Below are 128,233 nucleotides of genomic sequence, written 5' to 3'. Positions count from 1 at the left end.
TTATGTATTCTAGGTGTTTCAGAATAGTGCTACCATTCTGTGTTTTTCTTTTGTCTTCTGACTTACTTCGTTTAACATAACATGATCTAGGTCCATCCACGTTGCTGCAAAGTCTGTGATTGTATCATTTCTAACTGCCATGTAATATTCCATTGTATATATGTACCACATTTTAATGATCCATTCATCTGTTGTTGGACATCGAGGTTGGTTCCAAGATTTGGAATTATACTGAGTGCTGACTTTTTTATATAGAGTTCTGAGGCCACACCAAGCAGAGCTTGGGTTGCTCCCAGAGGTATCTGAGCCCTGTGTTGCCAAGGATCAAATCAGAGCCCCTGCTTGCAAAGCTGCATTTTAGTGCAGCCATTAAGCCATCTCCCTGGCTTTCCTAGTTAAAATTTTTTTTTCATTTGTTTTGTGGAAGGCAAGTACCCTACTGCGACTCCCAGAGCCCCGGCCAGCAGGGTGGTTGAGGGTCGTGAAGTTATTCGTGAGTCACGTAGAGGATTCGACCTGAAAAATAAAAGAGGGCTGGGAAAATGATGGACTCAAGACGAGATTCCGATCAAGAGTCAAATTTATTGGAGGAGAAGTAGGCTTTATATAGCATGGGCAAAACAAAGGAGTAGGGGGTGGTAATTTTTCACAGTAACCTTCTGGTTTTCAAAGTTACATTTTACAGGAGACTTATCTTACTGTTATAGGCATACAGCATCCTTTCTCAAGGATCATGGCCAAAGGATATCTAATCTTGTAACTATCTTTATTGGAACAGCTTGTGGCTTGCGGTTTACACCCTCTTTTCTTTAGGTCCGGGGGGAAATGTCAGCAGCTGCAACATGCAGCTTGTCACGTAGACAGTTTTAGCACAGGCATCAGAGACTCCATTTTGCTCTTTAGTTAAAGGGCCTCCAACACCCTGCCAGCCGTACTATTGCTCTAGTTCCTTACATTCTATTATTAAAAATGATTGCTTTTTGTGATGAAGTCATGCAACTTGCTGCAATCTGGTTGGAACTGGACAATATCATGTTGAGTGAAGAATGACAAACAGTTTGATCTCACTTATCTGTGGTATATAAAATAATTGTATGAGGAGATGTAATGTAATAAAAAAGGAATACCTAAGTCCCCTTTGACCTCAGAACTTATATAGAAGGACTGACAAAAAGAGAAATCAAAGGTAGAACGAAGAAGATGAGAAAAGGAAGTATGGATGCTTCCATTATATTGGTGATGTGGGAAAGTGGTATTGCTATAAATCCAAAACACTGACTCAACAACACTGAAAACATGATATTTAAGCTGAGACCACAAAACCACTGGCAGGCAGGGCATGGAAGATGATGGAATATGGAACACTGGTGATGGGAGTTGACACTGGTGGTGGGGATTGTTGTTAAATATTATATGCCTAAAATTCAACTATCAATAATTTTGTAAACCATAGTAATTTAAGGAAAAAATAAAATTGGTCATGTTTTTTAAATCACTCTTTAGCCAAGGGAAAAATGAAAGGATGAATAGTTTTCCAAACAACTGGAGGCAGCATACCTTACTAGCCAAGAGAACACAACAGAAGTATCTTTGAGAAAACAGGCAGAGGCTTACTCTGAGCTCTCTCCGCTTTCAACTATGTTATCCTTATATATTCTAATTGTACATTTCATGACTTTTTAATTCAATTTCTTGTGGTCAAGGAACATAGATTTTATGATTTAAATTCTTTAACTTTATGGAGATGTGTTTATGGCTCCTGTATACTCTTCAGGCCTTTAATCCATCTCCTAGGACTCACAGGTAGTATTTTTAAAAAAGCACATAGTTGATCTTGAACACTTATTAAAAATAGTACTGATAATGTTTTATGATCTATTTGAATATATCAGTGTATCCCCCCTAATTAGTTAAGAATACATTCCTTCATAACAAAATACACTGTAATCTTTCTTTCTTTTTTTGGTTTTTGGGCCACATCCAGTGATGCTCAGGGACTACTCCTGGCTATGCACTCAGAAATCGCTCCTGGCTTGGGGGACCATATGGGATGCCGGGGATCGAACTGTGGTTTGTCCTAGGCTAGCGCGTGCAAGGCAGATGCCTTACCACTGCAACAGCTCCAAACCCTCTTTTTTTTTTTAAGGGAAGTCTTGGGACCCAGAGATAAAGCTCAAAGGGCTGCAGATACTTTTCATGCTCAAGGCCCTGAGTTTGATCCCTGATACCATGTGGTCCCACACACAACTCTGGTGATTCCCCAGTGCTGTTGATCCAATTGACACTGTGTCACCAAGCAGGAGCATTGAGCTGTGTGGCTTGGTTGGCTGAGAATTACCACGATTACCCTGCAGGTCCCCCAAACCACTGATAGGGAGAACTGACCCCTTCCCCCGAAAAAAAGGAAAATTTGAGAGCACTGTCAAGCTAAGTCTAGTTTTTTTTTAATGCTTGATTTTATGGCCACACCCAAGTTTGCTCAGTGGTCACTTCTGGTTTGCTTTGCAGACTATATGTGGTGCTGGGAATTAAACTCTGGCCAGCTGCATGCAAGACGGTATCTTGGCCCCTCTCTGGCCTATTAGGTCTGTTTTAGGGGTTCAGAAAGGCTAAGGCAAAAAAAGACCTTTTCTGGGATGGGCAGAAAAGGGATCCTCTGGCAGAAATGAGATGGAAACAACACCGACACTTCATTTCCTTTTGGAATTTAAACTTTTTCTCATTTAGAATAAACTGAGAAATTTTCTAGCAAACATAACTGCTTATAAAATATTCAACAACCCGTCTGAGTGGCACAGCACCTCTCCTTCCAGCTCTCCCTAAATCATCTTAAAGCTACATCTGGAATTCAATAAGAAAAATTACAATAAAAATGGAGCTTAGCCTTCTCCCAGATTTATTTAATATTTCTACCGAGAACAGATATATCACAAATCAGAACTCCAATTCAAGACTCCAAGCAAGAAACAATATCTTCAAACTCCACTTAGGAGGAAACAAGTTAAATATACAAAACCACCAGAGACGCTGTCGACACCATTACTAAAGCGGCATGAGAAGCCTATCCATTAGGATTCTCCAGACCCTGCAGAAATACAGTAAAGTGGAATTGACTCAATATTGAAGACTAGAGACCATCTGTATCAGCACTCAGGGGAAGGACAGAACATGCATGCTGAAGCTCCTGTTAGAAAAAGATTGTGTGTGACAAACAGAACTAGCAATTGTGGGTCAATAGCCATACTTCCAGCCCCTTCCTGTCCCTCTTGTCTGGAATATTCTCTCCTCTTGCTTGCCATGTCCGCTTGTACAAGGCCCCTTTTCACTTTGTTTTTGACTCCCACTGCTTAGTCAGTTATAAGCAGAATGGCACTCAGTATTTGTGGAGGGAATGCTGTTATTCATAAAAGCTCAGCTTTTAACAGATCTATTCCATTTTCTCATTCAATAGTACTATTTCTTTAGTCTTCCATCATTTCTATGATGACATAAAATGAGAAGGAAAATATTTCAGATTAGATAAACAGGTAAACTTGGAACTTTGTTTTGTGAAACCCTGGTTTCAGTTCCTTGTGCCACAACATAAAACAGAAAAACAGGAAAAATATCAAATGCGGGCAGGGAGGTAGCCGAGGGGTAAAGCACACACTTTTGAACTCTGGATTCAATTTCTGGCACCACAAAAAAAAAAAAAAAATCTAAAGCAGCCAGTATGTTGAATTCTAATAGTATCTGTCCCTACTACTAGGGGTGAAAATCTAAATGGGAAATTTAAAGAATAAAATTTTATTAATTCTAAGTTTTATTTTTTATTGGTTTGTGGGTCACACCTGGCAGCGCTCAGGGGTTACTCCTGCCTCTACGCTCAGAAATCGCTCCTGGTAGCCTCAGGGGACCATATGGGATGCCGGGATTCGAACCACCGTCCTCCTACATGCATGGCAAACACCTTACCTCCATGCTATCTCTCCTGCCCCCAATTCTAAGTTTTAAAATAAATGAGACCATGGGGCCGGGAAGGTGACGCTAGAGGTAAGGTGTCTGCCTTGCAAGCGCTAGCGTAGGATGGACAGTGATTGAATCCCCCGGCGTCCCATATGGTCCCCCCAAGCCACGGGTGATTTCTGAGCGCATAGCCAGGAGTAACCCCTGAGCGTTAAACGCGTGTGGGCCAAAAACCAAAAATAAATAAATAAATGAGACCTTAGACATGGCTGACCCAGGTTTGGCATCACAAACGATACCCCAAGTTCCGCCAGGAGTGACCTCTGAGCACAGGGTCAGGAGTAAGTCCTGAGTACCACAAGGTGTGGAGCCCAAAAAGCAATGGTGATGATGATGATGATAATGATAATTTAAGGGGGTAAGCTCAGTGGCTTTGATGTCCTGCTTATAAACACAATATCACTTGGGCAGGAGAGATAGCCCAGAGGTAGGGAATTTGAACATTTTGCACGTGACCAACCCAGAATAGACCCCGGTTCGATTCCTGACATATCCCATATGGTCCCTCAAGCCTACCAGGAGCGATTTCTGGGTGCAGAGCCAGGAGTAACCCCTGAGAACTGCCAGGTATGACCCCAAAACCAAAACCAAAACCAAAACACAAGGTCACAGATTTGAATCCTGGTATCACTAAATGCACCAAGCTGTGATCCCAGAACCTGCAGGTGATTTCCTGCAGCTCCCCCCCCACACTTAGGTGTGGGTGAATCCCTGAGGGAGTGTAACGTCTAGGGAGCCCCACAGCTGAATAGATGTATGAGCTGCATAGTGACCTTTGTGGGGGGGTTTATTTTGTTTTGATTTTTGGGCCACACCTGATGAGGCTCAGGGATTACTCCTGGCTATTCGCATCTTTGTGTTCTACAGTTCTATTGTTCTATAGTCTATAGATCAAGTCTATATGGTTCCTTGAGCTCACTAGGAGTGATCCCCATGTGCAGATAGATCCAGGAGGAAACCCTGAGCGCAGTGGGTTGTGACCAAGATGAAAGTAAATGCATTAATAAATAAAAAATAAAATAGCTCACCTTTTTAAAGACGTTATTAGGAGTTGGAGAAATAATTCAACAGATAAGGTGCTTGCCTTATCACAGCCACCTGGGTTTGATCCTTGGCATCCATGTGGTCTCCCAAGTCCACCTGGAGTGATCCCTTATCACAAAGCCAGAAGTAAGCCAGCCCTGAGAATTGCTGGGTGTGGCCCCAAAACAAAACATATTCAAATTCAGATTCTAGAATACTCATGCATTTTTTTAATAAGGGACTATTCTCAATTATCAAGATTGAAGAATTGCCTTTTTCTCTCATTTCATTATACAAGATAAGCTTACTCTAGGCAATCTGCAGAAGACTAAAAAATTACTCATGTATGAACATTATTAATAACAGAAGTATTACCTTTATCTTTTCTCTCTGTACACAATGTTAAGCAATTCTTTCTATTCTCTGGTTTTGGTTTGGGACCACACTATGCATTGCTCCTGGGCTACTCTCAGCTTTGTCCGTGAGGGTTGATCTCAGCAGTGCTCAGGGGATCATACAGTATATTCAAGTAATCATATATTTGTTTCCCCACTAAAAGTAAGTCCTGGGCTCAAGGATGGAATCTGTGGTCTTGTAGCTGCTTGTAGGCAGGAAGACATGAGATCTAGCCTGGTTGTGTTCTATGTGTGGCCACATTTGTGGTCAGCCTGGGATGATAAGCACATGTGAGACTCCCCTCATCACCAAAGAAGCACTAAAGAAGAGGAAAACTATAATAACAGTTAAAAAAAAGCTCAATTTCTAAAACTAACATTCACTAGTTTCTAAAAATATTTATGTGTAGAATATAAAATAAAATATATTGACTACACCCAAGTTCAAACATCAATGACAGATAAAAACTTAGAGTGCCAGGGATGCACTGTCATGCTTTGCTCTATCATAAGAATTTTATCATGTTATTATAAAGCCTGCAAATAATGCCTTGAACTGTTGCACCCCACGCCATTGTCTGGCTTAGGGTCTGGTTTATTTCACAGCAAGGAGCTAGCTACCTTTTCAGGTTCTGTTCCCAAGGTGAACTTTGCAGAAATTCAGCAAGCAACTCAGTAACAGGATCTGGGCTGTCAGTTTCAGAAGCAGATGTGCTAGCTGGTCAGTCATTAAAACCTAAGAAAAACATGTTTGCTCAATCCAAGCCTCTTCCCCCATCTTGCTCACTTCTTCCTCTTGCTGAGAGCCTGCTCAATAAAGTTATAACTGTTCTGACAGAACCCCTGCTGTGGGGCCGGAGAGATAGCATAGCGGTGAGGCCTTTGCCTTGCACACAGCCAACAGCCATTCAAGACAGTGATTTGAATCCTGACATCCCATATGGTTCCCAGTGCCTGCCAGGAGCAGTTTCTGGGTGCAGAGCCAGGAGTGACCTTTGAGTGCTGCCGCCAGATGTGACCCAAAAATCAAAAAAAGAAAGAAAGAAAAAAGATCCCCTGCTGTGTCTGAGTATTTGTTGGCACTGCAGTGAGACTTCTCTCCCTGTCAACCCTTGGCAGGACTCTTGCCTATGAAGGTAGTTTGCCAAGGACGCTTCAGCCCCTGAGATTGAGTGGCTACTGCTGGTCCAGGCCTGTTTGGTCCACTACTGGGACCCCAAAAAGACCCTACCATACAGTACCTACGATACAAATATGCAGTAATTTCCTAAACTTAAGGAAAACATTATTAAGTCACCATGAGATACAGGGTTAAAATTGTGTTGATAGTTGATTGTTTTGGTTATACAATGTTCCAACATGTATTCCTTCACCAGTGTTCATTTCCCATCATCAATTTCCCCAGTTCCCCTCCTGTACCCCCTTTGCCCACCTCCACTCAGCTTGCCTCACTGGCAGACACCTCTCTCTCTCTCTTTCTCTCTCTCTTTCTGTCTCTCTCTGTCTCTGTCTCTCTCACTCACTCTTTCTTCCTTTTAGGAACTGTGGTTTGCAATACTATTACTGAAAGGGTATCATGCATAACACTTTACTTTCTTTCAATTTTAGTTCTTGTCCAGAGTGATCATTTCCAACTATTATTTTCATAGTTTTCTAAATTTTTCTTTCTGAAGGGACTCTCATTTCTTAGGTTGTATTCAAAATGAAACAATTAGGTCCATACAGTCATTTAGTTTGGGCCAGGGGTATGTCTTAGTAGTCAAACATTTGCCTTGTATGCATGTGGCCCTTGGATCAATTCCTGACTCAGACAAAATAAGCAAACAAAACCCAAAACCCGACAACTAGGTCTCCTCAGTTCACTAGCTCATCAACATACTTTAAACATGGGATTAGGACTCTTTCCAGTTGATTTGGTTTAGGGTTTTGTTTGGAAACAACAAAACCTGGCATACTCTGAAGCCACTTCCAGTCCAATGCTTGCTCTCTGGCAGTGCTCAGGGAAACATGTGGTGTTGGGTATCAAACCCAGGCCTCTTGCATGTGCTCTAGCTCTTCTGAACTCTCCAGCTCCTTACAGACAGACGTCTTTTTGAGGAAGACTTTATTATTCCACACTGATCAACGCATAATTCCATTGTCTTGTAATCATTTTTGGGACAATTAGCTTACCATAGTCTACTAGTCTATATCACTTTTTATTTCTAATTTTGGGAGACTTACATCAATGCTGAAAACACTCCGTGGTCAACAGAGATTTACAAAATGCTTAGACTGTGTCATTCTAATTGCTGGCATCTTAGCACTCATAGATGCTAGATTCAAGTAGAGAGAGAAAAGAAGGGGAAAATTAGAATAGGGCAGGTAGTAAATGCTGTGGTTAGATGCCAAGTAAGAGAAGTTCAGGGAAGGAGGAGAGTTTACTGTTGTCAATAAAGAAGTGGGAAAGGCCTTCTTGAGAAGGTGGCATTGTAGCAGCTATTTAAAGATAGAATGAAGCCTGCTGTGGCAGGCAGAGGATCTCAGGCCCTAGTTGTGGGCCTTCTTAGAATGTTTAAAACGCAGAAAGGCCACCACAGTGGCTGGCACCATGAGGGGAAGAGTAGCAGAAAATAAAGTGGTCCAGCATAGATCCTGAGAGGATACCCAGCATGTTTCCTGTGAGAAATGCCAACATTAAAATGCCTGACATGCTGAAAAAGTCCCAGCTTAAGCCATCAATTAGATTCTTCTAAAATATTCTATGCATGCTGCTGCGACTCCCTTCCCAAAGCTGACTGGCTAAAGGTGCATAAAATAAGGCAGATACTGAGGCTGGAGTGCTAGTACAGCTGGCAGGGTGCTATCCTATACACAGTTGATACCAATTTCATCTCCAGCACTGCAGATGGTACCTTTGTGACATGCCAGGAGTGATTCCTGAACATAGAGCCAGGAGTAAGCCCTGAGCACTTCTAGATGTGACCACCCCCAAACCAAACCACAAAATACATGCATGAGAAACAGCATAACAAGCAGCATAAGGAAGAACAATGAGAGACTCGCAGAGAGACCCCCTTCTCAGGGAGGTCTCTGCAATGTCAATCTGATCAGCATCTTCTTTAAAAATATCTTTTCTTTTACCTAAACATCTTGCTATGGGTGAAAATTTTCATCAACCCATTAGCTTCTCAGAGTCCAAGTCTGAGCTGCCCTTCAGAAATGAGATAGTCGAGCAAGTTATCATGGGGACTTTGTAGGCCTGGTCAGAACTTTTTTGGAGTAATAGCAGGAGTGTTTGGGCAACACACAGTGCTGGGGATCAAACTGGGGTTGGCTGAATGTAAGACAAATGTCAACTCCTCCTCTCTCTGGCCCTGGACTGGACTTTTTGTATGTTACTTTATATAAGACAAGAAACTGTTAAGTACTAAAGAAAAATGACACAAAATGACATTTTCACAAAATCATAAGGGCTATGTTGAAATAGAATATAATGGGCCAGGCCACAAATATAAGGCAGTTAGGGCACAAAGGGACCACTATGACAATGATAGTTCAAAATTATCACTCTGGACAAGAACTGGGTGCTGAAAAGAGGGAAAATGATGTGTATGATTTCTTCTCAGTAAAAATACTATAACCACAATGCCTAAAAGAAAAAGGGAAGAGAGAAAGAAGAAAAATGTCTGTTAAGCGGCAGGCAGAGAAGGTGGAAGGGAAACTGGAGACATTGGTGGTGGAAAATGTGCACTAGTGGTGGGTGTTGGACATTGTATGACTGAAAATCATAAACAACTTTATCTCAGTGATTCAGTTAAGTATTTATTTATTAAAAAAGAAAAGAATACGTGGGCAAGGATTATGGGAGAAACCAGTTAAAAGTATACAAGCAAGCTAAGATGATGGTTGACCATCAGTAATTTAGTTAGAGGAGCTCAGGGGCAAAAGCTTTGCCATATGCAAGACCCCAGATTTGTTATGATTTACCAAGTTGTTCATAATACAGCCATTTCAAGCATTTAATATTCAGATACCAATCACACCACAGCAATGTGACCTTCCCTTCACTAGTGTCTCCAGTTTTGCACTCCTCCTGCTAACCTGCCCCCCTAAAGACACAAAAATGTATACTTCATATTGTTTGTACAACTCAAATGGAATCATCAAAACTTAGATCAACATGGATCAATTTGGAAATATTGTCCTATCCCTCTGTAGTGTTACTTAAGTTAGTGTCAGGATTTACTAACAATGGTTGTTGCTAGTTGAGTCTGTGTTAGTTTAGGCTCATTGAGATTGGAAGATTTATTTTATTTGCTTATTTAATAATTTTTAATTGAGTCACTGTGAAATACAGAACTGTTCATGATTAAATTCCATTATACAATATTCAACAACCTTCACCAGTGCACATTTCCTGCCACCAATGTCCCCAGTTTGGATCCTGTATTCCCCCTTGCCTTCCTGCCTGCCTCTTGGCAGAATCCCCCCCCCCCAAACCCTGTTGTTTGCATTATAGTTATGCACGAGGAGTATCATGCATATCACTTTATCTCCTTTCAATACCCAGTTCTCATCCAGAATGGTCATTTCCAACTATTATTGTCATAGTGATCCCTTCTGTGCCCTAATTGTACTGCCCCACTCTTTGTTGCAAGAGCTTGGTAGACTTCTATTAACTTTCCCATCAGATTCCCTATGATATGACTGAGCTAACACTACTATAAAATAATGAGGTGTGTGTGGCTGCTTGTGGCTATGTGGTCCAGGATTTATAGATCTGAGACAATAAGGTTACGCTGCAGAGCAGGGTCATTTCTGTTGAGGGTGTAGGATGATGTGGTGGGTTGCCATGGCTCTTGAAGAAAGGGGGATCTGTTCCAACCTATCCCTTTCTGAAAATTCCACAGAGGTATCAGCCAGATCAGAGATACACAGAAAGTGTTGGGGGCCCTTTTTTTTTTTTTTTTTTTTTTGAGCTTGGTGGAGGAGCTGAGCCATTTTTCTCACCTGTGAATTTTTCCAAAGTACTGTACTGTCCATAAAATGATAAATGGAAAGGACCAAGCACCCATCAAATGTTTGTGCAAGTGAGATGAAACTATTTACTAAGGAAAGAAAAGGAGCAATAGAATTATTCTGAAGAAATTGAGATAATTAATATTGGAAAGCTACTTTATGGTATCCTCCATAATATTCCTATTTTTTGTTAGAGACCAATGGGAGAAAGTCTAGCTAGTTCTGAGAAATGTATTACAACAAACCTAACTCCTGGGCCATGACTTAAGTCAAGAACAGGGATTTGTTTAGTCTGCGGACCCTGTAAGGCCCATAGAATTGTGGTCTGGCTCTAGAATATGATGGGACAGACACACAAAACATTGGCTATTGCCATAATACTTTTCATGTCATAAGAAAATTAATCTGGGGCAGGAGAGATAGCACAGCGGCGTTTGCCTTGCAAGCAGCCGATCCAGGACCAAAGGTGGTTGGTTTGAATCCCGATGTCCCATATGGTCCCGTGCCTGCCAGGAGCTATTTCTGAGCAGACAGCCAGGAGTATCCCCTGAGCACCGCCGGGTGTGGCCCAAACCCCCCCCCCCCCAAAAAAAAAAACCTAATTTATGTAAATATATTTTACCATCTGCAGAGGGTAGGAAAAATATACATCTAGATGTTTACCATATTTTCCAGCGTATAAGATGACTTTTGAAATGAAAAAGTCAACTGAAAATTGGGGATTGTCTTACACGCCAGGTATATCCCGAAAAATGTTTCGATATGCTGCTAAACAAAAATCGTCTGGATATTGCCACAAATAATTTTCCAACTAGATCCTGCACCAATCACTGCAAGGCTGCTCAACCACCTCTCTAACTCGGCCAATCCAAGCAGGCTTTTTATGCATGCAAATTAGACAATGTTCCGTACCCGAATTGACACTGTCAAAAGCCTGCTCAGATTGGCCAGTCAGAGAGGAAGTCTGAAATTAGGGAGTCGTCTTATACACTGGAAAATACGGTATGTGCACATCTGCTCACAGGAACCTGTGTGCTTCATCCTATATCTGTAACATTAGCTGCCACTGTAAAAAAGGAAATGGGAGCCTAGGAAACAGTTTAGAGAATCTTATCTATAAATCAGTTTGAATTACTTAATTTTGGAACATACAAATCTCATCATAGCAAATATAATTACTTAAAAAAATTCAGATTAAAAAAGAGGGGAAGGGAAGAAATTTCAGATTAATAGTAATATTTGATTCACGTTTCTTTACTTGATCAAAAACAGTGACTGAATATTGAAGGAAATATCTTCTAGCTATGTCTATAAAAGTAGCCTGTAATACCTGAAAACAAGTCTTAGAAGTAACAGAATTCCTTGATGTCTGTAAATGTAACATCCCAACTAACCCATACTCCTCTCAGCCTAAGTAGTCCAAATCTGATTCAACTAATTCTACTTAATGTTAATTCACCTATTGGTATAATAAAATAAATACGTCATTTCCACTATCTATACCAGGTTAATGATCCCAGGCTTATCAGCTCATTAGAGCATCAAAAGGCCTGAGTTCAATTCCTAACTGTCCCTTCCCAGTTGTGGCCCCAGAAACATTACTTATACACATACATTATGTGTTTCCTTATCTTAGGCCTCAAAATGACAGACCCTCTTTCATAGTTCCTAAATGGGTTAATATGTTTAAAATGGTACCTGACAGAGTTCAAATTATCCTACTAGTGATGATATACATAAGGGATTTTTTTTGTTTTGTTTTTTTTTGTTTTTGGTCCCCTGGCGGTGCTCAGGGGCTACTCCTGGCTGTCTGCTCAGAAATAGCTCCTGGCAGGCACGGAGGACCATATGGGACACCGGGATTCGAACCAACCACCTTTGGTCCTGGATCGGCTGCTTGCAAGGCAAACGCTGCTGTGCTATCTCTCCGGGCCCCATATAGGGATTTTTTTGTTTGTTTTGGGTTACACCCAGAGGTGCTCAAGGGTCATTTCAGGCTCTGCAATCAATCATGTTGCTTAGTGCCCAGGGGACCATATGAAATGCTGGGGATTGAACCCTGGTTGACCATGTGCAAGGCAAGAGCCTTGCCTACTGTAAGTCTGGCCCAGGGATGTTTTTATTTTTACATCTATTTAAAACCTCTGTAAACCCTTAAAAAATAAAAACAATTTACATTTTGCTATATATATTCTAAACTCTAGTTTTCTATTTTCCAATACATTTTGATCTAAGAGCAAGAACTAAGCCCTCTCAAAAAATTTATTTATTTTGGCTAAGTTTCATGTGAAAAAGAAAGTAACAGACTTCCCACAGGATTAATAAAGAATTCAACTGAAATCCCAGTTTAAACCAGCTGAAGGTTGTAGCAGTTTGGCATCATGCTGTGTACTTTCTTTTCTAACTATAAAATAGAAAATATAGGGCCCGGAGAGAGAGCACAGCGGCGTTTGCCTTGCAAGCAGCTGACCCAGGACCAAAGGTGGTTGGTTCGAATCCCGGTGTCCCATATGGTCCCCTGTGCCTGCCAGGAGCTATTTCTGAGCAGACAGACAGGAGTAACCCCTGAGCAACGCTGGGTGTGGCCCAAAAACAAACAAACAAAACAAAAACAAAAATAAAAATACAGCAAAAGAAGTAAACTATTTCAATTTACTTTTCTCAAAATGTACTGATAATACATATAACTAAGAAATCCAACATTTTAGATTTACACTTGATCAAATGATACCCTAACATTTTTAAGTAACAGTTAACTTTTAGGCTGATTATAATTAAGAGTTGTTAGATACCAAGAACCTTACAAAGAAGCATACTCGGTAATAAACTGTTAAAAAATACACAGGTAACATATTTAAAGTAAAATCCATCAAATAAGACAGTTTGGCTCTTAATACATTAAATAAGGAAACATTTATATTTAACAAGCTTTTATTTATCAGGGATAAATACCCCTAATAAGTAAATTGTTCTTGTTTACATGACATTATTAAAGGGAAGAAAGCATCATGAGGGATCATGAAGTCAGACAAATGAACTACAATGTACTAGGAACAAAAATTTCCTTTTTCCACTAAACCAAGTCTAGACATGCTAGTGAACTTAGATGTAAATATAAAGGTTGCCAGACCAATCTTCTATATAAGTGCCTTCCAAAGTTCCATTTCAGAGTCTGGAATGAGGGATTTAGGGGAGAGAATCTTTGAATCAACATTTTGCCTTCAATTCTTTGCTTCACTGACTTCTGACAGTTTGGCAAATTGGGGGTCATCACATTTAAAAGAAATGCCAAAGCTTGACAAATGCAATCTAAGAAAGACAGTATAAATTCTAAATGCCTATGCAATTTGCTCTAGTTTCCAGCATTCTACCTCAAAAAAGTTATCCTATTTCAAATGTAAACCATTTTCTTTTATAGGTGTAATTTCAGCAAAAGAGCATAATCCAAATTTTAGAATAATGGAGGTTACATTAAAATGACATACCCCAAATTCAAATTGTATGCCATTGTTTTTCTGGGTTATATAGGTTGTATGGGTATGCGTATGTTTGCATGTGTATGCGTGGGGGATATGAGGAAGAAGGTTTGGGGGAGAACTACTTTTGAAAACATTTGAAAATTTTCCAATCAGATTTAATCTGAGTTTCTTCAGTCTATGTTCAGGAATCAACCTTTGAGTTGGATACCCTGACACAGTTCAATAAAAACAAGTTCATCTCCCACTGCCGTGGTTCTGGAAAACTGCCATGGGACTGAGTGGGGTCCATTCTCAGAAATAAGTCTCCTTCCTACTTCTATTTTAAAAAGTGGGAAGCCTTGGCCGCCCTCTTATCTGCCCATTACTTTGTTTGTTTGTTTTGGGACTACACCCAGTGATGGTCAGTCGGTGGTAACTCAAGAATTATTGGCTGTGCTAGGGGACCATCAGAGATGCTGGAGATCCAACTTAGGTTGGCCTCGTGCAAGGGAAGCACACTACCCTCTGTACTAGCACTCTGGGCCCCACCCACCCATTACTTTTCAGAAACTTTTTTCATTCAAAATACTTAAATATGCAAAAATTCTGCATCAGGGCAAGATAAAGACAATAACTGAGGAAGGAGTAAGTGACAAGAATCCTGAAGAATTCATTGTTTTTGTTTTTTTTAAAAAGCAGGCAGGGGGAAGCTGGTTTTGCATGTTGTGAGGAGATCCTAGGTGAATCTAGGTTGGTATGGGCAGGCAGAAGAAAAAAAGAGAAAGGGGGAAAAGAAACAGAAAAAAGAGGCATCAAATCCCTGATTTTTGAAGTTCAAATTTCAGATGTTAATATAAAAAGGAGGGGCCGGCGAGATAGCATGGAGGTAAGGCGTTTGCCTTCCATGCAGAAGGACGGTGGTTCGAATCTTGGCATCCCATATGGTCCCCTGTGCCTGCCAGGGGTGATTTCTGAGCATAGAGCCAGGAGTAAACACTGAGTTCTTCGGGGTGTAACCCAAAAATCAAAATAAATAAATAAATAAATAAATAAAAATAAAAAAAGGAAAAAAAGAGGATGAACTGGGAAGGGGGCAACTCAGGATTCCACAAAACGCTTAAAGACATGCTGCTCTTCTTTATGGCAAATTGCATAAAATGTGAATAGAGCTGGAGGAAATGATAGGAACAGAGTCTTCGATTAATTTTAGGAAATAGTAATGAGCTAAATCAAGATCAAATCCTGTTTTTCTCTTAGTGAAGTAAAATAATTTGTACTAAACAATTTAAAGAGATGCGAGAGCAAAAGAGGTGTGATTTTTATCCAAGTGCAAATACTGGCTTCTTGAGAGGGAAAAAGTCTCAAAATTAGATTCTTAAGACTCAAGAAAATATCAGGAATTGGCCTCTTTTTGGAGTCTTAAAACTGAATCTACTTTTTGGAGTAACTTCTGCACATTCACTGAGATTTTTTTTTTCTAATGAGCTCATTATTCTTGCTTAGTTATGTGAAATCTTTCAGAGTAATTTTACTAAGAGAAAACAAAATATAATTTGGAACCTTCCAATATGGCAATGACATGGAATAATAAATGGCAGATGGAAATAGAAAGGAAGAGCATGAAAAGTAGTAAATAAATTATAATGCAGGGGAGGGAGGCTGACTTGTCTTATTTTTTTAAATTAGGGATGAAGAACCTGAAACCATAAAAACAATTTGTATCTAAGTAACAATTTTATATCTTAAAAAGTAAAACTGGAATGTTATTTCAATAGTTTGTACAGCATGCAAAATGTTACGCAATGGCAAAATGTATACACACAAAAGCAAATTTTCCAGTCTAGTAGATGACATTTCTAGATTAAAAATCACCCTACAAACCCTTTAATCAAATTTTTATTTTGCTTGTTTCCAACATTACAATGAGCTGAATTCATCAACTACAAATTCAGTTTTCAGACCTACAGGCTCTGAGACCAAGCACTTGTTGCTCAGTCTAGGACTGACCCAGTCACCCTTCTTGAATATACCACAAAAGTAAAGTTACCTGAACAAGTTAAAGTGCGAGTGAGTGCTTCAGATGGAGATACAGCTAGCTAACGCTTTTTTACCTTCTGAGTCGTATCTTGTTTCAAGTTTATAACTGGCGATGAAGCTACTTACGTAATGTTAAAGTCATATATGATGCTAAATGCCCATGGAACAGGACAATCACATAACAGATACACCATTGACGTGAGAGTACAAAAAATCATGGCCACAAGTTTCTCACAAAAGACTTGCCTCTCTTTCTCTTAAGGCAAGAAATAGCCTGTAGTTCAGATTTAAGTAAGTAGTGACTCTGTTTAAATAAATTAAAGCCAAAATGCCATTCTGCCTGCAAAATTATTTCTAGTCCATTTTAATGAATGCTTGTCAGATGCTTACAAAAGCATTTTACTCATAGCAAATACACACTATGGGATTAAAACCAATTGTTGTTGTTTCTTTTTAAAAAATAAAAAGGAAAAAAATAAACCAACACAGAAAACCAAGTGACTCCTGGATTCTTGGAAAACACAGAGGATTATTTTCCATTATAAAAAACTGAATCAAATTGGAGGGGAAGCAAAGAGGTATAAAACTCGATAAAATGGGAAACAAGAAAGAGCGTGCTAAAATGTTTCCTTGAACTCAGTAAATGTTCTGGAATGAACATTTCTGGATAACTAGGTTAGGAGAGTTGTTGAGGGCAAAATTACAAGTTAGGTAGAAATCATTTTTCTACTTCTATAAAGGGAAGATTCTGAAATGGGCTGTTCACAATCCATAATTGAGACTTAGAATGTTCAAGATTAGCAGGCTTTGATGTAGTGAAATCTTCAATAGCAGCAAAATTAAATATCATAATCCTAGGGCTGTTTCTTTTTACCATGGTTAAGAAGGGAAACATGATTTAAGGTACAGTACAACTAATGGGCTAAAATGAGAAATTAGGAACAACTTTAACTATGTTTTCTACTGAAAAATAAAAGCACGATTTCCATATTTATTTAATTTGAAATATGTCGCTTAGAAATAAGTCACTTTAGTTCTGTGGACTGTTGAATTGACCTTTATACAAAATATTTCCTTCATCTTAAAAAAAAGGCTTCAGAACGGCACCAACTCCCTTCATGTGTGAGAACAGGCAGGCTTGCCCCTCCGTGCAAGGTGAGGCTCCTTCCAGGATGCACCAACTCCAGTAAATCTATAAAATCTCCAAATCAACGTGTCGAATTTCAGGATTTCGTTCCTGGAAAGAAAAATCACCACGTTACTCACAGAACAGAAAGATGCTGTTTCCTCTTATTCCTTCATATCACTAAAGCCGCTGACAATGTAAGTCAAACTATCTGATCATAACATATATGTAATATTCAAAAAAAGGAGAGTATCAGTGGATGTGGAAATAAAATATACTGTGAGCAGTTCCACCCTCCTGCGTTTCTCATTAATAGATAAGTTCCAGGTGATCTCACTCATATGAGGAGTCCAAAGAAACATTGGAAGAGGTTAGACCGTCCACCGTGGAAACAGATCCTGAGATATGGCAATGAAACTGGAGGAGCTCAGGTGGGTAAGGAGAAGGAACTTTGGGTACTGGTGCTCTGGTGGAGGGTACGGTGAAGCACCACTACAAGTACACAACACTTTTCAGGTTCAATCCCTGAGCATCACTGGGAGTGGTGGTAGCAGCACTAGATATGACCCAAATCCAACCTCAAAAAATAAAATTATTCTTGACATCAAAATTTTGTGTATTATGTTTAATATCTAATTTTGGTGAAGTCTAACAAAAGTTTTGTTTGTTTTTGGGCCACACCTGGTTGACACTTAGGGGTTACTCCTGGCAATGCATTCAGAAATCCCTCCTGGCTCAGGGGACCATATGGGACACTGGGAGACCAAACCAAGGTCTATCCTTGGTTAGTACATGCAAGGCAAATGCCCTACTGCTTGTGCCACCACTCCAGCTCCCATGTCTACAAAATTTTAAAGTTAAAAAATTATGGGGCCAGAGTGATAGCACAGCAATAAGTCATTTGCCTTGCACACAGTAGATCCAGGACAGACCTGGTTTGATCCCTGGTGTCCCATATGGTTTCCCTAGCCATGAGCAATTTCTGAACACATAGCCAGAAGTAACCTGTGAGTGTCATCAGGTGTGGCCCCCCCCAAAAAAATACAAAAAATTTTATTTTCAACACATTAGTAAAATAAAAGTGTAGAGGATATAAATTCAAATTGCAATTCCCTCAATTAAGCAGTGAAAAATAATTTTTCCTAGGTTACCACAGCATGACAAACTGATTTGAAAATAAAACTTGAGTTAGAGCTACTTTAGCCCCATTTTCTTATTCTTATTTCTTGTGACAATCCAGCAACTCTACAACATGCTCAAGCCTCTACTTACTACAAGATCTACAAGGAATATGAATCGTATCTAAGCAATCAACCTTTACTTATTGGTTTTGGGTGATGTTACTTTTGGAGTGTTCAGTATCTGTTATTTACCATTATTATATTTGGGCCACACCTGGCTGTGTTCAGAGTTCAGTCCTGGCTCTCTTCACTCAGAGATCACTACTGGCTCTATATTTGTGCTCAGGAACCATTCCTGGAAATGCACAGGGGACCATGTGCCTCTGAGGACAAACCTGAGTCAACCATGTGCACGGCAAACACCTTACCCACTGTACTTACTATCTGCCCCAAGAATGCTCAGTATCTTTAATGAAGAAATGATGGCCTGTGACTTGGCTCCTTTGTTAAAAACCTCCCCAAGGATCTAGGCAAGGAAGAGGAACTTTCTGTCCTTGGCCCTCTCCTCCTGGAGCCCCTTACTAATCTTGCAACTTCTTTTTTGCTTATTTGTTTTGAGGCCAGATCTAATGGAACTCAAGTGTGCTCAGGGGACCATGAGGGATGCTGGAATCCTGAGTGGGCCACATGCAAGGCAAGCACTCTACCACCTTTTGTACTACCACTCCAGCCTTGCATTTGGGACTTCCTAACAATTCCAAGAAAGGTTCTTAGAGGAAGACCTATGTTGGGTGCCCAAGAGTGAATTCAAATATTTCATGATAATGGCCCAGAGAGTTTATTTTTAGGGGAGGTCCTAAGAGTTTCTTCAGGATGAACCAGGTGTTGAAACTCAGAAGATGGGCCTTTTGATCAGAAAATGGGCAGAGGTGGTCAAGAAACACAAGGTCCAAGAGAATTGCATATGTCATTTAGTGCTCAGAGGAAGAGAAGGTTCATGGCAAGGTTAGGTAGACAATAAAAATGGGAATGTGTAAAAGGCAGAGCAGTACTCCAGAGAGTGCAAAACCAGGACTGGATTCTCTGAAATACCTACTTGCAGTCTAGTCTACATGTCAAACTTCATTTTAGTAAAGAAGGATGTTAAAATAAATTTAGGCAAGTCACTGAAATTTTCACAGTTGCAAATAGTCTTAAGGCAAGCACTATGCTTTTAAAGTAGAGGCACTGATGTTACGTAAGACTATTCCAAAAGCCAGAGAGATAATACAGTGGGTAGGGCACTTCTCTTGCACATAGCTGTCCTGGGTTTGATCCCCAGCATCCCATACTGTCCCCAGAGCACCACCAAGAGCTAGGATAATCTCTGAGCTTTGCTGGATATGGTTAAAAAACAAAACAAAGACTGACCTGACCCTGAGAGGCTCAGCTATCAGAGAGCCTTGTATACACATACCATTCATGTGTTAGAACACTACAGCTAGGATGGAAGGTGGAAAACAGGTTTAGAATGGGAAAAAAAAATCCCTTTGCTAAAAGAGGAATTAAGGAGTAAACTCTAGGCAATAAATCACTCCAGGAGTTGAGTGGGTCCAAGCGGGCAGCATATTATTCCCAAAGACCAATGGATCTGAGAAAGATGTGGGAAGTAAATTTCTCCAGAGATCAGATGAGGGACAACGGGGCCAGATAAGGTTGCCAAAAATAGGATGAGGGGTTGTCAACAACAGGATCTGGGGGGCTGAAAATAACTTTGGAAAAATATTTGTCACTAGGGGAAATATCTTTATCAGAATATACCTATCATCTAATGTATTAATCACTGCACATTATTTATAATCCCTTTTCCAATGAGGTTTGGGACTTGGCTTTTGTGCTGTGAGCCAGATTGAGTGCATATGTGTAAACAAAATCTCTCTCTTCTCTGTGTTAGCTGTTTTGTGGCCAGATTTTTGCATCATAGCAATTGTCACAGTCCACATCTCAAGAGTACTTGTGTTAAGTACTGTGCTAAGTGTGGGACTTCAAGGCCACACTCTCTGAAAATATTCCCAGTAACACAAAGATTCCATTTTATGGAAGGGAAAACAAAAACAAACAAAAAAAGCTGGAAGAAACGAACTGACCATTCAATGACTTTAGTCAAATGACATAGTGACTGTCTGACAGTCCCACAAGTGACAGAGTCAGGATATATTTTGTATTTGACTCTCACACAACACACACACACAATTACAATACAATACACTAAACACGCATGCACACAGACATGCACATACTATAATGCACGAAATAATAACCTGGTAATAAAAAGGTAAGAACGATGGCTTCTGGGCCTGATTCTTTCACACACATATATCACACACACATTCTCCTCTTCTCCTTCCTCCTCTTCTCTTCTTCTTCTCTCTCTCTCTTTCCTCTTCTCTCTCTCTCCCCCTCTCCCTCCCCCTCTCCTTCTCCCTCTCCTTTCCCCCTACCTCTCTCCTCCCCCGCCTCCCTCCCTTCCTCTAACACACTCACACACATTCTCTCTTTCCCTCCCAAATAATAATCCTGGGAATAAAAATGTAAGAAGAATGATTTCTCTGAGACCTACAGCCTAAGTCAAATTTGAATGTGGGGAGGGCTACTAGATGTGACGAGGTTCTAGTGAGAAGACAGCATGAGCAAAGTCAGAGTATAGACAGCATATGCAGACAGGATATACAGTTAGAAAGATGCTGCAGAAAGGGCAGGCTGTGCCAGGAGTGATTTCTGAGTGCAGAGCCAGGAGTAAACCCCTGAGTGCTGCCAGGTGTAGCCCAAAAACCAAAGGAAAAAAAAAGGGCAGGCTGAGTAATGCAGCTGGAGAAGCAGGCAGAAGACAGAATGTGAAAAGAAAAGATGTATAGACTAACTTTTAGGGATTTCAATTCAAAAAAAAAATTAATTTCCAAGATAATTATTTCCTCCCAAGCACAAAAACCTTCATGGAAGAATAGAGAAGGGTCTATCTGTGGGCTGAAATACAGCAATAGAACACACAAGAATTTAACAGTTCAAAGAACTTAAAATAAGAGCAAAATGTTGGGGCCGGAGAGATAGCATGGAGGTAGGGCATTTGCATTGCATGCAGAAGGATGGTAGTTCGATCCCGGCATCTCAAATGGTCCCCAGAGCCAGCCAGGAGCAATTTCTGAACGTAGAGCCAGGGTAACCCCTGAGCACTGCTGAGTGTGACCCAAAAACAAAAATCAAAAAAACAAAAAAAGAGCAAAATGTAGTTCGCATTTCTAATATGGAACTTTTATTTATTTTGGTTTGGGGCCACACCCAATGGTATTCAGGGCTTACATTTGGCTCAGGAATCACTCTGGGCAGGGAGAGGGAAACCACAAGATTCTGGGGAACCAAACTTGGGTCTGGCATGAGCAAGACAAGCACCCTATTAGTTGTATATCATTCTGGCCCTAAAAGGAACTTTTTTTTTTGGGGGGGGGGGGTTTCGGACCACACCCATTTGATGCTCAGGGGTTACTCCTGGCTAAGCGCTCAGAAATTGCCCCTGGCTTGGGGTTACCATATGGGACACCAGGATCAAACCGCGGTCCTTCCTTGGCTAACGCTTGCAAGGCAGACACCTTACCTCTAGCGCCACCTCACCACCCCTACCCTTTTTGGTGTTTGGGTCACACCCAGCAGCACTCAGGGGTTCCTCCTGGCTCTATGCTCAGAAATCGCCCCGGCAGGCACAGGGGTCTTTGGGGGGGGGGTGGGAAGGGACACCATATGTGATGCCGGGATTCGAACCACTGTCCTTCTGCTTAGAAGGCAGACGCCTTACCTCTAGGCTATCTCTCTGGCAAAGGAACTTTATATTATTAAAATCTTGGGGATGGTGCCGGAGAGATGGCACAGTAATAAGGTATTTGCCTTGCATGTGGCTAACCCAGGAGAAACCCAGTTCGATTCCTGGCACCCATATAGTCCCCAGCCAGCCAGGAGTGATTTCTGAGTGCAGAGTCAAGAGTGACCCCTGAGCACTGCTGGGTGTGGCCCAAAAACCAATCAATCAATTAATCAATCATAAATACAGTTTAAAAATAAATAAAACCTTGGAGCTGGAGAGATGGTACAATAGGTAGGGTGCTTGCCTCACCTGCAGCTAACCTGGATTTGATCCTTGGCATCTTGTATGTCCACCACATACTACCAAGAATAATTCCTCTGAAGATCACCAAGTGTGGTCCAAATTCCAATAAAACAAAAATCTTTACACAGAACTGGGCAAGTTATAGACTTGAAGCCAAATATATCACCCACTCTAATATTCAGATCAAAGGTATTAGTCAATGCAGACAAGTTAATGTAACTAACAGTATTAGTACAGATTTTTCTCAATTTGAGTTTCCACAATAATTCAATAAATACTAAAATTTAAAATTAGGACAACTATGTTTACATATTCAGAAGGAGGATATATGCCAGTTTACCAAGTCATATTTTTCAAAAGAAAATCATCTCATTTTTATGCAAGGAAGAAAAATCACATTTACATATTCTCATATCCTTTGGGTTTGGTTCCTTAATTGTAAAGAACTTTCACCTAACTTATGATCAATTCAGCCTTATTATCTTAGCCAATATATTCTGACCTGAAAGTGTAGGTCAAACCTGACGTACTGATTTGAAGGAATCATATAATTCACAAACGCTATAAGATAGTTCAATCCAGTTTCTAATTATAACACAAAGTTAGTCAAATAAAAGCAGAAAGATTCATCTCAGTGGAACAAGAGTAAATATTGAGAATGGCCAATTTGTTATTTACTCTGACACCTGGCTTCTGAGTTACTATTTCTACTCAAGTATGAAACTAAAACAAAAGTTTAAAAGCGCAGTATTTATTTTGCCAGGAACATTAAAGGCAGGATGAACAGAGTATATTCAAGTCTCACGTGATCCAGTGCATAAATAATCATGTCACATTTAATTTAGGTCTCAGAAGTCACTGGTATCTTAAGACCTGGGGAACTCCAAGGTCAAAACTACTTTCATAATAGCACTATGATATTCTTTGCCTTTTGAACTATGCTGACATTTTCTCTGATATTGCAGAGAGCAATGGTGGATAAAACTACTAGAATCTTTGCACAACTCAAGGAAAATGGCCAAAGAATAAAAAAAGAAAAGGGACAATTCACATAGTTATGTTCCTTTGATACACTTAAAAAAAATCTAGTTCCTCTTACACAAAGTAGAAAAGGTACTGATTTATTAGACCTCAACCTAGGCACTTTGCAAACCATTTTGTGACAAACTGGGATGTATAAAGCCTCCTGGCTTCCTACTGAATTCAGAAGCTGCTACAAGGACAAGCACCTTTTGTGATTTGAGTTATGAGCTGCAATAAGATGCTTTTCTATCTGAACACCACTTTTACTTAAAAGAACAGCAAACTATGAAATTCAAGTTGGTTATTTGGCAGGTGTTAGCTTTAAAATGAAACAAAAAATCTGCTACTTCAAGAAAAAGCAGCACTGGAGGCGGAGTGGAAGCACAGCAGGTAGGGTGTTTGCCTTTCACAAGGCTGACCTGGAAGCAACCCAGGTTCAATCCCCAGCATTACATATAGCTCTCCCCCACCCCCGCCCCCACCCCAGCATGCCAGGGGTGGTTTCTGAGCGCGGAAGCCAGGAATAACCCCTGAGCACCACTTGGTGTGGCCCCAAAACAAAAAAAAATAAGAAAAAGAAAAATAGCTGTTGGAGATAGTAAAATGCATGTTTTCAAGTGAAAAGAAAGGATATTGGAAAGTTCATTGACAAAGCCTTAAGGTTTCTCAATACTGAGAAGCATGTCAACATTTGATCAGTCTTAATCAATTCAGATTTTTCATTCCGCCAACAATTATTTCCCAAATGACAAACTGATAATGCTGTAGAATTATGTAAAGGATCCTTTTAGATCAAGGAGACAGCTAGTGGCATACAGGGATGGAGGGAGCAAGGACCACCCTGTGAGCCACCAGGGCCACACTCTGCAGTGCTCAAGAAGTCATGCAGTGCAGATGTCAGTGCAGCAAAATCAGGACCTTACACATGGTAGGCTTGTGCTCTACCACTTGAGCCATCTTCCTGGCACAGATTGTATGGCAGATGGACTTGGACATGCCCCTTGACTACCCCCACTTGGTAGCTGGACTTAAGACACGCTCCATGGATACCCCACTGTAATGACTGTTAAACCTGGACACATCCCTGGACATGCCCCCTTTTCAAGCCGGATATGAAAAGAAAAACTTGGGACTGTTGTGTGTGTGTGTAGGGAGGGGCCCAGAATAGTGACCAGCACCTGCTGGTCTGTGGGGAGCCAGAGATAACGCATTGGAGAAATACTGCCTGCTTTGTATCCATTCCATTTTATTTCTTCTTTGAACCCAGGCCTGCTCGAGGTGGCCAGTGAATTTCCATTTAACTCTCTCTCCCACTCTCTCAAAACCCCATGTGGTGGTGGCAGGCCTCACCAGGAAGAATAAAAAGTGTATTTAGTTTCTTCTCTCTCCTTCAGTCCCAGCAGGCAGGCTGTAGCCACACTCTGGCATCCCAGGGTTGACCTCCCAACAGCCAGGCCCCTGTGGGTCCTGCAGCCCTGGCAGCTTTGGGCTGCAGAAGATCAACAGATTTTAATATGGGTATTCAGTAAAGAACCAATTGTCTGCCTGATAATCATTTATTTGGCCACAAAGCATCTGCTCTACTTCCAGAAAGAAGATATGAGCCTTTTCCAAAACCCAGAGAGCAGGAGACAAAAGGCCAGACACTCAGGCAAAAAAATGTAGACTTACAAAAAGAGATCTCTGGATACTAAAGGTTTGTCTGAGCTTCCTTGTTTGAAAACGCTCCATACAAATTGCCCCATGCTGCTGTGAGGAAAATAAAACTCCATGAGTCCATGGGGAAAGGACAATCAATCACTTGGTCTGAACTCTGCCCAGGATCCTCTGGCTTATTGGTATTCATTTGCATCCTTTTTTAATTTTTTAATTTTTTTAATTTTTACTAAAAATATCTAGATTCATAAAAATATTTAATTAATGCTAAATTATAGGTCACAGGAGCTGGAGCAATAGCACAGCGGATAGGGTGGTTGCCTTGCATATGACTAAATCCAGTTCAATCCCCTGACATCCCATATGATTCCCCTGAGCCTGCCAGGAGGAATTTCTGAGCTCAGAGTTAGGAGTAAATCCTGAACACCACAAGATGTGTGTGTGTGTGTGTGTGTGTGTGTGTGTGTGTGTGTGTGTGTGTGTGTGTGTGTGTGTGTGTGTGTGTGTGTGTGTGTGTATTTCACAGGCTTTATCAGATTTTTCAAGTTTCTTTCTCTCTCTCCTCTTTCTCTCACACCACACACACACACACACACATACACACACACACACTCAAAATGATGTGTGTGTGTGTGTGTGTATTTCACAGGCTTTATCAGATTTTTCAAGTTTCTTTCTCTCTCTCCTCTTTCTCTCACACCACACACACACACACACACACACACACACACACACACACACATACACACACACACACTCAAAATGATATACAACCCAGGTATAGTTCTCCAGGTACCCCAAGCACCCAAGGGGATAGGTGGCCCTAAATTTAAAAATAATATCATTTTAAGCCTTTGACTAGTTTAGAAACTAAATAAACAAAATAATTGTTAGAGTTACAGATTTTAATGTTCAAGTCCTAATTCCTTTTCTTATTCAGAGAAATGAGAAATAAATCCAATTATTTTCTCACCCAGACTATCAATACTATCATAAAGTAACTGAGAAACTAAGTATATATGTTCTTTAATTTGCAGTGTCTGAATGGAATAGCACTCAAAAAATTAACATAATGTTAAAAATGCATCTTATGGGACCAAAGCGACAGCACAGCAGTAGGGCATTTTTGCCTTGCACAAGGCTGACCCAAGACAGACCTGGGCTCAATCCCTGGCATCCCATATAATCCCCCAAGTCAGAGCAATTTCTGAGCACATTGCCAGGAGTAACCCCTGAGCATCATCGGGTGTGGCCCAAAAACAACAAAAGAGAATATATCTTACTTTCAGTTCTTTCTCCAGTCTATCCACTTCAGCTCCTAAGGTATCAACAATATTTTCTCCATGTTTAAGCATAAAAGTCTCTAGATCTTCAGGAGTTTTCACTTCTTGTATTTCCTACAAAGAAAAAGAAAGCAGAAAAACAAACACAAAATTTTACATTGTAGTGTTCTTTTGTTAGTCAGATATTTTTTTTAAAAAAATTATAAGGGTCAAAGCTATATATAGTACAGTAGACAGGGTGTTTGCTTTGCATGCCAACTGACCCAGGTCTGATTCCCTCATATCTCATTTGGAGTGATTCCTGAGTACAGCGAGTGCTCCAAAAACAAAATTATTTTAACAAATACCATTAAGATTAATAAAAAAATTAAACCTTTCAAGGCACAGGCAATGAAACACATATTTAAAAAAATAAAACAACAGGAGCCAAAGTGATAGTACAGTGGGTATGGCAGGTTTGATTGCCAGATTGTTTATGATCTTCCAAGCACTACCAGAAGTAATTCTTGACCATAGAAACAGGAGAAAACCCTGAGCAATGCTGGGTGTGGCTCCAAAACAAACAAACTAAAAAATTAATACACAAAAAGAAAGACACATATATAGCATTTATGGGGAAAGAATGAGTCATTGATTTAATTAGTGTAAGGACTAAAAAAAAAACATTAAATCCCTAATTCAGACCAGTTAACAAGCAGTTCTGCATGCTGTTGAACCGGGAGGGTATGGTCCCCCAACCTGCCAGGGGCGATTTCTGAGTGCAGAGCCAGGAGTGACCCCTTTGCACCGCTGGGTATGGCCCCCAAACCAATCGATCCATCAATAAAATTAAAAAAAAAATAAAAACCAATATACTATTTATATCTACCATAACATTTTATCAACATATGTTAGTAAGAATGTGAACAGAAACTTTGACAAGTGAAATTGACATGCTCTTTAGACTATAGTTTGCCAATATATAGGGAACGTGAAATGTGTATATATATATATTTATTTATTTAAATAGCCTACTATTTCACATCTAATGTACTAGCCTAAAAAATTATTACACATGCAAAAAGAAGAAACTTGCAAGAGAATGTCACCATTTCTAATAGTATAATAAACAATATGAATGTCTATCAGCTGAAGACTGGATTAAAAAGAAATACTATAGCAAGGGTCAGAGTAATAGCACAAAACTGGGTCAGATGCGTGCAAGGCAAATGCCCTACCCACTGTGCAATTGCTCCAGCCCACCATTTACATAAAATTTTAAACCTCTAAAATGTTATTTTTTGTTATGCTAAGAAAATTATGTTGACAAATATAAAAAATATGAATGAAAATGATAGGTGCTAAATTCATGCTTAGTACTTATCTGAAGGAGGAAGGAGAATAAATCTAGGTAGGAGAAAACAAGGGCCACAACTATCTCTGCAGTAATTTCTTTTAAGATCTTTTTTTGTTTGTTTTTGGGCCACTCCTGGTGATGCTCAGAGGTTACTCCTGGCTATGCTGGCTTGGGGGACCACATGGGACACCAGGGAAATCAAACTGTGGTCCGTCCTAGGCTAGTGCTGGCAAAGCAGATGCCTTACTGCTCCACACCACCACTCTGGCTCCTTCTTTTAAAATCTTAAACAAATTTATTTCAATAAGGTGTTAAGATTTGACAAAAGTCTAGTGGTAATCTCTCTGCTGCTTATTACATTAATCTCTGTAAATTTTCTTTTAAACTAATCTTTATAAAAAATAATGTGTGAGTTCCTGGGGCCAGAGTGATAACACAGCAGATAGGACATTAGACTTGCATCACTGGCATCCCAGATGGTCCCCCAAGCCTGCCAGGAGTGATTTTTTGAGCGCACAGCCAAGAGTTATGCCTAAGCGACACTGGGTGTGGACCAAACACAAAAACAAACAAGAAATAAAAGTGTGAGTTCTGGAGTCACAGGGACCTGAGTTCATAACTGACTTCAACTATGGCTTTTCAATTTTTGACATTACTAAGTCTCTGTGTGTCAATTTGCCTATAGATAAAATGAAAATATTATTTACCTCACATTGTTGAGAATAAATTAGACAATACATAAAAATAAAATGCCTGGCACAAGAAAAGCACTGTAATAATAAATTTGCTCTTCTGCGATTTCCTCCAACCCACTCTATGGTAAATAAAAGAGTGACTGTCAAATTTTGGAACCCTAACAAGTTGAAAGCTGAAGTGACTTTACACCTGTAAAAGAAAAAGTTTTATTTATTTAACAAAAAATTTTCTCATCACTGGCTATATCTTAAATAAAACAAACAATAAATATATGAACTTACTTGCAGCATTTGGTCAAAATCTTGTTTTTCCAAATATGATCTTGTAACAACTCGTCCATCAAAATCTACTTCTGCTTTAAATCTTACTTTACCTAATCCCAAATCTGTGGCTTTAACATCATGAATTGCCCTGCAATCAATAAAAGCACACAAATTTACAAATATACCCATTGAATGGTTTTTCTTCCACCAGTGATAAAAATGGATAGTATAGCTTTCAGAGGGTCACCAATAAGTGACACCTTTCTGATTGCCAACAAATGTCAATTTAAAATTTTTTGTTGAGTGCCCAAATAAGCACCAACATATTATTTTGTTACAACAGTGGTTCTTTATTTCAATAAGGTGGTAATCTTATTGAACATATGTGAGCACAGTCTATGGATTAATAAATAAACTCTAGAGGCTGGACAGATAGTACAGCAGAGAGAGCATTTACATATAACTGATCCAGATTTGATTCTCGACACCCTATATATGGTCTCCTGACACCATCAGGAGTAATACCTGAGCAGAGAACCAGGAGCAAGCACTGAGCAGGGTCAGGTGTGTCAGGACACAAAACAAAAAATCACCTCTAAAGTATTCTTCTATAAGGTTACCATTTTATATCATAAATCTTTTTCCTTTTTTTTCACCAACAGTTTCTTTATAATTCTTTATATAAGTCTGTGAAGTATTCTATTAGAACAAGGAAACAACCTACCTAACAGGACTGATGCAGGGAATAATGAAGCAACACTTACCAAAAATCTAAAATCAGTATCAACTACAGTGGGCATTTGATGAATGGCTTTCATACAGTACTATAGCAGCTTTACCTGCTTGGGAATTTCAGTTCATCAACAGACTTACCTTCCTGTCTAACATTCAAACTCAGTGGTCTCCCTACTATACCATTCGGTCCCAGAAAGGGAAGTAAATGCGCAACTATTCTTTATCCCCTTACTCCAATCTTAAGGAATCAAACTTCCCTAGAAAACTGCTGAGAAATTCTGTATTTTATTTTTTTAATTTTGGGGCCACACCTGGTGACGCTCAGGGGTTACTCCTGGCTCTGCGCTCAGAAATTGCTCCTGTTTTGGGGGACCATATGGGACACTGGGGAATCGAACCGAGGACTGTCCTATGTTAGCATGTGCAAGGCAAAATTACACCATATTTCCTTTATAGTACACAAGTGAAAACCATTCTGAATTCTGGGTATATACATAACTACTGGGAAAACAAGCCTAAACTAAACTAAACTAAACTAAACTCCCAAATAATCATAAAAGACCTGAGGCTAACTTAAGAGTAATCTTGAGCCAGTAACTAAGAGACATCCTTTTTTTGAATGGAGAGGGTGTTTGGGGCCATCACTAGGAGTAAAGTCTAATGAGATCATGTGATACAAGGGATCAAATATAGGTTGGTGGCTTACAAGCCAACACCTAACATCTGTATTACTTCTCTGCAGCCTATGAAATTCCTTATCCATGTTTCTTTTTTTTTATAAATTATCTTTATTTAAACACCGTGATTACAAATATAATTGTAGTTGTATGATTACAGTCATGTAAAGAACACCCCCCTTCATCAGTGCAGGATTCCCACCACCAATTTCCCAGATCTACCTACTCCCCACCCCCCACACACCTGTACTCAAGACAGGCTTTCTACTTCCCTCATTCATTCACATTGTTATGATAATTTCCAGTGTAGTTATTTCTCTAACTGCACTTATCACTCTTTGTGGTGAGCTTCATGTCATAGCTGCACCTACATGGGAAGATGGGGGAAATAAGGGTTGGGACTGAGGCAGTAAAATATTAGAAATGAGGTTTGTAGGGCAGTATCAAGGTCACAATACAAGATGGATGTTATGGATATATAAAATATATGCATACAGTACTATCAATAGGAAAACAAGGAGAAAAAAAAATCCGTGACTGTACCAACATAAACAAGTGCTAGAACGGCCCACCCTCCTCCCAAAGCGCATTCCCCTTAGTGTAGGGAGAGGTAAGGGGAAAGCCTGTTGGCCCCTATAGAGTCCACCTAGACCGGCGCCCAGGGAAGGCCTGAAGTCCAAGGAAGAAAAAGGGGACAGCTGGGGGCCTGCCAAGCCTCCCAGCACTTCCCAGGCTAGGGAGAAGGGCTCCAGTATGGGGCCTCCCCAAACCCCATACCTGGTATGAGCTGGTCTCCAGAATCAAAGAGGAAACCAGAAGCCAGATGTCTGCCCACCCTCCTCCCCATGCACCTCCCCCCTGGAGTACAGAGGGAGGGGGGAAGCTTGAGGACCACTAAGAGTCCACCTGAACCCACTTCTGGCCATCTGAGCTGGCACCCAGGGTCCTTATCCATATTTCTACATAGCCAGCCTACTAATCAACAATCCTGGGTATAAAATAAGAATGATATAATAGGGGGCCGGTGAGGTGGCGCTAGAGGTAAGGTGTCTGCCTTGCAAGTGCTAGCCAAGGAAGACCACAGTTTGATCCCCCGGTGTCCCATAAGGTCCCCCCAAGCCAGGGGCAATTTCTGAGTGCCTAGCTAGGAGTAATCCCTGAGCATCAAATGGGTGTAACCCGGGGGGAAAAAAAAGAATGATATAATAGTTAGAAAGTTACATGTGCCCATTTTGAAACAAAAACTACAAATTAGCAAGAGGCTGTAATTTGCTTGTTTAAAAACATAAAATTTAAATATCTGTCTCTGTTCTTAAAATATATTCAAATTCTTTATTACTTGACTAAAAATACCTAAACAGCTAATGAAAATACTCTGATGAACTTTTCCCCATGTCCTTGTCAATGTCTAAGTGCAGATCGCAAACTGACAAGTTGCTTTGGTTCTAGTTTCCAATGATCCCACCATGCAAGCCCTAGGGCAACATTCTGTCCTTGAAAGGGCACTAACCAATAGAATAGACCATCTGAAGATAGGTCATTTCCAATGTTAAAAATCAATCTTGGCTTTTAACTTGCTCACACTTAAGCCTATTGCCTTCTTAGCTTACATGTTTTGACTAAGAAAGTTGCCATTGGGGCCGGAGTGGTGGCATAGTCAGTAAAGCGTCTGCCTTACCTAGCGCTAGCCTAGGACCAACCTTGGTTCGATCCCCTGGTATCCCATATGGTCCCTCCAAGCCAGGAGCGATTTCTGAGCACATAGCCAGGAATAATTCTTGAGCGTCACTGGGTGTGCCCCCCAAAAAAGAAAGTTGCCATCATAAGAGGGGTCCAGGCACTAAATCCTGCCAAAAGTTATGTAAAAGCTGAAGAGAGCTCAGAAGGCTGAGCATACTTTGCATATAGGAGGCCAGGTTCAATCCAAGCGCTGCCAGGAGTGATCCCTGAGCAATGAGACAGGGGCAGCCCCTAAATACTACTAAATGTGGACCTTAAACAAAATGGAACAAAATGAAACAAAACACCACAATTAGAAGTACATTCTCTAGGCCGGAGAGATAGTATGGAGGTAAGGTGTTTGCCTTGTGTGCAGAAGGTCGGTGGTTCAAATCCCGGCATCCCCATATGGTCCCCGGAGCCTGTTAGGAGCGATTTCAGAGCATGGAGCCAGGAGTAACCCCTGAGCACTGCTGGGTGTGACCACAAAAAAAAAAAAAAGAAGTACATTCTCTGTTAAGATACACTGATAGTTCCAGCCATACTGTGATGTTAAAATGATATGAAATCCTGACTGTCAAAAATTCTAAAGTGGAAAGTCTAGGTAAATTGTATTAATATTTTTAACCTATAAAAAATTAAAGGCTGGGGCCAGGAAGGTGGCGCTAGAGATAAGGTGTCTGCCTTGTAAGCGCTAGCCAAGGAACGGATCGCGGTTCGATCCCCCGGCGTCCCATATGGTCCCCCCAAGCCAGGGGCAATTTCTGAGCGCTTAGCCAGGAGTAACCCCTGAGCATCAAACGGGTGTGGCTCAAAAACCAAAAAAAAAAAAATTAAAGGCAAAAATGTTGTTTCATGTCACTATATGAGGGCATAATAAACTGTCATAGAGCAAGAGATAATTAAAATACCACTTTTAAAAATGCATTAACTTTCTGGATTATTTATTTTTTCAATAACTCAATGTAAAATATTTCCAATTATTTCCATTTAGAATTCTTTGTAAAAAATAAAAGATGCAGAATTATGGGCCGGAGAGAGAGCATGGAGATAGTACATTTGCCTTGCATGCAGACAGACTGTGGTTCGAATTCCGGCATCCCATATGGTGTTCCGTTCTCTCCCCCCCCCCCCCCCCCCCGCCCCGTGCCTGCCAGGAGCGATTTCTGAGCATAGAGCCAGGAGTAACCCCTGAGCGCTGCCGGGTGTGACCAAAAAACGGAAAGAAAAAAAAAAAAAGATGCAGATTAAAAATACATATTTACCTCAAAAACATTTAAAATGAAACATTAAAAATGAAATAAAAGCAGGGGACCTGGAATAATAATACAATGGATAAGGTGCTTTCCTTGATTGCAGCTGACTAGGGTTCACGTTATGGGACCCGCACTCTAGGTCTCCTGAGCCTATCAGGAATAAATCCTAAGTGCAGAGAAACCCCTAGCACTGGCAGGTGTGGCCCAAAAACAAACAGAAAGAAATTAAAGCATACAAAATGAAAGGATTTGAAAAAGACAGCTCATATACAGTGCTATACAATAGCACTCATTCTTCTGATCTATCAATGAAATAATAACCAAGATGAGCAATATACTAAGCCATAAGACAAATGACAGTAAATTTCAAAGGACAGAAATAATACAATTTCACTGTTCCTGAACTACAGTGAAATTAAATAACTAAAGGATATTTGATAAGCTCACAAATATAAAAAATGAGATACCGGGGCCGGCGTGGTGGCACTAGAGGTAAGGGGTCTGCCTTGCCAGCGCTAGCCTAGGAGGGACCGCAGTTCGATCCCCCAGCATCCCCCAAGCTAGAAACGACTTCTGAGCGCATAGCCAGGAGTAACCCCTGAGCATCACCGGGTGTGGCCCAAAAAGCAAAAAAAAAAAAAGAAGAGATATCACACATATAATTAATGGTCAAATAAGAAGTCAAAAGTAAAAACAAGGGCCAGGGAGATAGCACAGCTGTAGATGCAGAAGGACGGTAGTTCGAATCCCGGCATCCTATATGGTCCCCCAGGCCTGCCAGGAGCGATTTCTGAGCAAAGAGCCAAGAGTAACTCCTGAGCGCTGCTGGGAGTGACCCAAAAACAAACAAACAAACAAATAAATAAAAACAAAAAATACTTTGGAATGCATAAAAATAAGGTATATCACAATTTATAGGGTGCCATAAAAGTGGTACTTAGAGGAGGGGCCAGAGCCATAGAACAGAAGGAGGTTGTTTGCCTTGCACGCAGATGCCCCAGGATGGACCTTGGTTCGATCCCCGGCATCCCATATGGTCCCCCAAGGTAAGAGCAATTTCTGAGCACACAATCAGGAGTAACCCCTGAGCATCACTGGGTGTGGCCCAAAAACCAAACCAAAACAAAAAAAGTGGTACTTAAAAGAAAATTTGTAACTTTAAGAGCTTATATTAAAAACAATAAGAAATGGAATAGATAAAAACCTGATCCAGTATCTTGCACATGGCCAACCTGGTTTCAATCTGGGATACCACATATTGTCCCCAAGCATCACCAAGAGTCCTGAATGCAGTCAGGAGTAATCCTTGACCAACACCAAAACCAACATGAACAACAAAAACAAAAAGGCAGGGCTGGAGTGACAGAAAAGCCTGTAACATTCTTGCCTTGCAAGAACTGGGATCAATCCCAGGCATTCCATTTGGTCCCCCAAGCCCATAGGAGTGATTCCTGAGTACAAAATCAGGAGTAGCCCCAGCATTGTGTGTGGTCCAAAAACAAAAAACAAACTAAAAAAAGGCAACTTACTTTGTAAACTTCTATTTCTGTTAGAGTAGCTAACTATTCTTTATTCTAAAAGTTAAAATATACAGAACTTTAAAGGAAACAGTGAGATAGCTAAGCTGCTATCTAAGGATGCATTTCTAAAAAGTAATAAAGCAGTGTTCTGAAGGTGAGGGTTCCAAAATCTCTTCTACAAGTATGTGCCAAGCAAACATGTCTTCAAAAGTTCTAGATTCTGAGCATTACTGTTATAAGCTGACCTTACTGATGGGTCGTTCTCCAGGAGCTCGGTAAGCCGCTGTACTTGATCAGGCTGGATAGATCGACCTAAGAGTGCTTCTGTATTGGTGTAGATAAGGAAGGCTGAGACTGCACCTAATAGGGTGCCTACTCCCAAAGAACCTAGGCTGTCATACAGTGGATTGCCTAAACAAAGAACAAAACAAGTTGATTATTTAGGATCTTCTAGTATTTTACTAAACTTTATTAAAAGCAAAAAACCAGAATTTATAAACTAAAGGGACTTGAAATCCTTTCCAAATTCCTTTAATAACATTTTCCTATTAACTATAGTTTAAAATGTGAATAGTATACCGCATGGTGTGGTTCATTTAAAATCTGTTTCCTACATGTGCTACTTTTCAAATTAGATGCCTCATATACATGCATGTGAATTAACAGGGTAAAGATTCCATTTTATTCAGCTTATGTCCACAGCACTTTTTCTATCCTATCCTACACTGACAAAATAATTGTGAGAATAACAGTTCATTTTTATTAACTTTGTTTTATGTCTTACGCTGACCAGGGTTTTGTGGAAGAATTAAACATTAAATTAAGCTTTTAGAGCTTGAGAGCTTTAAAGCTTTAGAGTTGGGAGGGCAAGGAGATGGCTCAAGGGGCGGGAGCAAAGGCTTTGTATACAGAATCAGCAGAACTGTTCCCAAGCACTGTTGAGAGTATCTCCAAGAAAAATAATTGATACAAGTCACTCTTACTTATTCCACTAAATATTATACATAGCTAGTACCATTCTAAATACTTTAAAAGGAAAGAAACTAATTCTGCATATAATGGTATTTAACAGTGGTTCTTAAGGGGTGATTTCTTGACGATCAGCAGTAATATTACTTCAACATTTGACAGAAGTATTTAATTCAGGGGTAAAAATTGGTTCAAAGGGTTGTAATACATGTTTTGCATGGGATCCTGCACATTATATGACTCCCCAAACAGCCCTGAGGGTGATCCCCAAAATTGCAGTTTTGGATATAGCTCAAAATATTGAAACAGAAACTCAGGAAGTAATCTAGCATTTCTCATTTTTTAAAAACTCTTCTGGGAATTTTGATTCTAGTGTTTGCTTGGGTTTATAAAACTTCTCTCCCAGAACTAGTTAATTAGAAGACTGACCTTATCCATGAATGTAAATTCACTACTTATATAAGTCATCAATAAACATATTTTACAACTTCATAATAAATTTTACATGAGGCTTTTATAATGAAGGTTTTTTATTCTAAACATAAAGTGACATTAATTTTAAATTTAAACTTAACCTTCCCCAACAAACTTTATTACTTGATAAAATAAACATTAATTTTTACTAAAAAATCAAATTAAGAGTAGTTTCATCAATAATTTAGTCAAAATATAACATTAAATATCAATCTACTTGTATACTAAAATGATCCAATTACTTATAAACATAGTCCACCAAAAGGTTTGAAATTACAGTTCAAATTACAAATTGAAATTACAGTTCAAAATCAAATACTGCTCTTTAAAATTTTTACAATCTTTATCAAAAATATGTAATAAAGAAATATATATATATATATATATATATATTTGGTTTTGGTTTTGGTTTTTTGAGTCACACCCAGCAGTGCCCAGGGATTACTCCTGGCTCTACGCTCAGAAATCGCTCCTGGCAGGCTCGAGGGACCATATGGGATGCAGAGATTCAAACCACCATCCTTCTGCATGCAAGGCAAATGCCCTACCTCCATGCCATCGCTCCGGCCCCCACAAATGAGACTGTATTAAGCTGAGAAACTTTTGCACCTCAAAGGAAATATTGACTAGGATACAAAGGCCACCCAAAGAATGGGAGAAACTATTCTTTCAATACCTATCAAATAAGGGGCTAATCTCTAAGATATGCAAGGTACTGACAGAACTTAACAAGAATAAAATATCTAATCCCATCAAAAAATGGGGAAAAGAAATGAACAAACAATTCTCAAAGAAGAAATACAAATGGTGGGCCGGAGTGGTGGTGTATGCCATAAGACATCTACCTTGTGCACGCTAGCCTAGGACAGACCGCGGTTCGATCTTCTGGTATCCCATATGGTCCCCCAAGCTAGGATCAATTTCTGAGCACATGGCCAGGAGTCAACCCTGAGCCTCACCGGGAGTGGCCCAAAAAAAACAAAACAAATACAAATGGCCAAAAGGCACATGAAAAAATGGTCCACATCACTAATCGTCAGGGAGATGCAAACAAAACATGAGGTACGTGCCACAGAGACTGACACATATCACAAAGAACAAGAACAATCAGTATTGGCAGGGATGTGGGGAGAAAAGAACTCTCATTCACTGCTGGTGAGAATGTTGTCTGGTCCAACCTTTATGGAAAACAATATGGAGATTCATCAAAAAACTAGAAATTGAATATGATCCAACTATACCACTTCTAGGAACACAAAAAACACAACACAAAAAGAACTTCTTCACACCTATTTTCATTGCAGTGCTATTTACAATAGCCAGACTCTGGAATCAACAGAGATGCCCAACAACAGATGAGTGGCTAAAGAAACTGTGGTACATATACACAATAGAATACTAATGCAGCTGTCAGGAAAAATGAAGACATGAAATTTGCCTACTCATGGATGGACATGGCAACTATGAGTAAAATAAGTCAGAGGGAGAGAGATAAACACAGAATGGTCTCACTCATCTGTGGGTTTTAAGAAAAATAAAGGACATTTTAATAATACCCAGAGACAATAGAGATGAGGGCTGGAAGGACCGGCCCACAATATGAAGTTTTCCACAAAGAGTGGTGAGTACAGTTAGAGAAATAACTACACTGACAACAATCATGACAATGGTAGTGAGAGAAATTGAATGCCTGTGTCAAAAACATGCAGGGGATGGAGGAGGAAGGAGATAAGGGGCATTGATGGTGGTGGGAAAGCTGTACTGGTGAAGGGGAGTGTTCTTTTTTATAAACCCAAGTGCAAACATGTTTGTAAACATGGTGCCTAAAGATATTAAAAATATATATACATATATATACATAAATAATCTCCAGAAAGCACAAGAATATTAGCTGGCTATATATTTTTAATCATGTTGTTTAAATTAATTTAAAAAAATTTAGGCTGCAGGCGAGGAAAAGTAAGAAAAAATTAATTCACGGGCAACATTCTAAAAATTCTTTAAATTTGATTTGACTATTTAATATTATAAGATAAAAGAAAGGAATCCTTTAAAATCTGCATTATTCATCAAGTCACACTTACAAACTAAGTTTCATTTATATCCAAAGAGTATCTAAAACAGTATAATTAACCTGAAAAACATTCAAAAATTTTAGAAACATCTGGGATCAAAGTAAACTTCAAAATGTTAGTCTTAAAATGTACATAGAAATGAGAAAGGTCTATTCATATTGGAGCCTATTTTAAAAACACTGCAAAATTGTGAAAGCTCATCACCTAAAATTATTTTAAATATGCCAGAAGAAGTTACATTCCAAGAAACTCCCAACTTTAGAAAATGAATCTTTTCATTATTAAATGACTTTTTAATTTATAAAAATAAGTTATTTCTCTGCATTCTCATTCACCTTTATTATAATGGCCTTTGACTGAGGTATTAAAGTATAACTGTGGCTTGACTAGCTACAAAAATAAAGGTGGTAACAACCTGAGAGTCAGGAAAAAGAAAAAGTTACTAAATTAGCACTAACATTGAAAAAACAAGCAAACAACACCTACAATATTCATTTATATCTTAAGAATTTATTAAATTTTTCTCATTTAAACCTATGAGGTCACAAGGACAAATACTATAAATATTTCCTCTTATGTGTATGGTGCCAGGGACTGACCTCAGGCACTTAACATGTGTGGCCTGTACCACATACCTAGTCACTCAAGTGTTTAGAAGGTAAAGAATTTAAAGCTCAGAGAGGTTATATTATCTAAAAGTCACACCTAGAAATGTTCAAAGCATTACAGAAATACTCTATTACATAAGCAATTGTGTCTGTGTGTAGTGGGGCAGTTGTGTGTTCAAGGACACCAAAGCTACACTCAGGATAAAACTCCAATGCTGCTTGATAGGACAAGAGAACAAATTTGGAGACTTGTGTTCTAGCCCATTATTGAGCTATTGAATTTATAAACCTCTTTATTCTAACAAACAGAAATTTCTAATTCAGGAATCACTCACCAAATGTCATACAAAACTTAAGTAGTGGAGAATTAGCATGTCCATATACTAAATTTAAAATTTAGTATATTGGGGGGCAGGGGAGTTAGTATAGAGAAGTTAGGGTACATACCAGGCTCAATCCCTACCACACATGGCCACTAAAATATCTCTGGGAAGTACTGCTGGGTGTGACTCTGAAATTAAACACCACATTGATGGTTTCTGTGGGCCCTGAGCACTGCAAACCCCAAGCATTACTTCAGCCACTGGACTGCTGGTCTAGCTGATCAAGTTCTGCAGGGAGTGCCCGAGCCCCCAAGTCACCTAGATTGTATGGGAATCCTTCATAATAAAACAAAATATAAGGGGCCGGAGAGATAGCATGGAGGTAGTGTTTGCCTTGCATGCAGAAGGATGGTAGTTTGAATCCCAGCATCCCCTATGGTCCCGAGTCTGCCAGGAGTGATTTCTGAGTGTAGAGCCAGGAGCAACCCCTGAGCGCTGGCGAGTGTGACCCAAAAACCGAACAAAAAAAAACAAAACAAAAACCATAAAATTCTACTGGCATAATATATTTAAGAGTAAGAAAACATACACTGTAGAAAATTATTTAAGTGAAATAAATCACCTGTAATTTAAGAAGTATTTACTTACCTGTCACAGAAGTAAGACCCATACAAGTGGCTGCTATTATCACTCCCAAGACTGCTGCAGTATCTTCCAATAATATAACATTTGTACTAGGATCACGACTTTCCATTACTTAATTATGGAGAGAGAAAAAAGTTATGAACTATTATCTTGAAACTATCAGGTAATATTTAATTAAGTATCAGTTTTAAATTAACATACAAACTAAGAGAAACATGCTTAAGGTCTTAATTTTTAGGTCTTTGTTCAATGTAAACAAAATTTCTTGGCTTAAGTAATAACATAGACTGATACTTAAAAGTCAAATTATTTTTACAAGTCATAAGCATTCAGAGAAACACTTAGCTTATAAGCTAACTCAAAAAGAAATTATTTGATCAAAGATAATGCATCTTTTAATCTTTTTAAAAGAGCTGATATATATATGTAAGAGCCCCATAAGGAAGCCACATTAAGAAAGACATATTTTATATCCATAATGATAGGTAAATTATAGGTATACATATTATACTGAACAAAGCAATAGGACTAGGTAATTTTAAGCATATAAAGGAGTTGAAATAAAAGACCTGGTTTCTAAATTACATACCATACTTATAAAATGACATTCCTTTGGCCCGAGCACTCCTACGAAGTTCATTTAAAGCAACAAGAAGAGTTGCTGGAAATAAGAAAGAAAGCATTCATTATCAATAAGGCGAAAACTTCATGCCTCCAAATTTTAAACAGGGCATCTAAAAAAAAAATAGGTTCTGCACTTGCATGAGAAGTTCTTTATTAGACAGACATCACCTAGGTTCAACTAATCATGAAAATATCACAAACCCATGTTTCTCAATCATAATAATTTAAATATCATCACCACCACCACATTAATTTACAGGATTCCTATTAAACGTCAAGCACAACAATAAATTCAATCACTTTTGATTTCTGAACCTTTGGAGGCAGAGGATATTATCCCATTTTACAAACTGTCAAAGATGAAGGGAACACTATGCATAGAAACTGATAGTGTTTCTGAAGTAAATACATGTTGCATATAGCAGTAAATTAGGCATTCATATATGACAATAACATTTTTGTTTGTTTGTTTTTGGTTTTTGGGCCAAACCTGGCGACTCAGGGGTTACTCCTGGCTATGCGCTCAGAAATTGCCCCTGGCTTGGGTGACCATATAGAACACCGGGTGATTGAATCTCGGTCTGTCCTAGGCTAGCGTGTGCAAGGCAGACACCTTACGCCCTGTGCCACTGCTCCGGCCACAACAATAACAGTTTTCCTTCCTAATAGTACTACAGCTAAAATTTTCAGAAACTCTGAAATATTGTATTCCAAAAAGACAGCTTTCTCTGATTGCTGCCACTAAAGCCAGAGTTTTAAAAAATTATTTAATTAATAATTCAGAAACTTATTAATTATATAATTAAAAATATAAACTTATACAATTAACTGTTATCACATCCCATTTTAAATGTTCTGAGCAATATATAAGAACAATAAAAAAGGTCGAAGTTGTGGCTCAGAGATAAAGTTTATCTCTGCCTGCATTAAGGCCATGGAATTAATTCCTGGAACAAAAGAACAATAGTACTTCTCCTGACCTGTGCCCCCAATCATTTCTACCCCCATGACAGAAACAACCAAGAATTTACTCCCTAAAAATAAACAAAACATAGTTAACTATTCCTATCATTTTTACCAATGGAATTTAACAATCTGTAAATTGCTGAATATATATTACTAAATAAAGAATGAAGAAATATTGTACCCACCTCCTTCAGATACCAATGATCCTGCTAAAATACAATAGGCCTAAAAAATATGACAATAGAGCATAAATTAATACTTGACTAAAGCTTCAGAACTTTCTATGCATATTTATAATGCTTTAAAAAAAATCATAGGGGCCAGAGAGGTAGCTCAATGGGTTGGCATACATACAAAGTATGTAGGAGGCCTGGGCTCAATCCTGACATCTCACAGTTGCCCTAATACCATTATGAGTACTCTTAAAACCAAAACAAATAAGCAAATAAATCACACATTTGAATCTAATCCAGGTAAGAATCTTGATGAATGATTTATCAAATGGGGGCAGAAGAAACAGATAAGTTTAAAATTATAGTGGTCATTACTTTATAATAATCTATATAGCTGAGTTATAGAATGGTATACCAGGACCTATCTGTATAAATTTTTTTTTCTTCTGGCCACACCTGGTAATGCTCAGGGGTAACTCCTAACTCTGCACTCACGAATCACTGTTGGCATATTGGGGGGACTATATGGGGTTCCAGGACTTGAACTTGAGTTGGCCGCATGCAAGTCAAACACCCTATCTGCTATACTATGGCTGCAGCCTCTAGTATAAAATTTTTTAAGTTCAAAATAAACACAAACATTGAAAATTTAGGACTGTGACAGTAGATACTGCACAATCTACACCCAGAGTAACTTTTGGATCTATTTGAGTTGTCCAGTACTAAGGGAATCTTTTCAAAACCCTAATTCAGAAAATTAAATGTTTATAAAGGGTAATCAATGTACGTGTGAGTGTGCAAGGGGCAGAGGGAGGATATATCAACCCTTGAAGTATGCAGAACACTTCTGAATTAACGATATCACAAGAGTTTTAAAATGTATAATTTTACCCATTTAAAATGCTTAATGTGTAATCTATACTTTAAAATATTTTACTGTTATTTTTTATAACACCAGACTTTCCTGAAATAGAGGTTCAAAGATCTTGAACTTAGTCCCACACCCAAACTCTGTTCAGGAAATAATAATTTCCCAAGGCTATGTGATTTGCTTGAGTAAAAAGAAATACCATTTAAGAACCAGAATACAGGCTTCTCTGTCTCGATTCTGATCTCTTTACACTCAATATTAATGCCAATCTGAAAGGTAGCAGTTAAGCCTTTTCCTTGTATGGGTCGCATTTGAAGAAAATTGGATGGCAATGCTCAGACAGTGTAAGCCTGCGGGATCTGGTGCTCTGGTCCAGCAACGAAGTGCTGTTTGGGCTACTGGTGCCTGGCTGTGCTTGAGGAGATTGTCATTGAGGCTCCATAAGTAGACAGGTACATACAAGGTACTTGAATTAACTCTGGGCCCACAACTCTTTGTAATCCTCTATAAAAACCCTCTGTAAATCTCTGCAATCCCAGAGAAATAAATGAAACTTTCTAAGAGTTTAACAAAGAGGCAGAGCTTAAATTATTGTTCAACATCTCTGAATTATACAGATTTAGAGATAATGTGAGTCATGCTCTAAATATTCCAACTACAAATATATAACCCCCTATGACAGTTCAGAAGATATATTCACTGTCTTATATCAATATGAGTAATAATTTCTAGCATACTTGATCACTATTTCATATTTAAAACCAAGCAAAGAAAAATGATTACCCATAGAAGGGATTCTATCGGCTGAGGATGAAGCAATCCCATGACTCCATGGTACCAAGATAATCCTGCACCCATCATGAATATTCCAACACCACTAATCAGTGATGCAATATAACGCATATTTGAAAATCCATACCTAAAAAGTAAAAATGATAATATAATTCAGAAGAAATAGTTTTCATTATGAGGCAAATCTTTTAAACTTCCTAAAATATCAAGATATTATGACCTTTTATTTGAATAAAACGTGAGTGACAAACAAATCTAAGAGAAAATCAACGAAGTGGATGCAGGCCAGAGCAACAACACAGTGGGTAGGGTGGTTACCTTGCATACTGCTGACCTGGGTTCAATCCCGTTCATCCTATACAATCCATTGAGCCTACCAGGATTGATGCCTGAGCATCACCAGGTATGGCCCAAAAATAAATAAAAAAATAAAACTAAGAAAGTGGAGAAGTAACTGCATGATATTTGAAAATATAAAGAAACTACGGGGCCAAAGAAATAGTACAGAGGTAGGGCAGTTGCCTCACATGTGAATGACCGAGTTCGATCTCTGGCATTCCATATGGTTCCACATGCCCACCAGGAGTGATTCCTGAGCACAGAGCCAGGAGTTACCCTGATCACTGGCAGGTGTAGATCCAAAACTAAGGAAGGGAGGGAAGGCAGGGAAGGGAAAGAAGAGAGGGAAGGGAGGGAAAATGAAAGAACTATGATTTAACTGGTATTTTCTTTTGGGGGTCTTTTAAGTTAAATGTCATTAATGTTATTTTATGCTTTTAAGGAATTTATAGGTTCTTATTGAAATATTTTATTATTTCTCTCTGCACTGTTAAATATATCACTAGCCACATAAATCTAAGTTAAAAATGAACTAAATAAAATTTTAAAATGTACTTCTTCAATCATACTAGCCAAATTTCAAATGCTCTTCAATCTTAATAAGCCATAATAAACCAATCTATTTCCATCACTGTAGAAAATTCTATTGGCAGCAAAAAAAAAATTGAAAATACCTTGAAAAGAAGACTTCACGAACTAAAATTTAAAAAATGTTTACCCTGGGGACCGGAGAGATAGCATGGAGGTAAGGCGTTTGCCTTTCATGCAGAAGGTTGGTGGTTCGAATCCCGGCATCCCATATCCCCGAGCCTGCTAGGAGCAATTTCTGAGTATAGAGCCAGGAGTAACCCCTGAGTGCTGCTAGGTGTGACCCAAAACAACAACAACAACAACAAAAATGTTTACCCTGTTTTAAGAGTCTAAGCAATTGTACAGTGGACAGGGCATTTACCTTGCATAAGGCAGACCCACGTCCAATCCCTGGGACCACATATGTTTTCCCAAGCACCTGCAGGAGTACCTTCTTTTTTTCTTTTTTTTGGTTTTTGAGCCACAGCCGGCAGTGCTCAGGAGTACTCCTGGCTCTGTGCTCAAAAACTGCTCCCGGGATGATGGAGAGATAACATAGCATAGGGTGTTTGCCTTGCACACAGCCAACCCAGGACAGATGATGTTTGAATCCCAGCATCCCAGAAACTGCTGGGAGCAGTTTCTGAGTGCAGAGCCAGGAGTGACACTTGAGTGCTGATGGGTGTGACCCAAAAAACAAAAACAAACGAATGAAAATCACACTCTGGCAGGCTCAGGAGACCATACGGGATGCCAGGGATTGAACCTGGGTCAGTCCTGGTTCAATATGCAAGGCAAATGCCCTACTACTGTGCTATAGCTCTGGCCCCTAGGAGTAATTTCTGAGTGTAGAGACAGGAATAACATTGAGCATAACTGGGTATGGCCCAAAAACCAAAAAAAAAAAAAAAAATGTTATTTTTACCCTGTTTAAAAATGTTGAATATTGTTCTCTTGACATAATACATATAATATCAGAGAAGCATATGCCCTGATATGGATTGAATCTGGGTTAGCTGCCTATAAGGCAACAACCCTACAAACTAGGCATTACTCCATTAATTATTAACATAAACAATATATTGACTGTTTAACATAAAACTGCAGGTTTATAAAAACTGTAAAATATTTCTAAAATGCAGTTGCTTCACCCACCCACCCACTTTTTTGAACTTTAATGGCCTTTTACCAAAACACATAGAAACCAAATAAAGACAATTTCCTTACGGGTGAGTAGAATCTGGTGTTTGAATAGATTTGCTGATGCCCACTGCTAGTAAACCCTAAGGAGAAAGGGAAAAAGAATGAACAAATCATTAGCAAGATGGAGAGTATAATGAGTAAAGCAAATCTGATGATGACCAAGAAACTCACTTGGTATATGTAGGTCAACAGACCAGCAATGTTGGTTTCTGAGACTTACCTTAGTAAATACGAAGATGAACCCAAAAGGGTTCAAAACTACTGCTTATATAAAACAAAACCTAGAAATCATCAGGAGTAAAGGCAAATGAAGGTATGGCCATACCATGATTTACTTCTACAATATATTCCACCAGGTTCAAATTTACTTGGCTTACCACAGGAGAGAGGGAAGTAATTCCTCAGCATATCTCTGCTCAATTTGTTCTTCAGGCAAACAGAAAGTGACATTCCCAACACCCTCACTGCTGACTGCACCCCATACTACAGACTGCCTCCTGATTTTTTTGTAAACTACATAAACAGAGCAAAGGGCAAGGACTCACAGAATACATGACTGTTTATACCTTTCAAAACAGGATTAGGATAATCTGTAAAATGGTTAATATTTCTTCCTCTGGGGGTGAGGGGTTGCAACAGGATTGGGACACACTGGGAGGCACTCAGGGATTATTTCTCTTTTCTGGAGTGACTACTGGTTGTGGCTTGGGACACCATAAACAGTGCCAGAGATCCAACTGGTGTCAGCTGTGTGCAAGGCAAGCATCGTTAATTCCTGTGCACTGGCCCCAATTCCTTGTCCAAGTGGTTTATCACATGTCAATTGTTTCTACCGTTAACTTTTCATGCTGATTGTGAGTCAAACTTTGGCAGTCTAATAACTTTTTATTAGATGGTGAACACTGCATGCTATACTGGATGTATATACTTTGTTGTCTTCCCTTGTGAGTTAGAACAGGTAATTACTTGTAAATCAACTTGATCCTCAAAAGCAGGGATGAGGACTTTTTCCTGCCCAGGCCCATTTGGATATTTATATCTTCATTCATCATACAATACAGGCTGATGTGCCATGGACATTATTAGCAAGAAACATGTGTGTCCATCCTGTCATGTACCAAGATCAGACCAGATGATTTCATAGGACTTCTATGTGAATGATGTATTTTCCACCCTAATTTAGCATTTTCTTTTTTTTTTTTTTTTTTTTTTTTTTTTGGTTTTTGGGTCACACCTGGCAGTGCTCAGGGGTTATTCCTGGCTCCAGGCTCAGAAATTGCTCCTGGCAGGCACAGGGGACCATATGGGGCGCCGGGATTCGAACCGATGACCTGCTGCATGAAAGGCAAACGCCTTACCTCCATGCTATCTCTCCGGCCCCAGCATTTTCTTTTTTTAAGGAAAATTCTAGAATTGTCTTTGCATCAAAATCTGTTGAGCCCTATTAAGGTCTGATTCTTTTACTAACAAGATAATCATTGGTAACTTACCATCTCATATGGTCAGACGATTCCTACCGAGCCCTGTAAGAGTTGTAGGAACTATTTTTTTTTTGTTTTGGGGTCACACTCGGCAGCGCTCAAGGGTTACTCCTGGCTCTATGCTCAGAAATCACCACTGGCAGGCACAGGGGACCATATGGGTTGCTGGGATTTGAACTGCAGTCCTTCTGCATGCAAAGCAAACACCTTACCTCCATGCTATCTCTCTGGCCCCAAGTTCTAGGAACTTCTAATCTTAATGTTGGGTGGATCTCTTCCGACCTCATGATTTTACCCTCCACATATGAGACTTAACTTTCAGCAAAGCTCTAACTCAAGAAAAACCCTCTACTGAGTTCTGCAGCTCTCCGCACAGCTTCCTTTGCTGTGAAGTGCCTTTCTGTGAACTGTAATTTCTAACTACCTCAGACTCCTGCATTCTAACTTCTGCCTTCTGAATTCCAAGAGACTATAACCTCCCACCCTGCTCCTTTATTGCTCATAGGCCTCCAAACACCAACTCAAAGAGAACAGAGTTCAACTGAGTTGTTGTTCTCTTGAAAATTATGGTCTTAAAGCACTGTTGTTCAAAATATTATTTCTTAGAGTCTAATTCATTTTTTAGTTGTTCACATCCTCAGTAATTCTCCTGGATGGAAGCAGTTCTTTATTATGTTTGCAACTTGATAATTGACTCAAATCATAGTTGTTATTCTAGGCCAGATATATTCAACAATCTATTTAACTACATTTTCTCAAACTCTGAATAGTATTTCCAAGTGTGGATACTTAAAAACACATTGTAGTATTTTAAATAACAATACTGAAACTATTAATCAAATATCTCCCTGCCCATGAGCACAAATTCATATTATTTGTTTGGGGTCATACTGGTCAGGTCAGAGTTTCAGTACCTGGGACCACACTATACAAGGTCTCATACATACAAAGAATGTATTGATCCAGTCTATTCTCCAGCCCTCTATGAATTCCTTTTAATTTCAATTTTTTTATGTTCAGCTAAATTTTCAACAAAATTTACTATAGATTATATATCTCTCCCCATCAGCCACATCAGACCAATTGGAAAATATCAAATAGAGAGTAGTTACTATCAACTTAGTATAGAAATTAATTCAAGGCAAAATAATAGAAAAATATAGAAAAATAGAATATATAGAAAATAATTCAAGGTGTTTATTCTTTTTTTCCCTGTTAGATATCTACTTTTATTTTACATGTGTGGAAAAGAGGGGGGTTCATGGTACTTTTCCAAAAATTGCACCAAGATAAAGCAGAGCTCTAGCTGATGCTCTAGCTGATGTTGTTAAGGTGTTAGCAGTACTGTCCTCACAAGACGTTCATTGGACAGTAGTGCAACCCCAAGAGAAGGATGGTTAAGGTGTTTATTCTTAAAGCAAAAACATTTGACTTCTACAGATATATTATTTCCCCCCACCCCTATAGATATATTGTTTAAAAAACGTTTTTAATCTACCTAATTTTAATTTTAACAAGGATTTATTTTGTTTTGGGGCCATACCAGCAGTGCTGAGAGATTACTCCTGGCTCTGCCTCAGGAATCATTCCTGGTATTGCTCAGAGCACCACAGGGATTTCAGAAATTGAACCGAGGTGGACCACATACAAGGCAAGAACCCTAACTGTTGTACCATCGCTCTGGACCCAAGGATTAAAATTTTTTTAGTTATCTATTTTAGGGCCACACTCAGTGATATTCCGGCACTACTTCTGGCTCTACATCTGGGTCACTACTAGCAGTATATGGGCAACATGGAGTGCCAGAGATGGGATCTGGGTGGCCCACATGCGAAATATGCACTCAAGTCTATTGAGCTGTCACTTTATCCTCCTTCTTCCCCTCTCCTCTCCTTCCTCCTCCATCTATATATAACTATGGTCAAATGTTTATGGATTTCATCTATCAAAAGCAAAATATTCATCTCTTTTTGTTGTTTGTTTGGGTTTTTTTTTTGGGGGGGGGGGCATACCAGTGGTGTTCAGGGATTATTCTTGGCTCTGCACTTAGAGATCACTCCTGGTGGTGCTCAGGGGACCTTATGGGATGCTGGGGATCCGAACCTGGGTTAGTTGCATGAAAGGCAAGTACCCTACCAATCATACTACCACTCTGGCCCCAAATATTCAGTTCTTTCACCAGCTAAGATTTAGGTTTTGTTTAGTGGTGGTGGTGATAGTGGTGGTCATACTCAGGGGGCTACTGTTAGCAGTGCTCAGGGTCTAGATCCCACACAGTGCTTATGATCCAACTCAGCACACTAACAGGACACATCCCTGGAAACACTGTTTTGAAAGGTCAACTTTTATTCTAAGGTCTTTAAAAAAAAGAAGAAAAACTATAATTCTTTTTTTTCTTTTTGGGCCACATCCTGGTGACACTCAGTGGTTACTCCTGGCTATGCGCTCAGAAATAGCTCCTGGCTCGGGAGACCATATGGGACACTGGAAATCAAACAGCGGTCTGTCCTGGATCAGCAGCGTGCAAGGCAAATGCCCTACCACTGTGCTATTGCTCCAGCCTCAGAAAAACTAAATTTTAAAAGTTTTTAAAACTATTAGGGATATGGTTTGATAGTAGGGTAAGTACTTTGCAGGTATGAGGTCATGAGTTTGCTTTCTGGCTTCAATGACTTCAATTCCTAGTGACACAGTGTGAATTCTAATACATCACAATTAAGTGAGTATCACAACCAAACACACAGCCCCCACCATCAAAACAGCAATAAAGGAAAGGGAAAAGAAAGAACTATAAAAGAAAAAAAACCAACCTTTTGCTTCTTACCTGATTACAGGTATCTGATAAAGAATGAATAGCTTCAGAGAACATACTTGCTGAACCCGTATAAAGCCAGGCTAGAAATTTAAAGAAGCAGTTTAATCCATTGCTAAAAGAAAAAAAAAAAGACAATTTTTAGTATTATAGGTATGGATAGAAATTTCACTGAAACTAAGTAGCTATAAACAGTTTTATCCTAGAAACTTTATTTTTCATTTATTTTAGTTTTGGGGCCATACCTGATGATGCTCATGGATTACTCCTGGTTCTGCCCTTAGGAATCACTCTTAACCGGCATAGGGGACCATATGAGGTACCAGGGATGCAATGCAATGCAAACACCCCACCCCACTGTAAGATCACTCTGGCCTGACTAGAATCTATTTGAAATAAATTAACAAGAATCCCTAGTGTTTAGAAACTCTATGTTAAGAATATAAATCTGAAAAGTAAAGATTGTAGTATCACTACTCAAAAGGCATGAAATACATCAACAGAGTATAAGTATATTTTGAGAATTAGTAAGCAATTAAGCTACATTTGGAGAAAATGATATAAGAAATTATGTATCTTGGGCATATAAAAGGATATGCACTGGATTTTGTCTAGTAGGCCTCAGAGCAGGGGCCGGAGTGGTGGTGCTAGAGGTAAGGCGTCTGCCTTGCAAGCGCTAGCCTAGGACGGATCGCAGTTCGATCCCCAGCATCCCATATGGTACCCCAAGCCAGGAGCGATTTCTAAGCACATAGCCAGGAGTAACCCCTGAGCATCACCGGGTGTGGCCCATTACAAAAAAAAAAATGACAGAGCAAAAATTACACAAAATTGGGGCTGGAGCAATAGTAGTACAGTGGGTAGAGCATTTGACTTGCACAGGCTAATCCAAATTCAATTCCTGGTACCTGATTTGGTCCTCTGAGCACTCCAGGAAATTACTTGCAGGAGAAGAGCATGTAGTTTGAAGAGGATGAGCATTCTCATAAGCTTTATAAATGTATAATGTATATATAAATGTATAAATGAGTATAGTGTCAAAAGTAATCCCTAAGCAATGTTGGGTGTGGAAAAAAATTTTTTTAACTCAAAATCAACCATGTAATGAATCTGAGGCTTTATTGTGCTCCTCCATATTACATTTCTAAGGCAAAAAGGAGTCCCTGGGGGTAAACAAAAAGTCCCTGGTAGAAAATTTAAGATACTCTGTTGTAGGACATTGTGAAAACCAAGACTTCAGACACAGTAAATTTGGTCCTAAGTAAGCAGATGGGTGCCAGCAAGCCACTTCGGGATCACAGTTCGAGGATGAAAAGATGCTAAAGCAAACATGGTTTGCTTTGAGGAAGCTAATGGCTTAAATTCCAGCTGCTGTGTTAACTCAGGCTACACTCACCTACCCAAGTCACTACACCATATTTTATTTTAATTCTGTGACACGTGTATTAACATCACATTTATAAAGCTTATGAGGATGCTCATCCTCTTCAAACTACATGCTCTTCTCCTGCAAGTAATTTCCAGAAAGAACCATATATACTCTTGCTGTCTGTTTTCCCTGCACTAAGTTTTCAAGCCACTAAAACTAATGGCTACCACTTCAGATACCTCATTAGATTGGTCTGACCATAACCACCAACCATTTTCTTTTAATAAACTCCTTTCCTTAATCACAAAGAAGCATTCACGACTAGTTTTTCTTTTTTACAAATAAACAGAATTCATTGGCTTCCAAGAGAGATTCCTTCAATGCCCCCTGTTCTTTCTCAGTCTCTTCTGTAGGATCTCTTTCCTTCACTCATTTCTGAAATACTTGTATTTTTCTTTTCTTTTTTTTTTTTTTTTTTTTGGTTTTTGATGCTCAGGGGTTACTCCTGGCTAAGAGCTCAGAAATTGCCCTTGGCTTGGGAGGACCATATGGGATGCCGGGGATCGAACCGTGGTCCTTCCTTGGCTAGCGCTTGGCTTGCAAGGCAGACACCTTACCTCTAGCGCCACCTCACCGGCCCCTTATTTTTCAAGGTTTTTCCCCTCAAGGACTTTTTATTCTTCACACTGTATAATAACTCCCAGTGCTTATCACCTTCATATTAATAACTCACAATTCCAAGTCTCTAATTCAGATCTCCCTGTTGAATTTCAGACCTATATATTAACAGTAATAATTATTAAATATATACCACATACCAGGTTTATGCTATACAATTTGCACATATCATATACATTCATAACTGCCATGACACAGTATACTGATGAAAAAGACTAATTCCACTTACTACTAATAGATAATTCTACTTAGTGCTCCGTAGATAATTCATTTCCTTCGTTCCCCTGATGCCCTTTCTTCATATACTCCTCTCAGTGTTAGTACAACACTCATAAAACTGTCCACACCAGAAACCGGGCACCATCATAGGCCACACATCAAAATCCGCCCTTCTTTTTTTTTTTGTTTGTGGTTTTTGGGTCACACCCGGCATCGCTCAGGGGTTACTCCTGGCTCTCCCCTCAGGAATGACTCCTGACAGGCTCGGGGGACCATATGGAATGCCAGGATTCAAACCACCAACTGCCTTACCTCCATGATATCTCTTCGGCCTCGAAATCCGCCCTTCTATGATACACCTAAACACGTCCCTCCATCCCTACCACCAAAGTTCAGTGACTCAAAACTTGATCATCATCCTTGAGACAGGCTCAAAGATAAAAGTATCTGCCTGCATGCAATAGGTCATCAATTTGATTCCAATATCACCCACATACAACAGTCATGGTTCTAGGGAACTCTTTTGTCTAGGTTCCCCCAGACTCCAACATAGTGCTCTCTCTAGTATACAATGGCACTCTAGTGTGTGATTGCTGACACTAAGGGATGTGACACTTGGTGAGCACCAAAATTCAAAAAAAGATGTGTGAACACTGTGGGCCAGGGGTACCACCCCTGACAAATATATGTGTGAGCACAACTATAATGTGCCACTCGTAACGGGCACCACAACAAAATGGGTGACCCCAATATCACAGTTCAAAGTGGAGCCCCTGAATCAAGTCTGTATGTTTGAAGCCTCCTTTCCCCCAGTCATCAAATCAACAACAAAAAGCAAGAAAAGAAAGTAAAACATCCATGCTGGGACAAATAACTCTATATAACCGTGGCCCATTCAACTTAAAAAAAAATGTCTAGGAATCAGAGGGATAGCAGAGCAGGTAGGGCATTTGCCTTGCATGCACCTGACCTGTGTTCGATTCCTAGCATCCTATACAGTCCCCCAAACCTGCTAGGTGTGAGTTTTGAGCGTAAAACCAGGAGTAAGCCTTGAGTGCCACCAAGTGTGGCCCAAAACCAACCAAACAAACAAAAAAGTCTAACACCACCAATGAAATTAGGAAAAAATTTTCAGATAGCAACTAATTCATAAATTTTTGTTTGTTTGGAGGCCACACTCTTTGCTTAGGGACCACTTCTAGTGGTATTCAGAGGAACATGTGGTGTCAGGATCAAATCTAGGACTTCCACATCCAGCCCTTTGAGTGAGATACACTGAGAATTAACCATATTAAAAATACACTCAGCAAAAGCTAAACAGATTTGAAAATAAAATCTAAAAAGATAGATATGATTGAATACTTCCACAAACCTATACTGATAAGAATAAAGCTTATTCAATACTTTCCCCTAACCAATATATGTTTCCAACTCTTCAAAGAGATAACATGTAATAAATGTACACATTCATGGATATACATATTAAAATGAAAGAATTTCTACTTTATAAAAGGTTGATTTTTTTTTTTCAGTACTCACATACAAATGGCAACCATCACCACTTTTCCTGGCCCCTTCATAAAAACTGATGTCATTCTTGAGCGTGGCTATTAAAAAAAAACATCTTCTCTAAAACTTCCCATAAAACATTTTTTTCTATTTCTTTAATTGTTAATTATAACACCATGATTTATCAAGTAGTTCATAATACAGTTGTTTCAGGCATTAGTCAAACACCAATCACACTACAAAAACATTAAAACATTTAGAAGCAACTCTTACATATCAGAAAATATTTCTTTTATCCAAACCTCCCAATAATGGGTCTTATTTCTCTGTATCCAGAATTTCTTCAGAAATTAGGGGCCAAAGCAGTGGCGCAGAGGTAGGGTGTTTGCCTCGTACACACGCGGCTGATCTAGGACAGACTGCAATTCAATCTCACCCCCCTTCCCGAGTCCCATATGGTTCCTAAGCCAGGAGTGATTTCTGAGCGCATAGCCAGGAGTAACCCCTGAGCATCACCTGGTGTGGCCCCAAAACAAAACAAAACAAAAAAAAAAGAGTAGCAATTAGGGCCAGCAAAGTAGCGCAAAGTGCTGGAGCCTGGGCCTCCCAAATGTGAAGAATATATTCAACTCTTTGTTGGGTTATCTATCTGGACCATTCATTATTTTCTATTTCTTGAATAGCTTCTTTAATTCTAAACAAGAAATAGTAAAATCCAACAAGTTTTCTTCTCTGGTTTAACTTCTGACTACTTTCTAAAGGCCAAAATCTTCAAGTGATAATTACATGTTTAATTAAAACACAGGAACTAAAACAAATAGTCACATATTCAGGGAATATTTCTTTCTCCAATAAAATGTTCTGCTGTTTCTTGAATACAGTATATAGTCCTTTATTGTGATAAGAAAGCTCAAAAGAAAAAGATTTCAGGAAAGAATAAAAGAGGAGGAAGTAGATAGCATGGAGGTATGGTGTTTGCCTTTCATGCAGAAGGTCATTGGTTCAAATCCCGGCATCCCATATGGTCCCCTGAGCCTGCCAGGAGCGATTTCTGAGCATGGAGCCAGGAATAACCCCTGAGCACTGCCTGGTGTGACCCAAAAACCAATAAATAAATAAATAAATAAATAAATAAATAAATAAATAAATAAATAAATAAATAAATAAATAAATAAATAAATAAGAGGAGGAATAATGGCAAACTTTCTACAGTGGTCCCAAATACTAATTTCCCTTTAGTAGGACAAAAAATATATTCTGGCATATATGTAGATATTAATAAGCAGAGATATTGAGAGATAAAGTATTTTATATTTAAAAATTAGACTGGATATAATTTTTCAATGAAATATGAGGCTTCAGAAAATATGTGAAGAAGGTATGGCCTAGATACCAGCAAGCAAAAAGTGAAATTGAATGAACTGTGGGAAGTTTAGTAAGACTACAGATTGAGTGTCCACTGACTGTACACAAAATTAAAAAGAAATATCAAAATGGATGTGTGGCAACAATTTGAACATTCAAAAGAGCTGAAAACAGGGCTGGAGAGACAGTTTAGTAGATAAGTGAACTGACCAACCAGGGCTTGATCCTCAGCAACCCTGCAAGGAGCGATCCCTGAGTGTAGAGCCAGGTGTAGGCCCTTAAAAGCCATGAGGTATGGACCAGAACATCAACAAAAAGCAAGGTAGAAATAGAAAATAAAAAATAAAGAAAACTGTGCATTTAAAAGTTAAATTTTACTTAAAATATCAATATCTTGGATTAATGGATTATAATTCCATTATTATATTCCATCATAATTCTATTATGGATTTTAAAAGAATTTATGTCCAATTTTTTTTTTTAAGTTCAATAATGTCAAACACAGGGGCAAGAGAGATTGTGCAATAGGTAGGACATTTGCTTTGCAGAAACCCAGGTTCAATCCCTGGTATCCTATATGGTCCTGAGCCCACTATAGGAGTGATTCCTGAGTGTAGGTTACCTGTTCTACCCTCCCCCAAAAACTTTCAAATAGAACTGACTAAAATTCATTAAACTTCAATATCTCAATAAAATACTAGATTAGGACATAGAAATGGCAGCATTTCATAATACCTATAAACTAATATACTAATATCTCATTTTGCAACCCACAAATAACAATAAGAGAGAGAGGAAACCTTACCTTAGTGTTTCCCAAGAAATCTGTATATTCTCTTAGGATTTTTTGGTTTCTAAATAATCCTAGAAGAAAAGAATTTCATAAGATATAGAGTCAATATATATATTACTTTAAAAACAAAACATGTTTGTTTTTGAGGACACACATGGCAGTGCTCAGGGTTTACTCCTGGCTCTGCATTAAGAAATCACTCATTGTGAGAGAAATAGAATGTCTGTCTCAAATACAAGCATGTAGGTACAAATAAGGCAATAAAATTAAAGAACAGGCAAAAAAAAAAAAAAACAAACCAAAAATCACAAAATCTTCTTTTCTACTCATCTTTAAAAAACCATACAAGAGGGCAAAAGTAATAATTTCAGGTCAATTATTCAAATGTTAAGGTGCTTGCTGATATGTGGATGCAGTCATGACTCTTGGTTCAAATCCCTGCACTATAAATGGTCCCCTGAACATCATCAGGCATGGGCCCTAGGCAGACCCAGGTATGGGCCATGAACACTGACACTGCCAAATATGGCCTCCCATTTCAAGAAAAAAAATTTTAGTTCTATAAAAGTATTGAATTCCATAACTGAAACATAAATGGTTATTAACTATAACCAACAGAGCCAGAGCCAAGAAATATAAGACCAGTAGAGTACATAGTCAGTAGAGGGGCAGGTCTGTAAAAGCAGTCTGCATGCTATTTTTCAATTTACTCAGCTTTAAATTACGGTACTCACTTTCTCGGTATTCTATTTCTGCTTCCTTACGCAGTTTTCTCTCTCTGGCAAGAGCTTCAAGGCTTCCCCACACTTCTAAAGCTCTGTGCGTACATACAAGGCCAATTTTAATTATTTTACTCAATCACATTTAAATATAGAGTAATAAATGAGAATCTTAGAAGTATAATTCTATTAGGAAAATTATAGCAAAGCTGTGGACATGTACATAGAATACTATGCAAACATTAGAAATAATATGTGATATGCTGCAACTTGGATGAAACTGGAGGATCTTATATTAAGTGAAGTATATCAAAGAAACAAATACCAGATGTTCTCACTAATCTGTGATTTATAGAACAATCTATCGAGAGAATGGAAATTGGACAAACACTGTCTCTAGATTACAGAAACAAAAATATCACAAAAGGAGAGATTTGGAGAGGGAAGCAATAAGAGGACTGGAAATTGGGGGTCTCTGGCACAGAGGTGAGGTATCTATGTACTGCTAAACCACTAGATCAACAGAGCTTAAAGCATTAAACCCAAAATAAAAGAACTAAGCTTAAAATTTTATTTCTCAAAGAGAAAAAGTAGGGGATGAGAAGGAACCTTAGGTTGCTGATGGAGGGATAAAAGGTGAGAACACTTTATGCCAGAAAGCCTACTATATATAACTTGGTAAAGTATGGTATCTAAATAAAAAATATATATAAGGAACTTTTCTTTTTTTTTAAGTGGGATTCCGGAAGAAAGAAAGGAAGGAAGAAGGAAGGAAGGAAGGAAGGAAAGAAGGAAGGAAGGAAGGAAGGAAGGAAGGAAGGAAGGAAGGAAGGAAGGAAGGAAGGAAGGAAGGAAGGAAGGAAGGAAGGAAGGAAAGGAAAGAAGGAAAGAAGGAAAGAAGGAAAGAAGGAAAGGAAAGAAGGAAAGAAGGAAAGGAAAGAAGGAAAGAAGGAAAGAAGGAAAAGGAGGGAGGAAGGAAGGAAAAGGAGGGAGGAAGGAAGGAAGGAAGGAAGGAAGGAAGGAAGGAAGGAAGGAAGGAAGGAAGGAAGGAAGGAAGGAAGGAAGGCAGGAAGGAAGGCAGGAAGGGAGAGAGGGAGGGAGGGAGGGAGGGAGGGAGGGAGGGAGGGAGGGAGGAAGAGAAGAGGAAAGGGAGAGAGAAGGAGAGAGGGAAGGAAGGAGAGAGGAAAGGATGGAGTGAGGAAGAGAGGAGGGAAGGGAGGGAGGGAGAAAGGAAGGAAAGGAAGAAGGAAGGAAGGGAGAGGATGAAAGGAAGAGAGGAAGGGAGAGGATGAAAGGAAGAGAGGAAGGAAGGAAGGAAGGAAGGAAGGAAGGAAGGAAGGAAGGAAGGAAGGAAGGAAGGAAGGAAGGAAGGAAGGAAGGAAGGGAGGGAGGGAGGAAGGAAGGGAGGGAGGGAAAGAGGGAGGGAAGGAGGGAGGAAGGAAGGAAGGAGGGAGGGAGGGAGGAAGGACGGGAGGGAGGGACAGAGGGAGGGAGGGAGGGAGGGAGGGAGGGAGGGAGGGGGGAAGGAGAGAGGGAGGAAGGGAGGAAAGGAGAGAGGGAGGGAAGGAATGAGGAAAGGAGTGAGGAAAAGAGGGAAGGGAGGGAGCAAGGAACTTTTCAAATTAAAGATTAAGCTCAATAGCAAATTTCCTACAAATTATAGCTACTTTACCAACCTAGCACATACTAGTAACTAGTAAAGAATTTTGCAAATATAAGAATATTCTATGGTTGAAATTTGTGTTTTTAAAAATTCACAGTATAGAGGCTGGAGAAATAGCACAGCAGTAGGGTATTTGCCTTGCTTGCAGTCAATTCAAGATGGACAGTGGTTTGAATCCCAGCATCCCATATGATCCCCCGTGCCTGCCAGGAGCAATTTCTGAGTGCAGAGCCAGGAGTAACCCCTGAGTAGTGCTGGGTGTGACCCAAAAAAAGCAAAAAAAAAAAAAATTTTTTTTTCATAGAATATTTACGATGTATTTTTGTTAATCCCAATTTTAGTTTATACTTAAACAACAACAATAAAAACTGTGTTCTTACTTTGCCTCCACATCTGATCTCAAAAATACAGTGAAAGACTCAGTATCTTCATGGGGACTTCGTCGTCTGATTTTTCGAAGTTGATCTAGATCACTAAAGGAAGAAACTTGTTGAAGTATTTAGATAAACTTTATATAGTCTGTTACTTAAAAGGATTACTAAAATCAGATAAAAAATATTATCTTGATTTTCATTTTAGAAAATTATATAAATAGAAAGCTTTTAAAGATCTGTTGAAAGACTGCATCTGACACCAAAACTGTTGTAGAAACAATGTAGAAAAAGTATTCAGGAAGCTCAATGTACAAACGATAACATATTATGTAGATTCAATCCCTCATCTGTGGGTGTAATTCAATTGTGATATGTGATGCACTGTATGGAAGGTGGAGGGATGGAAAGAACACCAAGTATTAGTCCTCAATTTCAAATGTTTAAATTAGGGACCAAGGAGATAGCACAAAGGGCTAGAGTGTACCTCATAGGCAAAAGTGTAGGTTTAATCCCTGGTACCACATGGTTCCCCAAACACTGTCCAAGGTTGTAACCTAGTGATGTCCAGTACTGCTGGGAAGGTCCTCCAAAAAATGCAAAAGTTACATTCAGGGGCCAGAGTGGTGGTGCAGGGCGTAAGGCATCCGCCTTGCACGTGCTAGCCTAGGACTGACCGCGGTTCAATCCCCTGGCATCCCATATGGTCCCCCACACCAGGAGCGATTTCTAAGTGCATAACCAGGAGTAACCCCTAAACGTCACTGGGTGTGGCCGAAAAAAAGTTACATTTATATTTATTTAAATCCAGATCAGTATTATGTAGTAATACCACCCGAGTAGTCACTCTCCTCTCTAAAAAAGCACATACTCTCTATTGAACACATTATCACCTCTTTCTCCCTCACATGTATTTAAGTTTCTTCTAATAAAACTATTTTGCTGCACTAGAAAAGAAAAATAACACCCAAATACAGAAAAAGTAATACGAAATATGTTACCTAATTATTTTCCTTTTTCTTAAATTCTGGAAGGTTTGAATATAAACTTTCCACAAATCAACTGCTAAACTGTATTTATTTAATCATTGATTTGTATAAGAAAATCCTAAAGTGGCAAAGACCTATTACAAATAATCTGATAACTATAGAATATTATTTATTAAGTTCTAAGAGTTAAACATGAGCTTTAAAAGAACAATAATGAAAAACACTGTCAGTCTCAAATTCTAGCTAGAATAGGTATCAAAAAATATGTACTCCACTGTGACCAGAGAGGTAGCACAGCAATAGGGCATTTGCTTTTCACGCAGCCGACTTGGGACAAACCTGGTTCAATTCCTGGCATCTCATGTGGTCCTCCGAGCCAGGAGCAATTTCTGAACACAGAGCCAGGAGCAGGAGTAACCCCTGAGGACAGCTGGGTATGGGGTCCCCTACCCCCAGAAAAGGTACTTCACTATACTCTGTCATGGACTCACTAACTGAAATGGATAGTCACTAACATCTTTACTATGTTCCTGGATACAGTAAATATATGTTCTGGGACAAAGTAAATATATATTTATCTAGAGACAACAAAATCTAAACAACTTAATTCTCAGATCCTTTCTAAAATCAAAATGAAAGACTCAATGGAAGAAAAACAATGTAAGATTCTATAATTCTAATTCTATATATTTTGATAATTGTGTAAGTTTACAACTGATTACAGAAATCCTTATTTATATAGTGTGTGTCCTTGTTACTAAACCACAGCACAAGACTGTAAGAGGACAAAAAAGTTAACTTCTGAACACTCTAAAATGTCAAGTAATTTTCCACACAAATAATTGCTTTTCTAGTAAACACAAAAAGGAGAAATTATAATACATGAAAATTTCATTACAGGAATTTATAACCAAATACATCAGAAAGCACAATAATTTACACACAACAAAAACATTAGTCTGCACATATATACAACTAAATGTATGAAATTCTGCTAATAAAAATGAAAAACTTTAAAATAGCAAATATTATTAATAACTGTGCTCATGTAACATTGTAACAAAGCAAACTCCTATGTAAAAAGAGGTTTTGAAGAACTTGTCTTTTATCATTTAAAGGCCCAGAAAGGTTAGAACTCTCCATGTTGCAGCCAAATTCAGTTTTCTAAGCTAACAATTTAACAATTATTTAACTGAATAAACTATTTCTTCAGGCTCGGAAAGAACCATGGGCAAGTTTTTACATGAATGGTAGCAGGTAACACTCTAAGAAATAAGTGGTTGTTCAGATACAGTCATTACCTGGATTTAAGACAGAACTCATTGATTGCTCTGACTCCAGTGATGAAATTATTCTTAGTGTACTTTGGTCCATATTCCCTCTTCTTAAGGACTGCTTTGACTAAAATAAAGAACATAGAAAATATGTCCAATGATGGCCAGGAAGATGACTGGAGTGCAGGAACTGCGTGATAGAACCCAGGGTTTAATCCCCAGCACCACATGGTCCCTGAGCACTGCTGGAAGCGGTCCCCAAACACTGTAGGTAAGATCCAAAAAGCACAAAATAAGCAAAACCAAAAACGAATGGACAATGAAAGTCACATCTGAGGATAAATATATTTTGAGGACTGATAATTCCATAGATACTGATATTTTTCCTCACACACTGAATAATATCAGAAAAAAATATTCTCTGTGCAGAAAAGGATGAAATTACATTTGTAGCCATTTAACTTTTGATTCTACAGTTCATATATTAACTGATACCAAAATGCCTAGTGGATGCCTTACTTGTACGGTTATTACTGATCTGACTAAACTGTTCAAAGCAATTTAAATTGCTTAATTTAGGGGCTGGAAGATACCTTAAAGGGTTGGAGCACATTCTTTGTATGCTGGAGGCCCGGCTTGATTTGTAAGCACCAAGTTGAGAGTAGCCCTAAGTACCACCAGGTATAGTCCCAAAATAATTGAAACTTTAAAAGTGACCCCAAGAGTCAGAGAGATAGTACAGCATACAGGTCATCTGCCTTGTACACAGCTGAACTATATGGTCCCCCAAGCACTACCAAGAGTTACTCCTGAGTATAGAGTCAGAAGTAACCTGAGTATTGCTAGGAATGGCCCAAAATAAAACAACAACACTGGCCCCCAAACCAAAAGAATTTAAAATTAAGGAGCTGGAGCGATAGCACAGAGGTAGGGTATTCGCCTTACAAGCAGCTGACCCAAGACGGTCCTGACTTTGATCCAGGAATTCCTATATGGTCCCCTGAGCCAGGAACAATTTCTGAGTGCATAGCCAGGAGTAACCCCTGAGCGTCATCGCTCAACAAAACAAAAACAAACAAAAAATCCAAAGAATTTAAAATTAAAAATAAGGCTGAAGAAACACACAGTAGGTAGAGTGCTGGCTCGCAAAGTGGCTGATGCAGGTTCATCCCTAGCACCCTATACTGTCACACAAGCCCTCCAGAAGTATTGCTGAGCAGAGGCAGGAGTCAGCCCTGAGCACTGAGTGATACTTCAGTAGGTAGGGCATGTGCCTTGCATGCAGTCTGTCTGGGTTCAATCCCAAGCACCACATAATGCTGTTAGGACATAGATGTACAAATACCTCATATCCTTTGATAAATGTTAAGATAAATTTTATCTTTGTTAAATGTCAGGTATAGCTGAATCATACAGAGTTTTCAGTTTTTAACTTCTTTGTTTTTATTTTGGGTTGCATTTGGCTGTGCATAGGACTTCGTCTCTACAGGTCAGGAATCGCTCCTTGTGGTACTAGGTAGACCTTATATAGTACTGGAGATTGAACCCGGTAGGCTGAATTCATCTCAAGTGGTCTACCTGCAACACTATCTCTGACCCAAGAATTTTCCTCTTTTGAGGGAAGGCAGAGGCAATATTTGGGCCACATGCTGCAGTCATGGGTTACTCCTGACTCTGCACTCAGAAGTTACTCCTGTCAAGCTCAGGTAAATAGGTACTGAACCGTAAGTGGAACTTTGCCTGGCCCCAAAGCCACAGTCCTCAGTATTTAATCAGCCACAGAGAGCAGCATGTCCAGTCCCCATGGAACTTGTTGCTCTAGAGATGGGGGTGTCCAGTCAGATAAAGACCTACAAACAGGAAGTCATCATCATTCTGTAACTCCTAGGAAACAGACAATAACATCCAGAATCTGCCTGGATTTTAATGCCTGAATAGCTGTTGAATAGCAGCAGCTGAAAGACGGTATTTTTTTTCTCTTATCATACTTTTCTAAAATTGACAAAGCTATTGTTTTCATTTGCCACTTACTGTTTGTAGAGGCTTTTGAAAAATTAATTATTATAAAATTTGTGATTAAAATGCAAGGTGTAATTCAGTAGAAATTTACTTAAACTTAACCCTTAAAAAAAAAAAAAAGAAAATAGAGGGAGAGCTATAGCACAGCAGATAGGGTAATTTCTGGGTTTTTGTCTGTTTCAGGGCCACACAAGGTGGTGCTCAGGGGTTACTCTAGGCTCGCTCTGGCAGGTTCAGGGGACCATATGGGATGCTGAAGCTGGGTCAGCCACGTATAAGGTAAATAAATGTCCTACCCACTATGCTACTGTTCCAGCCACAGTCGTAATTTCTGAGGCAGAAGTAACTTGAGTGCTACTGTGTTTGGCCCCCCAAAAACAAAAACAAAAAACAACATATATATGTGTATATATATATATATATGTATGTATGTATGTATAGGCACACACACGTAATGAGTCTGTGACTGTATCTGTATAGTGCTGAGGACTGAATCCAAGGCATCATACCTGCAAAGCATATGCTCTATCACTGATCCATACCCTTAGTCCTTCAATATATTTATATAAGTGTAAAAATTAGGATAATGTAACCATGCTTACCTCTTACTTGTAGAGGGTCCTTTGTCAAAAGTGGAGCTTTGAGTTCTTCACCTATATCTTCTGCTGTAAAGTATATTTTTAAAATGTTAACTTTAAGTCCTTACTTTCCTACAAATCTAAAAATTATCAGCTAGCAATCCAGCAAAGAATAAATGGTAGCATATCCATCTCATATGAGTGAGAATAGCAAATGCATAACTGAAAACAGACCACGCTGACAGGAATGTGTCAATATGAACATGAACCTTCGTTCACTTCTGTACATGGGAATATCATCTTGTTCAAACTATGAAAAACACTAGCTACTTTTCCCAAAAGTAAGAATAGAGCTTCCATATGACTCAATAATCTCACTTCATAGTACCTACTTCCAAAATATAGAAACATTAATTTGAAAAGATATGTGCACATCTAGGTTCCCTGCATCACTAATATAGTAGTCAGGATAGGGAAATATAAATGTCCAATGACAGAAAAACGAATAAAGAATTCTGGTAGAATTCTTTTAAAAAGAATTTAAAAAGTTTTATGCAATTTTAAGAAAAGATAAAATTATTCTATTTGCTGCAACTTGAAAGGATGCTACTCATAGCATCATATTAAGTGAAATAACCTAATGAAATAGGAACAATTTCAGATGATCTTGTCAGTTTTATATACAAAAAAATACAATAGACTAGATCAAATGATCACAAACCCTAGGGTTACGATTATAGAACTAAAATTCCCAAGCAAGGAGTGAAAGGGGAAAAGAAAGAGTGACAGAAGTGACAGGTCAGTGGTAGAGAGCTTTGGACAAACTGGTAGTAGTAAAGGTACAGCAGCTGACAGCAATGAAGCTGTAAATGTTAACATTTCTTGGGACTGGAGGATACAGAGGATAGGGAGTTTGCTTTGACCCAGGTTAGATCCTTGGCATCCCATATGGTCCCCTAAGTACTACCAAGAGTGATTCCTGAGTACAGAGCCAGGAGTAACCCCTGAGCACCGTTGAGAGTGGTCCAAAGAACAAAGGAAAAAAAGAAATTGACACTACTGCGACCATAGTACCTAAACTAAAAACATTTTTTTATTTAAATAGCATTATCATAGAATATTCTATAAGTGCATGAATAGTAAAACAGAAAAGCTATTAATTTCTCTATTAATTTCATTAACCAATTAAAGAAGAAAAGCTAGAGGTCACAGAAAATGAACTTTATAAAATCCATTACTGTGCCAGAGCCACAGTATATCAGGTTGAGCATTTGCCTTGCATGTGGTTCAATCCAGGTTCAATCCCCAGTATTCCTTATGTTTACCTGAGCGACCATAGGGGTAATTCCTGAGTGAGAGCTAGGACTGCATCCTTGGATGTAACTTCCAAAAATATTTTTACATGACAAATTATAAAATAAAATTCCATATCTATGTAACTTTCAAACACTTCTAGAAAAGTAACATAAAAAAGGAATTTCAGGGCCGGAGAGATAGCATGGAGGGAAGGCGTTTGCCCTGCATGCAGAAGGTCGGTGGTTTGAATCCCAGCATCCCATATGGTCCCCTGAGCCTGCCAGGAGCTATTTCTGAGCATTGAGCCAGGAGTAACCCCTGAGTGCTGCTGGGTGTGACCCCCCCAAAAAAAAAGAAATTTCCCTAAAGGGTAAAACAAATATTTAATAAACACGATATTCAATGGAAAAACTTTAGATGGATCCCTCTAAAATAAGGGGGAAAACAACTACACAAACTGTTTATTTACTTAAAACTATGATAAACTGGGGGCAGAACAATATACAGTGCGTAAGGCATTTGCCTTACATGCGGCTGATCCAGGTTCTATCTCCAGCATCCCATATGATCCCCAAGCCTACCAGGAATGATTTCTGAGTGCAGAGCCAGGAGTAATCCCTGAGTGTTACCAGGTATGGCCCAGAAACAAACAAAAAACTATGATAAACTATATAATGAATAAAGAATAATTATGAAATGGTTGTTGAAACAGTACTCCCCCCAAAACAAAAGGCAAAAAATAAAAGTAAACAGAAATTGAAGGCTACCTTATAACACAATCAATTCTAGGTAAATCCAAGACTTAAATAGTTAATTGTTTACATACCTCATAGATGACAATACAGAAAAATGTTACATTCTCTCCTCCCCTCCCTCCCTCCCTCTCTCCCTCCCTCCCTTCCTCCCTTCCTTCCTTCATGACAGGGGATCAAACTGAGGGCTTCCCACATGCAAAGGCTATGACTGAACAATATCCCTAGGCCAAAAAAAAAAAAAAAACCCAAATAGTTCTTAAATCAGATACAAAGATAAGGAAAAATTCTGTCACATTAAAGTTCAGAACATATTTTTACCAAAAGATCTTATTAGAATAAAGAGGGTGAGAAGAGAAAAAAGGGGGAGAAATCCTCAAATAGAATCTACTAAGTAACAATAAAATTTAATTCCTCCAGATTAATCAGACAGACAACACACTAGAAAAACAGGTTAGAAAAAAACTTCCTTATGAGAAGAAATATAAATATCCAACAAATATAATAACAGTCTCATTATAAACAAAATCTAAATGAAACCACAGGATATAATTTACAACGATCGGGGGAAAAATGAAAAAATTACTTTGGTAAACCAGTTAGAAGTTGAATACAAGCAATATTTATGACATGGCAATCTACTTCCAGATTGATATACTTGGTTTACCCAAATTTGCACAAGCACACGAAGAAAGGTATATGAATTTCACAGTAGCAATTTGATCTATTGTTTAAACTAAAAAATCAAATACCCATAAGAGGTGAGATAAATATCCAGTAATATTTAGACATTTCATATAGCAGTGAATAATAAGAAACTTAATAGTGGCTTCTTTCAGTCCTTATGCAAGTGATATTCTTAAGCACTTTACATGAATCAGTTCTTTTAAATCACAACAACAGCCATTAAAAGATCTACGCCACAATTATCTCCATGAAAATTAATAAACTAGACACATATACCATTAGAATAAATCTTACTAGCAAAAGTTAATGAAAAAAGTATATCACAAAAAAACAGACAATAAGCTATTATAATAAAGCACAACAATCTAAACAGATTTATACAAATATCTATGTCTAATTGTTTTTTCCACCTTTAATCATGAGAACAAAACACAAAATTCAAGATAATCACATATATATATAAGGTAAAGAGAAATGTAAGAAGGAAACTATGACCAAGAATAAAGCTTCTTAGAATGGATGTTAATTCCCAAGTACAAGAGTCAAAGAATCAAAGAAGTAGATAGAATAGGGTTTAAGGTGCTTGCCTTGATGAAGCTAATACCAGTTCAAACCCTCAAACCACGGTGACCTGAAAATCATCAAGAATAATCCCTCGGGGCCAGGCGCGGTGGCGCTAGAGGTAAGGTGTCTTGCCTTGCCAGCGCTAGCCTAGGACGGACAGTGGTTTGGTCCTCGGCGTCCCATATGGTCCCCCAAGCCAGGAGCGACTTCTGAGCTCATAGCCAGGAGTAACCCCTGAGCGTTACCGGGTGTGGCCCAAAAAAACAAACAAAAAAAAAAGAATAAACCCTGAGCATAGCTAGAAAAAATTAAGTCCTCGGCACTACCAAGTGTGGTTCTCCCCCAAAATTTTTTCCCAACTGTTGATTACAAAATGCATTTATCTTATAAATTTTTCTATATTTTAATATACTTTATATATTTTTAAATACGTTGAAATAAAAAATACGTTTAAAATATTTTTCTTAGTATATTACTCAATAATTAAACAGTTAAGAATCTGTTAATAATTAAGGCCTGGGAGACAGCTCTAAGGGAAGGAGCTATACCCTTGCATATCCTGAGATCCTGAGTTTGATCTCTGGCATTCCATGTCCCATGTCCAGGATCAGCCCTAGCTACTCACAGCACCACAGAGCCCGAGGACCAGGGCCACGCTGGGTCTGCACTCAAAGAACCATTAGGTCACACCATCTCAATGAGAATCTCCAGGAGTAACCCTTAACTGATTTTCATTTATCTTCTTTTTTCTTTTTAAACTTGGTTTTTGGAAAAACAAGACAAAAGTAAATTTTTATCTCAGTAACTATATTTCACTTCTAAGATTTCAAATTAGTTTCTGATTTTATTTCTGCCTTTCTTTTTCAAAGCATGTGAGTCGTTTGCTTTCCGGAAAATATGAAACATTTGTAATCTGAAATTGAGGCTACTATTTTATTAACATCTGGAGATCATTCATATTTGCTTAATGACTTTGCTAACTTTCTTAGTATTCAAGTTCTTCCTGTATTTAAAAAAATTATGGATAAACTGACATAACATTATGAAAGTTTAAGGTATCCATTAGACATTATCATGTACCTCTAGATGTCAGAATTTGCAATACCATTAAAATAGAGCAAATCTATTGACTCTTCTCATGTTCTAGTTTTACACAAAATCCAATCTGATCCTTCTGTCCTCAGATCTCAAACTGCCACATTGAAATTCCGGTCCCTCAATCCAATTTCTAAACCACAGCAAATAGGTGGTTTCATTTTAATGACTAAACTGTGCTTACAGTTCAGACAAGATTTACTAGTCACCTAATTTTAAAGTTTTTCTCATATTACTAAAAGAATACAAAACTATTCTATTTCATTCATAACATTTTTCACAATAAAAATGGAATAATTAAATAACCATTGTGATTTTATTTCTTGTCTAGCCTGGCAGTAAGCAAATTCTAAAGCACCTTTAAAGATTCTTGTATCAATTTCTTAAACTTTTCTCTGGGGAACAGAGAAAAGGGCAGGTAAAAGTGAAGGGGAGTAATAGCACAATGAAATACTCAGTCTTCAACATTCACGCAATGTCTGAACCACCAAAATCTGCCCTATATTTCAGAGACAGCCCTCCTCTCTACAGTGATCAAAGCCATTCAACCAAATCACATAAAATGAGTAGCTCCAGGAAAGATTATTTCTGGATATTCTTTCACCACAAAATGCCTAGGTGTTACTAATTATACAATGTAAGAATCAGAGAACAGAAATGCTTATAATTGACTCAAGCACAGGTCTGAATATTCATTTTGCAAGCCACCAACTTAATTAAACTCACATGGTCTCACTGGAGTAGAATCTTTATGATTCTAGTAAGGAACCAGATATTCTCTCCATGACTACCTTGAAACATCTTGTTTCAAGCTCATGCTCTGGCTGCTTGCCAAACACATCTGCTGTCATTAGCAAAATGAAAACTACTTTTATAAAAATTTAAAACATCTGAATGCTCCTCAAGAACTTAAGGATTCTTTAATAAGTCTATGATTCTTAATGAGCTAATTCCTGACTTTATCATGATGAATTATTCAAAAATGATCTAAACTCTTAAATAAACAAATTATGTTTCAATCAAGCAATTGCTTGCTGTCTATCTAATGGCTAAGAAGGTCTAATATGGTCTAACAAATGCTAAAAAGATGAACCCAAAATAAAATCATTAATAATGTATTTCTAATATAAGAAAATAAACTAGTATTTTTATTCTGGTCAGCAGAAAGAAAAATTAGTCGGTTTTCATTTCAAGCATTTAGAGAACAGAATCATCACTAAATATTTTTGCTTGAGTCTATGTTCACCACAAAAAAGCATTATAACAGATTTTACTCTTTTTTTGTTTTGTTTTGTTTTGGTTTGGTTTTTTTGGGCCACACCCGGCATTGCTCAGGGGTTACTCCTGGCTGTCTGCTCAGAAATAGCTTCTGGCAGGCCCGGGAGACCATATGGGACACCGGGATTCGAACCAATCACCTTTGGTCCTGGATCGGCTGCTTGCAAGGCAAACACCACTGTGCTACCTCTGCGGGCCCCACAGATTTTACTCTTAATTGCATTACTTTATTACCTGTTTCTTCCCCCACTCTATGGTCTAATAAAATGTTTATCTCTGGAACTTAAGGACTCACTATCTCTCTATTCTTTTATCCTCTAACATCAAACTTTCAAAATTTACTCCAGTAGTTCTCCATCACAACATGGAAAAAAAAAAAAACAGAATGGCTCAAACTGCACAGTAAGACTAACAAAAGAATGGGACTCAGGGAAAAGAATAAAAAAAATATCATAAAACAGATATATAAGGAATCTATCGACTGCCATGGAAGTACAGCCAATAAAAGAAAATAAAGACTTGAAACGCTTTTTTCCCTCAAGCACACTTTTACAATATTCTACTCTCCTTAGGTTTTCTATTCCCACAATACTGCTGTTTCTCATCCACTTGCCCCTTAATCATAAGAAATTAATTTTTTTTTTTTTGGTTTTTTGGCCACACCCGGCGATGCTCAGGGGTTACTCCTCGCTCTATGCTCAGAAATAGCTGGCACAGGGGCAGGCACAGGGGACCATATGGGACACCAGGATTCGAACCAACCACCTTTGGTCCTGGATTGGCTACTTGCAAGGCAAACGCCGCTGTACTATCTCTTCGGACCCAATCATAAGAAATTATTAAACAAAAAACATACAACATAAAGATTTAACAAACTGACATGTGGTGATTAAAACAACTGTCAAGTAGTTTGAATCACCATGGTACATGCCAGCATCAACACATTAAAAAAGCATAAATTTTTTATACTTGGAAGAACTTCCACCTGTGACAGTAGCTTCACCCTATGCCTGAGACTTTCCAGTCTGCCTACAGATTTTAAACTTGCCTAGCCAGCCCCACAATTATTTAAGATAGCTTTTGCAACAAACCTCTTAATGAACTTGAGAAAAATCAAGATGTTGGGAAGACTGAATCTCCACGAAGTACGAGCTCACCCAGGTGGATGATTCCCACCCACAGAAAGCACCAGTGCCCAGGCCCAAAGCAAGAGGAACCTTATAGAACCCAGGAACCAAGTTTCCTAGGAAACTGCCAACACCTGTGCAGTGACATCACAAGCCCAGCAGGGTGTGGTCATTAACACCAATGGGTGGGGTATAAGTCAGTAACAGATATAATGAACTAAAGAAAAAAAGTATAACTTAAAAAGATAATAATAAAATAGGACCGGAGCGATAGCACAGCAGGTAGGAATTTGTCTTGCACGTGGCTGACTTGGGGTCGATTCTTGACATCCCATATGGCACCCTGAGCCTGCCAGGAGTAATTTCTTTTTTCTCTCTCTTTTTTTTGGGAAGGGGGGCCACACCAATGGCCCTATACCAGGGATTACTCTGTGCTCAGAAATTGCTCCTAGGAGGCTCAGGGGACCATATGGGATTGCCAAGATCGAACCTGGGTCTGCCCCAGGTCTGTGGTGTTCAAAGCAAACACCCTACCCCTGTGCTATTGCTCTGGCCCTCAGGAGTAATTTCTGAGCGCAGAGCCAGAAGTAACCTGATTGTTGTCAGGCAAGGCCCTAAAAAAGATAATACAATAAACACAACTAATGAGATTAGTAAGAAAAACAAGATAAACAGCATTAAGAATTAAAAATATGGGCCCGGAGATAGCACAGTGGCGTTTGCCTTGCAAGCAGCCGATCCAGGACCAAAGGTAGTTGGTTCGAATCCCGATGTCCCATATGGTCCCCTGAGCCTGCCAGGAGCTATTTCTGAGCAGCCAGCCAGGAGTAACCCCTGAGCACCGCCGGGTGTGGCCCAAAAACCAAAAAAAAAAAAAAAATATGGGGCCAGAGCGACAGCACAGCGGGTAGGACATTTGCCCTGAATTTGGCCAAACTGGATTCATTCCCTGGTATTCCATGTGGTCCCCCAAGCACCAGGACCCCTGAGCACAGAGCCAGGAGTTACCTTCAAGTGCTGCCGAGTGTGGCTGAAAAACAAACAAACAAACAAAAAAAACAACAAAAGAATAAAAACATGTTATAACTACACAAGAATATAAAGAGAGGGCCCGGAGAGATAGCACAGCGGCGTTTGCCTTGCAAACAGCTGATCCAGGAACAAAGGTGGTTGGTTCGAATCCCGGTGTCCCATATGGTCCCCCGTGCCTGCCAGGAGCTATTTCTGAGCAGACAGCCAGGAGTAACCCCTGAGCACCGCTGGGTTTGGCCCAAAAACCAAAAAAAAAAAAAGAATATAAAGAGAGCATCAAAAACTTTATTCCAAAATTTTTTTCAACCTAGTGTAATTGGGTACTTTGCTGGGAGAGAAAAAAAATTCCCAAAACTGAGTTAAAAATAAATAGAAAAAATTTTAATTAATTCAACAGTTGAAATAGCTCAGCAAAGAAAACACTAGTCCAGAGTTTTATAGGTAAATTTCATCAAAGCATTCTAGAAACAAATGGGTTTATGCAAAGGATTGGAGATTACAGGTAAAAAATAAAAGATATATTAAGAGATTTATACACACCTGCTTTATCAAGGGATGGTAATTTTCCCTCTTTGTGACTCTGTGATCCCTGTCCTTTGTGATCATTTGTAGAGTACAACTTGACTTGATTCAGTGCCCAGATGTACGGGTGACTATAGGGAACCGTATTTGAAAAGCTTCCAAACATCACTATATTCCGCCGTTCTAAAGCAAAACAAAAGGCAAACAATAAAGATTCTATACCCAATAAAACATAATTAAGACTGAAGAGTAATTTTACCATGAATTAACAGATAAAACAAAAAATAACAGTACAACTTGTCATACTATTAGAAACCCAAATGCATCATATTAAGTTTCTCAACTCGCAGGCAAGGTGGCGCTAGAGGTAAGGTGTCTGCCTTACAAGCGCTAGCCAAGGAAGGACCGCGGTTCGATCCCCGGCATCCCATATGTCCCCCCCAAGCCAGGGGCAATTTCTGAGCGCTTAGCCAGGAGTAACCCCTGAGCATTAAACGGGTTTGGCCCGAAAAACCAAAAAAAAAAAAAAAAAAAGGTTTCTCAACTCAATGGAACAGGTGTTTACTGGCTTCAAGGTAAACAAAATAACCTGTATTCTCTACTTCATAAACTTATTTATATATAAAATTTAAGATATATAATCAAATATAATATCTATATTCAGCAATTCTTCTTTGTACATTGGTGATATCTGGTTAAATATTTAAATTATTTAAATAGGGTTAAATCTGTTGGCCTGCTCTAGTGTGCTTTTCAGAATGGAAAACTGAATGTGAGGGTCAGGAAGATTTCCTGCTCAAAATTATCCATCCCCCTTATGCTAGCTAGAGACTTATTCCTCCTTCATTTCATAATCAATAAATGATTATATTAATCAGTCACTCATACTGTCTGTTTTTTTAATCAGATAATTAGATCAACATTTGGTGCAATTCTTCAGTATACAGGAATTTTAATTGAGGGAAGAATAGAAGACTAATAATGAAGCACTTCAGCTGCTGCATCTGGACTGAGTGTGGGAGTTGGAGTGCTGAAATACAGAAGGAAATATAGTCTATAGTTGCACTGGAGAGGTAGAAAAGTCAGACAGTCTCAGATCACATGAGCTCTCAGTTTGTTACTGTTGTTTTGTTTGAGACCAGCGCAGGGGTGCTAAAGTTCCTGAAGGTTGGAGAACCATAAGGGACAGGAATAGGGGCAGGAGTGGTGGCACAAGCAGTAGGGTGTCTGCCTTGACGGACTGCAGACCGCTGTTTCATCCCCCAGCATCCCATATGGTCCCCCAAGCCAGGAGCGATTTCTGAGCATATGGCCAGGAGTAACCCCTGAGTGTCATCAGGTGTGGTCCAAAAACCAAAAACCAAAAATAAATAAATAAATAAATAAATAAATAAATAAATAAATAAATAAATAAATAAATAAATAAATAAGGGACACAAAAAGAACTCAGGTCAGCTACATGTAAAGCAAAAGCCCTACCACTGTACTATTAGTTCTTGGAACTGGAAAACCTTGTCTGAATATAATTCGTATTTTCCCTAAAATTTGGTGAAATTTGACCCTGAAAGTTAATCGCTCAATAGACCAGAGCCATACTATGCATATGGGAGGCCCAGGTTAGGTTCTTAGTGCCCGAGGGTTCCCTGAACACTGCTAGAGTGTGTCTCCCCCACCTCAAAGCACCAGGTGAAATAAAATTCTATGTAAAATAATAAAATTGTGTCATTAGAAATAGTAAGCTATTTTAAGAGGTTAAGTTAACCATTTAAAAACTGAAACTTTGGGGGCTGGAGAGATAGTAAAGTGAGCAGGGTGCTTGCTTCTTATGCAGCTGACTAGAGTTTGATCCCCAGCACCTCATTAAGATACTGTGAATTCTGAAAATAATTAATCTGAAGTACATGCAGGAAAAACACAGCTAAGTATTGGGTAAATAATTATGTTTTTGGTTTTCTACCTTACCTGCCTTCATTTGGGGGGGGGGGATTGGGCCACACCTGGTGATGCTCAGGGGTTACTCCTGGCTATGCGCTCAGAAATCACTCCTGGCTTGGGGGACCACATGGGACCCTGGGGATAGAACCAAGGTCCGTCCTAGGTTAGCGTGGGCAAGGCAGACGCCTTACCTACCACTGTGCCACTGCTCCGGCCCCTGCCTTCATTTCTTAAGGTAAATACAATCTTAATTTTTGTAAACAACCTTATTTTGTAAAGCAAATATTTCCACATCCAAACATGTTCGGCCTACTAACAAAATTAATTAACGAAACTCAAGTCAGACTCTCCAAAGAACCCCATTCTCCAGGAAAGCATCTTCTTTATTGTTGTTGTTTGTGTGCCACACATGGCAGTGTTCTGTGGTTACATCTGGTTCTGCACTCAGGAATGACTCCTGGCAGACTCGGGGGGCCATATGGGATGCCAGGGATAGAAACAAGGATGGTCATGTGGAAGGCAAGTGCCCTACCTGCTGTGATATGGCTCCTGCCCATCAGGAAAGCATCTTTACCAGGGCCACTGACATTTGGACATGTCCATATTGTTTTGTGATTATTATCTAAAAAGAAACTATGCTCCCAACATCTTTTTTACACATGTCTACTTTCATTTAAATACTAACCTCCAACAATTACCAACTCATACCCAAATCTGCTTCATCCCTTCATGCACTGGTATCTCCTCACTTCCATTATAAATGTTTATATATTGGGGCCAGAGTAATGCAGGTACTATCATTAGGTACCTTTGTTGGTATCCTATGGTCCCCCGAGTCAATCAGGAGATAATTTCTGAGTGCACAGCCAGGAGCACCACCATATATGACCCCAAAACCAAAAATAGTAATAATTTTTACACAGTAATCACTTTATCTCTCCACCCACATCTGGCTCTACTTTTAGCCATATAGTTTTTTAGTTGTGCTTAGGGGACCATATGTAGTGGCAGGGATCAAATCAGGATCAGCCACTTGCAAGGCAAGAACCTTACCTTACCTTCTGTCTTATCCAGTGTCAGGCACTGAATATTAATGTAGTGCAAATCTCATACAAAATAATTCCATTCAAAAAAAAAAGTATGGGGCCAGAGAGATAGCATGGAAGTAGGGCATTTGCCTTGCATGCAGAAGGACGGTGGTTCAAATCTCAGCATCCCATATGGTCCCCCAAGCCTGCGTAGAGCCAAGAGTATCCCCTGAGTGCTGCCAGGTGTGACCCAACCCCCCAAAAAATAATAATTCCATTCATTACATATTAAAGTATGCAACTGATTGCAGTCTCTTTTAAGCTACACGTTTTATATAGTGCAATTTTTATATCAAGAAACCAAAGTGTTTGTCCTAGATTTTTGTCTCTAGCAGTTTCCCAGAATATAGCTAAGTAAATTCAAATAGCTTTGCTTATGCTGTTTTATATTTTCTATAAATTTAAACTTAGAGTGGTTTTATTCAAGCTTATGTTCTTATTTTGTATTGATGTTTTGGGGCCATACCTGGTAATATATATGAATCACTCTTGGTGGTACCTGAAGGACTATGAGGTGCTGGGGATAATACAGACCTTCTGCATGTAAAGCAAGCACTCCAGCTCACTGAGTAATCTCTGGCCCCTCAAAGTCGTTTGATTAGGGCAACACTAACTGTTAAGTTTGGGTGAATTCTTTCATCAGGACTCACATTTTTTTGTCTATTTGTGATAATGTTTGTAGGTATCATTCATTCTTTAGGTGGTAATATTCTAATTTAATCATTTCCTTATTTATTAGTTTAAATACCAGAATTAAAAAAAATTCTCTCAAGGAGCTGAGTGGTAGCACAGCAATAGGAAGTTTGCCTTGCATATGGCTGACCCAGGATGGAAGCAGGTTCCATCCCAGACTTCCCATATGGTCCCCTGAGCCAGGAGCGATTTCTGAGTGCAGAGCCAGGAGTAACCCTGTGCGCCACCAGATGTGGCCCCCCAAAATAAAACAAACACAAAAATTCTCTCATGGGGGCTGGAGTGATAGCACAGAGGTAGGGTGTTTGCCTTGCACACAACTAACCTGAGACAGACTCAGGTTCAATCCCTAGCATCCATCTGGCTTCTTGAGCCTGCCAGGAGCAATTTCTGAGATCAGTAAGGAGTAACCCGGATCGATGCCAGGTGTGACCCAAAACAAACCAACAAACAAAATAACTTTCATGTATTTGACTATCCAGCAGTATAGTTCACATCCTTTACACTTTATACACTCTTACCAGTTTCTCAAAATAACAGAAATGAATCAATAATATTAAAGTGTGTATATCAGTATAATTTCATAAATTTAAACTTTATTTAATGTAGTTCAATCCATTCTAGTCATTATCTTGCTAATGCTCAAACAGTCCCAGTTTGGGCCAGCAGGGGTCTCTTCAAATTTACTCCTGCCTTTTGACACTATCCTAGCCATCTGACAGTGTCCTCAGCTGGTTTAAAAAAAAAAAAATCTTAATTTTTAACTTCAGTAATCTTAAAAGTGCACATGTGACATCAATTCAAGGCCAAAAATTACACCAAAATCTGCCGAATACATTACTCGCCTTAATAATTTATATTCTAATAATATATACAGACACTTGGTTTCACTTTAAAAAATATAGATCACATGACACAAAGCAGTAGAAACAATCATTTGGTGAATAAATTACCAAATTTTAAAAGGCAGATAGTGGGGAAAAAATTACATAACATTATTGCACTTTCTTCAAGGTGACTTCTAGAATGAGCTTCCCAGGAAAGATTAGTCTTTAATGTGACACCCAGAGGTCCACAGGGCCAACCACTGGAACTCATTGCTGCATTCAGATGGACTGTTGCCTCAGATGCTGCTGAGCTACTGGGACTCACCAGTCTCATGAAAGTTAACCTTCCCTGCTTTTATTTTACCCTTATTGCCTCTTTAGCTCAGGACTATGCTACCAGCGCCATCTGTCATCCTCTCTTTCATCAGGTTTTTCGCCTAGCAGTGACAAGCATCACTAGATTCTAAACTACCACTGCCTTTGCCTTTGGACAAAGCTCAGCTGTCTATCAGAATAACAAACACGAAACTCCTTTTCATCCAAGCAAACTACAATTTAGTCAGCTATGTAGCTTTTACATCACAAACAAAAAGATTACTTTGTCTTAATTCAAATCTCAGGATCAAAGTCCAACTTTCCACCTAAGACTGTTTTTTAAAAACTTATCTCAGTAGTTTCAGATATGTTATATAATTTTACTTTCACTTTTATTTTATATCTAATTTTTCTCATAAAAAAGCGCTGGCATATAGGGGGCTGGGGTGACAGAGAGTGAAAAGTATGCTTGTCATGCACAGCACACTGATGACTCTGATTTGCTCATTAGCATCCCATAAGGTCCCAAGTCCCACCAGGAGTGATCCTTGACAGCAGCTGGGAATAAGCCCTGAGCAATGGTAGATGCGACCCAAAAATTGGTATATGAAAAAAATCCATAATATCATATTTTTTTTAATATCTTTTTTTTATAATATCTTTCTTTAAATACCGTGATTACAAACATAATTGTAGTTGGGTTTCAGTCATAAAAAGAACACCCCCTTTCATAAGTGCAACCTTCCCATCATCAATGACCCCATCTCTGTCCTCCCCTACCCCCCATCTGTATTTGAGATAGGCTTTCTACATCCCTCCCTCACTAACATTGTTATGATAGCTCTCAGTGTAGTTATTTCTCTAACTGTACTCACAACTCTGTGGTGAGTATACTTATTGTTAAGTGTAAATTTAAGACACAAAGAGGGTCCGGAGAGACAGAGGCAGGGCATTTGCCTTGCCTGAAGCTGATCCAGGGCAGGCAATGGTTCGAATCCTGGCATCCCATATGGTCCCCCCAGCCTGCCAGGAGCTATTTCTGAGCTCAGAGCCAGGAATAACTCCTGAGCACCACCGGATGTGACACAAAAACCAAAAAAAGAAAGAAAGAAAGAAAGAAAGAAAGAAAGAAAGAAAGAAAGAAAGAAAGAAAGAGAGAAAGAAAGAAAGAAAGAAAGAAAGAAAGAAAGAAGAAAGAAAGAAAGAAAGAAAGAAGGGAGGGAGGGAGGGGAGGGAGGGAGGGAGGGAGGGAGGGAGGGAGGGAGGGAGGGAGGGAGGGAGGGAGGGAGGGAGGGAGGGAGGGAGGAGAGAGAGAGAGAGAGAGAGAAGAGAAGAGAGAGAAAGAAAGAGAGAAAGAAAAGAAAGAAAGAAAGAAAAGAAAGAAAGAAAGAAAGAAAGAAAGAAAGAAAGAAAGAAAGAAAGAAAGAAAGAAAGAAAGAAGAAAGAAAGAAAGAAAGAAAGAAAGAAAGAAAGAAAGAAAGAAAGAAAAGAAAGAAAGAAAGAAAGTAGAAAGAAAGAAAGAAAGAAAAAGACACAAAAGGGGTTGGGAGATTGTTCAAAGAGCTAGACCACATGTTTTTCAAGAGGACATTGGCATCACGTGGCCTAAACATAGCGGAGAGCAACCCCCAATCACAGAAGCAAGAGTAATCTCAAGGCAGTATCAGGTGTGGTACCCCCCCCAAAAAAAAAGCCCAAAAGAAATCTTGCAAGAACACTGAAAAACACTAATGTCATAATATTGCAGAGGGAAAGAAGCAAGAGATAAACTACAGTATGATTTCAGAATATATTTCATTTACCTTAAAATGTAACTGGTGAAATATTTGGATCATATGTAATTTTTACTTTATACCTGATGCTTTTCTGTATTTAAAAAAAGATGTTTCAGGGACTGGAGCAATAGCACAGTAGTAGGGCATTTGCCTTGCATGTGCTGACCTAGGACGGACCATGGTTCTTTCCCCGGGAGTCCCATAGGGTTCCCCAAGCCAGGAGCAATTTCTGAGCGCATAGCCAGGAGTAACCCCTGAGCATCAATGGGTGAGGCCCAAAAACAAAAACAAAACAAAAAAATTTTTTTTCAAAACCTAAAATCCACTACTAAATAACTTTTAATATTATTACACTATCTCCTGTTTGCTTTTATGCTTTCAGTTAAATAAAACATATAGGAAAATCCTTTTTACAATTAATCATCAAGCAAGCAAGTGTGACTTAGACGAGGCCGCTGTCACAGAACAGTTCCTGTGACTCTTCTGCAGAATAGAACGAGAAAGGGGCTTGAACAATAGTACATCAAGTAGGGCCTTGCACACAGCTGACTCAGGTTTGATCCCTCACATCCAATATGAACCCCTCCCCCCCGAACCTCCAGGAGTAACCAAAGTATCTGTGTGTGATCCAAAAACAACAACAACAACAACAAAATGAAAACAATAACAAACTAAACAAGAGGAAATTCTTGTTAAGTGTATTAACTAGAAGACACTGAAAGTTTCTGCACTGCATTTTGGCACATGTTTCTACTACTTTAATTCTCTGTAATATTTACACACGGAAAGTATAAACGCTATCTAATATATGAAGAATTTACCTAGTGCCAGATGTGGTCCTGAAATTCTTTTTTTTTTTTTGGTCTGAAAGGTGCTGCCACCTCACTCTCCTGCAGCCACAGCTAGATTATTTAGGTCTGGTCTTTAGGGTCTTGATCCCAGAAATTCACCTGTCCCACTTTCAGTCTTCACTCACTCATCACTTCCTCAAAAAAGCAAGAATCCTGAACCAATAGGTCTAATGGAATGCTGGTTGCTCTCAAGCCCTCACTCAGCTTGCTTCTATTGTACCACCTAGAAACATTTTCTCATTCAGCACTACACCACCACCAACCTCTATTCTGGTCACTTCTTTGCTGAATGATCCTCTCACAAAAATACCATGAGGAATGAGGAACTTATTCACAGTTAGTCTGCTGGTCTTTTTTTACAGTGATTTTTATTATATGAAAAGTTGATCTCTGGAGAGGACCCTAGGAATGTAGCTCAGTAGTAGAGCACATGATTTGTGCCTATATCCCTGGGTTTTTTTCACCAGCACTTCCAAAATAATATATATCATATAAACAATATATACCAGGGGTGGCGAACAAGTTCGACACAAAGAGCCAAAATTTTAAACTGTGAGAGTCAGAGAGCCACACCACGCAGTGACCTGCCAAAACAGACAAACACTCACACAAAAACATTAATTTTAACAATAATCTATTAAGCACATATTGCATTTTGCCATTTTGAGTGAGGGTAAAATTCCTGTTCGCCACCCGATATATACCATTAACATTAACATGGAATGTCAGCCTGCCAAAAACATCTTCTATAAATGTCATTGCTCCTATTACTTAAACAGAAGGGTGACGGAATCAAAGAACATAGTAATATTAGCAGATTAGAAAGTCAAAATAGAAAGAATTAATTTATTATTTAAAAACCATGTTTGGGGGCGGGAGTGACAGTACAGCAAGTAGAGTGTTTTCCTTGCATGCAGCTAACCAGGTTCAATCCCTGACATCCCACATGGTCCCCCAAGCACTAAGAGCAAAGCCAGGAATAAATCCTGAGCATCCAACACGAGCTGTGGTGCAAAATCAAAACAAAACAAAAATATACATTTCTATTATTCTCCGAATTAGAGAAGACAGTTACTATAGCTTGCTCAGAAAGTCAGCCTGGGGGAGGAAGGGAAAGGGGACAAAGTGATAGCATAGAGGGTAGAGCACTTGCTTTGCATACAGCCCACCAGGGCTAGATCCCCAGCATCCATATGGTCCCCCCGGGGCTTACCAAGAGTAAGCCAGAGCACTGCTGGGTATGGCCCAAACAAAACAAAACAAAAACTTGGGGGTCCATCTGGAAATTCTTAGTCAACTATGCGGAGGGTTCAGTGCCAGGGCTCAAGGATGGTGTGATACCTGAACCTTGCAATGCTGAGGATTACCTGGGCACCTCCAGAAATAGTCAGATCAAATGAATCACATGCACCTCTACCCCTGTACTATCACTTTGGTCCTCACTCTGATTTAAGCAAAGCGTGATCTGCTAATTTGGTGTGGTGTACTTCTAAAGAAAATGCCTTCCAATGAAATGTTTGTCAAATAACATTAAAAAAATGGGAAAAAATCTATTCAAAGACCTTTTCAAAAAAGTATAAAAATTAAATAACATTTTTGGTTTTGTTTTTTAGGTCAGACTCAGTGGTACTCACAGCTTACTTCTGGCTTTGTGCTCTGTGATCATGGGATGTGATACCAGAGATCAAACCCAGTCAGCAGCACCCAAGGCAACTGCCCTAACTTATATGCACTGTCTCTCCTGCTCCCTAAGTAGCATTTTTGTAACTTAAAACTACATTTAGATGGTTCCAGTAGTGAGCATGTGTGAGCAAATCAGAATGGATTTGATTCCCCAGCAGCAAATGGCCCCCCTTCTTTCCTAGTACTATACAGAGACTCAGGCAAGGAACATTCCTTGAGCATCCCAAAGTACAATCCCAAAACAAGTAAATAAAAAGTCATCTTCACTAGGAATCATTCGAAAAATACGTAAGTACAATTTTTTCTTAGAGAAACGCATTGTTAGTTTAGAACCTTATAATTCCTCATGAGAGGAATTATAATTCCCCATCAAGAGCATTTGCCCATGTCTTCTAAATTACATTTTCTTTTTATGGAAGGCTGGGGGTTTGCGGGGGGACAATGTCCAGTGTGTGACTCAGTGTTAGGACATGTGCTTCTAGTGTGAGGACCTGGATTTGATGCCCAGAACAGAAAGGGAAAAACGAAAATTTTCACATATCTCAGTGATATGTGAAACTTTTTGTTTGGTTGGTTGATTTGGGGGCAATGCACAGTTGTGTTCAGGTTTACTCCTGGCTCTGCGCTAGCGATCATTCCTGGTGAGGCTTGAGCAGGCAATATGTGGTGCCAGGTGAGCAGCAATGCAAGGCAAACACCCTACCCATTATGATTCTCTCTCCAAACCCTCCTTTGTCCATTTTTCTTTTCTTTTTTTCTGATTGGGGGGGGTTTGGGGGGGGGCCACAGCCGGCGTTGCTCAGGGGCTACTCCTGGCTGTCTGCTCAGAAATAGCTCCTGGCAGGCACGGGGGACCATATGGGACACCGGGATTCGAACCAACCACCTTTGGTCCTGGATCGGCTGCTTGCAAGGCAAACGCTGCTGTGCTATCTCTCCGGGCCCCTTGTTTTGATTTTCGGGTCACACCCGGCAGCGCTCAGGGGTCACTCCTGGCTCTACACTCCTGCCTCCATGCTATCTCTCTGGCCCTTTTGACCATTTTTCTACTAAAGTGAATGTACACTAGTTTGTAAATATACTTTCCAAATTTGGAATTCTGACTATACCTGCATTGTCCAACTCAGCAGTCACTTTACTGAAATGTGCCTAGTCCAAAAATGTGCTGGAAGTAGGAAACACATTGTTTTCTTTGTACAGATTACGTATTAGAAAAAATTATCAACATTAATTTCAATTGCTTTTACTTTTTTTTTTTTTTGGTTTTTCGGGCCACACCCGTTTGATGCTCAGGGGTTACTCCTGGCTAAGCGCTCAGAAATTGCCCCTGGCTTGGGGGGGGACCATATGGGACGCCGGGGATCGAACAGCGGTCACGCGCGATCTTTCCTTGGCTAGCACTTGCAAGGCAGACACCTTACCTCTAGCGCCACCTCGCCGGCCCCTGCTTTTACTTTTTTAATAGCTATCAGACAACTCAAACTTAGAGAACACAGCAGTGGTGCTCTAGAATATTATTTTCATCTTTAAATATCTTCGGTATTACTCTGACATACAGACATCACTCATTTTTAAGTTGCCAAATAAAGCAATTGCTTCCCTCAGAGTTTTTCCCCTCCTTACTCCTTTAAAGCTTTTCCCAGTCACACAAATTCTAGAAGCATAAATTAATTTTATCCCTTGACAAAGAGGTGTTTAGAAAAATTTCAAAATATATTATTTCCTTCCTATAACCAACTCAAAGAGTATTCATTTTCTAAATGTTTTCTAAATTTTACCATAAATTTGGCCTTTTAAAAATTATTTACTGAAATCAAATTTTCAAAGATATGTTTATTTTTAAAACTACTATTGAATGTTTAAGTGGGGAAGCACATCTTAATTCTGCATGCAAAGCCATACTGTCTGGTAAAATAGGTAACTATTTTACAAGGTTCACAAAAAGTGAAAAAGCACACCATTTTTTTTGTGACAAGACAGCCAGATAGAATGAAGATTACATCTTAAAATAACTTCAGGGGCCAGAGAAATAGCACAGCGGTGTTGGCCTTGCAAGCAGCCCATCCAGGACCAAAAGTGGTTGGTTCGAATCCCCGGTGTCCCATATGGTCCCCCGTGCCTGCCAGGAGCTATTTCTGAGCAGACAGCCAGGAGTAACCCCTGAGCATCGCTGGGTGTGGCCCAAAAAACAAAAACAAACAAACAAACAAAAAGATAAGTTAAAATAACTTCAACTCCTTTCAACAAACACTCAGTGTGCAATTCAAACAAAATTTATACATCTTCATATAAATACTATGAATACAATCTAACGAGAGATATTGAAATTTCGGGGTACCTAGAAGTTAGCATGCTAGGAAATTTAGGTTATTTTGAAATACAGTAGAACTGAAAAAGATTCAGAGAACCAGGTATACTGCTAACTGGGTCGGCAATAGTGCTGTCATTTGAAATTTAAAATTTTATTTTTAAAATTGATATTTCTGAAATTGATTTTAAATTTCTAAAACATGGACTCTCAAGAACCAGCTTTTATATTTATTGCACATACAATAAAAATTTAATTTATCACACAGCACAGGGAATGACCTCCCCTTCTATTACTAATATAAATTCAAAGGGCAGCAAGTCCCAACTACCACTGCGAGGTTATCCAGAGGCTTGTCAAGAAAGGTCTTTCTAAGAAAGCAGGTAGGGGGAACATCTCTGCAAAGGTTCCGAGCACTCAGACGAGCAGTGAACCAGGCGTCTGGCCACACAACACCAGGCAGTGGCAGGAACCGAGTGAGCCTTATCGGTACTTACAAAAAGTTCACTATTACCTTGCAAAAAAAAAAAAAAAAAAAGAGTGGACAATGCCAAGTGGAAAGGATAATTGATGGTGCGAGAGGGATAAAAAGCCTCTGTCAACTGCTTTTGCTTCTCTAGGTCATGACAGACACTAAATTTCCCTCTTGCCCCAGCCCGATAGAGTTCAAGGGAACTAAATAAATTTTTCTGTCTTTCTGTCCCAAACTAAACTGATCGTGTCCTGCGTGAATGCTGGATCCTGCATCCTTAAAAATAACCAATAAATGTTGCATAGTTACCTCCCCCATCCAGTTTTAAAACATTGGAAAAGTGAGAAGCCAGGTAACGATATTGGCATGGTAGGTTCTGAGACTTGATGATGAATTATCATCATCATTGAGGGTGAGAGAACTGGAAGTCAGCGGGTCACTGCGAGGTGGTTCTCCAGTACCACAAGAATCTCAGGATGCTGAGTGAAATAAGTTAGAGGAGAGAGAAAGAAGCAGAATGGTCTCACTCATCTGTGGGTTCTAAGAAAAAATGAAAGACAGTCTTGCAATAATTTTCAGAGACAAAAGAGAGGAGGGCTGGAAGTTCCAGCTCACCACAAAGAGAGATGAGTTTAGTTAGAGAAATAACTACATTGAGAACTATCCTGACAATGAGAATGTATGAGAGAAGTAGAAAGCCTGTATAGAGTACAGGCAGGGGTGGGGAGGAGGGAGATTTGGGACATTGGTGATGGGAAAGTTGCACTGGTGAAGGGGGGGGGGCATTCTTTACATGATTGAAACCCCAATCACAATGTTTGATAATCAAGGTGTTTAAATAAAATATTTAATAAAAAACAATGTCAGCACTGAGCCACTGGGTGTGCAGAGCCTCAAGGCACTAACTGAAAGTGGCCTCCCCAGACTCCAGAACATTTGCTGAAAAAAGGAAAAGATGCCAAAAAAAATAAAAAAAAAGTCAATTAAAAAAGACATGTACTTCTTAAGTGGATCCTGCATTGAGAGAGAAGCCAGTCACAAGGGCACTTGCATGCGGTTTGTCCTAAAATTGAACTGCCTGGAACTAAAACCCAGAAGAAATAACAAGTCGGGGGAACCCAGGAGTAGCAGGTGCGCACCTTCGCTTTCTTTCCTTGGCAATAAAAGGATCGGCTTCGGGGGATTGCAATAACCGGGGAGCCCTAAGCTGGGGGAGGCTGGGGCCCTCAAAGAAAGAAATAAAGATCCTGGGGGCCTGAGCGATAGAATAGCACAGCGGTAGGGCGTTTGCATTGCATGCATGCAGCCGATCCAGGACGGACGGTGGTTCGAATCCCGGCGTCTCCTATGGGCCTGGGCCCAGCCTGCAGGGGTGATTTTAAGTGCAGAGCCAGGAGTAACCCCTGAGCGACACCGGGTGTGGCCCAGTAAATAAATAAATAAACAAGCAAAGGTCCTGGCGGGGAGTAAATAAACGAAAGAACGCACCCGCGAGCTGCGCCACTGCAGCCCGGGCCCGCCCCGGGCGCTCACCTTGGAGGGGCCTGGAGGAGCGTGGGCCGCCGCCGCCCCGCAGCGCACCCGGAGCCGGCACAGGGGTCGGGACCAGCTGCATCTGTGGGCCGCAGCGGCGCGGCGGCCAAGCCCGGGAGCATCCTGGCGGGGTCCGGAGCCCCACTCGGAGTGCGCCTCCTGCCTCAGCGCCGCAAGCCGGCACCAAGGGACTCCATAGACCGGTCCGCCCCGCCAAGTGGGAAGCCGGGCGCCGCCACCGGCGACCTTACGACCCGGAAGTGGAAACTCTTTTGCGGCGGCGCGGCGGGAGTGACGTCAGCGCGGGGCGAGCCTAATCGCGAGGCCTTTGTCGCGGAGGCGGGGGAGAAGTAGGATGCTGGTGGTGTTTGGAAGACCAGGCCCCGGTCTTCCTGCTGGGCTTGTGGCGCGCCCGGGTGGGAGGGGGAAGAGGGGCGGGGGCGGAGGGATAGCACAGCTGTAGGGCCTTTGCCTTGCTTGTGGCGGACCCTGGAGGGACCTGGTTCGATTCCCGGCACCCTAGATGGTCCCCTGAGCCTGCCAGGACTGATTTCAGAGTGCAGAGGCAGGCTCGAGAGCCCCAAAGACCAATCAATCAAATCAAGTTTAAAAAATATAAATAAGGGGAGTGTTCTTTACATGACTGAAATCATACAACTACAATCATATTTGTAATACGGTGTTTAAATAAAGATTAATAATAATAATAATAATAATAAAATATAAATTAGTGCCCTGAAGCATTTTGAACAATGCCAAGTCTCAAAAGACTCCAGACTGTCTAGGAATGCTGTTTTATGATATAATGTTCAAAAGAGAATTCAAAATTTTATTGCTTATCGTACTAGTTTTTGTTGATGTATTAATTATAATGGTGTAACTGGAAAAAAAATAAATCCAGTTCCATTTTCCTTTTTTTCCTTCTCTTCTTTTTCTTCTTCTTCTTTTCTCTTACTTTTAATGTTTTCTTCTCATAGTATCTTTGTTTAAGCACCGTGGTTATAAACATGTCTGTAGTTGGGTTTCAGTTTAAAAAATAAATATCATGTTTGTAATCAAGATGTTTAAATAAAGATGTTAAAATAAAAGAAACCACAAAGAAAAATAAATAAATAAATAAATATATAAAAAATAAACAAAACAAAACAGCCCAGGGGAAGTAGTTCTGGCCTCTTCTTGTTCTAAGTTGCAAATGGAAAGTGGGGAGGAAGCCCGTCTGCGGGTATTTGGGGCATCGCAAAAGATGCCCTCAGTGCTCTGTGAGCCTTTGTACTGAGGTGCCTTCTTTTCCAATTAGTTTCCAAAAGGTGTCTCATGATATCATTGTGTAGCCAGTAGCATGAAGACAAGTTGAAATCAGTTCCTTGCCTATCTAACCTCTGAGCTTCACATTTCTCATGCAATAAGAGGCGAAATACAACTCTAATTTGTTTTTCCTTTATGTCTGGATAAACCTAGATGTACAGATAATTGAAACAAGAGGCTTCCCCCCCACCCCCCCACCCCACCCCCCCGTGGCCTGTTTATCTGCACATGCTTGGACTTAAATTCAGATCAAACTGCAGACTTGTTTGATTTTGGTTTGGTTTGGTTTTTAGTTAAAGAACTTTGATTTGCAAAGTTATCCATAGTTGAGTTTTAGGGATATATTTCAACACCAAAGCCTATAATAATGTCAGTTATCATCAGTGCTCCCATATTCAACACCCTTCATCCTTCCCCTACCCCTGCATGCTACTTCGGGCAGGTACATATGTTTACAAATTTCAGTGGTTGCAGCTTACGATCTCACATTTTCAGTGTTGTTGTGTCTATTCTTTGGACGTACCACTCTTCCACATCCCCAATATAATCAAGCCAGACCCCTGTTCCTTCATTACTCTCCCTTTCTTATCTTTCTTCCTGCCATTGATTTCTTTCCTTCTCTGTCCTCCTCCTTAATCTTTGGGGTCAAGGGAGATCTAGATATCCCCTACCTTTACTACATTCCCCCCCCACCCCAGTTATTCTGTATACCACAGATAAGTGAGGATCATCTGCTAATCTTTCTTCTGACTTATTACTCTCAACATATCTTCCAATTCCAAACCATGTTGCAGCAAATTGCATAATTTTGTCATTCCTTACAGCCAAACTGCAGAGGGTTTTGCCTGTGTACTCATCCTATTATAAGCCTCTTGTTCTCTACCTAGCTGCTCCACACGACTTTTTTCAAAATATTAATGCTGTGGGAAGTGATGTGTGTGTGTGGTGTGTGTGTGTGTGTGTGTGTGTGTGTGTGTGTGTGTGTGTGTTAAAAAAAAAGGAGGCCACTAAGTGAAGAGACTGCTTAAAATTACTTATAGGGGTTATACTCAGGTAATGCTTAGCAACTCCTACTGGCTCTATCCTGAGGAGTCCCACTCAACTACCTACAGCACTTTGGGGGTTAGTACACACAGAGGCTGGAATCAAATCCCCACACACACCACACCACCACCCACCACACACACCATCTTTGCACAGACCACTGGACCTCTCCACCCCTAAAGTAACTGTTTTCTCTAATTGCATTAATCACTCTATTTATTTTAGGACCTTTCTATATTGTGCAATTTCCATTGCCTTTCTGCTTGCTAGCTGAGATGAGGCCGGATTCATGAATCACTGAATTAAAATTTGTTACTCCTTAGGAGTTTACTTGGATAAAATTTGGATTTTAGCTTAGGAAATTAGTTCTGGGATGCTGGACTGTTTTTTTTTATAAATTATCTTTATTTAAACACCGTGATTACAAATATAATTGTAGTTGTATGATTACAGTCATGTAAAGAACACCCCCCTTCACCAGTACAGGATTCCCACCATAAATTTCCTGGATCTACTACTCCCCACCCCACCCACACCTGTACTTGAGACAGGCTTTCTTTTTCCCCTCATTCATTTACATTGTTATGATAGTTTTCAGTTATAGTTATTTCTCTAACTGTACTTATTACTCTTGTGGTGAAGCTTCATGTCATAGCTGCACCTACATGGAAGATGGGGGGAAATAAGGGTTGGGGACTAAGGGCAGTAAAAATATTAGAAATGAGATTTGTAGGGGCAGTATCAAGGTCACAATACAAGATGGATGTTATGGATATATAAAATATATGCATACAATACTATCAATAGGAAAACAAGGAGAAAAAAAATTCCAGTGACTGTCCCAACATAAACCAGTGCTAGAACAGCCCACCCTCCTCCCCAAAGCGCATTCCCATTAGTGTAGGGAGAGGTAGGGGGAAAGCCTGTTGACCCCTATATAGAGTACACCTAGACTGGCGCCCAGGGAAGGCCTGAAGTCCAAGGGAGGAAAAAGGGGGATGGGCTGGGGACCTGCCAAGCCTCCCAGCCCCTCCCCAGCTAGGGGGGAAGGGCTCTGGTATGGGGCCTCCCCAAACCCCCATACTGGCATGAGCTGGTCTCCAGAATCAAAGAGGAAACTGGAAGCCAGATGTCTGCCTGCCCCTCCTCCCCATGCACCTCCCCCCTGGAGTACAGAGGGAGGAGGGAAGCCTGAGGACCACTAAGAGTCCACCTGAACCCACTTCTGGCCATCTGAGCTGGCACCCAGGGAAGGCCTGGAGTAAGGGGAAAAAGACAAGGACGGTTGGGGGCCCTGCCAAGCCTCCCGAAGCTGGACTCTTGAATTCTGCACATTGCCAGTTTCAAAGGGCTGACACAAATTAAATGAGCACATGGTTTGTTTTCAAATTTATTTGAGATGCTTATGACACTTTTTTTTTCTTTTCTTTTCTTTTCTCTTTTTTTTTTTTTGGGGGGGGGGCCACACCCAGCGGTTGCTCAGGGGTTACTCCTGGCTGTCTGCTCAGAAATAGCTCCTGGCAGGCACGGGGGGACCATATGGGACACCGGGATTCGAATCCAACCACCTTAGGTCCTGGATCAGCTGCTTGCAAGGCAAACACCGCTGTGTTATCTCTCTGGGCCCATTTATTTGTTTTGGTTTTTTTTGGGGGAGGGGTTTGGGGAGGGGCCACACCATTGGTGCTCAGGGGTTACTTCCTGGCCTATCTGCTTAGAAATAGCTCTGGCAGGCTACGGGGGGACCATATGGGACACTGGGTTTCGAACCAACCACCTTAGGTCCTGGATTGGCTGCTTGCAAGGCAAACACTGCTATGCTATCTCTCCGGCCCCCGCTTATGACACTTTTCAAACTTCCCCACTTTCTGAAATTGAAGGCTAGTGTCAGTATAAGAGTTCTAAGAAGAAAATAGGGGAACAACAACAACAAATAATGCCTTAAAAAAAATAATGCCTTCTCCCATCAAACTATATGTGGCAGAAGTAAATCTCACTGGAGGAGGATTTAGGGTTTAAGGGACTGTATGGGGGTACGCAGGGATCAAAACCCAGATCAGCCACTATCTCCCCAACCCTATAGTTTACATTGAACTCTGACTTTGCTGTTGGGAAATTTGTTTTGTAGTTTGGCTTTTTCCTTCTAGAACTGAGAAACATATGGCTCTGATAATGAGACAAGCTTGGTTGTTTGAAACTGAGACTCACTGGTTTTAACTTGCAAATTTCCAAGGCTTATGAAGAATGCAAAGTTAATTTTAGGCACAGATAAATCTAGTGTCATTACTAGAGGACTGCTTAGTTGTTCTTAATGAGGATGGCGGAGAATTATTGCTTGATTTTTTGTTTTTGAGCCACTACTGGTGGTGCTCAGGTGAGCTTCCTGGCTCTGTATCAGGAATCACTCCTGGTGAGCACAGGGAGACTATATGGGATAGAATAGAACTTGACTGACTGTATGCAAGGCAAGTACTTTACCCATTACTATCTCTCTGGCCCTGGTTTATTATTTTCTTTTTAATGGCTCACTACCAACAGCACTTTGGGGGTATACACAGAGGCTAGAATCAGATCCCACCCACATACACACCACCACCACCACCACCACACCACCACTACCACCACCACCCACCACACACACCATCTTTGCACAGACCACGGACTCTCCACTCTAGTAACTGTTTTCTCTAATTGCATTAATCCCTCTATTAAATTTAAGACCTTTCTAATATGTGCAATTTCCATTGCTTTTCTGCTTGCTAGCTGAGATGGGGCCGGATTCATGAATCACTGAATTAAAATTTGTTACACCTTAGGAGTTTACTTGGATAAAAAGGCTGTAGCCTTTTTTCTCTCAATTACGTAAAATAATCATAGAATGCTATTATAAATAATCTACTGTCATTAAACATAGGTCCACTATTACATTTGGGGAAAAAAGACAGGAGAATAATTTCTCCAAGGAGGACTTATTTCTGGGTTCTAGCTTGTAATAACTTTTTAGCCTTCTCTAATAATACCACTTCTGCATTCTCCCAGTTTAAGAGGGGAGAAAAAACATGGTTTTTGTTTTTTAATATTTCACTGTATTCCCTTCTCCTTTCCTCAAAGTTTAATAAAAAAGGTTTTTGGAAAAAAAGGGTTTTTGGAATTACAGTAATACAGTTGGAGAAATCAAGTTACTTCTATCAAGAGATACAGAATTCTTCAATAACCTCTTCAAAAGAGAGAAACTGAAGAGGAATAGGATAAAGTTTGGTCCTTTAGAAGTAGAATAACTGGGGGCCCGGAGAGATAGCACAGCGGTGTTTGCCTTGCAAGCAGCTGATCCAGGACCAAAGGTGGTCCAGTGTCCCATATGGTCCCCCGTGCCTACCAGGAGCTATTTCTGAGCAGACAGCCAGGAGTAACCCCTGAGCACCGCCGGGTGTGGCCCAAAAACCGAAACAAACAAACAAACAAACAAAAAGAAGTAAAATAACTGGACATATACCCTTCAAAGTTATATTCCTCTTCCCTCTGAGAGAGGACTCATGAGTCATGAGAATTTCCAAAGAACTGGGATAAATGAAAGGACTAAATAAACAATTAAAAGAAACATTAAAATGTTTGTAGAAAAGCTAAAAAATAGAAGGGCATTTTAGGACGTGTCAAAGGAATCATCATTAAACCCACATGTCTGTGACAATTTATTTGCAGAGGCCAGAGTACAGAGAGAATTATTCATTAACTTGTAGCACCAGCGTACATATTATGTCAGGAACTAAGTTGTACTGATAGTAGTGAATTCTTGAACATCAATAAGCAATAATTTATTGAGCTTTTCCTGTTTCATATTGAAAATAAAACCATACAGGAGCCAGAGAGATAGCATGGAGGTAAAGCATTTGTCTTGCATGCAGAAGATGAATGGTTCAAATCCCGGCATCCACTATGGGTCCCTGGTGCCTTCCAGGAGCGATTTTCGAGCTAGAGCCAGGAGTAACCCTTGAGTGCTGCCAAGTGTGACCACCCCCCCAAAATAAAAAGAAAGAAAAGAAAACCATACAAAAGTATAAAAAAAGTATTAAAAGAAGGGGATAACTAGTATAAAGAACCAGTTCTAGAATCAGTATACACTACAGCAAACTTTTTATATAACAGAGAAGACTCTCAACCAAGAGCTACAGGTGAGGACAATATAGGGGTGAGGACATTTGCCTGATTGACACTGGTTCAGACCCTGGTATGGTCCTCCAAGCTTACTAAGAGTGATTCCTGAGCACAAAATTGACATGCCCCCTCATAAAAAGAAAAGGAAAAATCTCTGTACAATATTTTTCAACTTTGCAGCTTTTTGCCTGATAATGGGGTTACACTTTTATGCCATGTCTGTAAGTAAAGCATTGATTTTTTTTTTTCACTTCACCTCACCAGTCAAAACATCCCAAGTTCATGATGCAAATCACACACCTCAGCAAATGGGTTTTGGCTACTATGTATGTACCAGGATATCAAATGAGAAAAATGTGAGAAAAAATTTGAAAACAAGATTAGAAAATAAATTATAGAAGGCCAAGGGTTGATACCTGTTGGAACTGTTGTTGCCAGACATGTTCAAGGTATTTAGAGGTCTGTGGGCCAGCCAATTTTAGTCAGCTTACCTTCAATGTCTGTGCATCCTCCGGAATAAGGACCCCACCGGCCAAAGCTTGTCAAAAGTGTAATGAGTTTTCACTCTACACCATTCCCAAGGGTCAAGTCTAAATATATGAAAGAACCAAAGACACAACTTGAATAAAGTTTCTCAGATCTTCGACAACATCTTGAGCCATATGTAAGATAATATGAGGAAATTTACAAACAGAGTAAGCCCAAGATAGAACTATTGATTCAATTGGGGTTTGAAGGCTATGACAATCTCCAGAATTCACCACTTAGTAAATAATTGAGTGTTATTGGTTTTGCTGGTTTTGTCAGAATCCTTTTTTGCTAGAGGTTCAAAAATAAACAAATTGGTGTATCCACCTACCTTAATGGGACTGGCTTCTTCTGTTTATTATCCACAAAAAGCCACCAAGTTTGTCCAGCTCAATGGGCAGAAATTACTTGACTAGGGTTCAGGGGTCTCAAACTCAATTTACCTGGGGGTCGCAGGAGGCAAAGTCGGGGTGTTCCTTGAGTGCAAAGTCAGTAGTAAGCCTTGAACATTGGGGGGTGTGACCCAAACAACTAAAACAAAACAAAACAAAACAAAAAAAGATTCCTCTAGGGCAAGGCCACAAAATGTTGTACGGAGGGCCATTGGCAGCCCTTAGGCCGCGAGTTTGAGAGCCCTGGACGTGGATATGTTCTTATAGAAGATACATGAAAAGATAACTTTCAAAAGCCAGGAAATATAAAAAATTCTTTAGAAAATAAGTAGAATACTCCATGCTTTGATCATTTTAATCAGTTTTAGGTAAACACTGGAAACTCAGCACAGTAAACCAGTATTTTGTTGTTGTTGTTTTTTCGGCCCACACCCATTTCATGCTCATGGGTTACTCCTGGCTAAGCACTCAGAAATTGCCCCTGGCTTGGGGGGACCATGTGGGACGCTGGGGGATCGAACCTCAGTCCTGCCTTTCTAGCGCTTGCAAGGCAGACACCTTACCTCTAGCACCACCTCACTGGCCCCAGTAAACCAGTATTTCTACAGAAAATGTCAGAGATGTGAATATTGAATGTGACAAATGGTGTTCTTCAAGAAATACTTTACTGGGGCTGGAGAAATAGCATGGAGGTAGGGCATTTGCCTTGCATGTAGAAGGATCGTGGTTCGAATCCAGGCATCCCATATGGTTCCCTCGAGCCTTCCAGGAGTGATTTCTGAGCATAGAGCAAGGAGTAACCCTTGAGCTCTGCCAGGTGTGACCCAAAAACCAAAACCAAAACAAACAAACAAGCGAAAAAGAAACACTTTACTAGTCCTCTTTGTTATCTTGAATGATGTCATCTACAAGGAGACTACTCTAATATACTTTTACCCATACATAATGTGTAAGCCTTAGAACTCCATATTCTAATGTTGCTACTTGTATACTAATTCAAAATCTAAAATTTGAAAAAAGGAAAATTCTGGATTTAGAGGCCAATTAATGGCTGGTTTTGCCATTGATTGGAGGATTTTACGATCAAAACAAAATATACTAATCCACTCTAATTTGCATACATTATATACATACACATACATTCTATTCATATGCACACATTTTATACATTCTCATACTCTGTAAATCTACCTATACTTTATACATCTGCATTTACTGTATACATATTTATAAGTTCTGTACATATTAGTAAATATGTTTTATACATATTTATAAACACTGCACACTCTATACATATGCATATACTACATATTTATACATCTATAATACATATACATTATACATCTCATACGCTATGCATATTTTTTTTTATTTTTTTGTTTTTGGTTTTTCGGTCACACAACATTAAATGAAAAGAAAAGAAAACTAAATCGAAAACCAAGCAAAACTCACCAGCTCACCAGATTGTTAACAATCACCAGATTGTTAGCACCTGAATAAGACTGCTTTTCTTGTGTTGACTCTTATTTTTAGTATTGGCCTTACTGCAACAAATCACTGGACCTTAGATATGGGTACAGTCATTCAGTTCATTTGACAGTCTCTTAATTCCTTTCCTTAAAGTTCCAGCTCCAGCTCTTCTTGGGCCTTACCTCTAAAGGAAGTTCCCAGTCCTGTTCTGCTCCCAATGGTTCTGCCATTGACTAGACAGTTTCACAACCCAAGAACAGAATTAAATCCACATGAAAGTCTGACTCTAGGAAAATATCTAAGACAATTAACTGCTATCATTGTTTATGACACTAATGCTTTTCCTTCATCGACACCTTAAATAAAATTATTTAAAAACATCTCTCTAGGCAGGAGGGATATTTTGCATGCCAAACTCGATCATTGGCGCTCGATGTTCACACAAGTTCTACTAGATTGAGTAGCCCCAAAGCACTGCCCAGTATGGTCCCAAAATAAAACCAGGCAAAAAGTAAAAACAAAAATCTACTTATTACTATAGCTTGAGAGAATCAACGTTCTAGAAAATGGAAGGGAGTTGATAAGGGAGAAAATCCCATCCCATCATCTGTACATTAATACTTTTGGTCCTAGATTGCTCTATTTTATGAGGACATAGATTGATGCAATACTCAAGATTGATATGAAGTGGTTATAGCTGAAACTGTTCTAACCCTCTTATTTTATGTTATTGCCATATGTCTCTATTTTATATAATTTCCAAAACTTGAACTCAATAATTTAAAGTTTAGTTGGGTGGGGAAAAGGAGGTAAAGAGAGACACAGTCACATTACACACAATTATGGATTAGAACTAAACAGTACCTGGAATATAATCAAAGCTATTTTCTACTGTTTGGGTATAGATAAGTAGAAAATTATGTTCAACATGCACTTTATTCAATGAAGCATTCTACAGAAGCATTCTAAATTACAAATGACAACTAAAATGTTTTGAGCCTTATGTCAAAATACTCCATGCAAACACTCTATTTGCTTATTTTATCTCTGTGTGTGAGATATTCTTACCATCTGCTGTTTACAGGAGAAATTGAATCTGCAACTAAGAAGTAACTAAAATCAAGTCTGTCAAAATTCAGTCCTAGGCACCTAGAGCATGGCCAGACTTGATTGTCTTACGGTGATAATTATTTCATCTTTGCTACTTCCTGTATCTCACATTGAATAAGAATCAAGCCAGAGGGTCCAGAGAGACAGTACAGTGACTAGGCTTTTTGCTTTGTTTCAGTTGACGCAGGTTTGATCCCTAGCACCCCACATGGTACACAAGCACCACCAGAGTTAATTCCCTAGTGTAGAGTCAGGAGTAACCACTGAGCACCGCTGAGTGCCCCCCCCCAAATAAAAGAAAGAATCAAGCCAGAGGGGCTAGAGAAAATAAAGTACAGTGGGTAGGAAGCTTGCCTTGTACGTAGCCAACTGGGTTCAATCCCTGGCATTCCATATGTTTCCCTGAGCACTATGAGAAATAATTAGAGATTGCCCCCCCAAAAACCACAAAAATGAATCAAGTTATGGACATGACTCAAGTGGCAGAGCATGTACCTTGCATTATCAGACTCCGTGTTTAATCCCTGGCACCACATGGGCCCTCAAGACTGTTAAGTATCGGCCTTCCCTGGAGCCATCCTTGGAAGTGAGCTTACAAGCCCAGAAAGGAGAAGTCACTGAACTCTGCTGGAACTCAGATGTCAGCACCCCTATCTGCCTGTCTTCTGTGCTGTGCTCCATTTTCAGCCTGATTTCATCCTGTGTGTGGCTCATCTGAGGACGGCTCACCTTCTCTGGAGGTGAGTTTACAAGCCCAGAAAGGGTGGAGCCAGAGGAGCACGGCCGCTCCGCTCCACTTCCTGGCCGTGCACATCATTTAGCCAATGAATATAACCACAACATGTAGAAAAACCCACAATACAAGTATGACAATGGGGAAACAACACAGGCCAGCGCCAGACATAGAGAATGACGATGGCAACTCTGATGACTTCAATATAACGAACCAACTAGTCAGTCTCTCAGATAAGGAGTTTAGAGATGCAATATGGAAGATGTTCAAAGAACTCAAAGAAAGTATAGAAGAGAACACTAATAAGAAACAAGAGAATATGAAGATAGAAATCAGAAAACTCCAAACTAAAATTTCAGGTCAAATAATAGGTCTGAAAAACTTAGTAGATGAATTGAAGAAAAGCATGGTTGAGCTTTCCCACAAGTTAAAAGCAGCTGAGGATAGATTTAGTACACTGGAAGATGAGATGAATAACAATTCCATACAGCAGAAGAAATTGGAAAAAAGCCTTAAAGCAAATGATCAAACAATGGAAAAATTACTCAAAGAATGGGAACAGATAAAAATAGAAGTCTATGATAAGCTCAACAGAAACAACTTAAGAACCATTGGAGTCCCAGACCTCAGGAAGAAAATCTCCAGGAAGAATCAATGGTCAAGAACATTGTTAAAGAGAAACTACCAGAGCTAATGAATACATGCAATCAAATCCTGCATTCCCGAAGAGTACCAATTAAAAGAGACCCCAGAAAAAACACCCCAAGACACATCCTAGTCACAATGACGAATCCCACAGATAGAGACAGAATTCTGAAAGCAGCAAGATCTAAAAGAGAAATAACATTCAAGGGAACATCCTTGAGATTTACTGCAGACCTCTCACCAGAGACACTCAAGGCCAGAAGGCAGTGGTGGGACATAGTGACAAAACTCAATGAAATAAATGCTTCACCTAGAATACTGCACCCATAAAAACTCACTTTCAGGTTTGAAGGAACAATACATGGTTTCATAGACAAACAACAGCTCAGAAATTTACAGACTCAAAACCAGTCTTAAAATAAAAACTGAAACACCAACTTTAAGAAAAGAATGACCAACAGACACACCAAACTTTGCTAGAAAGATGGCACTAACTCCCAGGACAATTCTTTCTCTCAATGTCAATGGACTAAATGCACCAGTTAAGAGACACAGATTGGCTAAATGGATCAAAAAACTCAATCCAACCTTCTTCTGCCTACAAGAAACGCACCTGGATAGTCAGAACAAAAATAGACTCAAAATAAAAGAATGGAGGAAAATCATCCAAGCAAACAACACCCGTAAAAAAGCTGGAGTGGCCATACTAATATCAGATGATGCAAACTTTATACTTAGGAAAGTTGTAAAGGACAAAGATGGACATTTTGTATTAATCAAGGGATACGTACAGCAGGAAGAAATCACTCTCCTAAACATATATGCACGAATGAGGGGCCAGCAAAATATTTAATACAATTGTTCACAAATCTGAAAAATAATATCAATGAAAGGGCCCAGAGAGATAGCACAGCGGCGTTTGCCTTGCAAGCAGCCAATCCAGGACCAAAGGTGGTTGGTTCGAATCCCGGTGTCCCATATGGTCCCCCGTGCCTGCCAGGAGCTATTTCTGAGCAGATAGCCAGGAGTAACCCCTGAGCACCACCGGGTGTGACCCAAAAACCAAAATAATAATAATAATAATAATAACAACAATATCAATAACAACACAATAATTGTGGGAGACCTCAACACAGCATTGTCAACACTTGACATGTCAACCAGACTGAAACCCAACAGGAATATACTAGACTTGAAAAGAGAAATGGGGCCGGTGGTGGCGCTAGAGGTAAGGTGCCTGCCTTGCCTGCACTAGCCTAAGACGGACCGTGGTTCGATCCTCCGGTGTCCCATATGGTCCCCCAAGCCAGGAGCGAATTCTGAGCGCATAGCCAGGAGTAACCCCTGAGCGTCACTGGGTGTGGCCCAAAAACCAAAAAAAAAAAAAAAAAAGAGAGAAATAGAAGAAAGAGGCCTAGTAGATATATACAGGACACTCCACCCCCAGAAGCCTGGATACACATTCTTCTCTAATGTACATGGGACATTCTCCAGGATAGACTACATGATAGCACTGAAACATACCTCCATAATATCAAAAGGATAGAAATTTTGCAGGCTACCTTCGCTGACCACAAGGCCCTGAAATTATATGTGAACTACAAAGGGACACAGAAGAAAAACTTTAATAATTGGAAGTTAAACAGCCTAATACTGAATAACCAGTGGGACTGAGATTAAATCAAAGAGGAAATCAAAACCTTCCTAGAAACAAATGACAATGGAGACACAAACTATGAGAACCTATGGGACACAGCAAAAGTGGTACTGAGAGGAAAATTTATAGCTTTGCAAGCACACATCAGGAAAGAAGAAGGGGCATACCTGAACATTTCAATGATGCAGCTCATAGAATTAGAAAGTACTCAACAAAAGGACCCAAAAATAGGGAGACAGAAGGAAATAAGAAAGCTGAGAGCAGAAATCAATGAAGTGGAAACCCAAAAAACAATCCAAAAGATCAACGAAAGCAGCAGTTGGTTCTTTGAAAAAATAAACAAGATTGATAGACCACTAACAAAACTAACAAAGAAAGAAAGAGAGAAACTTGATAACTCATATTAGGAATGAAAAAGGAGAGATCACTACTTATATGGTAGAGATCCAAAGGGTAATCAGAAACTACTTTGAGATACTCTATACCACTAAAAATGAAAACCTGGAAGAAATGGATAAATTTTTGGACACTTATAATCTTCCACGGTTGAATGAAGAGTATGTAGCATATCTAAACACACCCATCACTATTGAGGAAATTAAGACAGTAATCAAATGTCTGCCCAAAAACAAAAGCCCAGACCCAGATGGATTTACTAATGAATTCTTTCAAACCTTTCAAGAGGAACTTCTACCAATCCTGGCAAGACTCTTTCATGAAATCTAAAAAACAGGAACACTTCCAAATAGATTTTATGAAGCCAACATCACCTTGATACCTAAACCAGACAGAGATGGTACCAAAAAAAAAAATTACAGACCAATATCACTGATGAATACAGATACAAAGATCCTCAACAAAATCCTGGCAAATAGGATTCAATGCCTCATTAAGAAGAACATCCACTATGATCAAGTAGGTTTCATCCCAGGAATGCAAGGCTGGTTTAACACCCGTAAATCTATCAACATAATACACAACATCAACAACAAGAAAAATAGAAATCACATGATCATATCAATAGATGCAGAGAAAGCATTTGATAAGGTCCAACACCCATTCTTGATCAAAACTCTCAGCAAGATGGGAATGGAAGGAACCTTTCTCAATATAGTTAAGGCTGTCTACCACAAGCCAGTGGCAAATATTATCCTCAATGGAGAAAAACTGAAAGCCTTTCCTCTAAATTCTGGCACAAGACAAAGCTATCCTCTCTCACCACTCCTATTCAACATAGCACTGGAAGTACTTGCTATAGTGACTAGGCAAGATAAAGATATCAAGGGAATCCAGATAGGAAAGGAAGAAGTCAAGCTCTCGCTGTTTGCAGATGACATGATACTCTACTTAGAAAACCCTAAAGTCTCTACGGAAAAGCTTCTAGAAACAATAAACTCATATAGCAAGGTGACAGGCTACAAAATTAACACACAAAAATCAATGGCCTTTCTATACACCAATAGTAATAAGGAAGAAATGGACATTACGAAAACAACCCATTCACAATAGTGCCACACAAACTCAAATATCTTGGAATCAACTTGACTAAAAATGTGAAGGACCTATACAAAGAAAACTATAAAACTCTGCTCCAAGAAATAAGAGAGGACACGCGGAAATGGAAGCACATACCCTGCTCATGGATTGGCAGGATTAACATCATTAAAATGGCAATACTCCCCAAAGCATTGTACAGATTTAACGTGATCCCTCTAAAGATACCCATGACATTCTTCAAAGAAGTGAATCAGGTACTTTTGAAATTTATTTGGAACAATGAACACCCTAGAATAGCTAAAGAAATAATTGGGAAAAAGAATATGGGAGGAATTACTTTCCCCAACTTTAAACTGTACAACAAAGCAATAGTTATCAAAACAGCATGGTATTGGAATAAGGACAGGCCCTCAGATCAGTGGAATAGGCTTGAATACTCAGAAAATGTTCCTGAGACATACAATCACCTAATTTTTTATAAAGGAGCAAGAAATCCTAAATGGAGCAAAGAAACCCTCTTCAACAAGTGGTGTTGGCACAACTGGCTAGCCACTTGCAAATAATTGAACTTAGACCCCCAGCTAACATCATTTACGAAGGTTAAATACAAATGGATGAAAGACCTCGATATCAGACCCAAAACCATAAGATATATAGAACAACACGTAGGTAAAACACTCCAGGACATTGAGACTAAAGGCATCTTCAAAGAGGAAACTGCACTCTTCCAAACAAGTAAAAGCAGAGATTAACAGATGGGAATATATTAAACTGAGAAGCTTCTGCACCTCAAAAGAAATAACGCCCAGGATACAAGAGCCCCCCACTGAGTGGGAGAAAATATTTACCCAATACCCATCAGACAAGGGGCTAATCTCCAAAATATACAAGGCACTGACAGAAATTTACAAGAAAAAAACATCTAATCCCATCAAAAAATGGGGGGAAGAAATGGACAGACACTTGACAAAGAAGAAATACAAATGGCCAAAAGACACATGAAAAAATACTCCACATCACTAATTATCAGGGAGATGCAAATCAAAACAACTATGAGGTACCACCTCACATCCCAGAGATTGGCACACATCACAAAGAATGAGAACAAGCAGTGTTGGTGGGGATGTGGAGAGAAAGAAACTCTTATCCACTGCTGGTGGGAATGCCGTCTAGTTCAACCTTTATGGAAAGCAATATGGAGATTCCTCCAAAAACTGGAAATTGAGCTCCCATTCGACCCAGCTATACCACTCCTAGGAATATACCCTAGGAACACAAAAATACAATACAAAAATACCTTCCTTACACCTATTTTCATTGTAGCACTATTTACCATAGCAAGACTCTAGAAACAGCCAAGATACCCTTCAACAGATAAATGGCTAAAGAAACTGTGGTACATATACACAATGGAATATTATGCAGCTGTCAGGAGAGATGAAGTCATGAAATTTTCCTATACATGGGTACATGGAATCTATTATGCTGAGTGAAATAAGTCAGAGAGACCCACTCATCTATGGGTTTTAAGAAAAATGAAAGACATTCTTGCAATAATAACTTTCAGACACAAAAGAGAAAAGAGCTGGAAGTTACAGCTCACCTCATGAAGCTCACCACAAACAGGGATGAGTTTAATTAGAGAAATAACTATGTTTTGAACTATCCTAATAATGAGAATGTACGAGGGAAATAGAAAGCCTGTCTAGAGTACAGGTGGCGGTTGGGTGGGGAGGAGGGAGATTTGGGACATTGGTGATGGGAATGTCGCACTGGTGATGAGTGTTCTTTACATGACTGAAACCCAAACACAATCATGTATGTAATAAAGTTGTTTAAATAATAATAAAAAAAAGACTGTTAAGTATCATTGCAGTTGCTCCTATGGCACATAAGCACTATCTGGAGATCCCTGTTTCACCCTGACTATACGCCACAACTAAACACAACAAAACAGGGGGACCAGAGTAATAGCACAGTGTAGAGAGTTTGCCTTAGATGTGGTCGACCAGGGTTTGATCCCCGGCATCCTAAATGCCCTTCCACTCCTTTCCCGCCTGCCAGGAGTAATTTTTGATGGCAGTAATTCATGCCAGGTGTAACCCTGGAATGCTGCCTGGTGTGGTCCCCAAACAAAAACAAACCAACAAAAAGACACACCAAAAGAATCACCCGCATTTGCAGGTAGTTTCCTTAAAGAAAAGATATTTCTAATACTGAATCTGACACCTACATGGTACAGATAAATTGCATTCTGAGCATTTCATCCATGATTTTTGCATCCTTGTCAGGCATTTGTTTGCAATAGTGAAGAGAGAACACGGTTTGAAAAGGACTCATTGCTTACTGATTTTGAAGATGTACTTCTAGAGAGAGCTCTAGTGGTTACAGAAGTGAACCTGATTTTGCTAAGTAGTGTTAATTTTGCTTTTTCCAAAAGCATAAGATTTTACATCCCTGATATTGCGTCCGTCCTAGGTTAGTGCATGCAAGGCAAATGCCCTACCACTTGCGCCACTGCTCCAGACTCTGACTTATATCTAGTAGTATAGTTAACCAGACACCTCCCAAAAATATTTCAGCTTAAAATCATCCTTACAAAAGTATTACATTTGGGCACTAGCGAGTGGAGGCCTTGCTCAGGCATGGCTGCGTTCACGGCCCTGTGAAAGCGTCGTGGTTGCTGTGCTCACTATGCACTGGCAACCCTGATATGGGCGCCAATAGCTCCAAAGCTCCGAGCCTGTGGCCCTTCGCTTCGGTGGCAGATGGCAGTGGCCTGGAGACAGTGGCCACTGAGCAAGCTTTCTTTGGTGCATCAGCAAAGCTGAGCCGTTCCCCCATTCTTTTTCACGCACCATGGCTCCATGTTTTATGATGAGGGTGGGGATTTGGCTCACGAGTTCTATGAGGAGACAACTGTCACCAAGAATGGGCAGAAGTAAGCCAAGCTGAGCGAGTGCATAAGAACTTGATTCCATTGTGTAGATGTACCAGTTTCTTTACCTACTTATCTGTTCTCAGGCACTTGGCTTGTGAAAGGTGGTAAGTGATATGCAAGATACCCCTTCAGTAATAATATTGCAAATCACAGGGTTTAAAAGGAAAAATAAGTAAGAGAGGGAGACAAGAAAATTATCTTCCATTGAGGCAGGCAGGAGAGAAGAGAGGAGGGAAACAGACCATTGGTGGTGAGAAATGTGCACTCGTGGTCTTGTACATTGTATGACAAACTCAATCACGAAAAACTTTATAACTGAATCCCACACTGATTCAATTAAAGAGTTAATTTTATTAAATAAAAAAGAACTTGATTCCTCAGGGCATTGTGAAGCTGGAGACACCCCGCATCCACGTGGATTTCCCTGTGGTCCTCTATGAAGTATGAACTTAGTGGGTAGCAGGAATGAGATTCTCCTGCCTCAACAAGAAAAACCCAGGCTCTTGTGTGGCCTCCACTGAGGATCCTACTGGGGCTACAATCCTACCTAAACTCCATTGGCCTGGAACACTCCGCTATGAATAGAATGGGCCTGCAGTGTTGGTTGGGTGTTGGCATTGGAAGTGGCTGGCCTGGGCTACTGGTGGAATTACCAGCTCACCTTCCCCAGCAATCCCTGCAAGGAGAATGGCAGTGCTGGTGAAAAATACCTGGTTCCTGGGCCCTTGCCTAGCCTGCTTTCTTCCAAACCTGCCTAGGGTCTAGCCCTGTGAGGGGCGACAGCACTTTACAAGCAAGGTCTGCCTTCTCCCAGCCTCTGGGCTGTGGGAGCTGTACACAAGTGGGAACTTACTTTCCCTTATTCCTTTGTCATACATTTCAGCAGTATGCTACCTCAGTTCCTTCTCGGTTGGACAGATACTGGAGGCAGTGCAAACCTGATTGTACCTGCCTGCCTGTTCCCACCTTCAGATGCACAGATAGTGGACTGGCTGTAAGAGGAGTAGACACTTGTGAAAGAGACTTTTTCTCCCACTCAGGACAGGGCTGTGGATGCCTGTTCCTATGAAGCACTGCCCCATCCCATCTATTCTGACCCACTTTGCACCAAGTCTCCCCACCCCACTCAAAAGAAGGGGCTGCTCCAATTGGCAAAAGACCCTTTACCACCCTTTGATGAGGGAAAGCACCCTAGGGGTTGATGCCAGTTACACTGGGGAGTCCACACCCCCCTTAAAGACTCCTCCACCCCTTTAGGATCAGTCAAAGAAAAGTTCTGCAGTCCCTGAATAAGGACAGAAAGGAAATAACAAGCATAAAAGGAATACTTCAAATGTGAAAGTTTGTAAGTAGTTTATAGTTCATGATGTTGTTGGGACAGAGACTGATTTCTACATTGAAAAAAACTTTTTAAAAATTCCCTTATTGTGCAAGCTTAGTGCTTCAAGTGTGTGGGAAATGGCTCGGGGAGATTGACCTTCAATTTAGGAAGGTTGTTGTGTTTTATGTTGTTTCAATAAAATGATTGGTAGATCCTACAAAAAAAAAAACCCACAGCCCCCCCCCAACAAAAGTATTACATTTGGCCAGAGATATGATCCAGTAGTAGTGTACAGTACATGCTTTTCATGTATGAGGTTATAAGTCTGATCTCCAGCACCCAAAGAAAAGAAGTACACACATGAATCAATCATATATAGGCCGGAAGCAATGGCAAAGTAGGTAAGGCGGTTTGCCTTAGCATGCAATTGACCTGGGTTCGATCTGTCATCTCATATAGTCCCTGAAGCTGCCAGAGTAATTTCTGAGCACAGAACCAGGAGTAACCCCTGAGCACTGCTGACTATGCCCTCCCCCCAAAATCAGTCATATTGGAGAAGGAAAATATGTGCAGCTCTTATAACACATATAGGCAACATGGCCTACATAACAGAATGTCAAGTATTTTCCAGCTTAGCAAAAGCTCTTCACAATTGGATAACAGATAGGAAATAGAACTGAAAACCGGGCAGGAGAAGGTTCTCCTGAGTGGTGAACATCATAAGGTGTGTTCACAGAAGCTTCATGTCTAAAAAGGCACACAGAGATTGCCATTTTTCAACCTTGGAGAAGAGGCAAGTGAGAAAATCTCCCCTTTCTTGGCACAGTTAGGATATTCACTTGTTAAGGCCATTAGTGAAAACTAAGAATGTTTATGAAAGCAATTTTTATCTTTTCTGAGATTAAAACTTAAAAAAAAAATGGGGTAGGATAGAGGTGGGAGGATTCCTATAGTGCTCAGGGGGGCTGGGGTTCACTCCCAGTGGTGACATTCTGCCCACCAGGCTGCAGTGTTCAGTGCTAGGGCTTGGCAAGGTGGAGTTGCCAGGCCCAGGGGTGCAAAAAACTTAAAGTTACATGCAAAAATAAATGTCTAAATTTAGATGCTTTCTTACACTTGAGGATGGGCAACCAACTAATATGTGATGCATCTCTGAAATCCTTTTTCTACACATTTCAAAAAAAAAAGAATGAATGGTGTGAATACCCAAATTATGCTGGTATTACAAAGAACTTCCTCCCATAAAATTGCTCTTCTAAGATGGCCGTTAGATGCTCAAAATGCACACTCATGTAATGCTCACAAATAATAAAGGTGGGATGTACATGTTCTCTGTGATTTCCTTCACAAATGTGATCAGTAGGGAAGTCTATCCACTAACTTGCAAGTGAAATGTTTTGTTTCTCAGTCTTAAAAAACAGAGGCAACCAATTTGTTCCAAAAATAAAATAGAAAACAATGTTATATAGAGGCTGAAGTAATAATTAGCCAGTGCTAATTATTAACCAATAATGCTATAATTAGCCAAGGCTAATGCTCTAAAAACTAACATTAGGAGACCAGAATAATAGTACATTGGATAGGGCACTCACCTTATATGCAGTTAACCCAGATTTCATCTCCTGAGCACTGGCAGGAGTGATTCCTGAGCACAGAGCCAGAGGTAAGCCTTGAACACTGCTGGGTGTCACCCAAAATCCAATATAAAAGGAAAAAAAAACCAAATAACAGAAACTTACATTATGTCATTAACATTAAAATGTCATGAGTATGTTCTTTAAAACCTTTAAAAACAACCAAAAATAAAATCAAATTATGGACCACCTCAAAGGACAATAGCACAGGAGTTTACATTCAGTCATCTGAGCTCATCAGGGAGGAATAGCCAGGGACTGTGAATGTGGTTCCCAAAACATGCAAAATTATCAACTTACGTGTCTTTCCACCTCCATAGTTTTTCATTACGTTAAGAATCACTAAATTATTTTCCAAAGTTACCACCAGGGGGCAGTTTGCTTATAATTAAAACATCTTGATTTTAAAATTTTTAAATTCTGAAAACTACCAGTCTTATACAGAGAATAGAATGATTTCATAAAACGGTCTCAAGGTGATCTGTGCATTTTAAATGTCAAAGGATTAAGATATATCGATAGTAATGAAGATATTATATAGTTATACCTGCAACAAAACCACTTTAAAGTGTTAATGAACTTAAAAACCCAATAAAAATTATAGTAAGTGTTGCAGATCCTTTGGCATTGCTGAACAAGAGTGCAAAGGGCTAGGCCTCACCCTTCCCTGTGGAAAGTCCAGGTTTGATCTATGCAGGGGTCTCAAACTCGCGGCCCTCCGTACAACATTTTGTGGCCCTGCCCTAGAGGAATCTTTCTTTGTTTTGTTTTGTTTTAGTTGTTTGGGTCACACCCCCCAATGTTCAAGGCTTATGACTGACTTTGCACTCAAGGATCACCCCGACTTTGCTCCTGCGGCCCCAGGTAAATTGAGTTTGAGACCCCTGACGGTATAGAATGGTTTCATGGTGCTTGTGGGAACAACCCTCAAGAACTAAGCAGGAGTTTCTGAGCAACACCAGGCATAGCCAAAACAAAACAAAAAAATAAAACAATGGGGGGCACAAAGTAGGTCTGACAGGTTCGTTATTAGGGCATATGTTTACTGCTCATTTTGAAATAATTTTAAATAATTCTAAATACACAAAATACATACAGATAAAGCAAAAACACTTTAAAAAGTCAAGATTAAATTATTTTCCCCTGAAACTTGTTCCAACATCTTTGCAAGAAAAGTTCTGAGTCTGGGCCTGAGAGATAGTCCAGTGGATAGGGTTGGATACAGCAGACCCAAATTCAATTCCAATAACATATATGGTTCCCCAAATTTTACCAGGACTGATTCCTGAGCAGAGGCAAGAGTAATATCTGTTCAAATGGAATACTATACTAGCCTAGGACCAACTTCGGTTCGATCCACTGGCGTCCCACATCGTCTTCCCAAACCAGGAGCGATTTCTGAGCGTAGAACCAAATGGAATACTATACTCAGCTATAAAAAGGTGATGACATCTGGCTGAAATAGATGAAGCTAGAAGGTATTATGAGAAGTGAAACAAGGTAAAAGATACCTTCAAAATCATGTGGAAAATAACTAAAATAATAATAAGCAACAATAATAAACCTGGATATAAGAAAAAGGGGGGAAGAAAGTGGGACAATAAGCAATAAGGGTCAATTTGTGGTATTGGATAAAAAGTAGTATGACTATCATTTTTTTTGAAATGTAAAGTTTTTTGCTATTTTTTTTTTATTTTGTCTGAAGTGGATTACAAATCCTTCACAGTATTTCAGGTGCATTCCCACCACCAATGTTGTCCTTCTACCCCTGTTTCTAGCATGCATCCCATATTGCCCCTCCTTTGCCCCCCGGGCTGCTAGTATAAGTGGTCCCTTCTGTGTCAGTTTGTTATAGATTGGATATTGATTCTGTTGTAGCTGGCTTTGGATTTGGTGTTTAAGTCTATCATTTTTAAGACAGTGGAAAAGCACTCTCTGAATTTACTAATTCATGGGGAGAGTGCTCCTCTATGTAGGAATATTTTTCATTTTCCTGAAAAATACTAGACTTTTCCCTTCCTTCCAATTACTGGTATGTTTGTTATAGAGGTTGAAAACCTTTTCCTTATCAAAGCATTATTCTTAGTCTAAAAGATTTGTGCTTTAAATATATAACCTTAAGAAAACAAAGTTTTTTTTTTAGAGACACAGCATTTAACAGATAGGAAATGTGAAATTTTTTGTTGTTTTTGGGCAGTGCTCAGGGATCACTTCTGGCAGGCTCAGGGATGCTGGGGATTGAATCTGGGCCTACTGCACACAAGGCAAGTACCCTATCCGCTGTGCTATTGCTCCGGCCCCGGAAATGTGAGTTTAAACCAAGGGTTATGGGAAAGTGAACAGAGCTTAGAAAAGGCAAGGTTGACCCTGGAGGAAGTGTGTGAGGGCTGGGTGATAATGTGAACATTCAATTTTTTTCTACTTTAATGTATGTTCCATACTCACCATAATAAAACTTAAAAAAACTCTGACAATCATCTGTCTGGCAATTCTCAAGGACTCAGATCACCACTTTCTTCATGAGTGTCTCTTCATTCAACCATTAAGGACCATGAGATGATGGCCTTTCCCTTCCCAAAACTCAAAAATGACTTTATAAACAGCTCCACATTCCCATATAGTAAAGGAAAAAGTAGTATGAATCAATTTCTATGTCTTTTAGATCATATACCATTAACCTTTAGGAAGTCAATCTTCTTGATACTTCTAAAATGTGTTGTCTACAATCTTCTTCTTATGTGGACTAATTCATTATTTATTACTATTTCTGTCTTCTGGCTAAGGACAAATTGTGGTATCTACTATCAGTATTTATCAAAATTGCATTTACACAACTAATTTCTATCATGTCATTTAGATGGTAATCTCTGAAGTGAAAAGGGATTTTTTAAAATAAAATTAATTTATCTGATAAATAATTGGATGGATAATTGATAAAATAAACTGATGGCCTTTTCCTGTTTTCCGCTTCTTTCACCATCACCTCCTCCCCACCGGGATCACCCCCACCCCACCCAACACACAAAGTTGGCTCCCTGGCCCCAAGCTGATGAACACTGGCACCCGGCAGTATCTTCGCTCTCCAAAACACCAGAGAGGAGGTCACCAGGGCCTCCAGCTGGTGGGCGCCTGGAAAGGGATTTTAAACTTGCACAACTGTAGAGTGTTTTGACTTTAGTGGTTAAAATTTAAAATTAAAATTTTGCCAAAGACCGTAGTGCCAAATCTACACCAAGAAGGGAAATACATTCCTCGATGCCATACTGTGCTGACTTTGGATACAATGAGAATTATTTCTCAGTAATAAAGCACCCAACAACCATTGAGCTACGTATTTCATCCAATTAAAAAAATACAGAAGCAAAGAAAAAAAATACAGAAGCAAGAAAACAAACAGCTGTGAGGTATAACAAATTCTTTTCTATTTTTTTTCCAGTCTCATCTTAGGCCACTTTTTTCTGTTACTGTTGTTTATACTAGGCTACAAGATTACACCATTTTTTATTAACTTGTGTTGTTAAGGACAACAGAAGTGTTCAAATTCACCTTATTCTAACAAGGCAATAAAGTAAAATGGAAAACTGAATGCATTTTGTAACGTAACATTTTAAAAATCTCCTTAAATTTAGATCTTATTACTCATTTTGATTTTTATATCAATAAAATCTTAGATATAACAATGCAGATGAATGAACAATGATTTAATTTGTATTGAAATAAATATTAAATATACAAAGCACATACAGAGGAAAAGGGTCACAATAAATTACAAGTGGAGACATTATTTTGCTCAATCACCAAAGAAAGCCCTTGACACTTCCAATTTCACACCATCAAATTTATCATTCTTGCTGATTTAAGCAGAACACAAAACAAATATGGATCTTAGGCCTTACTTTCACAGGTTCCAGCATAGATAATTTACTAGAGTGATCCAATTTGGAAATCAGTAGGGACCAGTAAATCGCTGCATAAAAGAAAGAGCGAATGAGGTCCTTTTTCCTTAGTGTCAGCAGGGGTATGATTATTATGTTTTATTAGATTTGTCTTGAAAGGACTTCACATTTTCTCAAATATTCAGGAGAAATAAATTTCCCCCTCTGAGCCTTACATTAGCATTTATGTGGCTTTGGTCCTGAATACTGGGGAATGATGAATTTTTCAATTTATTTTATAAATTTATACAGTCTGGAATTCTGGATAGTACTGGCCTGAAGAGTATAACTCCCCAACCTGTACAATATCAGATATTAAAAATGGATTAAAGAAAAGTTACTAAGAAATGCTGACATACTGTATATACAAATTTTTCAGTTCAATATATCCCATTATAAAGCACCAGAAGTAATGCATTTATAAATCAAGCAGATTTTTTATGACTTTCTACATTTGCAACCCTTTTACATTTGCTCCAAACTCTCTCTCCTCTATCTCTCTCTCTCTTCTCTCTCTCTCTCTCGCCCTCCCTCCCTCCCTCCCTCAACTCCCCCTCCTCTCGGAATGTTACTTGCACAAAATTCTGCCCATTTGGTCTTAACATACAAATCAGTATGAAAGCAAAAATTCATATAAAATGTTTTTTTTATTTTATTAATTACAAAAAAATGGAGGCCGGAGTTTGCCTTGCATGTGGCCGACCCAGGAGATTCCCAGCATCCCATATGATCCCTCGACCTGCCAGGTGCGATTTCTGAGTGCAGAACCAAGAGTAACCCTTGAGCGGCCCTGGGTGTGACCCTAAAACCAATCAATCAAACAATAAAGTTAAAAAAAAAAAAAGCCAAGGGTGTTGGAATCAAAATGTTTGTTATTTAAAAAAAAATAAAAGGTTAATGTAAAAAGTACCCCAGCTATGAAGGGAAAATGTCATTCTTGGAACCATCTATCTCCTGGAATATTAAGTGGATTGTGATATTCCAAAAGAAACTTATCCATCAATCTTTCTTTTCTTCCTGAACATTTTCTAAGAAAAAGGAATCTGCTTTTAATTAAACAATACTGTACTATGTCCTTTTGTCCACATTACCTCAAGCTCACTATAGGCCAGGCTTGCTACTAATGTCTCCTAAGAGGAGAAAATATAGAGGAGGGTTAATTCACTCAGAGGAAATTTTTCTTCTCTGAACCCACCTAAATATTCCTTTAAAAAACATCTTAGAGGGGCCGGGGCAGTGGCGCTAAAGGTAAGGTGCGCCTGCCTTGCCTGCGCTAGCCTTGGACAGACCGCGGTTCGATCACCTGGGTGTCCCATATGGTCCCCCCCAAGCTAGGAGCAACTTCTGAGCACATAGCCAGGAGTAACCCCTGAGCGTTACCGGGGTGTGGCCCAAAAACAAAAAAACAAAAACAAAAACAAAAAACTTAGAATTATTAATTCCAGGAGATTTCCCAAACTTTTAGGCAGCTCCATGATTCATATCATTAATATCAGATCCAGTAACTTTTACACTCAGATTATAAAGTGACTTCTCAGTAAAAAAGAGCCTGGAAATAACTCTTGGACTTAGAAATGCATGACACCAGTATATCTTATCTGTTGAGCATTACTACCACAGAGCCCCTGTGGTAATTCCCAATTCTAGAAATACTCCAGTAGAGGTGTTAAAAGAAACTAAGCTGTCTCTGCAACTTGTTGCTAAATGTATAAATCTGGGTACTATTCCTGACACTATAGCCCAAAATTTAAAGAGGTTGAAGCAAAACTGTACCTCAACTACCAATAGATGACCAAAAAAAAATTTTTAAGTGGCACTTTCCTATACACCCCCAAATTGAAAACTTTATCATAATTTATAAAGCTCATAACTGGTATGCTTGAGGGATATAGATACTTGCAATAAAAATAAAGAGCAAAGCTCAACATATCATGACCTTAATGATGCTACTCCCAATTGTGGCCTATCGCACACTGTTTACCAGGAAATCAGATGTTAAACAGGTTGCATCTTTTCAATTTTGGAACATTTCAATTATTTTAAAATGTATTCATGAGCAGTTAGATTTATGATATATCTGTTAGTCGGTACTCTTTCAAGTAGTAATACCCCACTCTGGGTTTTCACATATCATGTTGGAAGATTAAGTTCTGAGTCAGTCATAAAACTAAGCAGAATTCCTTTATGACAAATATCAAAACTAGTCTAAATTGGGGGTGGATAATAACACTCTCAGATCCGAAGAGGATCTGGGAGGGAGTTTCAGAAAATTGTATGAATCAGAATACACTTCTGAACATTAAATAAAGCTTTTATCACAATTCTTCCCAAATTAAATTTCATTCAGAAACAAAAAATGGCTCAAAGGGCTGGAATGCATGTTTTGCAAATAGGTCTGAGTTAGATTCCCAGCACTGAGTGTTCCCTGAAATACTGGGCCAGGAGTGGGAACACTTAGCACAGCTGGGTATGGCCCCAAAACAAAATATTTTAATGTTATTCTGATACTCAGATTAAAAAACAAAACAAAAACACCTCAATCTCTTGTTCTACTTGTTTTCATATATAAACATCTTCTATATCAGGATGAATACTATTCATGTCCTAAACCTAGAAAGTTAATCTACGTTCATTTATCTTGGAAGAAAAAATTTTGATAACTTTAACTTACTTTTATACCCTTTCAATATTTGCATGCCTTGACTTTCTCTACAGAAGGTTTCAAATATTTAAATTTAATTGTAAAAAAGTTTTCTTGCTTACTTCCAAAAGTATTAATGATGGTAAATTTTATTTCCAAAAAATAACCGTTAAGTATAATTTGTTAAAGAAATTTCTCTTTGGACTCACGTTAAATCAAAGTTTAACCCCATGAAGAACCAAGCATACAAAAAAAAAAAAAAACAACAAAAAAAAAACAAACACAGAATCCTTGTTAGAACAAAACAGATTTTAAATGAGGTTTCCATCTATCCAACAGGGTTTAATGTCTGTCTTAACATCATCACATTTAAAAGTGCCAGAGAACAATAGCACTTACTATAGCATTTCTAAAGAATTAAGATACTCTAGATGTAAAATCAACATTTTTTAACCTGTAAATGAAAAATAAGTTGAATTAAAAAAAAAAAGAAAATAAGTTGAATTATCAGCTACATTAATTTCTCCTCCTGCATTAATTTTATAATTTTATTTCCTAAATTTTAATATCTGACAACTGTGCATATTATGCTGTAATTTCAGATGTCAAAACAATTAGTGTATCATACATACTCATATCGCAAAATTTCTAACTATAAGTTCATGCAAACCAAACATTACGTAGCTCCAATTTTAAAATGTGTTTTTTTCATGAGTTGAAGAGTCCACCCTTTAAGAACTAACATGACTGTATCAGGAATGGACACCTGATTAAAAGTCTCAACTTTTAAAAAATGAGTGTTTAATATTATAGTAGCTTTATATTTCACTTAGGAAAATTTTTTTTGACCAATGGTAATTTCAAAATAAAGAGGAAAAAATTCGAGAAGAGGCATAATTACAAATCATTAAATGTACGAGGGCAATAATCATGAGACAAAACATACAGAGAGAAATTCTAAAATGTGAAAAAACTGGTGAAATTTGAGTGAAATTCTATGCTTTAGTTAATAGTTTTTTTCCAGAATTAGTTTCTCAAATTTGATAAATGCATTATAGTAATATTGAATTTAACACAGGAAAAGCTGAGTAAAGAGTAGACAAGAACACACAGAAAAACCTCTGTATTTTTTGCAGCTCTTTCACACATTTTAAAATTATCTCAAGATTAAAAAAAAGGAAACTAAAAACAAACCTAGTAACTGAAAAAATTTCAGCTGCCAAAATTTTCTTAAGAGTTCAACACTTACTTTTAAAAAATATCAATATAAATCAATAATATATGGTTTACTTAACATTTACAGTATTTTATTGCTCTAAAAAATTTAGTTCTTTTTTTTTTTTTTTTTTGGTTTTTGTTTTTGGGGCCACACCCGGTAATGCTCAGGGTTTACTCCTGGCTATGAGCTCAGAAGTTGCTCCCTGGCTTGGGGGGACCATATGGGACGCCGGGGGATCGACCGTGGTCCGTCCAAGGCTAGCGCAGGCAAGGCAGGCACCTTACCTCTTGCGCCACCACCCACCGCCCGGGCCCAAAAATTTAGTTCTTAAAATCATCAGATCATATATATATACTGAAAATAAGGCTAGTCACACACACACATCAACTGAATGGTGGTAAGAAGCTACTGGGCCTGGAGAGATGGCACAGCGGTGTTTGCCTTGAAAGCAGCCGATCCAGGACCAAAGGTGGTTGGTTTGAATCCCGGTGTCCCATATGGTCCCCCGTGCCTGCCAGGAGCTATTTCTGAGCAGATAGCCAGAGTAACCCCTGAGCAATCGCCGGGTGTGGCCCAAAAACCCAAAAAACCCAACCCCCCCCCCAAAAAAGAAGCTACTTCTCTAACTTAGTAAATATTACAAAAATACAAAAACAGATGGTTACAGTTGAGTTAACAAGATCACATTTTTAGACACTGGAAATTGAACACAAAGAAAACTAATTGGGAAGTTACTACTGAATGTATTTGAGAAATCCAAATTACATACAGACAGAAGAAAATTGGTCACAAAATTACAGTACTCTATAGTAAAATTTCTGCAATGTTTTAAACATTTCTAACCATGCAACAGTAATAAAAGACCAGATTCAATGTATATAAGAAATATATGGAAGCTCAACAGTTTCAACATATTAAACAACTCAAATCACAGTTGCCTAATATATTTAACTTTGCCAAAATTATCAATGCTTTACAAAATCAAAATGCACACTTTGCCCCCAATATCTCCTCCAGCATCCTTCTCAACCATTACCTTTTGAATCTAAGTTTTAAATCAAATTTGATGGGCAAATATGTAATCTAGAGGATAATCTTCATTATTATTTCAAAACTGAAACCAAGTATAGTTCATTTGCTCAGTCTTCAGCTATATTCCTTTCAAAGGCATCTCAACTGCTGCATCTGTCTATGAAAATTCAAGCCTAAGAAACCAAGAAAATGGCAGTCAAGAATCTTATCTAGATAACTTTATAACTTAAAACAATAATATGACCTAGGAGTCCACATTTGTAAAAAAGGTTTTACTATTTGAGATATCTCACTTAATGGGTCACTGAAAGCATGTTGTATGGCCTACTGCCCGTAGATGTAAGAAGGTTAGGTGACCCAATATTTACCCACTTGGCTTACATTTTAAAAAAAAAAGTCACAAAAGAAATGATGGAAACAAAATTTTGGAAGGTCACAGCGTGAAACACAGACAATTACTCAGTATAATCCAAAATAAGTTTGTTCTGGGCCTGGAGAGATAGCACAGCAAGTGTTTGCCTTGCAAGGCAGCCGATCCAGGACCAAAGATGATTGGTTTTGAATCCCAGGGTCCCATATGGTCCCCAGGCCTGTCAGGAACTATATCTGAGCAGGACAGCCAGGAGTATCCCTGAGCACTGCTGGTTGTGGCCCAAAAACCAAAAAAAAAAAAAAAAAAAAAAAAAAAGTTTGTTCCAACAAAGCAGCACAAAATCACTTTAAATAAATTTGAAATTAAATACAGTATTATAATCATGAACCAAGATTACTGAATGGCAAAATACTGTCTCAAATATACTGAATTCACCTACATTATTATCGCCATAATGAACTCAGGTCAGATATAAATTCAGGTTACCAATTAGATCCAAAACAAATTTTGGAGCTCTTTTTACAAAAGAAATAAATGTATTTCATGATAAAGGCACAGCAGCATCTAAATTTCCAGATACAATGATCACAATATAGAAATGTTCTTAACAATTAACAACAGTGCACAGTAAAATTTTCTCGGGAGCTTGTTTAGAAGGCTTGATTTAACATGCCAGGTACATGATTTCCTTTGAGATGCATTTATGTCAATTATGGAAATCAGACCTGAGGTCAGTGTTACATTTGGAATTAACAATCCCTAATAGAAGTTACCAGCTGCTAATAAATGCAAAGATTATAGACAACTTAGCTGGATGTTAAACTACGCAACTGGTTGGAGCCAGTCTGCTTATAAAGGGCAATGCTCTGGAGACAAAGTTCTTCTCACAAACAGGGGGCAAGCCGGTTTCATTATTATATGTTCAACGACAATTCGTAGTTCATTTGAACAAGGTCCTGCAAGATAAAAGACCTGATTCAGAAATATTACAGAACACCAGAAAAAAACAACACAGAAAAAAACAACAGAACACCACAGTTCAGTCCTGGTACCTCAAATAAAAAGTCCCTCATCAAATACCCTCAGGTTACAGACAGATCTGACCAGATCCAAGGGCTGGTTCTCTTATTCCTGGTTTCAACACTTCTATATTATGGTATAATCTATAACACAATTATAAGGGGTTTTTTGATGCTGGGCCAACAACAGAAAATTATTTCATGACACAGGACTAAGTTATAAGTTTTATGAACTGCAATTAATCTAAACTTTGGTCACATCTCACTTGTGGCTGCATTTTTGGAGGGCAAAGTTCTGGTCACCTATTTCAAAGGATGGATAACAAGAAATTTGAGAATAAATATGATGGTGAAAATAGTATAAACTGGAGGTATAAGCTGTCTCCTTTAACAAAAAATGCAGTACAGGAAATGCACAGCCAGTTTATTGACTCTAGTCTACTTCAAAACTACTTTTTACAGCTTTGACTGAAATGTGTTGCTTTTCTTTGAAAACATTTATTAGCACATATTTGTATTACCATGATCCACTGTCATTCTACCTAATTTAAACACATCTTAATTTCTGGTTTGTAACTTAAGGGTATATGGAGAAGAAAGGATAAATTCCCACGTCTTATTTAAAAATTCAAAATTTTTGTGTTGGACCCACACCTAGTGATGCTCAGGGATTACTTCTGACAGAGCTTGAAAAAATATACTGGATGCTGGGAATTGAATCAGGGTTGCCATGCATGCTATGGCAAGCATCCTATCCACTGTACTATTGAATCAAAAAAAAAAATTTTTTTTTTATTTTTTTTTTTTGGTTTCTGGGGCCATACCCAGTGGCTCTCAAGGGTTACTCCTGGCTCTGCATTCAGAAATCTCTCCTAGCAAGCTCGGGGAACCATGTGGGATGCTAGGGATTGAACCCTGGTTGGCCGTAGGTAAGGCAAATGCCTTACCTGCTGTGTCATTGCTCCTGGCCTCTTCAAAAATATTTTTTTTATATGGTTCCCAAAATACCTTTGTAATCTTAACTCCAACCACTCACCCTTCAAGTTTTCCTATTATGTTTTCTATTATTTTTACTTGGGTTTGGGATGGGGACACCCATGTAGTGCTCAGGGCAATTCTCCATCTACCCCCCCACTATGTAGCTCTGCTGGTTCAGTGCCTGGGAAAGGAGATGAGGACAAGATGTTACTTGAGCACAGTAGTTCTGGGGGCCATCAAGCACTGCTGATGGGTGCGGTGTAATCTTGTGCCAGAGATCTAACCGAGGGCCTACTGCATGCCAGACATGCACTCCAGCCCTTCGTTACTAGCCCTTCAATTGCTCCTTTAATGTAACTCATCTTTTAATTTGTATTCCTGTAAACCTACAATGTTTTTTCCAGGGCTGAAGTGAAATAGTAGGCAGGGTGATTGCCTTGCAAACAATTGACCTGGGTTCAATCCCAAGCACCCCCAAATGATTCCCCAAACCCCACCAGGAGTGATCTCTGAGGGCAGTCAGAAGAAAGTCCCAAATACCACCAGCTTTGGCCCCAAAACCAAAAATAATTAAAAATTTAAAAAGCTTTTTCCTCTATTCTACCGTCAAAGGTTTTAAGCCTTCCAAGGCATGTTAAAAACTATTTTGGGGGCCAGAGTGATAGAACAGGGGATACGGTGTTTGCTTTCCGACCTGGGGTTTGACCCCCAGCATTCCTATTGGCCACATCCCAGCACAAGGAGTAATTCCTGAGTGCAGAACTAGGAGGGAACCCCTGAGCATGTGGTGTGTGTCCAAAACATAAAATAAACAGAACCAAAAAAAACTCTGTTTTGAACCTTCCTTGATTTCTTTTATCGTCTCTCTCTCTCTTACTAAGGACTTATACATCAACTTATAAGAAATTATATAGCAAACACTTGGGGGCCATGGTGATAACTCAAAAAGCTGGAGTCTATGCTTTGCACAAGGGGAACCTGGAATTGGGGATTGGCCATCCAAACAAAGAAAACAAACACACATGGTATCTCATACATATATACCCAATTTTCATCTTGTGAATACAAGGGCTATATTATCTGACAGGTCTTACTGTTTGTTTCTTTCAACTAGGAAAAGTTCATTAATTCTAAAGTGTCTCTAGGAATTTAAATATTGTTAAATTTATTTGGGGGGGGGAGAGGAGGTTGGGGCCACACCCAGCAGTACTAAGGGGGATACTAAGAACATTCCTGGCAGGCTGGACAACCATATGGGATGCTAAGGATCAAACTTTGATGTGAGGCAAGTGCCTAAAACAATGGTACTATCTCTCTGATTCCTCTTTAAATTTCTTCAACCGTAATATTGTTTTAGAGTTAGTTAACATAACTGTAGTCTCAGCTTCTGTAGAAGTACAAACCACGCTCCTCAGCAAACCATACTTTACTTCACAATAAAACAATAAATAAATAAAACAATTAGCTTACCGGCAATATGGATTTCTTCGAGAGGAATACCGAAGAGTAAGAAATCTATAGTATATAAATGGGCTGGAGTAAACTTCCTTGACCACCTGAAATAAACCAACGTAAGGATGAGAAATATGTTTTATCAATTCACAAGCATACTCACAAAGCTCAAGGGCAATTTAAACAGAACATCAAAAATATTTAATCAAATGTTCCTAATACTAGCTATTGTTAAGAGTAAAATATTGGGTTCTGGGAGGTGGCTCAAAGGGCTGAAGCACAGGATTTATACTCAAGAGCCCCAGGATTCCGAACTTGGTATTACTGGATTCCCCCCAACCCACCTCTCCAAGCAGCATTGCTAGTAGTGATACCCAAGCGCTGTGCTGAAATTGCTTATAGTGGCTTTTATATGGGAGGGCGTTTGTTTTGAGGTTTCATCCAGCAGAAATCAGGGCTCACTTCTGGTTCTGAGCAAAGAGGCAAAGCAGAACCGTGTGCATCAAAAGCACTAGGTCATGGAAACACACTATATATTAGTGTGTTTAAAAAAGGCAAGGGTAAACAACTGATTTACTCAAAGCTCATTTTGAGTAAATGATATTTTGAGTTAATCATATTTTAAAAGAACGTAAAATTGAAAGAAACAAAATCTACACCCCCCCTACAATGTATTTTCTACATGAAAGCTTTTGCTCTTTTGGTTTCTGAGCCACACTCAGGAGTGTTCCAGGGTTACTTCCAGCTCCTTGCTATGGATCCACTTCGAGGATCAACGGCTGGAAAGTGAATTTGGGGGCTCCTGCATGTAAAGTAGATAAAATGGGCTTTGAATTATCTCTTTGGACCCTGCATAAATACTTTATAAAGACTACAGTTCAGTGGGTAGGGGCACTTGCTTTGTATACTTGGTTCAATCTTGCTACCACATATGGTTCTCCAGAACCTAGCAGGAGTGATCCTTGAGTGCGGAGCCAGGAGGTAAACTCTGAGCATAGCTCGATATGGGCCATAAAACTGAAACAAACAAATAAAATATCTGTGTATCCCTACTTAGATCCTAAAAGAAAGGATAAGAGTGCACCTAGGATCCCTAATCCTTTACTTTAACTTTTCTAGAATATTCTATTACATGTGAAACCGAAATAGAAAAAGCAATAATTTGAGCACAGAGTCAGGAGTAACCCCTGAGCGCCAGCCATGGGGTATGACTCCCCACAAAAAGAAATGTAGTTTTAAAACTTAAATATAGGGATACTAGTAATGTTGTAATGTTCTTAATGTTTAAAAGGAAGGTCCTTTATTCTCATACTACTTCTATAATTAAATACAAACAAAATATGGAGGTGTTAGGGGTCAGGGATATGACTCAACAGGCTAACTGCACAAGTCCCTAATTGTATTCCTGGTACTGCATGGCCTTCTAGCACTGCTGCGAGCAACCTTCCAACCACTCTGCTAGGAATACTCCCCTCAACACTGCTGTTGTGCACCTTAAACCAAACTAACAAAATGGACAGGGGCAGGATCATATTAATATGATCATAATTTTAAGGGGTTTTTTTTCTCTAAGCACCTTAGTACTCTGAACAATATCACTTCTGCTACAAATTTCACTTCTGACTAAATTTCCTAAGATTCTTTCAAAGCAGTAATTCTGAAATTAAATTTCAAAACATTTAATAACAAATCACAAGAAAAAAAAGGTTTTCAGTTTAATATCACATGCTCTCTATGCACTAAAAAAGTGACGATGCTAAGCTCTACCTAGTTATGCTTATTAGCGCTATCCTTCAAAAGATTTAAGTAGTACAATAAAATTTGAGTTAAAATATTTATCATGTTCACTTAGTTATCAGTCACTCCAAACAATGCAATTTTTATTCTTACCTAAAAAGCATAAAAACTGTGGCAGGCATCAAGAATATTTCATTACAAGCAATGAATTTCAAGATATTTTGTTGATTAGCACTTAATTTATCCAAGACAGATCTCAGTAGAGGTAAACTATTTGAACCCTTTGCCTAAAACATAAGAAAACAAACATCAAAAGACAGCACTTTTGGTTGTTCAATTGTTATCTTTCTCTATATGACCATCACATCCAACAAATAAGATAACCAAAAGACAATTATTTGGAAATGGTACAAAAGTTTATAAACTACTTAAGAATGTAAGTAAGCATAGTTTTACCTGCCTTTGTACCTGCCTGTACTGTATTTGAATTATCAAAAAAGAAAAGAAGTCATGTTTTCCCTAAGATGAGATTTCATTTAAAGTGTATTTTTTTTTTTCAGGGACAGTACAATAGTATAGTTGGTTGGGTATTTGCCTTGCATACAGCTTACCTCAGGTTTGATTCCCAGTATCCCATAAGGTCCCCTAACCAACCAGGAGTGATTCCTAAGTAGAGTCAGGAGTAACCCCTGAGCATCACGAGCTGTTGCCCAAAAAATACAAAAAAAAAAAAAAAAATGCTTTTTTTCCCTAGCCATAATAAAATGTCTATCCAGTAATAAGAGTTGAAGTATTTGTGACATCTTAGTTAACCAAAGGTAAAAATTATAGGGTCCAATTATAGTTTTCATCAAAGAACTACAAAGATAAAAGGGGCTGGAGTAATAGCACAGCGATAGGGCATTTGCCTTGCATGCAGGCAACCCAGGAAGGACCCTGGTCCCCCAGTCAGGAGCAATTTCTGAGCACACAGAGCCAGGAGTAACCCCTGAGCAACACTGGGTGTGGCCCCAAAACCCAACCCCCCCAAAAAAATATAGAAAAAGCACACTACAAGAGAAAAACTGGCTATTTTTATCCCATTTTCAGCATACATCCAATCAGTCTTCCCAAAACAATGAAGTTAGACTTAATATTGCAGAGGGGAAAAAGCTTTAAGAAGCAGAGTTCTGGATCAGTCAAAAAGAAAATTCAAGGCCGGGAAGGTGGCTAGAGGTAAGGTGTCTGCCTTGCAAGCGCTAGCGTAGGACGGACCGCGGTTCGATCCCCCGGTGTCCCATATGACCCCCAAGCCAGGGGCGATTTCTGATTGCTTAGCCAGGAGTAACCCCTGAGGCGTCAAATGGGTGTGGGCCCAAAAACCAAAAAAAAAAAAAAAAAAAAAGAAAAAAAAAAAGAAAGAAATTCAATATACTCTAATTACATGACATCAGAATTAAACATTGAGAGAAATAGATCTCTGACAACTTATTAAATCTAAAAGGGTATACTTTAATTTAAAAAAGAAAAGCAAGAAAAAGATCTATTTTAAACTTCAAAATTTCCTTTCAAAATAAGAGGAATTTTAAGTATAATTTTTTATCTACAAAATATACTATTTCGAGTGAAATAAACACTAAACTATTCAAAATTCCAAGCTTAAAAACTTTCAAATCCCTGAATAAAATCAGAATAGACAAGCCTTTGTAACAAATTATCAAAATGTCTTAGAATGAAAATGCAAGTCAACTGTGTTAAAGAAAGACAAGAAAAGAGGGAGGGAGGGAGGGAGGGAGGGAGGGAGGGAGGGAGGGAGGGAGGGAGGGAGGGTGGGAGGTGGAGAGGGAGGGGAGGGAGTGGAGGGAGGGAGGGAGGGAGGAAGGAAGGAAGGAAAGGAAGGAAGGAAGGAAGGAAGGAAGAAGGAAGGAAGGAAGGAAGGAAGGAAGGAAGGAAGGAAGGAAGGAAGCACACACAAAGAAACCAGCATAGCTTTTACTTACATCAAGGACCTTTTTCGTGTACGTACTGCATGAAGCAATGAGAATAGCAAGACTGGGAAGATTACTCACTGAAGAAGAAACAATTAAGGAAATACTTAACAAGCACCAAGTACTTTGCAAAATAGACTACATTATGTCCAAAAGATCTGAAGTGGTCTAACCAAGATGAATTCAGTGATGGTTTTGTGTTTTACTGACAAATTTTACAACCAAATAAAATTTCAGTTTTTGACCTATTAAAAAGTCAACCATTTCTGTGCAAATGTACTTCCTGGGGCCTATGCACATGGTGCCTGCATCTTGAGATGTGGACTTTCCTACTTTATCTCCAGGACTTGTACAAAGGCCTCTCTACCCTCTCTACCAGGGCTCTCTTAGCACATTACTCTCTCTCTCCCCTCAGTACCTCCAAATAAAACCTGTTTTTTACTTCAAAAAAAATAAAAAGTCAATCATCTTTATTTTCTAAAACTCACTGTTCCTTTTTCTAAATACTGAAAATAACCTCATTAAGTATCATTCCGGCTACAATAAATTTAACTTCAAATACAAATAGCTTTCAAGGGTGCTTTCATCATATCAGTGCTTAGGAAAGAATCTGGGTCATAGTTTAGAGGGCATTTTCTAAACTTTCCACTAAACATTTTCTGTTTGTTAGTTTGTTTGTGTTTCTGTGTGTATGTGTGTAGGAGTGTAAGGTCTCACTAAGTGGTCATTGGGGGCCGCTGGGGATACACCTGCTGGTACCAGATGCAGTGCTCATGCAGTGCGATGTACTGAAGTAGGGACTCTTGCCTGCCACTCATGCTCTAGCCTTAGTGCTGCCTTCTTGAAGCCTGTCACTCAAGAGCTTTCTTTTTTTTTTGGGGGGGGGGGCCACACCCAGCGTTGCTCAGGGGTTACTCCTGGCTGTCTGCTCAGAAATAGCTCCTGGCAGGCACGGGGGACCATATGGGACACCGGGATTCAAACCAACCACCTTTGGTCCTGAATCGGCTGTTTGCAAGGCAAACGCCGCTCTCCGGGCTCTCAAGAGCTTTCTTATTAAAACTAATAAAGAGTCCATTACTTTCAAATAATGTATCAAGTTGTTACAGTTAATATTTCTAATTTTCAGTGATAAAGCATGTTTAGGTTTATATGTCAACTAAAAACTTTAAAATTCTACAAATATGAACTTTGTATTCAGCTTTCTATAAAACTATTTCATTCACACTAATTTCTGCGAGGTTAACATTAAGTCTGTTTAAATACTAAATTTAAACGCAAACCTAACTCTCATTTAGGGATCACAAGTTTTTTTTGTTTTTGTTTTTGTTTTTTTTTTTGGTTTTTGTTTTTGGCTTTGGAGTCACACCAGGTAGCGCTCAAGGGTTACGCCAGGGCTCTGCGCTCAGAAATTGCTCCTGGCAGGCTCGGGGACCATATGGGGATGCCGGGATTCAAACCACCGCCCCTTTTTACATGCAAGGCAAACACCTTACCTCCATGCTATCTCCGGCCCCAGATCACATTTTTAATATGCAATTCAAAATGTCAGTATAACACCTCACACCTACATATGAGAATCATAATTCTCTACTGGAGTACCATAAATGAATGTTATAAACAATTCCTCTCATGCATAAAATGAAGTCAAATGCTAATTTTCTGAGTGTCTATGACTGTTTTACACTTTTTTTTTAAGGATTTATAGATTCCTTTCAAAAACTAAGGAAGATACAATTCTCTCTAGAGTCCTAGAACTAGGTAATTTCTAAATAAGAGCTACCAGTATATGTATCTTTTGGGACTACACCTAGCTGTGCTCAGTGTTTATTCTGGCTTTGCTCTGAGCAATTACCTCTGGTGAATATAGGGACTACGTGATGCTGAGAATTGATCTGGGTTGGCTCTGTGCACGACAAGCACCCTATCTTCTGTACGATTGCTCTGCCTTTAAAGGTCACCGTTAAACTATTTAGAAAATACAGATGTGGGGCCGGAGTGATAGCACTGTGAAGAGGGTGTTTGCTTTGCATACTGCCAACCCGGATTTTATCCCTGGCATCCCATATGGTTCCCTGAGCTTGCCAGAAGTGATTTCTGAGCACAGAGCCAGGAGTGACTCCTCAGTTTTGTGCCACAATGTGTGGCCCTCCCTCCTCCCCAAAAAGAAAGAAAATACAGGTGAAAAGTCTACAATTTAGGCCTTTAGTACTGTCACTGTTTAAGAATTAATATATCACCTTTGCAAAGAGCAAAGTATTTGATTCTATAATATGACTATCTTTATTAACATGTTATCCAATTACTTTAGGAAACCAATAAGCATTTTCCTTTTCTCTATTTTTAGTTTTTGGGCCAACTCCAGAGGTGCACAGGGTTTACTCCTAGTTCTGTGCTTGGGAATCACACCTGGTAGTGTTTGGATGACCATATGCAATGTTAGGGACTGAACCCAGGTCAGTCATGATCAAGGCTAGCACCTTAACAGCTGTATCATATCTCCAGCCTCTCCAATGAGCTTTTCTTGATAAATACTAGATACTGTTATTCCTCCCATTCACTGCTCCCCTTCTTCTCTTAATAATGTAAGAAACATGCAATCTTTCCCATTCCCCACAGAAAGGGGTTAGCAAATAACTAATGGCAAAGAAATGATAGATGATTTCTAAATCACAAGTTTGTCTGACACCAGAGCAGTAATTGCTGAACTAAACCACCTGCTCTGTGCCACACATTGACCTCAAGGTCAGTACTGATATACTGATTTGTTTTAGAAAACCATTTCTTCTTCTCCTATTTCTTTTTCTGAAAACATAGATCCTGACATTAACATGTACGGTCCAAGTATTGCAAGGTATGGAAACAAAGAATGTGGTACCAGGAGTTACCTAATCTGCCTTCCAGAGCTTATTTAGTGATATTCAGGGGACCATATGGTGCTAGAGACTGAACTGGGGTCAGTTACATGCAAGGCAAATGCCTTTCACCCCAGTATTTTCTCATCAACACTGAGCTTCAATAATATAATGTATATAAAATTCTTTTCCCAGTGCGTAGCAAGAATACAGTATGTCACATTCAGATATATTTTCAAGATTGGTGATAAAAAAAATTCTTTTCTTTTTTCTTTGACTTATTCAAAGTTTGATACTTCACGAACACAGAAAATCTCTCAATAAGAAAGCATATTTTAAAGATAACTTTTTAGAGTATTTAGTGCTTTAAAGTTAAGAATAGCTATGTCATAAATATTTAAAAACTTTCATCTATACATGTAGTGCCTGGGATTAAACTCAGAGTCTCATACATAAGGTGGGTGTTCTACCACTATGCCACATTTCTGACCTTAAAATCTTACTCATTTTGGGGATGTAGCTGGCAGTGCTCGATAGATTATGGAATATCAATCAGGGTGTATGAGGGAGTGGACAGAATCTAAGCTAACCATACTCTGCTTCAGCTCTCTGAGCCATCTTTCTATTCCCCAAGAACTCCTAAAGACCAGAATACTTCTTTTAGGGGCCAGAGACAGAGAATACAGCAGATAGAGCACTTGCCTTACATGCAGCTAACCCCAATTCAATGTCCAGCATCCATCAGGGCCACCTGAGCAACCCCAGAAGTGAACTCTGAGCACTGATACGGTTCTACAGTATGTGGGATAGCATTGGAACTGAACAATGAGTCAGTAAAACTTCTGCTGGCCTCACACTGCACATTCATAAATGGAAGCGTCTAATACAAGCCAAAAGACTTTAATATTAAAAGAAACTTTAGTACGTCCTCTGCAGGCTTGAACACTAAATCTGAATTTTACGATAAGTCTCTGCTAGAAGTCTACAAGAAGGCAAAAACAAATAAAGTCTGGATAATCTTATTATAATACTAGAGAGCATTCGGGATTAAAGTGCTTCTCTTGTAGTTTCAGATTAAAGAGCTGCCCTTGCATGTGGCCAATACTTGTTACAACCCTAGTATATGTTCTTGGTCTTCAGTACCTACAGTGAGTGAAAAAAGAACCCCCCCTCAAATGAGCAGGGCAAAGAGATTGTTCGGGGGCTAAGGGCATGCTCTGCACACAGAACACCTGGTTTCAATCCCTGGCACCAAGAGCCCTCTGAGCATTTTAGGGAATGATCCCTCTGCCCCCACACTCTAGAGGTGCGGTCCTCAAACTCCACACATAAAAATTATATTAATATAATATTAATATTAGTATAGTAATATGATATAACAACATAATATATATTATATTACATATAATAATTGTGCATTATATTATTATAATATATAATATACATAATAAGATTCCTATGTTAGTTCTTCAAAATATTGAGTCAGAAACTGCCTGAAGTAAGTATAGCCTCACTAAAACAAAATGCCAACCCACCAGCCCACCCAAGCTTTCATGTCCCACCTCACTGCTGAATCCTGCCAACAGCCGAAATTGAGAATAGAGCTCCTAAATAGGTGCTCATGAGTCAACTTCACTGCCAGAAGGCACAAAAGGATACTTGTAACAGGGTAGGAATTGACAAAGATTAGTGAGTACAACAGGTAGTGGCAGCTGTCTTCTAACAGAGCCTGGGCCAGGAATGCTCGGCTTAACTGGAAGTGCGGTAATCTCTGGTGCAGCCGCAGAGCGCTGGTAAGAGCATTTGCCAGCAGAGCCCGCTGGTAGAAGCTTGCCGCTTCGTGCAACCTGCAAATTACCAAAGGAGAAATTATCATGAGACAAACAACTACCATGTCTCTTCCTCCTTTGTGAATTGCATCATGATTGCACAACACCTAAATCTATTACTTAGCAGAAGAAAAAGACTTGAAACTACTGTTCTTTCTTAGAAGAATCACTTCATATAAATATCCAACTGGATTTTTTTAAAGCAATCACTCTATCAAGTTAAAAATGAAACCACAAACCCCATGAGCTCCCCTCATTCTCACATATCCATTCTCCACCCCCATATTCTCAATGAAATCTATGCATTAACACACATAAATACACAAAATACATACCCAAGAAGAGGCAGAACAAACAAAGCCGAGCAGTAAACTGTGAACAAGCGAGAAAGCCACATTGCTGTGTCCAGTTTATTGGTCATCATGAATTGCTGAGTTTAAAAGGAAAAAACAATGTAAACTAGGGCTGCAAACTGTTTTTCAGAATAAGGCTATATATGTACTTTTATCCCCCCCCCTTTTCTCTGGGTTTTGGGGGCCATACCCAGCAGTGCTCAGGGAACCTTATGAAATGCTGGACATCAAACCTGGGTCAGCTGAACTGCAACAAGGCAAGCTCCTTATCCGGTAATCTTATTCTAATTCAAATGTCTCAACAACCAGTAACCTTTCTTTAAAGGATCATTAAGGAAAGAAAAAAAATTAGGGGTGAGGAGTTGGGGCCACACTTAGCAGTGCTCAGGGTAAGGGAATTTGGGGGAAAGGGAGAAATACAGTTGTTTCATGTAGATATTCATAACAAATCCAAACACATTATTTTGACATGCAAACCATAAAATACTTATATAAAAAATATTCCTGCTGACATTAACAAAAATAAAAAGATGAAGAAAGAAAAAAATCTGAGAATTTTTAATTATCTATAGTCCTTCAACGCCTGTCATATTGGCTTTATCATTTTAAAAGAATGCTAAATATGAACTAATTGCTCTCAAGAGAACTATAATACCTATTCTTAGAAAAGTCTCAAATTCAAATAGGTAAGTCTCAGATCTGAGTAAAAAGATACCAGTGCCTTTTTTGATATAGATCAAATGGCAGGGCATAGGTGAGGTCCTGGGTTCACCAAGAGAAAATTAAAAACAAAAAACTAACAAACTGAAACGCATCAAATAAACTCCCTCACAAAAGAGAAATGCAAAATCACAGTGTTAGTCACTCGCTACTGAACTCGTTGGCCTGATGATTTGCCCATACACAGGGCCAGGTATGCTATAGTGTTCGACACACTGACTGCTATAAGGTGTCTTGAATGGCAACAGCCTCTGGGACGATGACTTCATTCTTCACTCTGAAACGCCCTCGTCAAGTCTTACCCTAGTTTCAGTGACTCTAAGTGCACCTCCACATACCCTTTTTTCTCACTCTAGCTCTTCCTTTGCTGCTTGCTAGTTTGCCAAAGGATGGAATCATTACCAAAAACAAAAAGTTCTCTCAAAATGTATCTTATATTCAACTTGTACAGCGATTCATACATTTGATAGGACCTCCAACAATAATTTTTATACTCAGAGACTAAAAGATAGCACAGCTTTGTATATCTGTAACATATTCAACTAGTACATGGTTCACACATTTGATAGGATCTCCAACAGTGATTTTTACACTAACGGCCAAAGAGACAGTGCAAGGGTTAAGAGGTTTGCCTTGCATGCTGTAAAACCAGGTTTGATCCCCAGCACCATAAAGTCTCTCAGTGTCAGGAGTGACCCTCAAGCATAGAGCTGGGAGTGGACCAAAATAGGAAAAATAAATCCCAGAGTAATATTCATGGAAATATAAACCAAAACTTAAAGAATACTATCCTTAAAATGTATTATAAAATGAGTATTTTCATGTTTCCACTAAGGTGATTTTAGAATTTACAAATGGGTCTTATCATGAAATTAAATACTATTCTAGATAAGCTAATCTTTTAAAAGAAAACATGAAAGGGATT

General features: G+C 39.2%; 2 protein-coding genes, 1 non-coding gene and 1 pseudogene across 3 annotated transcripts in view; 1 reads left to right on the top strand and 3 right to left on the bottom strand.

The window, feature by feature from the left end:
* Positions 1-16,948: 16,948 nt before the first annotated feature.
* On the bottom strand, positions 16,949-73,261 carry SLC30A9 (solute carrier family 30 member 9). The gene is made up of 18 exons (XM_049789825.1): positions 73,252-73,261; positions 71,308-71,472; positions 62,961-63,023; positions 60,367-60,466; positions 58,086-58,178; positions 56,058-56,140; positions 55,336-55,394; positions 53,196-53,263; positions 49,403-49,505; positions 45,122-45,177; positions 42,977-43,112; positions 41,335-41,374; positions 40,149-40,220; positions 39,563-39,670; positions 34,711-34,876; positions 28,577-28,706; positions 26,264-26,377; positions 16,949-17,156 (listed from the first exon to the last, which is right to left on the bottom strand). The coding sequence occupies exons 1-18, from the start codon at positions 73,259-73,261 to the stop codon at positions 17,112-17,114; spliced, it is 1,611 nt and encodes a 536-aa protein (XP_049645782.1). The 3' UTR covers positions 16,949-17,111.
* Positions 47,847-47,976, bottom strand: LOC126032790 (U4atac minor spliceosomal RNA). The gene has a single exon (XR_007503987.1). It is a non-coding gene; the product is annotated as a U4atac minor spliceosomal RNA (small nuclear RNA).
* Positions 73,262-102,015: 28,754 nt separating the features above from the next.
* Positions 102,016-102,865, top strand: LOC126032505 (tumor suppressor candidate 2-like; annotated as a pseudogene).
* An 11,849-nt stretch (positions 102,866-114,714) lies between these two features.
* The window catches only part of TMEM33 (transmembrane protein 33), a 16,357-nt gene continuing 2,838 nt past the window's right edge, over positions 114,715-128,233 (bottom strand). The window contains 11 exon segments of the mRNA XM_049790212.1: positions 114,715-115,254; positions 115,256-115,276; positions 115,278-115,343; positions 115,345-115,354; positions 117,866-117,927; positions 117,929-117,951; positions 119,739-119,871; positions 121,564-121,589; positions 121,592-121,627; positions 126,066-126,253; positions 126,571-126,665. Coding sequence (XP_049646169.1) covers positions 115,216-115,254; positions 115,256-115,276; positions 115,278-115,343; positions 115,345-115,354; positions 117,866-117,927; positions 117,929-117,951; positions 119,739-119,871; positions 121,564-121,589; positions 121,592-121,627; positions 126,066-126,253; positions 126,571-126,665 — 699 coding nt within the window. The 3' untranslated portion in view covers positions 114,715-115,215.

The sequence above is a fragment of the Suncus etruscus genome, chromosome 16, assembly GCF_024139225.1.
Source record: "Suncus etruscus isolate mSunEtr1 chromosome 16, mSunEtr1.pri.cur, whole genome shotgun sequence".
Taxonomy (NCBI): Eukaryota; Metazoa; Chordata; class Mammalia; order Eulipotyphla; family Soricidae; genus Suncus; species Suncus etruscus.
This window is presented reverse-complemented; position numbering and strand designations above follow the sequence as displayed.

Bases quoted from the DNA above. Each gene is read 5' to 3' on its own strand.
- SLC30A9 (XM_049789825.1), bottom strand. The intron at 43,113-45,121 runs GTAAGGAAATTG...TTTACTTTTTAG, and splicing joins ACACCAGATTCTACTCACCC to GTATGGATTTTCAAATATGC. The intron at 40,221-41,334 runs GTGGGTACAATA...TCTTATTTCCAG, and splicing joins ATCATTGGTATCTGAAGGAG to CAACTCTTCTTGTTGCTTTA.